The 144,179-nt window shown below is 42.2% G+C and overlaps 1 protein-coding gene and 2 long non-coding RNA genes across 4 annotated transcripts; 1 reads left to right on the top strand and 2 right to left on the bottom strand.

Annotated features, from left to right (window-relative positions):
• Positions 1-45,893: 45,893 nt before the first annotated feature.
• Positions 45,894-50,191, bottom strand: LOC125116541 (uncharacterized). Of its 2 annotated transcripts, none has more exons than XR_007132378.1 (3): positions 50,159-50,191; positions 49,340-49,444; positions 45,894-45,920 (listed from the first exon to the last, which is right to left on the bottom strand). It is a non-coding gene; the product is annotated as an uncharacterized LOC125116541 (long non-coding RNA). The 2 variants fall into 2 exon arrangements; XR_007132372.1 differs by lacking the exon at positions 50,159-50,191 and adding an exon at positions 49,843-50,146.
• Positions 50,192-51,888: 1,697 nt separating this feature from the next.
• Positions 51,889-124,910, bottom strand: LOC125138086 (chondroitin sulfate proteoglycan 4-like). The gene is made up of 12 exons (XM_047799336.1): positions 124,894-124,910; positions 123,440-123,476; positions 122,935-123,217; positions 109,982-110,145; positions 105,838-109,407; positions 103,981-104,451; positions 100,115-100,291; positions 90,780-90,978; positions 87,214-87,345; positions 80,294-80,466; positions 56,596-56,779; positions 51,889-55,958 (listed from the first exon to the last, which is right to left on the bottom strand). Exons 1-12 carry the CDS (start codon positions 124,908-124,910, stop codon positions 53,905-53,907), a joined length of 7,461 nt encoding a protein of 2,486 aa, XP_047655292.1. The 3' UTR covers positions 51,889-53,904.
• Positions 124,911-129,894: 4,984 nt separating this feature from the next.
• LOC125116503 (uncharacterized) lies at positions 129,895-136,197 on the top strand. The gene is made up of 2 exons (XR_007132360.1): positions 129,895-130,019; positions 134,743-136,197. It is a non-coding gene; the product is annotated as an uncharacterized LOC125116503 (long non-coding RNA).
• The last annotated feature ends 7,982 nt before the right edge of the window (positions 136,198-144,179 follow it).

The raw sequence follows: 144,179 nt of genomic DNA, 5'->3' as shown, positions 1-144,179 counted from the left end.
CATCAAGTCCTATTGATTTTGGCTCCTAAATATATTGTCTTTTTGCCTTTTCTAGGGCTGCTCCCACAGCATATGGAGTTCCCAGACTAGGAGTCGAATCGGAGCTGTAGCCGCCGGCCTACACCAGAGCCACAGCAACATGGGATCCAAGCCACGTCTGTGACCTACACCAAAGCTCATGGCCACACCGGATCCTTAACCCACTGAGCAAGACCAGAGATCAAACCCACAACCTCATGGTTCCTAGTGGGATTCGTTAACCACTATGCCACGATGGGAACTCCCTAAATATATATTTTTTAATCTGTCCATTTTTTCCCCATCACTACCACAATTCCAGAGGAAAATGCATCATCTCTCATCTTGACTATCTGATCTCTCATACTAAGTAAAGCCACTTAATTGATTTGCCAATTCTATTTTCCCTCTTTCCAATCTATTCTCCTTATTCTACCAAAGTGACTTCAAATACATCTTCATTAAGTCACTGCCACCCTCTTCCTTCTCTCTCTGACTCTAGATAGTCTTCAATGGATGATTGCTTTGGATGCCTTTCAAGTTCCTACAGTGGTCTGAGTCCTGCCCACCTCTCCTGTAGGCTCCTCCCAGCTCTCTGATCTCTAACTACAAAGGCCTTGTTTCCATCTTATGTTGGGGCCATGCTCCCTCCCACCAGAGTGTGAGTCTTTCCTGACCGTTGGTCTAGGTCAGATCCCTAATACTTACTTGCATAATACCGTATACCACCCACTCTTCAGTACTTTGATACTTGTTATTTGTCATTAACAAAGCAATGTCCATCTTTCACACTGGACAGTAAGCTTCCTGGAGCAGGGACCACTTGTGTTTTGATGACCACTTAGCAGTATCTGACTGATAGTAGAATCTCCATGAATACTGATGTGCACCTGTGTAGCCAGGTATTCTCTTGGGATAATAACTAAATTTTTCTTTAGCATTTTTTAACCTGTTGCCCCATTGATTCAATGTGAGTGGATGCAGCTTAGAATGAAAAAAATCAGTTGGATTTCTCAATGAATGCTTTAAACTCATAATAAATGCAGGTGTTGAAAAGACAAATTTTTTTTTAATCTAAAGACTCAAAATTTATCTTGAATACCAAGGCCCATGTTCTGGTTATTATTGCTACATAAGAAATCATCCTCAACTTAATGGCATAAAATGATAGCTATCTTACTATGCTCATGGACCTGTTATGAACTGAATTATCTCCTCAAGATTCGTATGCTGAGGTTCTAACCCTCAGTACCTTAGAAAGTGACTATATTTTGAGTCACTAATTACTCGGTGTTCCCGTTGTGGTTCGGTGGGTTACAAACCCAACTAGTACCAATAAAGATGAGGGTTTGATCCCTGGCCTCGCTCAGTGAGTTAAGGATCTGGCATTGCCCTTAGCTGTGGTGTAGGTCACAGACGCTGCTTGGATCTGGTGTTGCTGTGGCTGTGGTGTAGGCCGGCAGCTGCAACTCTTTTTCAACCCTTAGCTTGGGAACTTCCATATGCCGCAGGTGTGGCACTAAAAAGCAAAAAATAAAATAAAATAAAATAAATTACTCAATTATAATTCAAATTGGGATAATAAGGCTGGCCCTTTTATTCTAATAGGCCCAGTTCTCCTAACATTATAAGCACATGAAATATAAAATATTTTCCTATACCCTAATATAAAATATCAGTATTATTGCTTGAAGTCCTTAAACATTTTTTTTGTCTTTTTTATTGTTGTTGGTATTGTTGTTGTTGTTGTTGTTGTTGTTATTTCTTGGGCCGCTCCCGCGGCATATGGAGGTTCCCAGGCTAGGGGTTGAATCGGAGCTATAGCCACCGGCCTACACCAGAGCCACAGCTACGCGGGATCCGAGCCGCGTCTGCAACCTACACCACAGCTCACGGCAACGCCGGATCGCCAACCCACTGAGCAAGGCCAGGGACCAAACCTGCAACCTCATGGTTCCTAGTCGGATTCGTTAACCACTGCGCCACGACGGGAACTCCCTTAAACATTTTTGTATGTAATTCCAAATCTTCCCAGTTCCACTAAAGAAACTTCTCTATCCCCCCACATATTAGGGCTAATTGTCTCAGTTGCTTGTAGTTGCATTAGACCAAACAAGGGCCCAGATGACCTGCCCTCGGGCATGAGACCCTGGTGGGATGTACCTTATCCATCTCATAGTTGCCATGTGGTAGACATCATAACTTTTTTTTTTTTTTTTTGTCTTTTTAGGGCTGTACCTGCAGCATATTGAGGTTTCCAGGCTAGGGGTCTAATCAGAGCTGCAGCTGCCAGCCTATGCCACAGCCACAACAACACCAGGTCCGAGCCATGTCTGCCACCTACAGCACAGCTCATGGCCACGTTGGATCCTTAACCCTTTGAGTGAGGCCAGGGATCAAACCTGCATCCTCATGTCAGATTCATTTCTACTTAAACATGATGGGAACTCCTGACATCATAACTTTAAGAAGATGACCTCTTCCCTCTAAGGTCAAATTATGAATTTCAAGTTGTAATTCTTCAGTCTGCTCAAAGAGATTGAGACTCATACTCAGGATTATCACTTGATTAAGTTCCCTTGAAAGAAACCTTACAAGCAAAGAAATCTAAAATTCAAAGAGAAACTTGCGTTCTCTCATATCTATAAATTCTTCTGGCCCTGAGATTATAAAAATGCTCTCAGGTTGAATTTTGCATAGCCCTCAATTTTTGCACAGGCTTTTCCAACTAGTCAGTCCTTTCAGGGCCACTCAGCAGACACAGAGAGATGAGGTTTCTCTTTGAACATGCTGGTCTCTGCTGGGGACTCCCACACACCAAACCGCCCCAAACCAGGGCCTCTGCCAGACTGTCCTGTCCAGGAGGCTTTGCAATGAATTAGTAAAAGATACCTCTTCTTCTGTGCTGAAGTTGCCTCGCAAAGGGCTCTAACCTGGAGAGTGAGCAGAAGGAAGGAATTTCAGCCTCACTTGCATCTGGTTCCTGGCACTTTGTGACAGACCAATGGTACAATTGCTCCTGGCAGCCCTACCCTGCCCCTCTGATTCCAGAACTGGAGATCACACCTCAGGCAACTGGCCACCTCTGCCTAGAAGCACAGGAGATAAGAGTGAGGGACAATTCTTAGTTAACTATTTACCCAAACAAGACTGGAAAAATCCAGAACTGCCAAGTTACCCAGACTGGGCAAGAATGAGATTTCTTCTACAGACGTCTGGGCTCAGAATCCAGGTCCAATTACAGGAAATAAAGTCATCTTTGACTTTACCGCAAAGGAAGACATCTAGGTCACATTCCTCACTGTTTCTGGGCCTTAGTTTCCATGCCTATGAACTGAGACGTTCTCTAGACCAGTGCTTCTCAATGTTGTTGTGCATTAGACCCCCTGGGAATCTGGCCGAAATGTAGATTCTTTTCAGTGGGGAGGGGTTAGAATCTAAGATTCTGCATTTCTAACAAGCTCCCAACTGTTTGTTGCGGAGGCTGCCAGGACTTGAACTACACTTTGAGTAGCAACAGAATGGGGACAATTCTAAGGCTGTTTTTCTGGTTACAAACTATCTGGTAAGAAAAACCACCTCGTTGCCTTATGCTGAGGACCACCCTTACAAAGCCAGAGATGGCTTTTTAGTTAAACTTCACATCTAGAGTCACAAAGCAGAAATGTTTATATATTTTTGAAGACTAGTCCTCCTCTCCATTCTTCCTTGGCTTCCAATCCTCCCCAATCCTAACCCACCCTCTAAAAAAAAAAAAAAAAAAAATTTCAGGGAATTCCTGTTGTGGCTTAACAGCTTACGACTAGTATCCATGAGGATGTAGGTTCAATCCCTGGTCTTGCTCAGCGGGTTAAGGATCTGGCATTGCCATGAGCTGTGGTGTAAGCTGCAGATGTGGCTTGGATCTGGCGTTGCTATGGCTGTAGTATAGACCAGCAGCTGTAACTCCGATTCGACCCCCTAGCCTGGGAACTTACGTATGCTGCATGTATGGCCCTAAAACACACACACACACACACACACACACACAAATTGTATGATATCTGTGACAAAGAGGAAAAAAAATGGCAGTGTTTCCAGAACCAAAGCTGAATGCATGAGAGAACTTGAAAAAAATATTTTGAGGAGGGTAAAAATATGTTTTTTGATAAACTTTAAATAAATGAGTATGAAGTATGTGAGTGGGGCACTGACGAGTATTTTAGAGAAAGCTGGGTAGATGATGAAACATCTTAATGACACATGACATTAAACACTGAGACCACATATCCTGTTAACCAATTCAGAAAATATGTTTTGACCCAAAATATTTGAAGTAGAGATTGTCTTGGAAAATCCATGGCCAAAGGTCCCTGCGATGTTAGTTTTGTAGTTGTTGTGACTTCATTTCCCCAAGGGTAGCGGGGGTGGATATGTATTGTTCTCTATATATGCTCACACATATTCACACACACATATACACACTTGTGCCATACAGCATACACACATACATTTTTTAAACTGGCAAAGAACTGAGACAATTAACCAAGGAATGTCCTCTAATAGAAGCTTCATTTCCTTCCCCACAAAATTATTGACTCTCCTTAGCCCTTCCTCTGACCACCCCAAGCAACCCCAGGTGCTATGATGCACCCCAGACTTCCTTCAGTAAACCTTGCCTTGACTGATATTCCCTGACAGGCTGAGAGGTCAGACACAGGGCCAGCTAGAATGCACAGAATCCTGCTGGCTGTCCTCTGCAGTAGCACTGCAGCAAAAGGCCAGCAGTAGAGCTGTGCTTCTCTCCCTGCTTTGGATTTTGTGGACCACTGGAACTGGGCTTGGTAATTATGGCTTCCAGGCTCAGAGTCCCTTGTGTGGACAACCTTATCCCCAAGATTGGAGTTGCCTCTGGTCAATGCCGAGAAAGATCAGAATATAAGTCGCCTGCTTTTTGGCGGTATGAAGCCTTATGTAATGATTCCTGACACATCCACCTCATTTAATCAACTCCTCAATAATAAAATCAGCTCTGACCCACAGGGTTAAATGACCTGGGCCCACATTGCCAAGGGCAGCATCTCTTAGTCTTTGGATGGGGTTCTTTATTTTATTATTATTATTATTATTTTGATTCCTACCCACATGTTGGGGAGGAAGAAGCTGCTAGTTTCAGAGACACTCTTGTCCCCAAAAGGTGACAGCTGTACCACAGTAAAATATCAAGATATTTTAAGACCTCAGCCCCCCATTTCTGGGAATTTATTTGCGCAGTGTTTGCCGCAAGGGTGGGGTAGGGAGAGGGTGAATAGGTTTCAACTGGAGACTGTTCATCCCGGTATTCAGACATGCCTAGACGTATCTAGAGGACTTGGACAAAACTATGTTTTCTTTCTTTCTTTTTTTTTTTTGTCTTTTCTAGGGCTGCTCCCATGGCACATAGAGGCTCCCAGGCTAGGGGTCTAATCATAGCTGTAGCCACCGGCCTACGCCAGAGCCACAGCAACTCAGGATCCGAGCCAAGTCTGCAACCTACACCATAGCTCACAGCAACGCCGGATCCTTAACCCACAGAGCAAGGCCAGGGATCGAACCTGCAACCTCGTGTTTCCCAGTCAGATTCGCTAACCACTGAGCCACAACAGGAACTCCAAAACTATGTTTTCTTTCCTCTTCTCTGCACATGAGAGACAAGAATACTTAGGGGTGACTCTTGTTTGGCTTAACCTTGACAATAGATCAGGGTAAGGGTGGGAAAGGAACTATTTTGAGCACAGAAGTGTTATTTTCACACAGGTTGTCCCATAAGACAAAGTCCTGTGAACTCAGACCCGTGTCCTATGGAGCAGAGTCCTGGGGCTAAGATGCCTATAGACTCATTGAGCAGCATTGGACAGTCCTGGGCAGCACTGCTTTCACTGTGTGGTAGGATGCTGGGAGCTTTGTGTTGGCATTTATTAAATATCTGATATGGACTATGTGGACCCAGATCCTGGCACATGGAAAGTGCCAGATTAAATACTGTTTTTCATTAACATTATTTTTTTTTCAGTCCTCACAATCACCCCAGGAGGTGAATATATTATTCTTATTTTACAGGTGGTAGCAAGAGGTGAGGCAGTGTTCCCATGTGATATGGCTGGTGTGTGGGAGAGAAAGATGCTAATCTCTGTGCTCTGATCTGAAATTCCATAAACTGATAGCACCCTGAACAGTAAACTTTGTTCATCAACAGCATCAAATATATCAAACAGGCTGAAATTTAGATACACTGTCAAACCCTAGCTTCAAGCAAGGCTGTGAAGTATTGATTGTATATTCTGGGTGGTCGGGGTCCAGTTGACAAATCCAGGAAAAATGGAAAAGAAGAGAAAACAGGGAAAATAGCCACCTTGCCATACAACATGAACCAGAATCTTGCCCTCTGTAAGTGCAAGGCTGATGCTTCTGTCCTGAGATCTCTTCCAAGAAAGTAACTTCTTACTTTTCTATCAAAGCAAAAGTTCAGCAGCTGGAGACCAAAAAGAGAATGATTCTTGAAAAGGTAACCAAGAAGAGTTATGTTGGCCTCAAGAAATTTACTTGTGGAGTTTCCATTGTGGCACAGCAGAAACAAATCCGACTAGGAACCATGAGGTTGTGGGTTTGATCCCTGGCCTAACTCAGCAGGTTAAGGATCCAGCATTGCCATGAGCTGTGATGTGAGTCGAAGACTAGGCTCGGATCTAGTGTTGCTGTGGGTGTGGTGTAGGCCAGTAGCTGTAGCTCCGGCTAGACCCCTAGCCTGGGAACCTCCATATGTCGTGGGTGTGGCCCTAAAAAGCAAAAAAAAAAAAATTTGTATTGCTTAAATGTTCCTCTTATTTTCAATCTTTCTTTTGTAAAATGTTTAAAATTAACTCTAAAGTTAAAACATGAAATAGCAGATTGTATTTTACAGTAAACTAAATGGAAACTAATTTCGTATTTTGGACCTTACTCTTTATTTTGCCTTTTTCAAGCAAACTATGAGAAATGGATTGTGTAATTTTGCAGGACTTATCTGTTAAAGAACTGAGTCATTGTTAAACCAGGAAATTCTTGCAAAACTACAGTATTTAAAGGAAGAACATGTTATGCAAATACTAAAAAACAGGGGGTATGAAAACATTTATATCGGGAAGGTTAAATCATGGGAGAAAATTTTTGAAATTTTTAGAGATTTGGGTCAACATTTATGGCAACATTCAAATGATTGCCATGATCACTTTTCTTCCAGTGGGAATTCTTAATCTCTTACTCTAGGTTCCCACTGTCCTGAAATGTTTTACCCAAAATGAGAGTGCCTGCCATCTGTTTTCTGCTGTGTGTCAAATGATCCAGGAGATTATTTATTCTCCCGTAAATCTTCCTTAGAGCTCAGAGGCATTGGTGTTCACAAATGGGAATGACTGCCCTTGAGTAACTCCCCCTTTGAGATGTGTGCCACATAGCTGTCCCTCCTATTGCTCTCATCTACCAAGCTCCTGGTTCACTCCTTGGTTTCACTGACATCTTCAGCACCCAGCTCATTGTCCTTTCAGCACAAACTTGTGCCTTCATCCCTGATGATCTCTGTGACCACATGGGCAACTCATCCTTCCCCTTGACTTCAATTTCCTGGACCTCCACAAATACAGCAACTCTCACCTTTGCTTCACTTAACTGACTGGGTCCCACCATACACTATGGCTCTTGTCATCTCCTGCAGCTGCTCTACCTCTGAAATCTTAACTACCATCTCACCCTCATACAGCACTTATAGTTTTAGCTGTCTCTTCTCTTTACTTCCCCACTACCTCATCTTCAGCCTCATGAACATTCCTAGTCCTTTGACTTGAATTTTCTTCCAGTCTATTATCAGCTTCCTGGCTTCATTCTTAAACTGTGTAACCTAAATTCACCCATCATCCTCTTACCCACACTCCAAAGCCCTTGAACCCTTGTCTTTCCACTGCTCCTGTATGGAAAAATATCTGAACAAGGTCACAATCCCCCCATGGGAGATGAGATGAGAAGGGAGTAGGCGGAGTATAGATGTGTAAATGGAATACATCAGGATGACCAATTTGGAATTTATAGAATTTGTTCCTCTGAAGCAGTGTTTACTACTTCTATCGGATATTAGCATAGGAATGGAATGACTGTAAGAGAAGGTACCCAGGAAGACTACATACGCCTTGCTGGGGCAATGCAAGGAAAACCCAAGGACTAAAAGGGACTGCTTTCCAAAGTCTTGGCAGAATATAAGGAAACAAAGGTGATAGTGCATTGCCCTTGGCTAGCTGCAGAGGAAAGTTCTTACCATCCTTAGGCCTGAAGTGGCCCGGGAAGGAAGCCCTAAGCAGAGCCCCGAAGAGAAAGCTTTGTGAAGAGGGTCATGGCAAGGAGAGCAGCCAGTTGGTCCACAGGGAAGAAGCTGGGAATGAATGTCTTGGCTTCACTTTCCCCACCTTCCTCCCTCTGTCTTTGCTCAGGCTCTGCATTAGCTGAGCTAACCAGAAATCAGAGGGTGAGGGAGCCTCTTGATGTAGCCCATACAGGTCCTCGTCCTGGGCACTGAGCAGGGAAAAGTGTGGCGAGTACACGTGGAGGGACAAAGTGGAACTTTCCCGTTGTCACCACAGGTCCCATCATCCTCCTCGTCTCCCTCCTCATTCAGATGCTATTCGTGAGGACCCTATCTCATATTATTAATATCACTATAATATAATCCCTCAGAGCTAACACTCACTAAGGACTTACCACGGGTTATATACTGGGTAAGCACATTCATAAACTGACTTATTTAATCTTTGCTACAACTCTATGAGTATGTAAAATTATTAATAAATTATAATTTATTCTCAATAAAAAATAAAAGCTAAAAGGATAAATAATTTGCCCAAAGTTACTTCTAAGTTAGACTTGAAAAAACAAACAAAAAACTCCAGGAGAGTGCCTTAGCACATATTGAGTGCTAGAAAAATTACAGCCGTTATTATTAATATACACCTGTTCTCTTAATAAACCTAGTTACAGGGAGTTTTCATTGTGGCTCAGCAGGTTAAGAACCTGATATAGTCTCCATGAGGATACAGGTTCCATCCCTGGCCTTGCTCAGTGGGTTAGGGATCGGGCATTTTTGCAAGCTGCCATTTACAGATGCAGCTCAGACCTGCTGTTGCTGTGGCTGTGGTATAGGCCAGAGGCTGAAGCTCTGATTCAACCCTTAGATGGGAATTTCTATATGCCACAGGTGCAGCCATAAAAAGAAAAACATAAATAAACCTCATCACAACATTTCCGTGAGGGGAACTACTGTCATGATCATTTTCATGTAAAGAAAACAAAGCTCTGAGAAGGCACACCACCTGTCCAATCAAGTCTTCTGACAGCAGCCAGGCTTTTTGTGCTGTATCACACCTTTTGTTCCTTGTTCCTGCTGCTCATCTGTGAAGCAAAGTTTGTGGTTACTTTTCCAGGCTAGTCATTTTCCTAGTCAGATACTGACAGGCCAACATCCCAGTTATACTTCATTTATTCTCCCTGAAACTATTCCCAAACTCTGAATGATTTTTTGGAGAAAGGAAGTTTTGTTTTGTTTTCTTTTTTTTTGTCTTTTTGTCTTTTTTGTTGTTGTTGTTGTTGTTGTTGTTGTTGTTGTTGCTATTTCTTGGGCCGCTCCCTCGGCATATAGAGGTTCCCAGGCTAGGGGTTGAATCGGAGCTGTAGCCACCGGCCTACGCCAGAGCCACAGCAACGCGGGATCCGAGCCGCGTCTGCAACCTACACCACAGCTCACGGCAACACCGGATCGCCAACCCACTGAGCAAGGGCAGGGACCGAACCTGCAACCTCATGGTTCCTAGTCGGATTTGTTAACCACTGCGCCACGACGGGAACTCCTGTTTTGTTTTCTTTTTAGGGCCACACCTGCAGCATGTGGAGGTTCCCAGGCTAGGGGTCAGTCAGAGCTGTAGCTGCCAGCCTGCGCCACAGCCACAGCAGTGCCAGGTCTGAGCCGTGTCTGTGACCTACACCACAGCTCTTGGCAACACCGGATCCTTAACCCACTGAGCAAGGCCGGGGACTGAACCTGCGTCCTCATGGATGTTAGTCAGATTCATTACCACTGAGCCACGATGGGAACTCCAGGAAGATGCTTTTTTAGTCACAGAAGACTGTCAATACTTCCTTAATTTTTATCTCAATAGCAACTTAAATCTGCAACTCTTGGGAGATTTGGGGGGGAGGGGCTAAACTTTGCTTTTTATTTTATTGGGAAAGGCGTATTTATGCCTGCTTAGCTCCAATCATAGCAGAGTTGAAAGAACCCTCAGCCTTGCAGCTTTTAACCATGGCCAACCCTTCACAACCCAGCTTCTACTTTCTAAGGTGGAATGAGATAATGCACAATGTTCATCCAGGCTTGGCCCTTCCAGCCATATGAAACTTTTCATTTGCAGGGATCCAGGAACTCTTGATTTAAAAATGCATTGAATTCCTGCTTGGAGAGCAAGTTAAACCTAGCTTGGATATTTTATTTAACCTTCAGCTAGCTGGGAGAAACCCAGTGCCAAGTCTGAACTCACACCAGGAGCATTTTCTAGTTCTATATCGGTACTGACAGCAAGTCTGTTGGACTGTATGGAAATGAGACTGGTATATTCAGAACTCTGTTGTTATCTTGGACAAGATATATTTATCTTTGCTAATTCTCAATACCATTCATTCACTCACTTGTTCAAGGAACTTTTTGACACCGACTGAGATAATAATTGTACAAAGCAAACAAACACCACATGTAGCTTTTGAGCACAGCTGTAGAATAAGAATGTTGAACTGGATGATGACAGAGGTTGCTGCCAGATCTGTTAACAAGTGGAAGATTGTGTGAGTAGGATAAGTTGGTAGGTTTTTTTTGTTTTGTTTTGTTTTTCTCTTTCTCTCACACAGACTCCCCTGGACCAGGTCTTGTTCTGTTATGGAACTCAGAGTAGTGGGGAGGAAAACAGCAGCGTGTAGTTTGGGCAAGTTCTCCTCTGTCCCCAGTGGTCTCTTTGTGCTTTGAACCTTGTCCTTACTCTGACTACCCTCCATCCTCTCCTTTACTTGCTTACTAAACATCTCCACAGCAAGTGCCCCTTTCCCCGGCAAAGCAAACGTCAAAAGCAGTTGACCCAAAGAACAGACAAAAACCCAGCACCTTGTTCACTGGGTAGCTCAACCCTCCAGACTGAGATTCTTCATATCAGATCAGTTTTCATTAAAGTATTAACATATTTCTCAGGGGATGTAGTGTGTCTGCAGGACATCTGAAACGGGGTGCAGAATTAAAGAGTTCTGCGTACAACTGCATCTGCTTCAAATTATGCTCTACAAAAGACAAAAATACAGCTCTATAAGTCTAAAAATACTTCTTAGTTGTTAGCCAAAAATGCATTTATTCTTGGATTCATAAAAATGCAAGCCATGTGAAATATGCAGGGGGCATGCACTCTCGTAAAAAATTGACCAAAGAAAGAGAAGGAAAAGTTAAAATAAACTTTGAAAATCCTTTATTGAAAGGAAAGAGAGAAAGTAAGACTTTGGGGGTATGACTAGAAAGAACTGGGAAAGTTTGCCCTGAGGGAAAATTAACATTTCTGAGGACCCTACACCCCAACGTCTCCCCAGGAAGACTATGTGCAGCTGTGAGCCAGGCTCCTCACTCTCACCATTTAAGGGGAGACTAGTAAAGCCAGAGTCAAGGACCCTCAACAACCCCAAATCTCAGCATTGTGGTCAGTGCAATGCTTCTCAAAGCATCTAGGATTTGGAAACAGTTTTTTTTTTTTTTCTTTCCAATCCAGAATTAGTCAATGTTTTTAAAGGAAATACAATTAGAATAAATTGTTTTAAAAAATGAAATAAAAAAGACAAATAAAGTGAGCCCCAAGGAATTTCCCCTGTGGCACAGCAGGTTAAGGATCCAGTGTTAAGCTGTCTCTGCAGCTACTTGATTCACTGCTGAGGCATGGGTTCAATCCCATGTGCAGTGGGTTAAGGATCTGGCATTGCCCAGGACCTTCCATATGCTGTGGGTGCAGCCTCCCTCCCCCAAAAAATAAGTACCCATTTTTTTATTACTAGACTTAACAAACAAAATTACATTTCAAAATTATAAAAAAATTACTATAAAAAGCTTCTAAGCATGCAGTCTGTATATCTGTACTACTTCAAAGTATATCAGTAATGAGGCACCACACTTTGAATGGCACTGGTGCATCAGGGTAGGATCTGAGAGATTTGCAGTCCAATTCAATCACAAGCGAATAGTATCCCCTGGGGCATTATTTGATCATTCTGAGCCTCTGCTATCTCATCTGCAAAATGGAATAACACCTTTTTATGAGGGCAAGAAAGCATAGCTATACCATACTTGGAAGGTGAGCATTGAGTAAATGCTACCAGGACATAATATTTCCATCACCATCTATGTTAGTTTCCTATTGCTGCTGTAGTAAATTACCACAAACTTAGTGGCTTAACACACGTGTATTCTCTGATAGTTGTAGAGGTCAAAAGTCTAAAATGGGTTTCTCTCAGCTAAAATCAAGCCACCTCTTAGAGGCTCTAGATGAGGATCCATTTCTTGCCTTTTCTTCCTCCTAGAGGCTGCTTGCTTTTTTCAGTTTGTGGCCCTTCCTCCATCTTCAAGCAAATTTGTAGCAACTTCAGATTTCTCTCTGACTTTGACCTCTTCTGCCTCTGTTTTGCATTTTAAAGGATCTTTGGTATTACATTACATCCACCTAGATAATCCAGGACAATCCCCTTATTTCAAGGTCAGCTGATTAGCAACCTTAATTCCACCTGCAAACTTAGTTCTCCCTTGCCAGATAACAACATATTCATATTGAACATATTCAAGTTCCTGGAGAGTAAAATGTGGATATCTTTGGGGGGGGGGTGGTATGTGATAATACTGCTTACCCCATCATCAAACATCATTCATTCAACTGACATTTTACTGTCCTTCAGAATTATCATCTTTAAAGGACCCCAGTAGCCAACCCAACAGTCAAGGAAGAAGTCAAGGAAGAAGGCTAAGAGTCAGTTATGTGGACTGGGAGAAGCCAAGCATTATTCTTGAACACTAATAGTATCACACACAGGAGGCAAGTCTCCTTTATCCCATAAGATCTTTAAATCATCCAGGAAGATGCTGAGGTATTTTGGACAGGGATGTTATTCCCCCAGTCAAATGAGAAAACTGAAGCTCAGAGTGTTACTTGCCCAAGGCCATATTGGATCCATCTTCCACAACTTACTAGCCAAATCTGGCACTTTTTTTCACAAAACCAGCTTACTTTATTTCTTCCAGTTAATAATAAAAGGTCTTTTAAAGGGTGAAAGTCTGTGGTCAATGAGGAGGAAAAAATGATATAATACTCTTGACTAAACCAAATATTCCTTTTGAGGAAAAGTAGTTTATATCCTTAGATTTGGTCAAAGAAATTTAGTATAAATTGAAAGCACATGAACTTGAAGAGTGAGTTTACCATGTGCCAAGCACTGTTCTAAGGGGTGTGCATGTATTAATTTGTTAATCCTCCCAAGAGCTATTAGAGCAGATACCATTATTACTCACATTTTATGAATGAGGAATTGGAGATACAGAGAGGGACTAGCTTACCAAAAGAGAATTCACTCCTGCCAGCACTTCTGGGAATCCCATCTAATAATAACACCACTAACAGTAAAGATATTTGCCATTTATTGCATGCTTTACATAGAGTTTTCTTACTCTGTCTTCTTAATAATGCTAAGAAGTATTTCTCTCACAGATGAATAAACTAAGACTCAAAGTTCAAGTAACATGGCCACAATCTCCTGACTTATAGGTGATAGATCTCAAACAGGTCCATCAGATTGTTGGTTTCACTGTCCAGTCCTCACATACAGCTGTTCTGACAAAAGTGGCTTTTTCTTATCATTTAGGTCCTTTGGGGGATGGGTGTTAGCTTCAAGCCCCAAATACCTCTAGGCAGTAAGTCATGCATTCCTTTCACAGAATTATAAAATCCTAAGAGGAGTGTTGAGTTAGGCATTTATATACTTTCTAAGTACATATAATTCATCAGAAATTCTTTAGGAATTTTTTACACAATTTAGTGCCATTCTGTTTAGGCAGCAACATCCTGAAGTATCAAATTAGCATCCAAGTAAGTAAAATTAATGATGCTATAATTAACTGAACTATAAACACAGCCCATTAACTGGTACATTTTAATATACTTATAGTGGAAATGATAGCATGCCAGTTGCCACAGTTTCAATATGCAAAATAACAATAAATAGAACAGTTTCTGGTATATAGTAGATATTCAATAAATGCTATTTTACATGGGTTTTTTTGGGGGGGGTTGTCTTTTTTTAGGGCTACACCCTAGGAGGCATATGGAGGTTCCCAGCCCAGGGGTCTAAACGGAGCTGTAGCTGCTGGCCTACACCAGAGCCACAGCAACGCCAGATCTGAGCCATGTCTGCAACCTACACCATAGCTCACGGCAACGCCAGATCCTTAACCCACTGAGAAAGGCCAGGGGTCAAACCCATGTCCTTGTGGATGTTAGTCAGGTTCTTTAACCACTGAGCCATGACAAGAACTCCTATTTTAGGTGTATTTATATGTATATTAACTCGTTATTATCCCAAATAATTAAAGAGCAGATGTAGTCATTTTTTTTCTTCATTCTCTTTTGAACTCCTCCACTGGTGATAACATTAAGGCTAGGATTTGGTTATTTTTTATAAAGTACTTTATTTACCAGGCATCAAGCATATTCTGAGTAACAGCACTGCAAACAAGTTGGGTGAGGGAGGGAGTGAGGATAGAGAGGTCTTTGTCTTTTTCAGTATCTTTCTGATGACATGAATAATTATTTTTTCTCTGTTTTCATATAATTAGACAATGCACAAGCCAAGGGGAAATGGGTTCTAAGTTATTTAGGAGAAACTTACCCAGCTAAAAACAATGGGTCAAAAGTTATTTGGTCAAAAGCAAGCAGGTTAACTCAACAACATGGTCAAATGACAATTTGGAAGAGAATGAATATTTCTGACTTCAGAACTCTTTCCCAGTTGGAGCGGATCCACTTGATAGAAAACTGTGCTATGCTTAGGAGGGAGAGAGGCATTCCCAAGCCTCCTCTGGGTGGTCACTGTCTCCTGGGGTGGCCATGGTACCAGCAGGCACCCTTGGAGGATATTATCTCCTTTCCCATCCCAGGTTGTTAGGCAGGACACTATGCTTCAGGGGGAGGGGGTGTGTGGCAGCAAGAGCGTCAGAGAACAATAAAACAAATGGAAGGAGAAGAAGGAGTTACTGGACTTGACATCCAGCTCCATGAAAGTCCCTAGGAAGCAGTTCTATAACACGCCCACTCCCTAATTTTCCAAGAAATTGGAGGAATCAAGACTGGTATTCCAGATGTTCTCTCAGGGCCCACTGCTGGCCAATGTACATCTGATGGATGTCTTTGGCCTGCCCAAGAGTATCTACCAGGCTATTTGAAAATATTGCCAAAGTTAAGCAGTGCCTTTTATGAACCAAATCCTTCAGCCACATAATAGCAATGGGATTATTTCAAAACTCAATCCAGGAGTTCCCATGGTGGCTCAGCAGAAACAAATCTGACTAGTGTCCATGAGGACACCGGTTCCATCCCTGGCTTCGCTCCATGGGTTAAGGAGCCAGCATTGCCATGAGCTGTGGTGTAGGTCACAGACACAGCTTGGATCTGGCATTGCTGCAGTGGTGGCATAGGCCAGAGGCTACAGCTCTGATTGGACCCCTAGCCTGGGAACCTCTTTATGCCACAGGTGTGGCCCTAAAAAAAAAGACAAAATTCAATCTAAATATTGGCAACTGGGACCAAAAATCATTTGTGTTTCTTTGAAGACAACTTTAAAAACCTGTAAGATTTTCTTTTTCTCTCTCCTTATGCTGAATGGAATGACTGAGAAAATGGTAGGCATCTAATAAGCGTCATTCACTGATGACTTGCCTACCAAAGGGTTCTGCTTTTCCGATGAAATTAAGGTCAAGGATCTATGTTTATTTCACAAGAGCCTTCCAGAGAAAGGATTTTTCCTGAAATAAGCTCTTTCTGAAGCTTGATGAAGGTGTTCTGTTTTGAAGTAAGGGTTTAAGATTACTTGTGAGACACTGCGATATACTGCCCAATCTTGAGGAATGGACTCATCCAACACCTACTCGGCAAAGAGGACCCCACTGGTGACTGTAGGAGCAGCAAATAGCCCCTGGTACTAGGTAGCAATGAAATTGTTAAAATTTTCAACCACTGATGAAGTGGGATGGTATACTGATGGAAAGGAATTCACTAGATGGTGTTATATATCAGGTATTTGGGAAATAATAAGAAAAATGGAACTCGATGGGTACTGGTAAACTCAATTAATGATCTGAGAAAAGGTAATGAAAAGCTCAGAGTGATTAACTGACAATTACAAGCTAAGAGTGAATGCCAGAGAGACCTTCCTTCTTAGCATATAAAAAGGTATCATCTCTCATAGTGAGAAAGCTGAGAAGCAGCCTCAGGAATTATTTGATATGGTAGTTGACTCCAATCAAATAAAAAAAGTTAAACTCCCAATTAAGATATTATATGGTGGAGTTCCCATCATAGCTCAGCAGTAACAAATCTGACTCCTATCCATGAGGACGAATGTTCAATCCCTGGCCTCACTCAGTGGGTTAAGGATCCAGCGTTGCTGTGAGCTGTGGTGTAGGTCACAGATGCAGGTCAGATCTGGCATTGCCCTGGCTGTGGTGTAGGCCAGCAGCTGCAGCTCTGATTTGACCCCTAGCCTGTGAACTTCCATATGCCCTGGGTGCAGCCCTAAAAAGATCCCCCCGCCCTCAAAAAAATGACATTATATGGTCCCAAGGCCATGGCCCTTGTTAGGAAAGAATAAGGTTTGGAAATATGGAATAGGGACATCTTGGTTGATGCCACCCAAAATTTCAACTCTCTAGCCTTCTCCTAACCATCTGAGCATGCAAAATTCCTTGCATAAGGGATAACATGCTTGCTTACTTGAATAAGACACAGGGGTCTTCCTCTCATAAGACAAAATGCAACTCCCTTACCCCTGAATCTGCCCCTACTTCCTTCCTGCCACTAGACCAATAAATAGGATTAAATCACAACATAATTGGGCTTTCCAGCTTTATATAGTATATCCACAAATTCCCTTCTCTGAGCCTTCTACTTCCCCTCCACTGCATGCCACGGCAATCTCTGGCCTTTTTACCTCATTTGGTTGAGGCATTTCTTTTACACATCCTTCTAGGAGTCATCCTAGCAGCATGCTTGAAGCATTTCCTGGTGCCTTCTCTAGGTTATGTAGAGTATATTCTGGAGGAGGGCTCCCAAGTCAATAAATTCTCTCTCCTTCAGCTTTATATTTCACCCCTTGTGAGGCTGATGGTCATAATATCTCCATTTAATTCACCAGTCTGCCCCCTGCAGAAACCAGATAGACACTGAAAGATGACAGTGGACCAGTACAAAAACTCAACTAAGTGGTAGTCCCAACTGCAGCTGCTGTGACAGCTCTAGCAGATTAACATGATCTCAGGCCCATGGTATGGGGTCATACATTTCTTTTTAGTCAAAAAAGGTTAGATGCTTCACATTCATTTGGAATGTATAATAGTATTTGTTCACTGTATTTCCCAGGTCTATATGAATCCTCTCATTCTCTCATAAAATAGAGTCTGCAAAGACCTGGACATCCCACAGAACCTCACATTGCTTTACTCTGTTGATGGCATCATGTTAATCAGACCAGAGGAGCACAAAGTGGCCAGTTCATTGGAGGCCTTGGTGAGATACATATACTTCAAAGAATGTGAGATAAATCCTCTGAAGATTCTAGGAAGAGCTACATCAGTAAAATTTTTAGGTTCCCGGTAGTCTGAGGCAAGCTAGGACATACTCTCCAAAGTAAAGGAAAAATTGTTGCTTCCCATACTTCCAACCATGAGGAAGGATATGTAACACCTGATAAGCCACTTTAGAATCTGGGGAATATACCCCAGGAATACTCTTCCACCCAGCAGTGTATGACATGAAAGGCTGCCAGCTCTGAGTAGGCTCCAGGGTAGGACTTTGTTAGGTCCAGGATGCAGTGCTTGGATCATCAAGTCATAAAGTAAGGCGCAGTTAGCAGAAGTCTCTTATTAAATAAAAGCACTACACCTAGGATTGACCACTGATAGGACTGAAGAATACAAGCAAGCTATGTAGGCAGGTAGCCCAGATCCTCATGCCATCCATTACTCTCACACTAGCTCCTCTCCTTCAGCTCACACCTGTGGCCACATGTAGGATCTTTTATGACCAGCTAATGGAGGGGAAAAAAGGATGAGCTTGAATATCAATGGTTCATCCCACTATGTGTGTACACACTGAAAGTGAATCACAGCTGCACTACTGCCCCATTTGGAGGAAGCCTTGAAAAATGGAGGGAAAAACCATCCCAGTGCACAAAGCTTTGGGTAGGGTAACTGGCTCATTCATTTTGTGTAGAAGAAAAACTAACTTGGGGTTAGAATATACATTGACCCATGGAGAGTGAAGAATGACTTGACTGGCTGGGCAAAGCCTTTGAAAGAGAATGATTGGAAGGTTAGGAACAAGGAGGTCTGGAGTTGATGGTTGCAGATTGTGGCAGACAGATTAATGGCTTCCAAAGATGTCCATTCATGGAAACTTACATGGAAAAGGGGTTTTGCAGATGTAATTAAGCCTATCCAGGTGGACCCAATCTAATCACACAAGTCCTTAAGTATAGTATCTTCCCAGTCTGTAAAGAGAAAGACGCAGCAATAGAAGGCTAGTAGAGGTGACAGCTTGAGAAGGATTTGATGCCCCTTTGCTGGTTCTAAGGTACAGGGTTCTACATACATGTGCAAATGCCTGAGAGAAGCCTCTTGGAGGTAAGGTCAGCCCCTTGGAGCCAGCAGAGACATGAAGTCCTACAACCAGTCCTACAACCTCCTGGGACTGAATTCTCCCCAAACCTGAATGAGCAAGGAAATATACTTTGCTATACCCTCCAGAAAGAAATGCAGCCCACTGACACCTTGATTTTAGTCCAGTGAGACCCATACTGAACTTCTGAAGTATAGAGCTATAAGATAAAAAAAAATTATGTTGTTTTAAGCCACTAAATCAGTGGAAATTTGTTATGGAAGCCAAAGAAAATGAATACTCGGATAGCCATATTGGTCAGTGTTTCACTTAGTTGATTTTAAGAAATCGGTAGATGAGATCATCATGCAGCTGTCGACACTGAATATAATTTCACTCAGTTAAACTCAGCTTTCCTCTACTAAGCATTTATTCTAGGCCTCCTACAAGGTAAGATTTGGCTCCTGCTCCAAGAAACTGACACTTTTTTTTTCTTTTTTTAGGAGAAATGAATATTTACATAACATTTTACATAAATGTAACAATACAAACAGTATGTATTGCCTACTATTACAAAGGAAAGAGAGAAGGGACAGGGTAGGGAGGAGGAGGGAGGAAGGAAGGACAGAAAGAAGGAAGGAGGGGAGGAATGAAAGACGTAAGGAAGGAAGGGACGCAGGTAAGGGACAAAGAAAAAAAGAGGGTAGGGAGGAAAAGGAAAACAGTGTTAGGGAGGAAGAACTTTTACCCTTCTAGGTTCTTATGGCTGGTCTAAGAATTAAATTGACATGAGAGCGATTAAAAGGAGAAAATCAAACAAAAGTTTAATAACATGTAGACTGGCAGAAACCGAGGAAAACTGAGTTGTTTGCCAAAATGGCTGAAGCCCTCACCTTAAACACCATCTTCAGCTAAAGACAAAAGAGGATGTTGGGGGTGTGAGTTTGAGGCCTCAAAGGAGAAGAAGGGAATATACATGGAGATAGAAAAGCAAATGTTTGATAAACAAATGTTTGCTGGGCCAGGCAGAGACAGCGGGACACAGAAAGGACTTTTAACACACAGACTTGGCTAGGTCCCTCTCTGTCTACACACCCAGTTCACACTGTAGTTACCTATGGTGATGGTGGCTGCCTTCTTGGAACAGGACCTCCATCTACATTCTTTTAGGCAGTTAGGCTTTTGAGCCCTAAAAATAATCAGCCTAAATTAATCCTCATGAAAATGAGACGTATTTTGAGGCCACAAATTTTGTTCCCCTACATCAGATAGAATAATAAACATATTAGAAGAAAAATCTTTAAACAAATGTTTAATGTTGAAAAGATAGTGGAGACCAGAAAGACTATCCTGAAGGTATTTCCTCCCCTTAAAAACTCACCAAATGTGGTATATACATTCTATGGATGTTATTCAGCCTTTAAAAAGAAGGAAATTCTATTCAAACACCTCATGCAGCTTTATATTAAAAAAAAATACAACGCAGTCAAAACATGAGCACATATAAATACACACTTCTCCAAAGAAGACGGACAGATGGCCAAAAAACACAGGAAAAGATGCTCGATACCACTAATTAGTAGAGAAATGCAAATCAAAACTACAATGAAGTATCACCTCACACCAATCAGAATGACCATGATAAAAAAGTCTGCAAATAATAAATGCTGGAGAGGGTGTGGAGAAAAGGGAACCCTCCTACACTGTCGTTGGGAATGTAAATTGGTACAGCCACTATAGGGGACAGATTCCTTAAAAAAACTAAATATATAACTACCATATGATCCAGCAATCTCACTCCTAGGCATATATCTGGAGAAAGCCATAATTCAAAAAGATACATGCACCCAATATTTACTGCAGCACTATCTACAATAGCCAAGATATGGAAGCCACCTAAATGTCCATCACTGGAAGAATGGATAAAAAAGATGTGGTATTATGTATACAATGGAATACTACTCAGCCATAAAAAAGAATGAAATAATTCCATTTGCAACAGCATGGGTGGAACTAGAAATTATCATACTAAGTGAAGGAAGTCAGACAAAGACAAATATCATATGCTATCACTTAGATGTGAAATCTAATGAAAAAATCACAAAAGAACTTAAAAAATAGAAACAAACAGATTTTTTTATGGTTACCTAGGGGAAACTGAGGGGGGAGGGATAAATTAGGAGGATGGAAATAATGTATTAACACTACTGTATAAAATAGATAATTAACAAGAACCTACAGCACAGGGAAATCCACTCAATAGTTTGTAATAACCTGTATGGGGAAAAAGAGAGATTATATGTATATGTAAAACTGATTCACCTTGATGTATACCTGAAACTAATACAACATTGTAAGTTCAGCTATAATACAATTTCTTAAAAAGTAAAAAATAGAAAATAAAAAGAAAGAGGAGTTCTTGTCATGGTGCAATGGAAATGAATCTGACTAGTATCCATGAGGATGCAGGTTTGAGCCCTAGCCTTGTTCAGTGGGTCATCGATCCAGCATTTCCGTGAGCTATGGTATAGGCCACAGATATGACTTGGATCTGGTGTTGCTGTGGCCGTGGTATAGGCCGGCAGCTGTAGTTCAGATTCAGCTCCTAGCCTGGGAACTTCCATATGCCGCTGGTGCAAAAAATAAATAAATAAGGTAATTCTGACCTATGTTTTAACTTAGATATGCTAAGTGAAAAAAGCCAGTCACAAAAGGACAAATATTCTGATTCCACTTATATGAGATACCTAGAGTAGTCAAATTCATAGAGACAGAAAGTAGCATGGGGGGGGACAGTTTTTGTTTGAGTATAGAATTTCAGTTTGAAAACATCAAAAAATGTCTAGAGATGGATGGTAGGGATGGTTATGCAACAGTGTGGATGTTCTACATTAATGCTACTGAAAGGCACACTTGAAATGGTAAATTTTATTTTTATTTTTTATGTAAATGTTACCACAACTTTTTAAAATTGAAAACTTAAAAAACCTCAAAAGATTCACATAATTGAACACTATAAGTTCAGAAAGCAGGTTCCAATTCTGCTGAATTATGAAATGGGTTGTGTCTTTTCTGTTTTCATATGGATTTAGATGAGAACTTTAAATTCAGGGAGGAACAGGGCAAAATGTGCTCTCTTTCACTGGCAATCACTTTCTGTTTGAAAGGAAATGGAGGCTGAGGATGCATTCAGTTCTGTGACCCTCCTTCCAACTGGAGAGCTAGGGTCAGTGAACTTCACCTTTTTCCTCTTGCCTTCTTCCTTCCTTTCTCAGAGATGCAACATTCAAATGTCTACTGTTTTTGTTTCTTCTTTATAGATGAGCAGTGATAGAGGTGTTTTAATTTAACTCAGTCCCTAAGCCTGAAGCCCAGTCTCTGGCCTCTCTGGTGGCTATCATTTAAACTGACAGCAGAGTAACCTTTTTTTCCCCTCCTATAAGAAAGAGCATATTTTAGATACTGCTTAATTTATGCTTTCCCCCTCCTGTGTTTTGAGCTTTCAAAATGGGTCTATATAAGGAATTTTTTATCAGAAGTCTATAAAAATAACTGCACACAATAAACCTTGAGAATATACTTTGGTCAACTTTCTTTTCTTTTCTTTTTTTTTTTTTTTGAGACTCATATGGAGGTTCCCAGCCTAGGGGTCTAATGGGAGCTACAGCTGCCGGCCTACACCACAGCCACAGCCACACCAGATCCAAGCTGCATTTGCAACCAGTACCACAACTCTCAGCAACACCAGATCCTTAACCCACCGAGCGAGGTCAAGGATTGAACTTGAAACCTCAAGGTTCCTAGTCGGATTTGTTTCTGCTGCGCCACAATGGGAACTCCTCAACTTTCTTTTAAAAACAAGTAAAACTGAAAGAAAAAAAAAAATCCTTTGGGAACTTCAGAATGTATAATTTTGTTTGCTAATGAAGAATTAGAGTTCTGTTTTCAGTTATGCAAATCAACTGTGACTTGATGGAGACTAGTGAACAGGTTCCTGAATTGCTCAGAGCTGAGAAGACAGAGGGAAACTGCACTGGAAAGAAGTGTTCTTTCTTAAAAGTGATCCTCTATCCCATCCCTGTGTGTAGGATCCTCTTAAAGATTACTGTAGAACCTGTTTCTTCAACCAGCTTTTAAGCTCAGTCTCTAAGTTACATGGCTGGACTTCAACTTGTGCCCCAAACCTTCCTTGTAACACTTCTGAAATTTTGTTTTTTAGGCCTTGCTCAGTTGAGAATCATTGCCTAAGCAATAAATCAGAGAAAACAGAATATATTACCTGGATAACACTAGCTCTCTCATGATGGAATTAGTAAAATTGGGGTGTTTTCCTTTTGCTGTTCATAGTAACGACTTTGGCTTCAGTTGTTCATGTGCATGAATGTGTACATGCGTGTGGGAAATTAACCTATCCTAGGATGATTGTAGTGGGCTGTGGTTTCTATTCATCTTGTCTACCCAGCACCCTTTTGCATCCTTCCTATTCAGGAGCACATTTGCTCTCCTAATCACAATGCTCCAACTGCCAGCAACAGAGACTGGTCCAATGGACAATTATTTCTCCATTGCCACACGATAAATTACTCAAAACTTTGTAAGTTAGGGAGTTCCCTTTGTGATTCAGCAGTTAATGAATCTGACCAGGATTCATGAGGATGCAGGTTCGATCCCTGGTCTCGTTCAGTGGGTTAAAGATCTGGCATTTCAATGGTGTAGGCTGCAGATGCGGCTCACCACTGATTCCACCCCAAGCCTGGGAACTTCCATATGCTGAGGGTGTGGCCCTGACAAGCAAAAACAAAACAAAACAAACAAAAAAACCTAACTTTGTGACTTAAAACATAGTTGATGATCTACTGTGGCTCATGGGTGCTGTGGGTCAGGAATTCAGACTGGGCAGAGCAGGATGGCTTGTACTCTGTTATACACTGTCTACAGTCACAGAAGGAAGACTTGAAGGCTGGGGCTGAAATCATGTGCAGACTCATTCACTCACATGTCTTCTTGTTGATGCTAACTGTTGGCTACTGTACCCACATATTGCCTCTCTGTGTGACCTGGGCTTCCTCACAACATGGAGGCTGGGCTCTAAAGATGAGTATCCAGAGAAAAAGAGAGAGAGAGAGAGAGAGAGAGAGAGAGAGAGAGAGAGAGAGAGAGAGAGTGTGTGTGTGTGTGTGTGTGTGTGTGTGTGTGTGTGTGTGTGTGAGCTGTAAACTGTTTCCCTTTTATGTCCTGGCCCTGAAGACTCTCTTGGTGGGAGCCATCACAGCCCCCACCCAGACAGAAGAGGAGGGAACACAGGGCCTCGCCCTTGGTGGAAGGAGTGCCTGTCACCTTATAAGATAAACATGTGTAATGAAGAATGAATATATTGGTGCAACCATCATCACACTAAGGAAAATATCATCTGCGTGGTTAAGCATATGACTCAAGCAAGAGCCCTTCCAAAATTTCCCTTAGAATAGTTGATTGATACTAAGAGAAAGAAGCTCCTTTTTTTCTTGGAGTCTCTAAGCTGAAGGGTATAAATCATGGGCAGCAAAAGGCAACTTCTCTACCATGTGGAAAGTCTAAATGAAAAACTAAGGCCAAGTAAAAATAAGACAAGGAAAGTAATCATCAGAAGAAAAGAGTTCCGGTGGCATTGTCACTGTTCCTCCAGAAGCTACTATTGAGCAACTGGCATATAGCCGGCAGTCAATAATATTTAATGAAGAAATAAATGAAAGTCTTAACAATGGGAAGGTGTCTGATACCGCTCGAAATGAGAACTCAAAATGTTGGAGCGGCTTGACCCAGATTCCTGTCCTGCCTGAGGCATGTTGTGTTTGTCCACAAGGATCTCTGCTCCTTGAGGAGATGTGGGTCTAATATTACCTACCTGCTCAAACTTCAGGGATCAAACTTTTTTTTCTCTCCACTCCCAGCTGGGTATTATCTCTACAGCTAGAGCACAATTAATTTTATTCAGTGACTCTTGCAGCAGGGCTGGTAGTTTTCTTCGAAAAAAACAGCCCTACTTCGTTTGTCTACAAATGAGGCATTTGCTCCTGTGTACTGTAATACTTCCTGTTTTGATACCCTCCAGTCTTTTTAAACTAGCGATCTCCTTACCTCTGTACTTCAGATTTCCACTTAAAAGAATTCTTTTCCAGTGACTTCAGAATTCCAACCTTGGGGTGATTTTGACACATATCCCAGATGAGAAAACTTGCAAATGCATGAAACCACCTTCAGGAGAATCACTGTAGAACTTTTCAAACTACACAAAGGCTAAGGCCTTACAGTGCCCTTCCTACTGAACTAGAATACCTGGGCTTGGAGTATGGCAATTATATTTCTAGAAATCTCCATAGATGACTCCAGTACACACCCAAGAACCATGGGGATTTGCAGGGCACTTGGAACTAGAAGTTATACAAGAACTCCACATTTCCTCTGCTCCCAAACTGCTAACACCATTAAAAAAATAATAATAATAAAAAAATTGAAGAGTTCTCATCGTGGCACAGCGGAAAAGAATCCAATTAGGAACCATGACGTTCCAGGTTCGATCCCTGGCCTCACTCAGTGGGTTAAGGATCCAGCGTTGCATGAGCTGTGGTGTAAGTCTCAGACGCAGCTCAGATCCTGCACTGCTGTGGCTGTGGCATAGGCAGCAGCTGTAGCTCCGATTAGACCCCTAGCCTGGGAACCTCTCATATGCTATCGGTGGGCCCTAAAAAATAAATAAATAAACAAACAAACAAACAAAACCGTTGGCTTAAGTCTCAATTTAAAAAATTTTTTTGAACATCTTTTAAAATTAATTAATTTTCATTTAGTAATATTTTCTTTTCACTTTTTTCATCCAGTGTCATTAAGGTATAACACAGAAATGTGTAAGTTTAAGGTGTGCCATATAATGATTTCACTTACATGCATCATAAACTGATTACCACAGTAAGATTAGTGAAATATCCATCATCTCACATTGAATTCAAAAAATTAAAGAAATATTAAAAAAAAACCCTGGTTTTTCTTGTGGTAAGAAATTCTTAGGATTTACTCTGTTAACTCTCATATATAACATGCAGCAGTGTTTATTTACCATGTACTACATTACATTCCTAGTACAAACTTATCTTAGATCTGGGAATTTGTACTCTCTGACCACCTTTATCCAATTACCCAATCCCCACCTTCCTCTGGCAATACTAATCTGATCTCTTTTTCTATGATTTTGTTTATTTATTGAGGGAAAATTATGTACAATATAAGTTTTAGGTGTACAGCATAGTGATTCATAACATTTTTAGAGGTTATATTCCATTTATAGTTATTGTACAATATCAGCTACATTCCTTGTGCTGCACAATATATCCTTGTAGCTTATTTATTTTATACAGAGTGGTTCATACCTCTTAATTCTAACACCACTCTTGATGTCAAAGCCTTAGGAACACAGTTTAGAGGGACTTAGAAGAGGTATTTTACCCCTTCCCACCTGAGCATCCATTGAAAGGTGCAGAGTCCACCATTCATTCCCACTAAACAACATGACCTCCTTCTCTCCCACAGACTGGTTTAGAGGGTCTGTGTATTGCAGGACCAGTGGGGACAGTGGGCTCTCATAAGACCTGGGGGAAAATCTGATTCACTTTGCCCCCTCCCCTTCCCTCTATAGGGCCAGGCTTTAGAATCCACTCCTAATGTCCCATATTCCACCAGGGAGGATGAGCAGGCTCATCTGAAGCCTGAAACAGATGCATATTAGACAGAAATGCAACCTTAGAGCCAACTTTCCAGAATGTTCCTTAGGAAACACTGGAAGAAAAGCCTCAGCTGGCTAGCTTGCCCTAATCAGAGGAGGAAGGAGCATGGAAACTCCAGAGCATAAACTGGAAGAGTATTTCATTTAAACTTCAGGCTTCATTTTAATCACATCTGATTGAAAAGGGGCCAATTGGGAAAATAGACCGGTTTTTTATTTCCCTCTGAATATGGCCGATGAAACTGGATTTGGAATAGCTGTAGGGGGCAGTGGGTGTGTTGCAGTTCAGCAAGAATGGTTTACACAGCTGCAAAAGGGAGTTTTCTGTGTGCTTACTCCAGTCTGAGCGGGAGGGAGGTGAGGGTTTGACGTCAGCAGTGTCTCTAAGCATAGAGACCGGGTCCCCCACCCTCACCCAGTACTCACAGAGCCCCCCCATCCCACCTCTGCTTCTCCCTTCCAAATGCGGAGCTTCTGAAAGGTGCCAGAGTTCTGCCTTTGAAAAGGTGGGGCCCAGCATTTGGGTGGGATTGAGAGGCACTCTCTATCCCATTGCTCGAGCTGATTTTGAGGGAGATGAACAGAATTTGTGGTGGTTGGAGTTTTGGCATGATACCTTTATTTCCATCTTGTGCTGCTTTGGGCTTTTTAACTAGGAATGTATTTTAGATGTGAAAAATCTGGTTACCATTTCTATTGGCCTATTTGCCTCCAACCAACTTTGAAAACCCATTCTGTCCTAATTGTGCCAACTCCTAAGCCATCCAAATTGTCCAGTGTCCCCCAGGTCCACATCTTGAGAAGCAAAGATGTATTGTCAAAAACGTTTACATTTGTGTGGAGATTTTTATATTGACTGGATTGTGAGTTCAAAAGGATGATGTGAGGCTAACTTGGCAGTGGGCACAGTGACAGGAAGGGTGCTATTCCCACAGAATCATGTTAACAACATGAGCATGCACTTGTTATATTGGTCTCTTAGCTCCCAGTTCATCGCTCTTCTACCACTAACATTAGTTATGGTATCTAATCTTAGCAAGTCCTTTAACCTGCCAGGCACTCAATTTCCTTGTTTGTGAAATAAAGATAATTCCTTCCATTACTAAGTTGTTATAAAGTCATATTATGGGTGTGGAAGTGTTTTGAGTAAGTTAAATATGCTACATGAATATTTAAACAAATTCAGGAATAGAGGAATGGAGACTGTAAGGAAAATTCCAAGAGAAGCCAAATTTCAAAAGCACCATCTGCCAAGTTCAGTGCTTACTCAAGGTGATTCCAGATTCCCCAATCCTGTGGCAAATGGAAGACCCACTTAGACATGTCACAGGGAGGCAAAGGAAAGAGGCTTGGGTGGATACTGCTTTTTTATGGTTTTAACTTTATGGAGCTAACAGACCAAGGAATAGAACACTCTGTCCCTGCCTCCTCCACTTCACTCCATCCCTGGCCTTCAGGCCAGAAATAGCTCTGATCAGAGAAGTCAGGAATGCTAGACGGGAATGGAACTATGAAATCATTTTATGTAGAAGTGGGTTGATGTTTGTGTATGTTGCTAATTCTCTTACTCTAGAACTAAGTGGCTACTACCTCAGACAGTTACTACCTGCTATGATCTGGATTCAATTTTCTTACTTTTTTCCTTCAGAAGTCCCATGCTCCAGTCAAACTAGAATAGAGTCTATTACCTGAGAATTCTACACTTCCTCAGGACCACAAAAGATGGGAAGGGAAGTTGACACAGGAGGGAATAGAATGCACAAAGAACAAAAGAGGAGGATATAAATATATGCAGTTGCAGTCAAGGGTGTGGGCTTCAAAAGATGAGTCTGATTTAGACACGGGGAGAGGAAAGGTAAGACCAGGTATGGACACACAGCCCACAAGGAGAGAGCTCAGGGCCTATCCAGTCCAGTGATTGCTACACTATATTCTGCAGATTGTTGGGAGTTTTAGGGAGTAGCGTCTCCCAACCCCAGGGGTCACAGTGATCAGGAATATAGAGTTGGGGTAAGGGAAGGCCCAGTATATGAGAATACAAGCTCCATACTGGTTATCAATTAAAATGACACATCTTTCTTAATATGTTCTACTTGTAAGATTTCCCACGAAGAAATGTTTTCATACCAAAGGCAAACAGAGCTAATAGAATCAAGTAACTGAGCCAGAAAGGACCTTTTTAATGACTGGAGACATTTTAGTACAATAGGAAAATTTCACCTGTATCTCAATTCTTCTCACCTAATAACTCTTTGAAGCCTCCCTTTCACAAATTTTCTCCTTTCTTCCATTCCTGATTAATGTTCAAATACAATGTTAAAAAAGGTTGAAAAGGTAGACATGAAAACAATATTGGTATGGCAGAGCAATGAGATTAGAAAAAGAAGCTTCCGGGAGTTCCCCTCATGGCTCAGTGTCTAATGTACCTGACTAGTATCCATGAGGATGCGGATTTGATCCCTGGTCTCAGTGAGTTAAGGGTCTGGTGTTGCCATAAGCCGTGGTGTGGGTTGCAGATGTGGTTCAGATCTGGGATGGCTGTGACTGTGGCATAGGCCAGTGGCTATAACTCCGATTCGACCCCTAGCCTAGGAACCTCCATATGCCACAAGTGCAGCCCTAAAAAGACAAAAGACAAAAAAAAAAAGACGGGGGGGGGGGGGAGAAGCTTCCAGATGAGATAAAAAAGATAAAGTAGGGTACTTACCATATTTTAAAAAAATAACTCAATTTTCAAAACATAGACCAAGTGAGGAAAGTCCTGAATGATTAGAATAATAATTGAATAGGATGGATGGCAGAATAAAACATCTGACCAAAGAATTTAAAGTAGGTAAACTTTCTCTGCACCATTAAAATTCAGTGAATTAATTGACTTAGTTTTTAAAAATATCTTTCAAGTTGGTTCAGGCAAATAAGCTAATACAGGGATCTACAGAGACACAGACTTAGGTTATTTGCAGGTAGAATAGATATAAGGAAAATGGGAAGAAGAAGGAACTCACTCAATGTTTATTGTCTCACCAAAAAAAAGTTTATTTATTCTTGGTTGCATCTGCAGCCAGGAGTCATACTCACACAGCAGCAACCCAAGCCACAGCAGTGACAGTGCCTGCTCCTTAACTAGCTGAGCCATGAGGGAACTCCAAAAAATGGGTTTTGTTTTTGTTGTACAGGCTATATGTTTTAACTTTTATAATTTATAACATCTTTATTCTTACATGGTGCTTTACAGTGTTTTACAGATTAGGAAACGAAAACTATATCAAGAGTAAGAAGAAGCAAAGTTGTATTTTGATCCCCTCAGAATGCATATCTGGAGGGAGTTTATCTGTTTAAACTCAGTTTCTAAGATGCAGTAACACAAAAAAAACTGGTTTTTAATACTGTGATATTCTCCGGAGATGGGGTTAAGATGGCGGAAGAAGAGGACTGGAGCTCAGTTTCTCTCATGAAAATCACAAAATTACAACCAAATGCTGAGCAACCTTCAATCAAATGGACTGGAAACTTTCAAAAAGATATCCTACACCAGAAGACAAAGAGGAGGCCACATCAAGAAGCAGGAGGGGCAATTACACAATATAAGCAACCCCATACCTCCCGGTGGGAAGCCCACAGACTAGAAAGGAACTGTATCACAGAGAATCACCTGCTGGAGTGAGAGTTCTGGGCCCCACGTCAAATCCCCATGCCTGGGGATCTGGCACTGGGAGAAAGAGCCCCTGGAGCATCTGGCATTGAAGGCCAGTGGGGCTTGTGCGCAGGAGCTCCACAGGACGGGGTAAACGGAGACCCCGCTCTTGAAAGGTGCACACAGACTTTCATGGGCACTGGGTCCCAGGGCAAAGCAAAGGCTCCATAGGAATCTGGGTCCGACCTGACTGCAGTTCTCCTTGGATCTCCTGGGAAAATGGGGTGAATGTGGCTTGTTGTGGGGGAGGGGCATTGGAGGCAAAGGTCTCAGCAGCATGCCTTTCTCTGGAGGTGGCCATTTTGGGAAAATCTGGCCCCACCTATCAGCACTGAGAAGCTCTAGGTCAAACAACAATCCAGGTGGGATCAGAGCCCCACCCATCAGTAAACAGGCTGCCTAAAGACCCCCCTGGCACACAGCTGCCTCTAATCTCACCCAGAGACAAAGCCCCACCTACCAGAGGGATAGGAATCAGCCCCACCTACCAGTGGGCAGGCATCAGTCCCTCCCATCTGGGAACCTACAGCAAGCCTCCCCCCCCACACCCCCTTAGCAACTTCAGCCACAAGGGGGGCAGACACCAAAAGTAAGAGAGGCTACAACTCTATCATCTGTAAAAAGGTCACCATACCAAAAACCTATAAAAATGAAAAGACAGAGAACTATAACTCAGATGAGGGAGAAAGAAAAAACCCCAGAAAACCAGCTAATTGATCAGGAGATTCTCAGCCTGCAGGAAAAAGACTTTGGACTGTTGATGCTGAAGATGATGCAAGACATTGGAAATAAACTGGAGGCAAAGATGGATAATTTACAGGAAACACTAAGCAAAGAAATACAAGATATAAAACTTAAACACGAAGAGATGCAAAATACAATAACTGAAATACTGTGATATTCTCAATGGAGAGAGGAAAGAAGATAGGAATAAGTGGCAAGTTCAAGTGAAATAACATGACACATTCCCCTCACCTTGAAGAAATTCTCTCTCCCCCTCTCTTTCCCCACAGCAACCCCCCCATACTATATAATATATACTATATTATAACCTACATAGTCAATGAAATTCACCGTCATTTTTGATGAAATACACACACACTTATACATACACATACACAAATTTTAAAATCAGATATAGAAGGAATTTCCTCATTTTAACAAGATACCATCAGACAACACACATACTTAAATGGCACTACCTCTAGTGTTGTACACTCCATCAGAAGTAATATAAGTATGACCAATTGTATACTATTATCACATTTTTGTGAAGGTCCTAACAAATTCAATAAGGCAGGTTGAAATATCAGAAAGGTAGAGACACGTGGTCATTGTTCGCAATATGATTATACCTCAAAAACAATTAGAACTAATAAGAGAGAATTTAGGAGGATGTTTAGATAAAATAAAAATATTTAAATATCAAACAATCATGAATATGTCAGAAATAGTTTAGGTATTTATAAATATTTTAGAAAGCTCCAACAATAGTTTTTTGCTATTATACATGGAATCTTTTTGAGTTCCCATTGTGGCTCAGCGGAAACAAATCTGACTAGGAACCATGAGGATGAGGGTTCCATCCCTGGCCTTGCTCAATGGGTTAAGGATCTGATGTTGCCATGAGCTGTGGTGTAGGTCGCAGACCTGGCTTGTATCTGGCGTCACCGTGGCTGTGGTATAGTCTGGTGGCTGCAGCTCCAGTTTGACCCCTAGCCTGGGAAGCTCCGTGTGCCTCAGATGCAGCCCTAAAAAGACAAAAATAAATAAATAAATAAATAAATAAATAAGTAGGATCTTTTTACAATTATTTTTTCCTAATATTTCCATGAAAAAAACCTACTGAAAAACATGACAGATTTAAATAAATCGATTTCTATATTGCATTTCTGTTTAGGAAGATTCAATCTCATAGAAATTTCAATTCTTTTCAAATTAATTTATAAATTTAACACAATTCTAATAAAGCCCTAATAGAAATTTTTGCTTGTTTGTTTAGGGAATCTACATTGATTCTAACTTTTATTTGGAAGAATAAATGCATAAGCAGATTAATGAGTGGAAATCTGCCCTCCCAGATATCAAAACATACTTTAAAGCCACAGAAATTAAAACACTCTGGATTTGATTTAAGTATGGAAAAACAGATCAGTGAAACAGAATATAGGGTCTAAATTAAAATCCACACATGTATAATTTGTTTTTAAGTATAAAACATAAAGATGAATTTTAAGATAACTGGAATATTTTAATGTTTTACATTTTAATGTTTTTAAAAATATTTTAATATTTAAAGTATGTAGCATTGAAATCATTGGCTGTCTAGTTTCTGAAGAAGTGAGTTAAATCCATTTGGGAGGAATTTATTTTGTGTATGATGAAAGACAATATTCGTAAGTTCTTTTCTTTTTACATTTAAAAATACTTGAAGAAAATGTAGAATAGTTTCATACTTTTGAGGTGAAAAAGGCTTTTCCAAGCATGTCACAAAGTCAAAAAACATTAAAGCAGATTAACTTTGAATTTTGCTTTTATAGAAGTATATAAAATTTTAACTCTTTCAATATGAGGAACTAATGAGAAGTATTACAAAATATTTTCAACATATATCAGAAAGGTTTAATATTTGTAAAATATTTACTGCTTTTTTCTATCAGTTAAAAAACAAACAAAAGAAAAATGAGCAAAAATTAAACAATTAGATAAAACACAAATGACCACTATTATCTGGAAAGATACTGCTTAAATTTAATAATAAAGAAATAAAAAAATTTTAAGAGCAAGATTTACTTAAATCTCCCAGAGTAATCAAAGTGATGATACTCATTGATCTAACAGTATGGCAAAATAGGTACTCTCACACCAGTTGCAACATCTGGAAGATAATCTATTTACAATTTGAAAATTTTGCTGCACATGACTTTTGAGCTAATATTTCTAATTCTAGAAATTTATCCTAAAGAAATTATAAGACATATGTGTGAAGATATACTGTATAAAGGTGCTTATTGTAATACTGGTCATAATAATAAATGAATGTTAATAGCCTAATGTCTATCAATGGAGAATTAAATAAATACATCATAGTCCAGCCACATAGTAAAACACTCTAGAGTTCCCGTCGTGGTTCAGTGGTTAACGAATCCAACCAGGAACCATGAGGTTGTGGGTTCAATCCCTGGCCTTGCTCAGCAGGTTAGGGATCCGGCGTTGCCCTGAGCTGTGCTGTAGGTTGCAGATGCGGCTCAGATCTCACATTGCTGTGGCTCTGGCGTAGGCCGGTGGCTACATCGCCAATTCAACCCCTAGCCTGGGAACCTCCATATGCCGCGGGAGCGGCCCAAGAAATGGCAAAAAGACACACATACACACAAAACACTCTATAGATGTTTTTTAAAAGATGAGGGAGATCACATTGACATGGGAAAATGTCCCAATACCTTAAAATGAAATAATAAGGTAAGTTGCAGAGAAATATATATATAGTGTGATCCCATTTATATTTTTAAAAATACATGATATATGTAAGCATAAAATCATGCTTATATATATCAAACTGTTCATTTATCTGTTAGAGACTTGGGACTGGAAAGTGCCGTTCTATTATATTGCTTTAATCTTTACAACTAAAACGTGTTAGATTTTTCAAAACGATAAGTGTCAGAAAAATAACAAAGCATTTGCGACAAAAGCATTTGTAACAAAGCATTAGCTAGATTTGCTAATTATGCTAATTATTACATTTACCAGAACCTAGAGAAGACTATTACTAGTGAAAGTGGAAGAAGTCAGCCCAGTTATTGGGATTTCTCATGTAATCTGTATGATCAACAACCACAGAATCAGCTTCCAGCCGTATCATATCCTGTTCTCTGAAGAGTTTGCATGCAATAAAGCCATTAACCATGACCTTAAATAGTCAGTCTTATCTAAAGGCACATGAGGTGAGGGTATGAAAGCCTGGCCTTGTAGCTGCTGACCCTGGGACATGTATCCCGTGTGGGAGGGAGTCACTCTGAAATAAGATGCCAGCTGTGGAGACAGAAAGGCACAGACAACCCAGTTCTTCATCAGTGGACCTTACCAATGTGGGTGTGCCAGGCTAAGTGGCAGGAAATGCAAAGACTACAAGACCAGCTTGCCAGAATTCAACATCAGGACCAGCAATCTGCATTTTAATTTGAGGTCCTAGAGCTAAAAGTCACTCAGTTATAGCCTCAAAACCAAAAGCCTGGCAAAGAAGATGCCCTGCCTTTGCTCTCTCTTATTTCAGGGGTTTGTTTGGAGTCATAGCTATGCCCACCAGGAAAAGTGTTGAGAGCTCTCTGTTCAGAGCCAGGTCCTGAGAAGCCCACTGCAGGTGGGGCATGAAGTGGGGTCTGGAGCAGAGGTTTCATAGAGAAGTCCTCATTGGCTCAGTTCCTCCTACCAGTTCCTGGTGCACTTTCGAGAAGGGATGGAGCTGGGCTCAGGCTAAAAAAAGCAATGTGGCCGCAACCCATTCCTGAATGTAGAAAGAAAACTGAGGAAGAACACACCACAGTTGCCTAACACAGCCTTCTCTAAAGCCATGGAAACCTGATTTTCTGAAGAGTAGGAAGGTGCACTCAAGTAGCAACTAGTTTTCTTTTTCTCACCCTTCTCCCAGACCCCTACCTTCTCTCAGAACTTCTGAGTTGAGGAACAGGTGTCCAAGTAATGAATGTCACATTCCTATTTACTTTTCCCAATTGGTGGGCTGCTGTTGTCAAGCCCTGCACATTATGTCTTGTTCTGGCAAGCTGGTCCAGGAGTAAAAGACTAGAGACTCTGGCTAGTGGATTCTAACTGTCTCAAAGGTCAAATCTTTGAAATCTCAGTGGCTTCAGAGAGCAATGGCTTATTTCATGCTTATGTAAAGTCTCATGTGAATTGGGAGGCTGTCCTCCGTCTTGTAGCTTTGCTGCATGTTCCACCTGATCTCCAAGTTGTCCTTTACAGAGCACACGAAGGATAAAGAAACACCAGTCTGAATTCACTAGCCTGGAAGAGGCATGCACTACACTTATACACAAAGTTCAAGCCAGATATCATGTGATTTCAACATAACTGCAAAAGAAGCTGGGAAGTGTTAGAAGAACATGTGGAATAACACTGTGCCCCAACTATCTCTGGCACATTAATCATGCCTGGAAATGTTTTGTGAAATCTCAAAATGGAAGAGCAGAGCAGTATAAAGAGACCTTGAGTGACAGTGTTCCAGAGTCATTTCTGCCACTGGTTAGCTGGGGAAACCCTCAGCTCCTCCATACTTCTGTGTCCTTGTCTATAGAAGATGAAGTGGGGTTGTAGGGCCAATGTTATTTCTGGGTCAGAAAACACAGTTCCATGAGAAGGCTGTGAGCATAGTACATGGGTGATTGCTCAGCATTTCACCAAAGATTCCACATATAGAAAGCCCTAGTGGAGAAAGCCGTGGTGGTTTCTCCCCTTCTTTGAGTGCCTGCCTCTCCTAATGTCATTTAAGAGGCTACCAGTTCTCGGGAGCCTGACCTTCACTGAACTTGTGCTCTTAGAAGCTCACTGGAAAACCATAGAGGACCTGAGTTCTATGAAGATGGGCAACAAATCTCTATTCACATTACTGAAACATATACAGGGGTGAGGGAGCCTCCTAATTTCTTAACCCAAACACTGTACATACTTCCCCTGTCAATGAACAAAAACATTTGTGTATCTGCTCTGGGCAAGCAGATACTCCTGTTATTTTCAAACAGTATTTTAAATTCTAGGTGCTAACATGAGGATTGTACTACCTGACTCTAGGTCCCTTCAAGCTTTAACAATTATACCTCTCTTGAGAGTTATTAGAATGCATTGGCTAAGAGCATGGCTTGTGGAGCCAGATGGCCCAAGTTCAAATTGCAGCTCCAGCACTGTCATGGCTTGGGTTCCTCAGGAAGCAGACTCTGAGTCAAGGGTTTTAGAGCACTGAAGATTTATTAAGGAGTGTTCCTGGGATTAATTACTATGGAAGGAAAAGGAAATAAATAGGATTGGGCTAAGGGAGAAGTTAAGCTACTGTATCATCTCATTGTAGGCCCGAGTGAATCCTTCAGGATTCTGACACAGAAATGGACTTTCAGAATTATTCTGAGATGGACTGAGAGAGGCAGAGCCTTTGTACTCCTCTGTCAATCAATCACTGGATGTGGGCTGCCCTGGGAAGCAAGTATGGCCCTAGGCTTGATGGCTCTCTTTAGCCAAGGCCATTCCCAGAGAGGGCTGACAGCTAGGAGCTGTCTAAAGCCACACTCTCAGCAGGTGTAAGCCCTTCACCCCTGAAGAGGGATCTGAGCAGCACATCTCAGTATCTGTATTAGAACTTACTAGTTATATGACCTTGAGTAAGTTACTCAGTCTCTTTATCTCTATTTTACAAATGAGGAAAACGAGGAACTATAGGTATCTCTTCTTCATAGAGTGGCATAATTAAATGAGTTAACACAGGCAAGACATTCACTGAGTACTTGCTATATGCCTGGCACTGTTCTAAGTTATCTAAGTTATCACATGCCTCTAACAAAGTGCACAAGATCAGGAATGTTCAAATTCAGAGATTAATTGGGACTGTGGAGTCTTATGGGAGACAAGAAAAGCAAGAGATGGCCCCCTTAAAAATCTGTCTGTAGCTCAATCTATGATTGATTCCTCAGAGGCCCAGGCTGTCAGGCAAAATGCCTAGCATGACAGACTTTGAATCAGTTCACATTCATTCCAAAGGTTACAACCATAAGAAGCTCGAGGAAAAAACAGTTGTCATTTTACCTAAAATGTCCTTTTTAATGCTTCTGAATATGATCAATTCTGATCTGTCTTCTGAATATATCAACTCTGATATAATAGGGGAAATGTTCTATCTCTTTTATGATGGCATTTAAGAGCCCTGTCTTTTGAATCCAGTCCCCAAATTCTCTGGATTCTTCAAGGTACTGGAAGATGTGTCAGTTCTCCTGGAGGAGCCCCAGCCCCCTTTCTTGCAGGGCTGGAAGGTTCCTGGATATTTTTCAGGGAGGGATTTGTTCCAGGTGTGGACCCAGCTGTCCGACTCCACCAGCATCTGCTCTTGGTATGGGCCATTTGCTTAGGAATACAATTATGATTCATGAAGAAAATCTAAGGCTGAAGACTATGGGGCCTGCAGGAAGCAAAAGGGTATGCTGGGCTGAGTGTTCCGTCTTCCTTGTTGAAGTGATACAATAACTGGAAAGGTGATGGGAACTTTCCTTCTACGGCCTCAGAGAATATCCCCTGTATCTTCTGCAAACTATCCCCATAGCTCTGTGAACTAGCCTCTCCTTCTCTTTAAAGTGCAAATGGAAATACGTGTCTAATTGACTTGCTATAAGAAACTAAGGTTCTTGTCCTGGACTCGCCTTCTTACCACCTGGTCTGAGACTATGTTGTTACTCTAAAAAGTCACTCAGCTTTTCTCTTCCATAGTCTATGCTGCCATTGGGGTGGGTCAGATGGAAACTTACTCTACATGGAAACCTCCAATTAGTTTCCTTTCTTCTAATGAATAAAACTTGTTTTTCCCCTGCCCCCACCCAACCACTCTTTTCCCCTCCCCAACCACTCTTTTCCCCTCCCCTCCTCCAAACCATTCTGCCTTCACCCCTCCTTGATTATCTGCTAGTGCTGGTTCTAACTCTCTACACATTTCAGTAGAAATAAAACAGTTGTTTTCAATTACATTCCAAAGCATAGGCAAACATTTCTGAAAGCAGCTTCCTAATTTTCAATTGACCGTGGCAATAACCGCCTCAGAGAAGAAAACTCTTTCCAGGAAGAATGCAAACCTCATTTATTCAGAAAGCAACTTGGGGCTTCTTTTTGCATTGCAAAAAAAATGGGGGGGGGGTTCCTGTGCTCATAAGGAGGGGTTTCTCAGCAAAGCACTCTGTCTAGAAGCAAATCCACCAGAGGTCAGGATGGAGGGGCCATAAGATAGATTTCTGGCCTCCAGAGCCGGGAGGAAACTCAAGAGAAGCAGGAGGGAAGGCCTAGTTCTTCCATTACTGGACTGGGTAAGATGCAGGCCACAGTGGGGCCCTGATAGTTTGCAAACCTAAGCTGCTCTTTCATCTATAACATGAGAAGAACCTTGGAGCAGCCAGCCTAGAGTGGCAGGAGAAAATGAGAAGAAGGCAGGGTGATGTGGTAGAAAGAACATGATGATACAAGTCAGGAAAGTGGGGTTGTAGACCAGGCTCGGCCACAAGCCATGTCTGTCTTGTGCTGGATTCCTCTGCACCCTGCTATCTGTCCTGAGAGGCTTCTCTCTATGGACTAGGTCAAGGGTAATCTGGCCCTTTGGTTTCCCACTGGGTTCAGTGGACAGCAGCCACTGGCAGGAGGTCAGAAGGGAGAAGGGTTATATGGAGTATTTATTCCACCAACTCTCTCCCTTCCCTTGCACTCTCTAAGGGTGGCTGCTTCTCATAGCCATACAGCCACTCTCTCTACCTCTAGGAACCAGTCCTTCCTTTGTCCTTTCTGTCTGAGGGGCTGCAAAGTCACCCTGCAGTTGCAAGCCCCCCGGGTGGGGGGGGGTGTTTACAGAGCCATACTTATTTTTCCTGAACCTGCCCACATTTCTGTTGAGTTTGTTATTGAGTACTTCTCAGTGACTCAGTTTGGTGTGCCTTCTGGGACCCTGTAGCTTACAAATTCATCTTTATGATGTTCTTACAGGCAGGGACTCTGAATTTCCCAGTGCCCCTCAGTATAATCTCATTTAGGAGAATGATATATGAAAGCAGTGACTTTTCTTCGACTTGAAAACTGAGGCCCAGAAAAGTAAATCACTTATCTTTTCTACCTCCCTTAAGCTATATACTGAAGGGGATCTTGGCAGCCACTAGGGAGAGGATGGAGAGGCTGGGAAGGTGACTTAAGCCTCCATCGATGCTTCAAAAGCTCCTTTTTATCTGCTTAATGAAATTTTAGGCAAAAACTCCAAAATTTTGGAGAACAAAAATGATCACCAAAGAGCACTGTGTGTTGAGCAGAAGAGCCCATATGTAGACTTCGAAATAAATGCAACCTCTGATGTTATTTTAGGAGTAAAACCCTTATTCCAAGAAGAGCCGAAGGAAAATGCAGTAGGAGCATTTTGCAGTGCCAGCCCCTCATACTCTCTTTTTAGAATTCATTCCTTCTTAGAACTCTTACAAAGAGGTGACAACATGATTGTGGTTTTTTTTTTTTTTTTTCAACCAAGTAATTCCACCCCATTGCTGGCCACAGCTAACTGAATTCAAAGGGACCTGGGCCAGGAAGAATGAATCTATAAGCTGCTAAGAAAATAAGTTACTTTCTCTTGAGAATTTGAGCCAGGCAAACCTCAATTGTAGTCAGATGATGTTATGCCCTGGAGCAACAGTCAGCATGGGGACAATGGAGAGGCTCAGGCCAGCGAGAGAGGGAAGTAAAACTAAACTTTGTGTCAGAAGCTGGTCCACTGAAAGGGAATAGAGCAGGTCACAGAGAGCATGTCTCTTGTTTCCTCCATGTGGTTTCTTTTCTTGGTTTCTAATATCTTCATAGACCCTCGCATGCTGGCTGTTTTTCCCACCACTGGGTCCTAAGATTTCTTCTTGAATTTTTACAAACGAGTACTCTTTCCTTGTGCTAGATTGAGTATCAGATAGATACATACATACGTACATAAGTAAATGAAGGAGAAAGGACAAATCTTCCTTATAGAAGAATTCCAAATAATATATGAACACATGCCCCCATCCAGTAGATGGAACTCAACTTCCCTTTCTCAAGTGTGAGCTGGACTTAGTGACTCCATTCTAACAAATGGAGTATGGAAAAGGGAAAATAGTAGCTTCACAGTGGAGAAGCCTGGGAGACAGCCCTTTAACCAGCTGATCAAAGTTAAAATCACCCATGATAAGTCATGTGGACATCATGTATCCCCTGAGATTTAACCCTTGAAGAGAAGAGACACTTCACCTCTGTAGTATTTTTCCCCAAAATCCATAATTCCAGTCAACTAATGAGAAAACATCAGGTAAGTCCAACTTGAGGAACATTCTACAAAATAACTGACTAGTTCTCTTAGAAAACAAGGAAAGACTCTAAGAAACTGTCAAAGAAGAAAAGAGACCTGGGAGACATGACAACCAAAAGGAAAGTGCTGTCCTGATTTAGATCCTGAAAGAGAAAAGGGCCCTGAATGGAAACGTTGGTGAAATCCAAATAAAGTATGTGATTTAGAGAATGATGTCATACCAATGGTTGTTTCTTAGTTTTGACAAATGTACCATAGCTGTATAAGACATTAATGTTGGGGGAAGCTAGGTGAGAACATATGAGGACACTCTCTACGATCTCAGCAACTTTTTTGTAAATCTATAATTACTATAATTATTTCTGAAGTAATCTATAATTACTTCAGAAAAAAAAAAGATGACCGAGAAGTTCACTGAATCTCCAGGAGCACTGGATGCATGGGGGCTACAGAGCCAGGAAGTGCTGCCAACCTCACATGGTGGAACTGGGCCAATGAAGATTCCACAGCCCCCCACTGGGCACAGACACTGCAGACTCCCCCACCCACCCCACAACACCGGGCCCTCTTCTCTGTCACTGCTGCCTCTAAAAACCACATGTTACTTCTACTACCACCATCTGTTACCAGAATGGAGTCTAGACAGCCCTTGCTCCCTCCTGTTGCTGGCTATGCTGACACATCTGCTGCAGGGAGGGTAGGACTTGAATACCTGACATTTCAGCTTCTTTTCCTGGACAGGAGCACTGCTTCCTAAAATGGGAGGTTTCCCAGACATTAGGAAGGTGTTTCCAATGCTCAGTGGCCATAAAGAAGGACATATGTCCATTGCATAGAGCTCATCTAACTGGAGTGGTCAGACAAGGCCCCTTGGAGGAAACAGAATACAGATAATGCATTATTGTAGTAAAACAAAATTGGAATAAAATTCAACAGAATCTGGCACTCAGTCCTGTGGCTGAGGTGCAATTCTGATAAGTAGAAATGCATCATTCTCATGCAAACATTATACTGAACAAGCAGTACTAGAATGTCAGCAGAAAACAACTTCATTTTTGTCTGCCATTGTCCCTTTCGATCCCTGTGGGGCCTGGGTAGGGAAGTTGTCAAGAATTTTCTGGTCACTCTTGGGTAATACAGGCAGTTTAAGGGTCACTTCAAGTCATAAATCACAATTTCAGGTTAGCATCAAAATGTCCAGTCTTACGTAATAGTCAAAGCTTCAAATTTGCTTTTAAGTTGAGGCTTCCCTCTGTCTGATGGTTTGGGTCTGAAGTCAAGGAAGCAAAGGGTCTTTTTTTCTCTTGTCTCTGACCTTCCTCTGACTATTCATGGTTTCAACCCCTCCAGAGGTGGGTAGGTCAGGGGAGCAGAAAAGTTTCTACTTACCTGCTACTGTCATAAAGTTTAGAATTTGTGATTTTGTTTTTGCACATGTTTAAAGTTGACTTTTCTCATGAGCTCTGACAATGGTTCTTCAGAGATCCTTGAGATTTCTCATCTGCAATTCCTTGGCAGGGCAAATGCAACTTTTTGACGGGTCCTTCCTTTTTTCCTCATCTTCTAAAAATCCAGCTTCTCTTCACTCAAGTCTATGCCTCTCTAGACTACTGTCTCAGATAAGATGACCCCTGTGCCAGCTTGCTCTCTGAATCCACATCTGGTCCACAAGAAACACTCATGTGCTAATCTTCCTTGACTTATGATGGGGTTATATCCCAATAAGTTGAAATTATTGTAAGTCAAGAATGCATTTAATCTATGGAACATCATAGCTTGGTCTAGCCTACCTTAACATGACCAAAACACTTACAGTAGCCTGCAGTTGGATAAAATCATCTAACATGAAGCCTAATTTATAAAAAGGAGTGAATATATCATATAATTTATTGAATACTGTACTGAAAGTGAAAAACAGAACGGTTGTATGGGTATAGGATGGTTGTAGGTGTACTGGTTGTTGACCCTCATGATTGTCAGGCTGACTGGGAGCTACAGGTCATTGCCACTGTCCAGCATCAGGAGAGTATCTACCACATATTCTGCTGGGAAAAGATTAAAATTCAAAATTAAAAGCATGGGTTCTACTGAATGAATATCACTTTCCCACCATTACAAAGTCTAAAAATTCTAAGTCAAATTATGACAAGTCAGAGGCTATTTGTATTCACTCAGTGGCCTGACAGCTCTGGAAAACTGACCTCCTCTCATGGATATCTCTCCTTTGAACAACAATGAAAGCAACTAGTATGTCTCTCTCTCACCCTTTAGATCATTCTATGTCCTCAGACACAGGAGACCTATATTAAGCTCTTTAAAAATCCCTTGAACCTCCTTTCCCTAAGCTTAAACATTCAGAGACTCCTAGACCTTCCCTTGAGGTAGAGGTGGGGTAGAACTCATGGCAAAAGAACAACTTTCTCTCAAATTCTTCTTCACTCATTTCCAATTTCTAACTCTTTTCCCCATAAGAGGGAATTTAAGGGTCATTTAGCCTGATCACTTCTTTTGAAAAAACTTTATCATGGTGAAGCCCTTTACTTTGAACTGGGATATCTATTGTCTTGGTGTTTCAAATGAAAGTTTCATTTCCACACCCCATAATCTTGGATATCCATCCTCAAAGCAAATACAGGTTGTATTATCCCTCCTGGCTCTTCCAGCTTGCTAGGACAACCTAACTTTCAACAATCACGTGGGGTGAGCTGGGGAAGGGGCAGCTGCAGGCACAGACACTTAGCGTAGAAATGTATATGGTTAACTTCTGTATGGTTCTGGTGACTACCCCTCCCCCAGGGTCTACTCAATACCAGTTATCTTTCCAAATGTGATCTGTGCTCTAAACTAAGGTAAATATTTCAGCTTCTCCCACACAGACTTAAAACATTTCAAATTCCCAAATTCATTCTATTTTTATTCCACAATAAAACAAATCTTCCTAGATAAAAACTGTTTGCTGTCCATTCAATACACATGCTTCTGTTTGAACTCATGGCCCTTTTCAGGGAGGTTTATAGCAAGAGTGCTAATAGAATGCAAATATCCTCAAGAGAAATTCAGCAATATATATAAAGGATTATACACCATGGCCAAATGGGATTGGTTGGTTAAATATCTAAAAATCAATTAATGTATCCACTATATCAATAGAACATGGAACAAAAATCACATGATCGTGGAGTTCCCGTCATGGCGCAGTGGTTAACCAATCCGACTAGGAAACATGAGGTTGCGGGTTTGGTCCCTGGCCTTGCTCAGTGGGTTAACGATCCGGCGTTGCCGTGAGCTGTGGTGTAGGTCGCAGACGTGGCTCGGATCCCGCGTTGCTGTGGCTCTGGCGTAGGCCGGTGGCTACAGCTCCGACTCGACCCCTAGCCTGGGAACCTCCACATGCCGTGGGAGCAGCCCAAGAAATAACTAAAAAGACAAAAAAAGAAAAAAAAGAAAAAAAATCACATGATCATTTGAATAGATACAAGAAAAACACTGGACAAAATTCAGTATCCTGGAGTTCCTGCTGTGGTGCAACAGGATCAGCAGTGTCTCTGGAGTACTGGGATGCAGGTTCAATCTCCAGCCTGGCACAGTGGGTTAAGGATCCAGCATTGCCACAGTTGTAGTATAGGTTGCACCTGCAGCTCAGATCTGATCCCTGGCCCAGGAACTCCATGTGCCACGGGACTGCTCCCCACCCAAAAAAATTCAATATTCCTTCATGATAAAAACATTCAATAAACTAGGAGTAGAAGGGAACCTCCTCAACCTGATAAAGGACATCTACAGAAACCCTATAGCTATCAATATATACTTAATGGCAAGAGTGAAACTTTCTCCCTAAGGTCAAAAACAAGGCAAGGAGATCCATTCCCACCACTCTTATTCAACACTGTAGTAGAAGTTGTAGTAAGGATAATTAGGCAAGAAAATGAAATAAAAAGGAACCTAGACTGGAAAGGTAAAGCTACCTGTATTTTCAAATGAAATAATCTTATAAGTAGATAATCCTAAGAAATCCACTAAGAAACAATTAAAAGATTTCAACAAAGTTGCAGATTACAAAATCAATATACAAAAATCAGTTGTATTTCTATGTATTAGCAATACACAAAATTAAGAGGGTAAAAATTAAAATTAAGAAAACAATTTCATTTACAATAGCATCACAAACAATAAAATACTTAGGAATAAATTTAACCAAGGAAGTGCAAGACGTATAAGTTGAAAACAACAAAACATTGTTGGAAGAAATTAAAAAGTCCTAAATAAATAAAAAGACAGCCTATGTTCAATGGATCATAAGACTTAATATTGTTAAAATTTAATAGTCCCTAAATTTAAAATTTATCTACACATTCAATGAGATCTCTATCAAAATCTTGATGCTTTCTTTGCAGAAACTGATAAGCTGATTTTAAAGTTCATATGGAAGTTCCCGTCGTGGCGCAGTGGTTAACGAATCCGACTAGGAAACATGAGGTTGGGGGTTCGATCCCTGGCCTTGCTCAGTGGGTTAACGATCCGGCGTTGCCGTGAGCTGTGGTGTAGGTCGCAGATGCGGCTTGGATCCCAAGTTGCTGTGGCTCTGGCGTAGGCTGGTGGCTGCAGCTCCGATTCGACCCCTAGCCTGGGAACCTCCATATGCCGCGGGAGTGGCCCAAGAAATAGCAAAAAGACAAAAAAAAAAGCTAAAACTATAAAGTTCATATGGAAATTAAAGGATCCCCAAATAGGCAAAACAATCTTGGGAAAGAAGAACAAAGTTGGAGAACTCACTTCCAAATTTCAAAACTTACTACAAAGCTATACTAATCAAGTCAGTGCGCAGCTGGCATAAGGACCAATAGAATATATAAAAATATAAAAATCAATAAAATAGAACTGAGAGTACAGAAATAATATAATATAAAAATCAACAGAACAGAACTGAGAGTACAGAAATAATCTCTTACGGTCAACTGGTTTTTGACAAAGGAGTGAAGGTAATTACATGGAAAGATAATAGTCTCTTAAACAAATGGTGCTAAGAAAAGTATATATTCACATTCTATTGAATGAAGTTGGACCTCTACTTCATACCATATACATTATGTATAAAAATGAACTCAAATGAGACAAAGATCTAATTTTAAGACCTAAAAATAGAAAACTCTTAAAAGCAAGCAAAGGTATATATCTTCATGACTTTGGATTAAGGAAATGTTTTCTTAGATATTACACCCAAGGTACAAGTGACAAAAGAAAAAATTCATAAATTAAACATCATTGAAATTAAAGCCTTTTGTGTTTCATATGACAGCATTAAGTGAAAAGACAGAGTTCCTGTTGTGGCTCAGTGTCCATGAGGATGTGTGTTCAATCCCTGGCCTTGCTCAGTGGGTTAAGGACCCAGCGTTGCTTCAAGCTGCCACAGACATGGCCCTAAAAAGCAAAGCAAAAAAAAAAAAAGGTAAAAAGACAACCCACAGAATGGGAGAACAATTTTGTGTATCATATATCTGATAGGGATTACTATCCATAAAATATAATATCTCTGAAAACTCAAGAATTTTTTAATTTAATAACCCAATTAACAAAGGATCTGAATAGACATTTCGCTAAGATATATAAATGGTCAATGAGTAAATTAAAAGATGTTCAACATCATCACTCATCAGGGAAATGCTAATCAAAATGACAGTGAGATATCACTTCTTACCCACTAGGATGGGAAAATCAAAAAGACAAGCAGTACTGTTGAGAATATAGAAACATTGGAACCCTCATACACTGACAGTGGGAATCTAAAACGTGGCAGCCACTTTGGAAAATAGTCCGGCAGTTTTTCAAAAGGTTAAACAAAGAATTAATTACCCAGCAGTTCCACTTCTAGGTATATATCCAAGAGAAATGAAAATATGTATCTACACAAAACAGGTTTGTGAATATTTATAGCAGCACTTTTTACAATGGCCAAAAAAAAAAAGTAGAAACAACTCAAATGTCCATTAACTGATGCATGGATAAATGAAATGTGGTATAGCCATACAATGAAACATTATGCTGTCACAAAAAGAAACTAATACATGCCACAACATGATGAACCTTGAAAACATTATGCTAAGTGAAACAAGCCAGTCTCAAAGGACCAAATATTGTGTCATTCTATCTATATTAAATACCCAGAATAAGCAAATCTACAAAGATATAAAGTATATTAGTAGTTGCTCAGGGGTGGGAAATTTGGAGGTAGATGAAGAGTGACTCTTAATGGATACAGGGCTTCTTTTTGAGGTGATGAAAATATTCTAAAACTGATTGCAGCAATGGCTGCATAGCTCTGTAAATACACTAAAAAGTATTGAATTGTATACTTTGAATGAATCATATGGTGTGTAAATAATGTCTCAATAAAGCCATAATTGTTTTTAAGTGCTGATGTAGTCTTTGCTTTGTGACAGCATGAGCAGTGCTGAGATGAAAAACAGAAGAGTCTTTAAAAAATATTATAAAATGCAGTGAATCTTGGTCTTGCTAAAAATTGTGGTAAATGAGTTATTGTTCCTGGGACCAAACACAACCACCAGAGAAACTGTAATTGAGAGTTAGGAGATTTTTTTCAGCTAGTAAGTAGTTTGGGAAAAGCCCAGTTTCTCAGCCTGATGCCAAAACAGAGACTTGGGCCAGGATCCCACCAGCACAAGGCCTCCTGGCTCCCACCTGTGGGCAGACAACAATGTCTCAGCAGATCTGGGCTACTGCAGATAAAGGGTTCTGCAAGGTGTGAGCCCTGGAGGCAAGTAACACAGACAATAACTGTGTGCCTAAAGGTCATGCAAGAGCCAAGAGTCCCAGGATCCATGGTCCTAGGGCACACAAAATGAAGAGAAAGTGAACTATTGTCTTAGCTTGGGTTTTCTCCAAAGCAAAGGCTCCTCTGTGAGAGGGAGCAGGAGTGAGGGACAGGGATAATAAATGGGACCAAAAGGGTCCACACACCGATGTATTTGTGCTCAATCTTCAGGACATTCTGAGAAGCCTCACAGAATGCATTTTATAACTGTTAACCCATGGGATGAAAGGAAGAAGCATTTTTTTGTCAGCTCCATTTTACCACTGGCCAAGGGCTGCTCTATGGGGAGCTAACTTTCCCTGCTTGCAGGGAGTGCAAGCAAAAGTTCCAACAGGCATGCTGTGGAGACAAGGGACCCAGGGCAGAATGCACAAGGCACACAGTACACTCATTATCATTGTAAATACACCCAGAACTGGTAGCCTCAGCCATAGTTACAGGAGGAAGCCAAGTTGAGAGAATTTGAAACAATGCTTAAAAGGGGTCTGATGTAACTATCAATTTACTGTGAGGTCTCAGAATCAGCTACAGAATCTTCATGGTCCAGCGAGACATGAAAATGTGGCATCCTTGTTCAAAAACTATTAGAATTTCCAATGGTGACAGAAGAGCAATAAGCCAAGCTTGGTGTCCTTCTGAGAGTTATTCTTTTTTTTTTTTTTTTAGGGCCGCAACCACAGCATATGGAGGTTCCCAGGCTAGGAGTCGAAATCAAAGCTGTAGCTGCTGGCCTATATCACAGCAACAGCAATGCCAGATCCGAGCCATGTCTGTGACCTACACCACAGCTCACAGCAATGCTGGATCCTTAACCCACTGAGAGAAGCCAGGGATCAAACCGGCATCCTCATGGATACTAGTCAGATTCATTTCCCTGAGCCACAGTGTGAACTCCTGAGAGTGGATTCTTGAGTAGCAAATACCCTCACCCCTACTCCTACACACACACACACACACACACACACACACACACACACGCACACACACCCAGGACCAAGGTCAAGTCTGGCCAAAGAAAGGAATTTTTCATAAAGCTGCTTATTCTGTTCTTACTTTAGAAATGAAATTATGGTGATGGTAAGCAGCATTTTTTTTTTTTTTACTAAGGAATGATATTAATTTTTTTTTTTTAATATCAGTCCTTTGCCAATCCTGGACTTAAAAAGAAAATTACTGGCTCATGAATTCCTGAAAAAAATTGGGTTGGGAGGAAGGAGGGGAGGCAAGAGTTCAAAAGCAAAAGGTTGGTTGATGTAGGGACGTGATCCTGCTTGGCTAGTGAGAAAATGGTGCAGGGCATTTTACCAGCAGCTCTGCACTCCCTACAAGATAGAGAACCATCAATACCTCCAAGCTCAAGTCTGTCTCTCATGAGGGTTTCTGGCATGCTCTTTCTTTCATCCATTTTCTTGCCAAGGCTCTGCCCAAGGATGAAGGGAAAAGCCCTGCCTGCCAGGCAAAGCTATGAACACTTGGGAAGCTCTTCTTACAAACATCTCATATATCCCTAAATCGCCCACCTAGAATTCTACTGCCAATAATGCACTGCTTTGGGTAGAAGATGAGTCTTTGGTTTATCAAGTGACTTAATGTGTTAATTCTTTTTAAAATGCATTAAAATCCTAGGTAAGAAAATTCCTCTATAGTGGTTAGTACAGTGCCAGATACACGGAAAGTACTGTCCAAATATAACAATGGTTATATTAACATCAGGTGATTATATTACTAAACCATAATAAAACCCAGAGATAGGTGCTAATATTATTCCCATTTTTTGGCTGAGGAAGCTAAAGTTCAGAGAGACTAAGTTACTCAAAGTCACACTGCTTGGAAGTGGAGGGTCAGGATTCAAAACAGACCCATAGTCTATTATTTAAAACACTCTGCCATGTCACGAGGCTGGGTGAGAACATGAGTGGGGCAGGCTGAGGGACAGTGGGAAATGTGGAGGCTAGTGGGCCAGTGAGCTCCCCAATTCTTGCTACACCACTAGGTGGGCAGCACTTACCTAAGAATGCTTCAAATGAAAAGACACAAAGCCTTTTCCTAACCTCTGTTTCCCTTTGTCCTTCTTTTCTGTACCTTCCTTTCTTCTGGCATTCCTTGTGTGATTCTGGAAGAGCCAATAGAGGAAACAGACCAAAAAGTTCCTTTCAGAACAAAATCTTGTATCTTTAATATCTAGATGCAGAATCCAGTATCTAGCATCTCACATACAATTGGTGCCCAATAAATGTTTGCAGATCACTGTGAGAAGGCAGCCTCTTCCAGGTCCCTGCGAAACAGCCAGTAGCGATCTTGAACAACCTGGCAAAATCTCCATCATTCAGCATGCCACACCGTGGGCTCCATGCCCTCTTTTATTCCCACATCTCTTCCTACACAGTACCAAACTGAACCTCATTATTAATTATTAACCCCCTCTGAAAGATGCAAGATGTATGTAGTGCAGCCCTATCCTTCAATTCAGGGAATATTATCTGATACGTGCCATCACCTCCCATTACCTACCATTCACTCTCCAAATGTGTCCACTTCAGCCTCAAAAATCTGAAGAATACCTTCTGTGTCATCTCCACTTTACCTAATTAACCCATGACTCTAAGGAAGTACACTCAAGTGTTGAACAGGATCTCTGAAAGGTTAGAAACAGTCAAAACCTCCAGATATAGAAAAATATTAGACTCTCCACTCCCAGCCCACCCCAAACAATGCGTACCTTCTCTTAAGCAAAACTGGCCACTCTTCTGATATTAACCCTAGGTATCCACTTATTAAATCAATGGTGGTTTTGTTTGTTTGTTTGTTTTGCTTTTTAGGGCCTTACCTGAGGCATATGGAAGTTCCCAGGCCAGGGAAGTTGTAGCTGTCAGCCTACACTACAGCCACAGCAATGCAGGATCCAAGACACGTCTGTGACCTACAATGAAGCTCAGGGTAACGCAGGATCCTTAACCCACTAAGTGAGGCCAGGGATTGAACCCTCATCCTCATGGATACTAGTCAGGTTCATAACCCAATGAGCCAAAATAGGAACTCATCACCAGTCATTTGTTAAAAAGCAGTGAATTCAGTATGACAGGATTGAGACTATGCAGTTATAGTTATGCACATGGAAGAAACCATTTCAGACTGATTTTCAATTTCTAAACTTCAATTTTCAACACTAAACAAGGCTTTGCCAAGATGTTTTATTTCATGTTTTATTTGAGCCAGCATCAAATGGTAGGCATTGTTTCCTTTTAATTGAACCCATCTGCAAATCGGTAGAATATTCCACATCCTCTGGAAGAAATCTTTCCAAGCTCTATGAGAATTACTTGATTAATGACTGCATCTTGACATCTGGATCACACACTAATGTTCCTGCTCTAGCAGACACACTCACAAACAATGTGAATTATCATTTTTAAGACAATGCTGTGTGTCTCATTCCAAATAGACACCAAGTTTGTCTGGAGCTGCAGAGTTAACAGGAAAAAGAGGAGGGAAATCAGACTTTTTTCTTTGGCCAGGCTGGTAGTCCTAGCTCCAGAGATTTTATGGCTGAAGCAAGGGAGAAGCCAAGGTGGTCACAGAGCCAAGTATGTCTGGCTTTCCCACAAAGAACAGGCATTCTCCTTGCCCAGCTGAGGGGGAGGAAAACTCCACTTACTGGATGCAAAGATGCTCATCAGCCTTCACTTTCTGTGAATAAGCTCAAGTACACGCTGTCAGTCTGCTTCTTCTGAGTGCCTGACAGCTTAGAACAGGCTTAAGAACAATTCTGAGCTGCACAGTTTTCAAGCAAACCTTGGTTTAAGATTCTCATTCTTCACCCTTCATAAAGGGATCAAATAGGGATTTCTCATTGTAGCTCAGCAGGTTACGAACCCGATTAGTATCTGTGAGGATGAAGGTTCAATCCCTGGCCTCTCAGTGGGTTAAGGATCCGGCATTGCCCTGAATTGTGATGTAGGTCACAGACTCAGCTTGGATCTGGTGTTGCTGTAGGTATGGTGTAGGCTCGCAGCTGCAACTCTGATTCAACTCCTAGCCTGGGAACCTCCATATGCCATACCTGTAGTCCTAAAAAACAAAAACAAAACCACTTGAGGGGGTTATACAGAATTTAGGAATCCAGAAATGCAAGAGAGCATCACTTTTGGAAGAGGAGTAGAGAAATTTTCAGCAGTAGTTGTCCATAGCCAGGGATGGGGGCAACAGTTGTCTGTGGCATTAGAGCCAAGGAACTAAGACAGGGGAAGTTGTCTCTAGGCCTACATATGCTATGCTTCCATTTATTCTGTAGACTGTGAAATCTGTTTCCACAAAGAGCAGTTAAAATTGGGTTGGGAGGGAAAAGCAGCCTAGAAGAGCAAAAAAGGGACAGGGTGAGAAAAAAGCTTTTTTCCACATGGAACACATCAGAGATTTCTGGGGACACTGTGACCTCATCTTTACCTTTGTAAATATCCTACCCTATTTTTTTTTTCTTTTTCTCATGATGGGTTCCACTGGTTGACACAAGACAATTTTTTTTCCTTAGACAACGAATCTATAGAAATGAGTGTGCTCAAGTTTTATTTCATTTTTAATACATTCTCAAAAAAAAAAAAAAACTTCATGGATACCATTAGCCAATCACAATTTCAAACATACTATGAGATTTTCACTCTTCCATTCTGTTTTCAGGATACAGTTTTTGCCTAAATTTGGGAATGGGTTTATGAATTCTTCACTGGGTATACAAGAAAACTCTTCATTCTGGCTTTAACCAGGATTTCTCGACCTTGGCATTATTGACATTTTGGGCCAGGTAATTCTTTGTTGTGGGGGTTGTCTTGTGAACTGTTGGATATTCAGCAGCATTCTTGGCCTGTACTCATTAGATGCCACAGCACCAGTTGTGAAAACCCAAAATGTCTCCTGACATTGCCAAATGCCTCCTAGGGGGAAATTTCTCCCCCCACCTTAGAAACACTGGCTTTAAGAAAATCATTAAAATACAGAAAGGCAATATTAAAGTAGATACCAATTTGAAAGATCAAAAGCTGTGTTGCCCAAGTATTTCAAAACTCAAAGAATATTTCAGTTGATCCTACTCTTTGCCTATCTAGTTGCCATTCCCCATACTTTCCTAATTACACAGTGGGCTGATTATTCATTGATCTCTGACCTGGCAGAATCCTCTCCCAGCCCCAGAAGAGTTGTCAGTCATGAGAATTCCATCTCTCTTTGCCAATGGTGGTTAAGGTACAGGAATCACGTTGCCTGGTTCTAGACAATGAGATGTAAAAGGGAGGAAATGTTTGGGAAGGCCTCGAGATTTTAAAAAATATTAATACATAAGATCCTCTCTAAGTCTTCTTGATATCTCTCTTTTCCCCCCACTAGGATTTTGGCCTTTGAATGGGACTGTATTGCTTGGGGCTTCAGCAGCCATCTCACAATCATAAGGAACTAAACAAAAGGATGAAATAAGTGCCAATAGCTCAAGGAAGGTAATGCAGAAAGAACAAAAGAGCGTCAGTCCTCCATGAGGTCTTTGAACCGTTGAACCAGCCTTGGAATGTCCACCTCAGGCTGCTTATTTAAAATAATTCAATACTTTTATTGCTCAGCTCTACCAATGACTGGCAAACTATGGTTTGTGGGTCACATCCAGGAACTGTGAATTGTTTTTACATTTAAAAATTTTTTTTAAAATAACCATATGTAGCCCACAAAGCCTGAAATATTTTTCCTATGTGGCCCTGCACAGAACAAGTTTGCCAATCCCCAACCTGAGGCCTACATGTAGCAGATATCTTGTGATTTGCTATCCAAAACATTCCTAACAATACAAGTACTGCTATCTCCATTTTGCAGTTATGGAAACTGAAACTGAGTCTGCCAATGGGAGGCTCAACAGGGCAAGTTAAATATAAATCTGACGCTATTTTGATTCATTGTAAAGTTAAGCCAAATTGAGGCATCACAAAAGTATTCAACAAACTTTTCTATTCCTTGGACTTCACATAAAACTGGTCCTACAGGCTTGATGTTACAAATCAGACTAGACGCAATGTGTTCACAAATACCTTCAAAGGAGGGGAGACTGTCCCATTATCTGGAGCACCCAAGCATTTCCTTCATTAGGAAGTCAGAGCTAGAGCCTCCAAGGAGGAAAAGTCACTACAGAAAAACACTAGAAACATATTCACTGACTTGATAAATTACCTCTTGGACTTGCTGAAACAGTTCCTGCACTTCCTCGCTGACTCACTCTGAGAGTGAATCGTCGGTGAAAAATATTCAAAGCCTTCCTCCATTAACTCTAACTCCCATGTTAATCCACAGTCTGGCCACCTTGGTAAAGGGTTTAAATAGTGACAAAATCTTATGTGCACTCAGAGCATCAGGTCCAGAAGAGGGCACACAAAGCTCATGGTGGAGAGCCTATAAGATGAGTGTTGTCCAAAGTTAGAATAAACACCAGCCACCATCTAACCATGGATCTCCAATTGAGCACCAAGGGCTGGGCTTATCTCAGTTGATCTCACCAGCATTTCTTTGCCTTTGTGTGGTCAGTAAAGAACAAATTCCCTCCATCTACACCCAGTACTGGTTGTGCTTCAGTGTTGGGTTGGTTTGTCGGCAGAGCTTGACCATGTCGGGATCCAGATTCACCCACGGCTCCCAGGGAGCACATTTTTCCACAGGCTCAGAGACTACAGATTTTTCCATGTGCTCACATTGTGGGGCCCTGAAAATGCTGACTGGAGGGCTGCTGGAGCTTTTCAGGAGGGGTGTCACCGTGACAGTAGGAATAGTTATGCTCCTTTCTGGCCTAGCACCTGGGGTTGTGGGTTCTAGATTGGTCTGGGGCTTGATAAGAGGTTTCGCCTTTTCTACTTTACAGCCTAGCAGCCAGACACACAAGGCCACTGAAGTTACTATCAGCAGGAATATCACCGCAGTCAACGGTACGATGACCATTAGAGAGTAGTGACCACTCTCTCTGGGCAGGGTGGGTGTCCCAGCACTGGCTTTAGTGGCATCTGGTGGCCAAATGGCTCTAGTGGGAGAGGCCCTGCCATCTAAAGTGGGCTCTTTACCACTGTGTCGTTGCCAGGGATCAGCTTCCTGCCGTCTGGTCTGGGTCAGATTCCTCAGAGTTCCTGTCTGTGCTGTGGGTCCTGAGGAAACCACATGCTTTTCCTGAGAGAGACCTGCGGTCACAAGGTTATCTGCAGTGACTAATAAAGAAACATCAGGTGTAAAAGTTTGCAAAAAAAAGGGATCTGGTGGCACTATGGTGAAGGGAAGACAGCCTATCGCTGGCTGCACATGGTCTGCCCTGAGCAAGAAAGTGAAAGAGTCGTTCAGCCAATCAGTGCCTGTTAGGTTGGCATGTGGCTCGAGCATCAGCAGTCCTTGGTCAACATCCCTCTGAGTGAATAGAGTAGTGTCTTCCATCACGGTGGCCTGGCCCACTCTTCGTAGAAGTCTGCTGTGGATGGGGGGGTCTGTCACTTCAAATTCGGGATCACTGTTAGTCCTATTAGCAAGCTCAGTAGCATCAAGGTCCTTTCTTCTCAGCCGATGGGCCACTCTGTTGGAAACAGTCAGGTTTGATGTAACCCACAGTAAAGGCTGCACCCTGATGCTCAGTGTCTGTCCTGTCAGGTTGCTTTCTGAGGTAAACAGTGAGAACTGGAGCTGGTCCTCTGAGGCAGTCAGGTTTGTCATGTGGTAAGAGAGCCTTCCTGAATCCAGCTCCTCCTGTCCAAAGCTGATGACCACCTGGTTTTCAATGAGCAGATACCCATGTTGGAGGGGCCTGGTTATCCTATAAGTGATTTTGGGGCTCCTCCCATTGGTCATTGCTGACAGGTGAGCACTGGTGATGGGGATGGTTGTCTGGCCTTGTGGGAGAAGCAGGTCAGTGAGGTTAACAAGGGTGATGGAGATGGGAATGACATCCAGGTGGAAGAGCTTGTAGAGTGGGCGGTGCTGGCCATCGGTCACACTAAAGTAAAACACCCCGGAGGATGGGCTTCCATCCTGCATGAACCACACCTGAGAGTCATCAATGTCAGCTTGTGTGAAATGGTGAACAGGTGTGTCTAGATGGTGAGCCATTGCCAAAAAGCCATTGTTAGGATTATGGATGACTGTATATCTGATCTCCTCTGGAGGACTGTCTTGATCTTCCACTTTCAGGTTTTCAGGTCCTAAAACCAACCTATTGCCCTGCAGAACTTTCAACCGAAGCCCTTTGGTCTTTAATTCTGGTGCCTGGTCATTTACAGGACTGATGGTGATGTTAAACATCTCTTCAAGAAAGTCAGCCTCTGGCTTAGTGGTGGACTTGCTCTTTTGGTTGGGCCAAACGGCAAAGGTAAAATTATCAGCCAGTGATTCAGAGTCATCATGAAGGTATGTGATTCCAAAATTATTAAGTATATACTGGGAGAAATTGGGTTTTCTTTGGGTAATATTTCTCTCTCCAACCATAATACTTCCATGGTGAGGAAGAGATGTAACTTGGAACCAAATTTCATATGAAGAGCGCTGAGATTTGGGCAATTTAAATAAGAGATTGGAAGCATCTAACTTAGATTGGTCAATGAGAACTCTGTCTCCCTCCTTGACAACAGCTCCTATTAAAAAACAAATACAAAGAACAAAGTGGCGTTTCATTAGAACTCTCACGTGACAGCTCTAAGACTTTCTGTCCCTTGAATGTGCCTGTCCCAGTGAATTATTTAAAACACTTTGGTTGCTCAAGTACCTGAATTAGCATTACTACCCAAGGCATATGAAAAAAAAAAAAGTTTGAAATACGAACTCACACTGTTAAGTCTACATTCAAGAAAGAGAATTTTAAAACCTTGAGATTCACTTATACAATGTTAATCTCCTAACTTACCTACTACTGGACTTTGTCTTGCCATGGAAGCAGGTGCAAGTTTCAATACCCCTTTCCTTTCAAGAACTTACCTTATTTGTCGTTTTCATTTTCCATCAAGTTTTCAGTTGTGGGCATGGTGAAGTCCCCATTCAGAGGTACAAATAAGAATTCTTTAAAGCTAATTTGCCATTCCCCCCTCCCCCCACTACAACCATTAAGGCTTATGAGAGGAAAGAGAAAGAGCACACATAAAGCAAGAAATTTTTATAGCCATATAAGTTTTATTTCAAGGGCTGATATGGCATTGACAATTAAAAAGGGATTTCCAAAGTGTCCCTACTTTAATAACTATAGATAAAGTATTGACCATATCATGGAAGAATTACCTGTATTTGCAAGTAGACGACTCTGCCGACCAGGCTCATTAATTTCATATGAAATAGTTATATGAAATTCCTCTGGGCCTAGATCTGCTGGTGGGGAGGATGCCGTGAACATGAAAGAGTCTTCTGCAGTCCAGCCTGTGTTTTCCCAGTCCACATGCTGGTATAATATCAGCTGTTCACTGACCTGGTCAGATAGTAGGAAAAATCAGTCCCTGGCTTCAGGGATAACACCAGGATGAACACATGCCCTAACTGGACAAGACACATGTCTTTTCAGGTTTTATTTTACTCAGACTCAAAGCATTGCACATGTCCCTGCAAATGCAGGCACATTTAAAGTGTGGGAACTGATTTGTCAAACCTAGGTGATTCTATTACCAAAATAATCTACTTATCAGAAAAAGCACATTGATTTTGAAATGACTAATGCCCAAGGTATTTGCAGTATAAAACATTTATAATGAACCTTCAGTTCCATGTCAGAGAGCATCAATAACTATCAACTCCTAACCAATCTTGTTTCATATATAGTCCTACCCACTTTTCTGCCCAATAGATTATTTTGAAGCAAATCACAGATACCATATTATTTCATCTGTAAATGCCCTAGCAAGTATTTTTTTTTTAATATGACTCTTTTAAAATATCCAGCTAGTGTTCAAATATCTCTGGTGGACCAGTACATTTTTATTTATTTATTTATTTATTTAAAGTTGCTTTGTTTGAGTCAGGATCCTAAATACACACCTCACATTTGTTTGGCACCTCTCATAAGTTTCTTTTAATCCATAGGTTCCCTTTCTCAATGTTTTTCTTGTAATTTATTTGTTGAAGAAATTGGGTTATTTGTCTTTTAGTTTCCCACATTCTGGATTTTTTCCGACTGCATCCAGATAGTGTTGTTTAACATGTTCCTCTGGTCCCTATACTTCCTATTTATTAGCAGTTAAATCTAGAGGCCTAAAAAGAATCAAGTTCAACTTTTTTGGAAAGAATATTTTACATGCCTTACTGTATAGTTTCTCTTGCATTGTGCTGCAAGGGAAAATAATGGTGCGTTTCTTCTCTTTGGGGTATGTTAAAATTGATAAATGGTGTCAACTATTGTTAGATTGATCCATCTATTTTAAACCTTCTTATAACCCTATCAACTAATAGTTTAACAGACTCATTGATACAGTTACAAAAAAACCATTATTTTTGTAGTGGCAAAACACTGATATTATTTATTTTATCATTTCTTCTTCATTCTTATCTGGAATTCTTCTATAAAGAACTTTCTCTTATCAGCTGTTTGATTGCACTGGTACACAGCACATGCAAGAAAGACAGGATAAGTGTTTGACTCTTTCCCTTTATATATCATTTTTCAAAAGCGTGAGTCCTCTGGCTCCAATCTCCAAACAATGACCATTTGTTTTGTTTTGTTTGTTTGAGAATATCATTAACTCATGAATTTTAATGTATGATATATGCTCATTCCATTGCAAGTATTATCTGGTTGATGTTCAGATTTTCACACCTTACTTTTTTCCTAGATTTCATGGAAGTTCCTAATGCCTGTGGCCCATCAATGGCCTTTTTATCTCAACTGATGGAGATGGGTTACACCCAGTGTTTTATTGCCCAGGTGGGCAGTCCTCCAACAATATCGACTAAATGTTTTAAAACTGTCCCCCCACAGCAGTTCTTGTTGTGGCTCAGTGGAAACGAATCTGACTAGGAACCATGAGGATGCGGGTTTAATCCCTGGCCTTGCTCAGTGGGTTAAGGATCTGGCGTTGCTGTGAGCTGTGGTATAGGTCACAGACACGGCTCGGACCCTGTGTTGCTGTGGCTGTGGCATAGGCCAGCAGCTGTAATTGCTATTTGACCCCTAGCCTGAGAACCTCCATATACCATGAGTGTGGCCCTAAAAAGAAAAAAGAATAAAAATTTTGAAAACTAAATAAATAAATAAACTGTCACCACACAAAGGAAAACTAGAGAAAAAATATTTAATCCTTGGAGTTGCCGCTGTGGCACAGTGGGTTAAGAATCTGACCACAGTGGTTCAGGTTACGGGAAAGGCATGGATGTGATCCCCAGCTCAGCATAGTGAGTTAAAGGATCTGGCGTTGCCATATAGGTCACAGTTGCAGCTTGGATTCAATCCCTAGCGTGGGAATTTCTATATGCCTGTGAGCGGCCATAAAAAAACATCTAGTCAAACTTTAATTCCTACAAGTCATATCTTTTACTGGCCTGCTATCTTATTATAATATTTGAACTTACAGGTAGGTTCTGCTGAAGTATTTGAGTGTCCGTATCAAAAGTGCCTAGGATAAATTATCGTATAATTTATAAAGCAGTTTAATCTATTTCACCAATCAGTATTGGTAAATGCAGAGGTTCCACATCCACACATTCAACCTACAACGGACAAAAATATTTGGAAAAAAATAACATAACGTTCCAAAAAGCAAGACTGGAATTTGTCACATGCTGGCAACACTTTTAACACAGCGTTTATATTTTATTAGGTATTAGAAATAATCTAGAAATGATTTAAAGCAAACAGAAGGATGTGTGTAGGTTATATGCAAACACTATTCCATTCTATGTAAGGAGCTTGCGCATCCTCAGATTTTAGGATCTGTGGCAGTGAGGGAGGTTGGAGGGGGCTTGTCCTGGAACCAATGCTCCAGAGATATGGAGGGATGACTACTGTATTCATTACAGAGGTTTGGTGGTACACTGCTCTGACTCTCTGCTCATTACAGTGGATGTATCTAGTACCAGAAATGCCCTATGGCTAGCGAGTTTCCATTGAATAAAGACCTATGTTCCCAGAATGGTCAAAACTGTAGATGAAGAGTTTATTGTTTCTTACCTATTCAAGGATAAAGCAAGGAAGTGCTGTCACTTAGGGATGTTAAGTGGGGAGAAGAAAATATCATCTCTCATCATTTCCTCATAAAATAAGCAAGATTATGTGTGAGAAATTGGAGTTTCCCCAAAGACAGTCATTTCTCATCCTAACTAGTAACTTAATCCCCCCAGAAGTTCCTGGGAATAAAGGCAATTTTATTTAGTAGATCTGTCATTTGTATTCCTAGCTTAAGATACATGACAAAAGATTAGTCATAAGTATATTCCTCCTCCCAGAAGCATGTAACTGTGCTATGGATTTTAGACCAGAGGGTGGTTCCTAAAATGTTCCCATTCTGCTTGAGAGGCTTAATAGTATGAAGAAAGAGAGATAGTTTCTTAATATTAAAAGTCACATGGTCTATTAACCAGGAGGAAAGGTTTACTTGGATGCAGCCATTTGTGTCCATTACTCCTTTGGTATAAGTGAAAATGAGTTTCCCGGAAAATATAAATAATAAATTATTAGAATAATCTAAGATCTTCTGATGTCTATTGTAAGGAGAATGATTTTCCCAGGGAAAGAATGGTTGTCAGATGAGAAGATCTGGGGTAAAGGTCAGAAATCTTATGAAGGAAGTAACTGGGGAAGAGTCTTAAATATAGTTTTGTATTTCAGAAGCCTAGTGGAGGAGAGGTCTGTTATAGGTTCTATTTTTGAAGAGGCATTTCAAGAGTGAGAAATTGTGAATAACAAATTGACTTATTTCACACTGGAGCATGATGGAGAGAACTGAATTAGATTCATCTTGAGTGTCTAAGCTTTAAGACCAGACAGCAGGTAACTGAAAGGGCTGAACCAGAAGTCAAGAGGAGTAAGGGTGCCTGGAGAACGTCAACTTGCCAGTCAGGCCCTGAAAGAGGGCAAGTGTTTTGAGCTGAGTGGGGTCTCTAATGTTAGAAAACAGCTTTAGCTTCACCAGCTTTAGGAGTCAGGCTCTAAGGTGTGGGGGGGGGGGAGGGTGCGGGGGAGGCAGGAAAGGGAGAAGGGAGAATAAGACCAAGACTTTATGAGAAAAAGTGTAGGGCCAACCTGAGGAGAGAAGGTTCTCAGGAATTACTTGGTACCTCAAATAGAAAGCAGCCTTAGGAACAACTTCCAACAGCGCTGCATATTTCCACTGTGTTAAATATAGACAGATAAGCCACTTAGCTGAATACCTGGGCTCTGGGATTACAGATGGGGGATAGTGGTGTTTTTATTTCCTATGGATTTAGGTTAGCCTAGATATTTTATCTTTTACATACAGGCTCTTTCTGGACTGTCATTAGAATTCCAATGTAGAAGGAAAAACAGAAAACTAGAAAAAAAAATCACTATTTGGCAACCAACACAGTAAGAAATACCTCAGGCAAGGATCTTAAAATGGCTGCTAAAACTAGTGAGCTAAACTGTGATGAGAAACAGGCTATTTACATAGTCGCAAAGTATCTCCTCACAGATACTTACTCCTTTCAAAGGGGAAAATAGTACCTTCATGATGGGGAAACCTGAAAGACAGCACCTGACCAAGTGATGAAAGAAAACATCATCAGTGATGGGAAAGCAGGCACTGTGCCTCCTGACGGGAAGCTCTGGGAAGAATCGAGCTTCTCTCGTGCCTTTCTCACCCCAAATGCACAACCTAAATCACAAGGAAACACAGACAAAACCAAATTGTGGGACTTCCTCCATATACCTGGCCTGGTCTCCTCAGAAAATGGCAAGATCACAAGACTCAGTGTGACTAGCAGAATAGGTGACTAAAGACACCTGATAACTAAATGCTATGTTTTATGCTGTGGGGTTTTTTCCTTTGATGTAGAGGGCATTCCTTGAAACAGCTTGTGAAATTTGACTAAGATCTATAGATTATATAATTGCATTGTATCAAAGTTAATTTCATGCTGCTGAAAATTCTACTGTGATTATATAAGAGAAAGGTCCCTTATTTTTAGGAACTATACAAAGCTAAATATAAAGGTACTAAATATAGAGGTAAATAAATACAAATATATTACTAATTATAGTGGTAAAGGAGCATCGTGTCTGCAAACCAGCTCTCAAGTTTTCAAAAATGTGTGTGTGTGTGTGAGAGAGAGAGAGAGAGAGACAATGGTAAAGCAAAGGTTATTAAAAGGTAGTTAAATGCTAACATTTGGTGAAAATGGATGAATAGTACAAGAAAATTTTTTTGTATTCTTTTGCAATTGTTCTGTGAGTCTAAAGTTATTTCGAAATAAAAAGATAAAAGAATAATTTAGGAGTTCCCATTGTGATGCAGTGGAAATGAATCTGACTAGGAACCATGAGGGTTCAATCCCTGGCCTCGCTCAGTGGGCTAAGGATTTGGCATTGCCTTGAGCTGTGGTATAGGTCATAGACGCGGCTTGGATCTGATGTCGCTGTGGCTGTGGTATAGGCCGGCAGCTATAGCTCCGATTCAGCCCCTAGCCTGGGAACCTCCATATGCTGTGGGTGTGGCCCTAAAAAAGCAAAAAAAAAGAGAGAGAGAATAATTTAAAAAAGTAAACCCCGTGGTGTTTGGCTATACAAACTTCAAGAAGTGACCAAGAACCCCTTTTCTTGGATGACTCAGTATATGCAGAGTATGCCCCATGCCTTGGGCATTCTGAAATCAAGAAGTGGTTGTTGCCTATCCCACATGGTCCCCTCCACCTCCAGTTTGGTCCATTTCTCTAGGACTTTAATGAGGTTGTATTCCTACCTAACTTATGAATGGGTGTACGTGTGGTTCCAAATCCTAGACCTCTGAGTAGTGCCTTTACTTGAAGGGACAATATGATAATAACCTTTGGATCTCTAAAGCCGAAACCTTCTGGATCTCATATCCTTGATGCCTATAGAAACACAAAGAAAAACATTTGTCAGAGGCTAAAGAGACAGATTTAGCTAAGAAGGTCAGGGTCCCTGTTGACTGTTCTGTGATAGGGTAAAGTTTATAGCTGAGAGGCTGCTGAGGTGCTCAGAGAAGTTGGGAGAGGCTAAGAGAGGCTACAACCCTATTATCTGTAAGAAGGTCACCACACCAAAAACCTATAAAAATGAAAAGACAGAGAACTATAACTCAGATGAGGGAGAAAGAAAAAACCCCAGAAAATCAGCTAAGCCATGAGGAGATTCTTAGCCTCCAGGAAAAAGACTTTCGACTGTTGATGCTGAAGATGATGCAAGACATTGGAAATAAACTAGAGGCAAAGATGGATAACTTACAGGAAACACTGAGCAAAGAGATACAAGATATAAAACAAACACGAAGAGATGCAAAATACAATAACTGAAATAAATTCAGTAGAAGCAGCTAACAGCAGAATACAGAAGTCAGAAGAACGAATAAGTGAGGTGGAGGACAGATTAGTAGAAATTACGAATGTGGAACAGAAAAGAGAAAAAAGATTGAAAACAAATGAAGAGAGTCTCAGAGAACTCTGGGACAATGTTAAACGCACCAACATCCGTATTATAGGGGTGGAAGAAGGAGGAGAGAGAGAGAAGGGGACAGAAAAAGTATTCCAAGAGATAATAGCCGAAAACTTCCCAAACATGGGAAAGGAACCACTCACTCAAATCCAGGAAGCACAATGAGTACCATACAAAAAGATAAAGTTTCTGAGGTTCCATGTAGGTTAACCAAAAAATCCTAAGGGCTAAGACTTGGAAAACAACAAGCTCCTGTGCTCTGAAGGTTGAGCACAGAGGAAAAAACACCTCTCTATGTGGCCTTTCTTATTTCCACCAGGACCAGCACTAATGTTTGCAGAAAGCAGCTGGGCATAGAAGGTTCAGGGTTTCTGGAAAAGGTCACAAGTCTGGGGCAGCCCAGGGTGCACAGCTTAGAGGGTGCCTAGGTATCAGCCTAAATAAAGTGGGACTGGAGTAAATCCCAAGAGTGATTCCCCTTAGTGGAAATGGGTGGAAGAGGGACTGAAGGAAAATTTAGTTCCCAAACGGTGATATCTGGAAATCTCCAGCTAGAAATGGGTAACTGAAAACCAGGTCCAAATAATTATTTATGGCTCTCCATGACTGGGTCATTCTATGCATAAAAAATACTAGAACAAAAGGCTTTTCAAGGAGCTTAAAATAGATCCATCTACAGCCCTACCTGGCAGAGAGGTCCAAATCCACATTTGTATGGAAGTAGACATAGATTTTCATGGGCCTTAAACCATTACGAGCATGGAGGCTTTTAATAAAACTATCAAATATAAAAGGTGATTCAGAAGTTCCCATTGTGGCTCAGCAGGTTAAGAACTCAACATAGTATCCATGAGGCTGTGGGTTCAATCCCTGGCCTCATTCAGTAGGTTAAGGTTCCCATGTTGCAGCAAGCTCTGGCTTAGGTTGAAGATGTTTCTTGGATTTGGTGTTGCTGTGGCTGTGGCGTAGGCCTCAACTACAGATCCAATTCATCCCCAAGCCTGGGAACTTCCATATGCTGCAGGTTCAGCTGGAAAAAGAAAAGAAAAAAAAAAAAAAGTGATTCATTATGAAAGAGTAGAAGGCAGTATGGACATCTTGCTTTTGTTATATATGAGTGTAGTAGGCTAAAAATGCCCACCAAAGATATCAGGTCCAAATCTCTTGAACCTGTGAATGTTATCTTACATGGCAAAGACTTTGCAGGTGTGATTAAGTTAAGAAGCCTAGACTGAAGAGTATCCTTGATTATCCAGGCAGGCCCTAGCTGCAGTCATATACATCCTCACAAGGGGGAGGCAGAGAGTCTAATGACACAGACAGAAAAGTGAAGCATGTATCTTTTTCAATGAAAGTTTTGCCCAGATATATGCCCAGGAGTAGGATTGCTAGATCATGTGGTAGTTCTATATTTTTAGTTTTCTGAGGTATCTCCATACAGTTTTCCATAGTGGTTGTACCAATTTATGTTCCCACCAACAGTGTAGAAGGGTTCCCTTTTGTCCACACCCTCTCTAGCATTTGTTATTTGTACACTTTTTTTTTTTTTTTTTTTTGGCCTCCCTGCGGCATATGGAACTCCACAGCCAGGGATCAGATTGCAGCCATAACCTCGAACCTAAGCCACAGGATCCTTACCCCACTGTGAGCTGGGGATTGACCCATGTCCCAGCACTCCCAAGACACTGCAGATACCATTGCACCATAGCAAGAGCTCCATTTGTAATTCTGACCAGTGTGAAGTGGTACTTCATTGAGGTTTGATTTATATTTCTCTAATACTTAGTGATGTTGAGAACTTTCTCATGTGCCTGTTAGCCATCTGTATGTCTTCTTTGCAGAAATATCTGTTTGGGTCTTCTGCCAATTTTTTAAATTGGGTTGTTTGGGTTTTTTTGCTATTGAGTTGTATGAGTTGTTTGTATATTTTGGAGATTAAGCCCTTCTCAGTTGTATTGTTTGAAACTATTTTCTCCCATTCTGTAGGTTGTCTTTCTTTCTCTTTCTTTCTTTCTTTCTTTCTATGGTTTCCTTTGTTGTGAAAAAGCTTGTAAGTTTGATTAGGTCCCATTGGTTTACTTTTGTTTTTATTTCTGTTGCTTTGGGTGACTGACATAAGAACATTTGTATGGTTGATGTCATATGTTCTCTTCTAGGAGTTTTATGGTGTCTTGTCTTATGGTTAAATCTTTAAGCCGGTTTCAGTTTATTTTTGTGCATGGTGTGAGGGTGTGTTGTAGTTTCATTGATTTACTTGCACCTGTCCAGTTTTCCCAGCACCACTTGCTGAAAAGACTGTCTTTTTCCCATTTTATATTCTTGCCTCCGTTGTTAAAGATTAACTGACCTTAGGTGTCTGGGCTCTCTATTCTATTTCACTGGTCTGTATGTCTGTTTTGGTACCAGTACCACACTGTCCTGATTACTGCAGCTTCATAATCATTAAAAAAGATACATGCACCCCTGTGTTCATTACAGCACTATTCACAACAGCCAAGACATGGAAACAACCTAAACATCCATCAACAGATGAATGGATTAATATACACAACAGAATACTACTCAGCCATAAAAAGAATAAAACAATGCCATTTGCAGCAACATGGATGGAACTAGAGACTTTCATACTAAGTGAAGTAAGTCAGAAAGAGAAAGACAAATACCATATGATATCATTTTATATCTGGAATCTAATATACGGCATAAATGAACCTATCTACAGAAAAGAAACAAACTCACAGACATGGAGAACAGACTTGTGATTGCCAAGGGGGAGGGAGAGGGAGTGGGAGGGACTGGGAGTTTGGGGTTAACAGATGCACACTATTGCATTTGGAATGGATAAGCAATGAAATCCTGCTGTATTGCACAGGGAACTATGTCCAGTCACTTGTGATGGAACATGATGGTGGATAATGTGAGAAAAAGGATGTATATATGTGTATAACTAGGTCAGTTTTCTGTACAGCAGAAATTGACAAAACATTGTAAATCAACTATAATAAAATATTTTTAAAAATTAAAAGAACAACAACAACAAAAAAGACAAAAGAAAAAAAAGAGAGTTCCCGTCGTGGCGCAGTGGTTAACGAATCCTACTAGGAACCATGAGGTTACGGGTTCGGTCCCTGCCCTTGCTCAGTGGGCTAAGGATCTGGCGTTGCCGTGAGCTGTGGTGTAGGTTGCAGACGTGGCTCGGATCCTGCATTGCTGTGGCTCTGGCGTAGGCTGGTGGCTACAGCTCCGATTTGACCCCTAGCCTGGGAACCTCCATATGCTGAGGGAGTGGCCCAAAGAAATAGCAACAACAACAACAAAAAAGACAAAAGACAAAAAAAAAAATTAAAAGAACACGTAGCTTAAAGCCACAAAAGGAAAAGAAAGAAAGAAAGAAGGAAGGAAGGAAGGAAGGAAGGAAGGAAGGAAGGAAGGAAGGAAGGAAGGAAGGAAGGAAAGAAAAGAAAGGAAAGGGCATTGTGACTGTGGAGACAGTGAGACAGTGATTGCAGTGATGAGGCTACATGCCAGGAAATGCTGGCAGCTACCCGAAGCTGGAAGAGGCAAGGAGGAAATTCTCCCCGAGAGCTCCCAGAGGGAGCATGGTCCTGCTGACACCTTGATTTCAGCCCAGTGAAATGGAGTTCCAACTTCTGGCCTCCAGAACTATGAGATAATACACTTCTTCTGTTTTAAGCTGCCAAGTTTGTGGTAACTTATTACATCAGCCTTAGGAAATTAATACAAGGAAGAAGGATAAACCATGCTCACTGAAATGGGAATTAGTTCAATCTACTTTTTCAAAGAAAGAGCCAAAAGTTTAAGAGAAAGAAACATTTTTGGTTATTCAAAGCCATTGGACTAGGACCCACCAGCCAATTTCACATTTGAACAATGAATAGGTGAATAAGTGGCAATGCAACAGAATAATTTCTACACATGGAAAAAATATGTTAGCACATAATTCAGTGGACTCTAAGAGCCAAACCAAAATTGCCAAAAAAAAAAAAAAAAAACCTTGTGGAAATGTTCAGAATGACCTCTGAGCCTAGTTGCTATTGAGCTCATCGATGAGGAGACCCCAAGAAAGCAGGGATGTGGTGTGGGTAAGGCAGGGGTGACCACTAACACAAAGAAACTTATCCTTCCCTGCTCAGAAAAGTAAAGGACCAAAGTTTAATGATCCCATTGTACTTGCTCTCCATTAAGGTGTAATAAATTAATTTCTATCCTATAGTAAATGTGTTCACAATTTCTTTTTTCATTGTTTTTTTTTTTTTTTCCCCACTGTACAGCATGGGGACCCAGTTACACATACATGTATATACACAGTATTTTTTTTTCACAATTTGTTAAAATTTAAGTGTTGTCTTGAGCAAGAAACCAAGAGTCTAGAAGAAGAGGTAATTAGACAAAATTTATAACCCATAATCGATTGTATTATTTTTCAGTGTGTTCTGGAAACCTATATCTGTGTTGCAGCAGCAAGCGAGATGAAGATGGATGATCTTCTACCCACAACAGCACAATGGCTAAAATGTAATTATTGGCTTTATGAAAAAGAAAAAAGGCCAGGAGTCATAAACCTCAAAACCAGAACACTTTGCTTTTTAATGATTCTAAATTATCTAAATAAGCACTGGAATGAAAATCGCTCAATTACCCTTGAGATCTACTAGGAAGAGATTAGTGCTTTAGAGAATTCAATTCACTCTTACTTTGTTTATACATTCTTTGAAAGGAACAATAATTTCTCTAAATTTGTAAAAAGTTTTCATTTCATTTTAAAATGTGATGATTCTTCTATTGAAATTGTCATAAGCCAGGCAGTGAATAGATCTGCCTAATTCCCGGACGGTTTTTCTGAGTCGGGCTGCCCCGGGGAGGAGCCTCTTCGGTTTGCAGCGGCCCTGCTACCCGCCCAAACCCCCAGAGGGTGCCTTAGTGGATCAGCTGTATAGGACTGCCAGCTCCAGGCAGGACCCCCTACAGCCCAGAAAAGCTGCAACAAGCTCGGCCGAGTCGGGAAAAGATCTCAGACGGTCTTTCTGAGTCGGGCTGCCCCGGGGAGGAGCCTCTTGGGTTTGCAGCGGCCCTGCTACCCGCCCAAGCCCCCAGGGGGTGCCCTAGTGGATCAGCTGCATAGGACTGCCAGCTCCAGGCAGGACCCCCTACAGCCCAGAAAAGCTGCAACAAGTTCGGCCGAGTCGGGAAAAGATCTCAGACGGTCTTTCTGAGTCGGGCTGCCCCGGGGAGGAGCCTCTTCAGTTTCCAGCGGCCCTGCTACCCGCCCAAGCCCCCAGGGGGTGCCCTAGTGGATCAGCTGTATAGGACTGCCAGCTCCAGGCAGGACCCCCTACAGCCCAGAAAAGCTGCAACAAGCCTGGCCAGGCCGGGAGAAGATCTCAGACGGTCTTTCTGAGTCGGGCTGCCCTGGGGAGGAGCCTCTAGGGTTTCCAGTGGCCCTGCTACCCGCCCAAGCCCCTAGGGGGTGCCCCACTGCCGCAGAATAGCTGCTCAGCACCACCAGCCCCCTGGAAGAGCCCCTGCAGCCCAGAAAAGATGCAACAAGCTTGGCCAGACTGTGAAAAGATCTGCCTACATTCTCAGGCCATCCTTCTGAGTTGGGCTGCCCTAGGGAAGAGCCTCTTAGGTTCTCAGTGACCCAGATAGCTGCTCCAGCCCCCAGGGTGTGCTATACTCCTGAGGAACAGCTGCCCAACACCACCAACCCCCTGCAAGAATCCCACAGCCTAAAAACACCAGAGCAAGCTCTGCATGACCAAGTGAAATCTGCTACCATCGTGGTGTGGACCTCCCAGTCCTGTCTGCCCTCAGGAAGCCCTCCTTTGCTTCAAAGAAACACTGTTAGCCCCATAAACACTCCAGAAAAGCCACACTGCCTCAAAAAAGATTGACTAACAACGCTAGCCCTCAGGAAATATTCCACGGCAGTGACAAGGCAAACACTGCCCGATAACGGAGAGTACAACTCCCTCAGGAGAAAGAAAACAACAAGCAAGATGAAGAAGCTGAGAAACCACCCCCAGTCAAACCAACAGGAGAACTCACCTAAAACAGTCAACAATGAAACAGATCTCGGCAGTCTGACAGACCTGGAGTTCAAAAGAGAAACAGTGAAAATACTGAAGGAATTAAGAGAAGATATGAACAGCAATGCAGATACCCTCAGAAAGGAACTAGAAAATATAAGGAGGAGCCAAGAAAAACTAGAACATTCATTTGCAGAGATGCAAACTGAACTAAGGACAGTAAAAACCAGAATGAATAATGCAGAAGAACGAATCAGTGATATGGAAGATAGAATAATGGAAATCACTCAATCCGGTCAACAGACAGAAAACCGAATCAAAAAACTGGAAAGCAATATAAGAGACCTATGGGATAATATAAAGCGGGCCAATCTACGCATAATAGGAATTCCAGAAGGAGTAGAAAAAGATAAGGGGATGGAAAATATATTTGAAGAAATTATCGCTGGAAACTTCCCAAATCTAAAGGATGCTGGGTTCAAGATACAAGAAGCACAGAGGGCCCCAAACAAACTGAACCCAAATAGACCCACAGCAAGACACATAATAAAAATGGCAAAAATTAGTGATAAAGAGAGGATCCTAAAGGCAGCAAGAGAAAAACAGAATGTTACCTACAAGGGAACCCCCATAAGAATATCAGCTGACTTCTCTACAGAAACACTACAGGCTAGGAGGGAATGGCAAGAGATATTTAAAGTGCTAAAAGGAAAAAATATGCAACCTAGAATACTCTATCCAGCAAGAATATCATTTAAAATAGAAGGGGAAATAAAAATTTTTTCCAACAAACAAAAACTTAAAGAATACTGCAACACAAAACCCAGGTTAAAGGAAATATTGAAAGGGCTTCTCTAAACCAAAAAGAAAGGAAGGAAAGGGAAGAAAAAAAAAGGAAGAAGAGGAAGAACTAGGACTGAGGAAACCGCAATCAGAGAGCAGTCACTCAAATAAGCCAGCATACAGATTTAATCATGAACAGGCCTCAAACAAAATAAAATTAAAAAGAAAAAAATAAAAAAGAGTCATCAAAACCATAAAATGTGGGCAAGGGATGTTAGGAAGTAAATAACCCTTTTTGTTTGTTTGTATGTTTCTCTTCTTAATTTTAATATAGTAATGAAGTGTTTGAACTTACAGGACCATCAGGCTAAAACACACAATTATGGGAAGGGGTTAGCATACTTAAAAAACAGGGCAACCACAAGCCAAAACCAAATATTGCATTTGCAAAAAATGAAAAAAAAAATACACTCAAGCAGATAATAACAGGAGACCATCCAACCAAAAAAAAAAAAAGAAAGGAAGAATGGAGAACCATAGAATCAACTGGAACACGAGGTTCAAATGGCAATAAATAATCATCTATCAATTATCACCTTAAATGTCAATGGACTGAACGCCCCAATCAAAAGACACAGAGTGGCTGAGTGGATAAAAAGGCAAAAACCTTCAATATGCTGCCTACAAGAAACTCACCTTAGGACAAAAGATACATATAGATTGAAAGTGAAAGGGTGGGGAAAAATATTTCACGCCAATAGACATGACAGAAAAGCAGGAGTCGCAACGCTCATATCAGACAAAATAGACTTTAAAACAAAAGACATAAAGAAAGACAAAGAAGGACACTACTTAATGATTAAGGGATCCATCCAAGGAGAGGATGTTACTATTGTCAACATATATGCCCCAAATACAGGAGCACCCAGACACATACAACAAATATTAACAGACATAAAGGGAGATATTGATGAGAATACAATCATAGTAGGAGACCTTAATACCCCCCTCACATCAATGGACAGATCCTCTAGACAGAAAACCAATAAAGCAACAGAGATCCTAAAGGAAACAATAGAAAAGTTAGACTTCATTGATATCTTCAGGACACTACATCCAAAAAAATCAGAATACACATTCTTCTCAAATGCTCATGGAACATTCTCAAGAATCAACCACATATTGGGACACAAAGCTAATCTCAATAAATTTAGGAGCATAGAAATGATCTCAAGTATCTTCTCTGACCACAATGCCATGAAATTAGAAATCAACCATGGGAAAAGGAAAGAGAAAAAACCTACTGCATGGAGACTAAACAACATGCTACTAAAAACCAATGGGTCAATGAGGAAATCAAGAAGGAAATTAAAAACTACCTTGAAACAAATGATAATGAACACACAACCGTTCAAAACCTATGGGATGCTGCGAAAGCAGTGCTCAGAGGGAAATTTATAGCAATACAGGCCTTTCTCAAAAAAGAAGAAAGATCCCAAATTGACAACTTAACCCTCCACCTAAATGAATTAGAAAAAGAAGAACAAAAAAGACCTAAAGTCAGCAGAAGGGAGGAAATTATAAAGATCAAAGAAGAAATCAATAAAATAGAGACTCAAAAAACAATAGAGAAAATTAATAAAACCAAGAGCTGGTTCTTTGAAAAGGTGAACAAAATGGACAAACCCCTGGCCAGACTCACTCAAAAGAGGAGAGAAAGAACCCAAATAACCAAAATTATAAATGAAAAAGGAGAAATCACAACGGATACAGCAGAAATACAAAAAACCATAAGAGAATACTATGAACAACTATACGGCAACAAGTTTGACAATCTGGAAGAAATGGACAATTTTCTAGAATCTTACAGCCTGCCAAAACTGAATCAAGTAGAAACAGACCAACTAAACAGACCGATCACTAGAAATGAAATTGAAGAGGTCATAAAATCACTCCCTACAAATAAAAGTCCAGAACCAGATGGCTTCACAGGTGAATTCTATCAAACATATAAAGAGGAACTGGTGCCCATCCTCCTTAAACTCTTTCAAAAGGTTGAAGAAGAAGGAATACTCCCAAAGACATTCTATGATGCCACCATCACCCTCATTCCAAAACCAGACAGAGATACCACCAAAAAAGAAAACTATCGCCCAATATCATTGATGAATATAGATGCAAAAATTCTCAACAAAATCTTAGCCAACCGAATCCAACAACATATCAAAAAAATTATACAGCATGACCAGGTTGGGTTCATCCCAGGTTCACAAGGATGGTTCAACATACGCAAATCAATCAGCATCATACACCACATTAACCAAAAAAAAGTCAAAAATCATATGATCATCTCAATAGATGCACAAAAGCATTTGACAAAGTCCAACATCCATTCGTGATCAAGACCCTCGCCAAAGTGGGTATAGAGGGAACATTCCTGAATATAATCAAAGCCATTTATGAGAAACCCACAGCAAATATAATCCTCAATGGGGAAAAGCTGAAAGCCTTCTCACCCAAATCTGGAACATGACAGGGATGCCCACTCTCACCACTGCTCTTCAACATAGTTTTGGAAGTCCTAGCCACAGCAGTTAGGCAAACAAAAGAAATAAAAGGCATCCATATAGGAACAGAAGAGATAAAACTGTCACTGTATGCAGATGACATGATACTATACATAGAAAACCCGAAGGACTCAACCCCAAAACTACTTGAACTGATTCATAAATTCAGCAAAGTAGCAGGATATAAGATTAACATGCAGAAGTCAGTTGCATTTCTGTATACCAGCAATGAAATATTAGAAAAGGAATACAAAAATATGATACCTTTTAAAATTGCACCTCACAAAATCAAATACCTCGGAATACACCTGACCAAGGAGGGAAAGGACCTATATGCCGAGAACTATAAAACTTTAATCAAAGAAATCAAAGAAGATGTAAAGAAATGGAAAGATATTCCATGTTCCTGGATTGGGAAAATCAATATTGTAAAAATGGCCATACTACCCAAAGCAATCTACAGACTCAATGCAATCCTTATCAAATTACCCATGACATTTTTCACAGAACTAGAACAAACAATCCAAACATTTATATGGAACCACAAAAGACCCAGAATTGCCAAAGCAATCCTGAGAAACAAAAACCAAGCAGGAGGCATAACTCTCCCAGACTTCAAGAAATACTACAAAGCCACAGTCATCAAAACAGTGTGGTACTGGTATCAAAACAGACAGACAGACCAATGGAACAGAATAGACAACCCGGAAATAAACCCTGACACCTAGGGTCAATTAATCTTTGACAAGGGAGGCAAGAACATCAAATGGGAAAAAGAAAGTCTATTCAGCAAGCATTGCTGGGAAACCTGGACAGCTGCATGCAAAGCAATGAGACTAGAACACACCCTCACACCATGCAGAAAAATACACTCAAAATGGCTGAAAGACTTAAATATACGACAGGACACCATCAAACTCCTAGAAGAAAACATAGGCAAAACACACTCTGACATCAACATCATGAATATTTTCTCAGGTCAGTCCCCCAAAGCAATAGAAATTAGAGCAAAAATAAACCCATGGGACCTCATCAAACTGAAAAGCTTTTGCACAGCAAAGGAAACCCAAAAGAAAACAAAAAGACAACTTACAGAATGGGAGAAAATAGTTTCAAATGATGCAACCGACAAGGGCTTAATCTCTAGAATATATAAACAACTTATACAACCCAACAGCAAAAAAGCCAATCAATCAATGGAAAAATGGGCAAAAGACCTGAATAAACATTTCTCCAAAGAAGATATACAGATGGCCAACAAACACATGAAAAAATGCTCAACATCGCTGATTATAAGAGAAATGCAAATCAAAACTACCATGAGATACCACCTCACACCAGTCAGAATGGCCATCATTAATAAATCCACAAAGAACAAGTGCTGGAGGGGCTGTGGAGAAAAGGGAACCCTCCTACACTGTTGGTGGGAATGTCAACTGGTACAGCCACTATGGAGAACAGTTTGGAGATACCTTAGAAATCTATACATAGAACTTCCATATGACCCCACAATCCCACTCTTGGGCATCTATCCGGACAAAACTCTACTTAAAAGAGACACGTGCACCCGCATGTTCATTGCAGCACTATTCACAATAGCCAAGACATGGAAACAACCCAAATGTCCATCGACAGATGATTGGATTCGGAAGATGTGGTATATATACACAATGGAATACTACTCAGCCATAAAAACGAATGACATAATGCCATTTGCAGCAACATGGATGGAACTAGAGAACCTCATACTGAGTGAAATGAGCCAGAAAGACAAAGACAAATACCATATGATATCACTCATAACTGGAATCTAATATCCAGCACAAATGAACATCTCCTCAGAAAAGAAAATCATGGACTTGGAGAAAAGACTTGTGGCTGCCTGATGGGAGGGAGAGGGAGTGGGAGGGATCGGGAGCTTGGGCTTATCAGACACAACTTAGAATAGATATACAAGGAGATCTTGCTGAATAGCATTGAGAACTCTGTCTAGATACTCATGTTGCAACAGAAGACAGGGTGGGGGAAAAATGTAATTGTAATGTATACATGTAAGGATAACCTGACCCCCTTGCTGTACAGTGGGAAAAAAATAATAATAAATAATTTAAAAAAAAAAAGAAATTGTCATATAGTTTTTCCCATTAGGCCTGTTATGTGTTTTATATTAAACCATTTTTATCTTCTTATAAAATCTAGATGCTTACTAATCTACTGAATTATATTTTTAAAAATTAAAAAAAAATAAAAAAAATAAAATGTGATGATTCTCCTTCTCTGTATATTCATATGTTTAATTCTTCAGGATATAAGATTTTAAGCATAAGCTTTTGTGGTTTAGCTTTTCCCATTAGGCAGGTGTCATATGGTGCAAAATAAGGATGTCATTTGTTTACTTTGGTAGATTGACATGGGATGGTTTGAAAACCATTAATTTATTCCAGGAGAAGAAAATATCTTGAGGTGTAACCTAACAGATGCTTTCCCCACAATTACTTTGCCAAAAGACAATATTAAGCATAATGGAGAACGTCGAGATTTCTTTCACAAGCTATATATCCAGAGCCACTGATTAAAATGGTCAATTTGTTTATCCATCAAAAGCAAGAAAGGGTGTAGTTTTATAAGCAAATAACATGGAGATTCTGCCTCACCCAGCTGAGGGTAGTAAAGAGTTGGAAAGAATTCAGTCCTTTAAGATGAGAAAGAGAACTCAACCATTATCTGCCTAAAACACTGTCCCAATCAGACACGGAGCCAATTATGGGTTGGACCTCACTCTTGAAATTAGAAAAACTGGTCTAGAAAGCCAAAAAGCAATCAAAGCCATTTCATCATGTGACCATGGCTAAACAGCTCTAAGCAACTTTTACAATTGAAATTGTAATATCTCTCCTTACCAACCAGATTGAAAAGGACTAATCAAAGCACATAATATGTACTCAATAAATGTTCTTGTTAAGGAATTTCAGAGAAAATGTTTTAATCATCATCAATGCCTCCAAAACCTATACCACTCTTTCTTTCTTTCTTTCTTTCTTTTTTTCTTTTTTGTCTTTTGTCTTCTTAGGGCCACACCTTCAGCATATGGAGATTCCCAAGCTAGGGGTCTAATCAGAGCTGTTGCTGCCAGCCCATGCCAGAGCCACAGCAATGCCAGATCCAAGCTGCATCTGCGACCTACACCACAGCTCACAGCAACACCAGATCCTTAACCCACTGAGCAAGGCCAGGGATCAAACCTGAAACCCCATGGTTCCTAGTTGGATTTGTTTTCACTGTACCAAGATGGGAACTCCTACTACTCTTTCTTTTACTTCCCAAAATGTTCTGGAGCTGCTGAGGAGTAAATCTGAGCCACCATAAAATGGCTACAGTTGACCAAGGTCCTAATTGGGGACCTGAATTAGGGTCTCTACTTAGGGTCCTGTTATTTTAGGCCATGAAACTCAGATTTTAGCAAAAAATTCACATTCCACTTGCATGTGATGGAGACAGGATCTGAAAAGAGGAAAGTCGGGGAGATAATGTTTCTTCCTCTTCCCAAGTCACAAATTAAAATGTACATTTTTGAACACACAAGCTAAACAGAATTGGAATCCCTTCAGGTGAACTCCAACTGTACTGAATTTACTGATGATGCCCTATTCTTTTTCAATACTAATCTTCTGCTTTAGTGTTTTCTAATTTTATCTTTACAATAAGCATGTGTTATTTCTGTACTCAAAAAAACCACACACACTGAGAGCCAGAGTTGCATCTGGGTTTATATCCTTACAGAGTTTCCTCTGCACACTCTCCTCTCCATACATTACTGGTGTTCTTTATAACTATTTAAGTGGAAAGGGAGACACAGTATTTCGGTGAAATTTATTCACAGAAACTTGGAAATTTAGCCAAACATATTCTGCAAAGACACCTCAACTTTGTATAGCAGCTGTCAGCTGCTCTGGTGAAGGGTCCTTCCACTGGGTCCTCCCTGCTCTGACCCTCTGGGGTGGGATCTTTGGTACCCAGTCCAAGGCCTCATTCTGCCTCCTGCCTGTGCTCTGCCCAAGGATGAAGTGCTGCTGGATCCAGGCGTGAGGCCCCCTGACATTTTCCTCAGCCCCCTCCTCTCATCATCACTCAGGGAAATGTATTCTAGAACACCAGGGACTCTCTCACAAAGGGAAAAGAAAGCAGGTTACAGGGTGAAGTAAATGTCATTTTCTTCTAATGACCTCATTTCCATTTATTAAATCACTGCAGCACATTAGGGTAAACACAGCAGCCAATTCCAGTGTCCCAGAAAATCGCTTGCCCTGTGAAACAAGTCCTTGGGCTACTATGAGAGCAAAGGAACTTCTCACATCCCCAAGGATGGAAAGACAATCACAACAGCCTTATCTACCATTTATTTAGTGTCCACTACATGTGGGGCAGTGTGCTAGGCATTTTGTATTCATTATCTGTGTTAATTCCTTACACACTCAAGAGGAAAGTATAACCTACTGGATAGGAGCATGGCCTAGAGTGGAGACCCTGGATTCGAATCCTGGCTCTGGGGAGTTCCCATCGTGGCTTAGCAGTAATGAACCCAATTAGTATCCACGAGGACAAGGATTTGATCCCTGGCCTCGTTCAGTGGGTTAAGGATCCGGCATTGCTGTGAGCTGTCGTGTTGGTTGCAGACAGGGCTCAGATCTGGCATTGCTGTGGCAATGGGGCCGGGCAGCAGCTGTAGCTCTGATTCAACCCCTAGCCTGGGAACCTCCATATGCCACAGGTATGGCCCTAAAAAGATTAAAACAAACAAAAAAATAAATCTTGACTCTGCTACTTCTAAGCTGTGTAGCTGTGGGCAAGGTGCTTAACTTCCCTGTGCTTTAGGATCCAAGCCTGTTAAGTGACATGATGAGTAGTAGAGAAGAACGCTTAGAATGGAGCTTGGGACATGGGGAATGTTCAAAATGGTTTCAGTTATCATTACTACTATAGTCCCTCATCTTATAGATCAGGAAACAGGTTCAAAAGATAGGTCATTTGCCATAACTCACAGAGCTAATCCAGATCTTCTGACTTTAGAGGCCAAGGCATTGTCCTCAGTCATGAGTGGTCAGCAGTGGATCAAGGAGCAGAAACAGGGTGCCAGATTCCTAAATTATGTGCTCTTTCCATACTCACACACTGAAGACAGGGAGTGTGGGCTGCTGTGCCGAATTTCCAGCCTCCAAATAAATCTTAGATGTTGCTTTGGGGAGACAGGAATCATCACATCCAGGAGTGTACTTGCAGATAAGGACTGCTACATGGTCTGATGCCTTGTGTACAACAGAAGGAGCTCTCCTTTGTCCCTTGAGTTAAAGCACTGAGCCAGGCACAGTGGGTGCATGCTTTGGAGAAGAAAGGGCTGTGTGAGGTGAGAAGGGTTGTCTCCTGGACCATTTGAGAACAGACTCCTCTCTTACCACACCTGACCTGTGACATTGCTCAGTGTGTGCTTCCATGATGGAGCCTGCCCCTTGCCTCCATGAAGACCAACAGCTGGGTCTAAAGCCCTTTACCCCAGATACACCTGTGCAGGTCCTTTATGGCCCTGAGCCCCAGTGTAACACATCATCCACAGACTATCACCTGCCACTGATACATTTTCTTGACACTTGCCTCATGGTTCGTAAAGTAGAAGGAATAATGGGAGGAAAAATAAAACCTTAAAATAATTGGATTTTAATCACTAAGATTCTGCCTGCCTTATAATTAGCCTCAGGTTTTAATTCCTGTTTACAAATATGTAATATGTGGTCTCAGGAAGGCAGTTTGTTTTTACAGGAAAATGTGCTCAATGTATTATAAACAGTTTTCCAATTACCAGGCTAGCCCACCATGGTGGATGGTTCTATTGTTCCAGTGCCTCCTCCCTATGAGATGCTTATCCATCCCCACCCCACTGACATCAGGCTCTCTCACATGACTTTCTTTAGTCAGTGAGAGGTATGCACTTCCGAGCATAAACTTTAGGAGTTATCACATGGTTCCACCATCATTACTTTTCTCCCTGTTGCAAATATGGCAATGCCCAAGGGAGGTCCCCTCCTTCAACTTGGACCCTGGAATAAAGGACAAATGTAGAACAGACCCACAGCCAACCCATGGGCCATGTACAATATATGTGAGAAATAAGCTTTTGTTGTTGTAAGCCATTGAGATTGAGAAGTTGTTTGTTACTGCAGCATAACCTACCACCATGTCTACTAAAGCCTGTTTATTTATTTATTTGTTTATTTGCGTTTTAGGGCCACAGTTGAAGCATATAGAGGTTCCCAGGCTAGGAGTCCAATGCGAGCTGTAGCCGCTGGCCTACACCACAGCTACAGCAACACCAGATCTGAGCCACATCTGTGACCTACACCACAGCTCACGGCAATGCTGGATCCTTAACCCACTGATCAAGGCCAGGGATTGAACCTGCAACCTCATGGCTCCTAGTTGGATTCTTTTCAGCTGTGCCACGATAGGAACTACAACTAAAGCCTATTTAGATCATATTAATCTGAAATATTATATATTTGAGATGAAATGTAGTGGAAACTTGAGTTCCCATTGTGGCTGGGTGGGTGAAGAACTCAACATTGTCTCCGTGAGGATGTGGGTACCATCCCTGGCCTCACTCAGTGGGTTTAAGGATCTGGCATTGCCACAAGCTCCGGCACAGGTCAAAGCCACAGTTCAGATATGACATTGCTGTGGTTGTGGCATAGGCCAGCAGCTGCAGCTCCGATTTGACCTCTAGCCTGGGATCTTCCATATATGGAAGGTGTGGCTATAGAAAGAAAAGTAGTGAAAACTAATGCTTGAAACGATCACCATTAAAAAATAATCCTTTTTTTTTTTTTTTTAAGAACTAGGGCTAGTCATCTTTATATGACTGATATTCTTGCCAGTATTCTAAATGTAAACTGAATGGGCAGGTTTTGATGCCGTTAGACAGATTAAGTACCCTTACAGAATGTAGTTTTCATCCTAATCTCTTTTTGCTTCCTCCAGAATGCATCTGTGAAGTAGAGAATTTACACTTCCTCTTTTCAGTGTCACTTTCAGAACTTTTGCTAACCTCATGATCTGTTCCCTTAAAAGCATCCCAGACAAAGGTGATTGCAAAGCAAAAGCTAAATTCAATTCTGTCACATCACAGTGGAGAAAAATGGCTCAACAGTTAAAGGTAGACTTTTGATTCATTCTATTTCCTCTAAATTTGATTTTGGACTTTTTTATTCCTTAGTCACACAAAGCTAAAGCTAGATCAGCTCCCTGTACACACTCTCTAAGAATGGAAAAAATAACGCTGAATGGCAAGCAAGAAATGTTATATTCAAGAAAACCATTTGGAAATGTAGATGTTTAGAAAATGAAATGCCATATAAGCAAACCAGTCAGTCAGATTTCTAGGATGCAAAAGTGAAAAAAAATACAAAAATGAAACAAACAAACCTTTAAAGGCTTATGCATTTAAATAAAAAGGTACATAGAAAGTGGTGGTAAAGTACCAGTGAAGTTGAAAACAGATGGCTCTGGATACAGATTAAACACACACACATACCTTATATACATACGTATTTATATGCATACATATAACTGTAACATATGAAATTATATATAACTCTGCTTTGGGTTTCCTCTTAAATTTGTCTCTAGTGATAAAAGGATCCCTTCTTATTTATTAGACAGGGGGTTCGAATTTGCTTGGTTTCTGACAGCTGTGTTCCATCATATGATCACTACGAAGTGTCCAGTTTTCAAAAAAAAAAAAAAAAAAAATGCTTAAAGGCAGACATCTGATTCACTCTATTTCCAGCACAGCTGGAATGAGTAATTGCCTGGGCAAAGGGGCACATCTGCTTGGTTCAACAAGATGCAGACAAGTGAGAGGGCTGCCCTGCAGCGACGCCCAGCCCTCCCCAGCTACATAGGCAAACTTTAGGACTCACCAGATTCTGCGTAAATACGGAAACATCCTCTGTGCTGTTGTCAGAATTTACTCGCACCAACCTCCCAAGTCTAGGGGAACTTACAACCGTAAAGGTTATGGTTCTATTTCCTGCACTGTCCACATCATTGGTCACAGCTCTCAAGTCACGAGATGAAAGGGGCTTCATGGAACCTAAGTGAAGATTAAAACATGCATATAAGTATGAAGCATATGAAGGCTACAGTTAATGAAATGATCTTTAGAGACCCCTGAAAATTCTGGAAAACACCTGGCTATGCATGGAGGACTGGCCAGCTCTAACTTGAAATTGGGCCAAGAGAGGCTAGTGATCTGTCAGGCTTGTTTGTGGACATGCTTTGCTACTGGGGCCAGAGATGAAGGAGGAAAATCCCTCTGCTGCATGTCTAACTGATCTTGAGAGAAAGAAGGCAGTGCCAGGTGAGTGACACCCAGCTCAGCTCTGAGCACAGGAAGGAGGAGCTGACCCTGTGCATGGAGAGAACAGGAGACAGCACTGTCCCCTGGGAGGACAGGTGTGTCCTGGCCTGACGGTGGCTACAGGTACTCAATGGAATGTCCATCTGTGGACACCTGGGGGAGAGACTGGCTCTGCAAGAAACATGAGCCATCTCTAGAGGACCTCCAGACATGTAGATTGCATGGACAACGTGGGGAGGGAAGGGCCCATGTGGATGTCAAGGGGAGAAGAACAAGTGATGAATGGGTCTGTGTACTAATGTGACCTCACTGACAACCAGAGAGAGAGAGACTTGGGGACATTCAGGTTAGAGCAGTGTTTCTCAAATGCTCTGTGATGAAGGATAAGCATTCCCCACCCCCATCCACTGTGGACCAATAATTTCCAATAATTTAATAAAATACAATAAAAAGTTGCAGCAATGTCAAATTGCTATAAAAATTTGTAAACACTTCCTTTCACTTTTCATTCTTATCAGTTCACAGACCAGAAGGTCCCTGGATCACAACTGGAGAGGCAGAGGGTTGGAATACATATCCTTGTATTTGCATGGATTTAGGGGACATCCCCAACCTGATAGGATGGCAGATCTGGGAAATACTGACATCCTGGCCCAGAATCTCATGTTTTCTTTTCTGTTTTAGCTATTACTAAAAGGTTTTAGCATTAGGCCTTGCACAGAGTAGCCCTTAGAGTAGACACTTCATAAATTGTTTATGAAGTTGAGTCAATCACTCAATAATAATTAAGCCTCTTAAATGATATCTGTTTTGCTTTCTTTTTTTTTTTTTTGTCTTTTTGCCAATTCTTGAGCCGCTCCTGCGGCATATGGAGATTCCCAGGTTAGGGGTCCAATCGGAGCTGTAGCCACCGGCCTACGCCAGAGCCACAGCAACGCGGGATCCGAGCTGCGTCTGCAACCTACACCACAGCTCATGGCAACGCCGGATCCTTAACCCATTGAGCAAGGCCAGGGATCGAACCTGCAACCTCATGGTTCCTAGTCGGATTCATTAACCACTGAGCCACAACGGGAACTCCCCCATTTTGCTTTCCTTACTCAAACTTCATAGTCTTGGAGAACAAGGGCCATCAAACCACATTAGGTGCTTAAAGGCAGGATCTGGACTACAGTTAATACATGGAGAAGCTGGTTTTTGAAACGATTTTTAAACATGAAAGGATTATTCTGAGTCTTCAATTTAGAGGCCTTCAAAATACCTGACAACAAAAACAAAAATAAGCAAGTGGGACTACAACTGCTCAGCAGAGGAAACCATCAATGAAATGAAAAGGCAACATCTGGAATGGGAGAAAAGATTTTCAAACCACGTATATGGTAAGGGATTAATACTCAAAATATGCAAAGATCTCATACAACTTAGTAGCAAAAAATCCAGGCAACTCAAATAAAAAAACAGGCAAAGGACCTAAACAGACATTTTTCCAAAGAACTCTTACAAATAGGGAATAGGTACATGAAAAGGTGCTCATCAACACTAATCATCAGGGAAGCAAATCAAAAACACAATGAGGTATCACCTCACTCCTGTTAGGATGTCCATTATCAAAAAGACAAGAAATAACAAATGCTAGTGAGGATGTGGAGAAAAGGGAAGCTTTGTGCACTGCTGGTGGGAATGTAAATTGGTGCAGTCATTATGGAAAATAGTATGGAGATTCCTTAAGAAATTGAAAATAGAACTGCCATACGATCCAGCAATCCCATTTCTAGGTATATATTCAAAGGAAACAAAACCATTATCTTCAAGAGAAATCTGTACTCTCATGTTTATTGCAGCATTATTCACAATAGCCAAGGTATGGAAACATCCTTAAATGTCCACCAGTGAATGAATGGATCCACAAAATGTTGTAAAATGTGGGGTACGTACACACACACACACACACACACACACACACACACAAGAATATCATTCAACCTTGAAAAAGAAGGAAATCCTGTCATATGCAACAATGTGGGTGAAGCTAAGGGCACTGCGTTTAGTGAAACAAGCTAGACAGAGAAAGACAAACACTACATGGTATCATTTATATGTGGAATCTTTTAAAAAAAAAAAGTCTAACTCACAGAGAAAGAATGGAAAGTGGTTGCTGGGAGAGGTAAAGGAAATGGGTAGAGGTTGGCAAAAGGGTACAAACTTTTAGTCATAAAATAAATAAGGTCTGAGGATCCAATGTATAACATGGTGACTAGAGTTAATAACACTATTGTATAACTGAAATTTGCTAAGAGAGTAGAACTTAAATGTTCTCACACGCACCAAAAAATTAATACATCACAGTGATGGATGTGTTCATTCACTGGATGGGGGAGTCTTTTCACAATGCATACATTTATCGAAACATGACATTGTATATTTCAGATATCTTACAATTTTATTTGTCAATTACACCTCTATAAAGCTGAAAAGCAAAGCAAAGCAAAATAAAATGAAATGAAATGAAATAAAATAAAATAAAATAAAATAAAATACCTGAGCTCCTGAGATGGGCACTAGGTCCTGGGGCTTCTGGGAGTGGAGGTAGGAGTACCTGGAAATATCAGCCTGAGGAACACAGCTCTGCCCCAGGTTCAGGACTGCCTTGGCACAGCCGTGGTTGTCACACAAAATGATGTTTTAACTGCCTCCCCCATCTCTCTTAGTTCTTATGGCTGAAAGTTTTGCAGTCACTGCCACCTTCTGGTTTCTGGAGCTGGGGACCGAGGACCTGAGGTCACCCTGGAGAGGCCTCTGATGCTTTATAATGTTACATAAAGTCATAACTAAGGCCCATTTTCTGTTACCCGCCAAGGCTCCTGTTAAGTGGGTTATGTCTTTTGTGTGTAATCTCTGGGTACCCCCACATCCAACCTCTTATCTTCAGTTTTTCTTTGGAAATTTTCCTCACTGTGCTTTCTTAATTATTTCCTTCTTATAAAAGACTCAACTTTTCATTTATTCCTTCACTTAGAGGATTACCTTAGGCAGGTAGGAGGTGGATTCGAGATTCTTTAAGAAAAACCACTTTGTTTATCTTAATCCTTGTGGGTAGAGGACCCAAGGGGTAAAGGACCCCTTGGTTTGGGTTCCAGGCCAAGGGTACTTTTTTCCCAGCTAGGGTGTATCCCTCATTCCCTTGTCCAGCTACCTTACCCAGAAGGGTGTTCAGTCCCTAGTCAGCAGTCACCCGGAGCATGCTCAGTCATCAAGACTAGCATGATGTAACTGCTCAATGAACATCTTTTACTGTGCAGCCCAATTCACCAAGAGCCAAAAGGAATTTCCACCCCCACCACCGCCTACCTCATTTTATCCAAACATTGATATTTTCATCAATGAGCTTCAAGTGTTTAATTTGAGAAAGATTTCAGTAAGGTCCCACCTAAATCCATAGTAGAACTGTCCTACAAGAGGTGTGATAACAAAAGGGCTCTATGACTACACCTGTATGGCAACCCCTCACTCTATGTATACTTCTTGGAGATTTCAAAAGCAAATCAGCATGTTAAAAACTGTAAGTCTTAGAGTGAAGATGTATTTTTTGCCCTCCCTGGAGAGAAGATGAGGAGGTGTGGTCTTCAGACCATGGGAATTCTGATGCAGAAAAGAGGGGGCCACTGCAACTTGGGGATGTTAAGGTAGGAAGAATGCCAAGAGCAACCGGACCAAGTGACCTAGAGGTCCATCCTGTCTCTAAAATCTGTGACCCCATCATTCTCATTCCACACCTGCCCAAGATCAGATCAAAACTAAGAGCCACCTAACAAAAGAGTACATGGAAATCCATCTTCCTTCCCACTGGCCAGGAGCCAGAACTGGAAACATCGTCTGGGGATAGAGGATGACACAGAAACCAAGAATATCAGACCTGACAAGCTGGGGGAATTGGGAAAAGGAAGAGCTTTGGGATCTGAGGAAAACATGCAGGTTCCAGGGGAGGGTTCTCAACACAGTTAGAGGGAGGCCAGGGCAGGGCAGAAGCAGTGCATGTTGAGAATGGAAAGGAGACGGTTACTCAGGGCCGTGACCAAATACTAAACAGAGGGCTAAGACAACTATATGTTTTGCATAGTTCCATAAGGGTGACAAAGGAAATTGGGCCACTTTAACATATTTTTCTTACTCAACTAATATTCAGTAAAACAGGGGCCAGAAACTCGAAACTTTCAAAGCTATAGTGGCTATAACTCCCCTTTAATCTAATAAAACTGTCTTGAACTACCACACTAGAGTTTAGCCAGAATAGATGAAAGGTATTTAATTTTTTTGCAGCAAGCAGATTTACTCTGATTTAGAACTTTTAAAAAATAGATTGCTATATTTTTCAGAATATTAGGGTACAGTAGTTTGTTCACATATTTTAAAACACTAAATGGCACCTTCATTGCCCTGAAAAAAAAACAATAGAAGCATCACCCTTATTCTCAGAGAGAAATTACGGAACATGAAAAGGTTTTAGGAGAGAAGAATCTGGGTTAATATATCTTTAATTGGATTTTGATAAGGCTTCTTTTTGTGAGCGCAAATACTTAAGACACCTGAATATTTCAAAATTTCTCCTAAAAAATTCTTGGTTTTTTAAGTTATATACAGTGATTTTTCTCTAGGTCTGTTATAGACGTATGTAAGCTTTATCTACAATTTCCTTGGTTACACAGCCAAGTTGCATTATCAGCCACAAATCCGGCCAACTTGCTGTGAATATATTTCTTCTCGCACACAGATATAAGGATTAAAAGACTGGTACAGGGCTAGCTCCATGGATCTCAGTCCAGTTGCACCTCAAAATAATGATGATGGAGTTCCTGTCCTGGCTCAGCAGTAACAAACCCAACTAGTATCCATGAGGACTCAGGTTCGATCTCTGGCCTTGCTCAGTGGGTTAAGGATCCAGCATTGCCATGGGCCAAGGTGTAGGTTGCAGATGCAGCTTGGATCCTACATTGCTGTGGCTGTAGCGTAGGCTGGCAGGTGCAGCTCTGATTCAAGCCCTGGCCTGGGAACTTCCATAAGCCACAGGTGCAGCCCTAAAAAGATAGTAATAATAATAATAATAGGCAGGCCTAGCCCAAAGACCCCTCAACTGGTGTAAGGTGAGGCTGAGACACGTATTTTTAAGGCTTCTCAGTGGTTGAAAACAACTGGCTAGAGTAACCATGGAGTGGCCACAATCAATAAAATAATTAGTGTCTTTCTCCATTTATATTTTACTGATAATGCATATCAATTAAACCAGTTACAATGCACAGGGGTTTTTTAAAAACTGTAATATAAATTTTCTTATTTCCTGTGATGCCTACCTTAGTGCTTTTTTTTTTTTTTTGGTAAATAAGCGAGAAATAAAATACTGCCTGCCATATCAATAAACAAAGGATGTTACGTCATCAGCAATTGCAGCCACCTCCAAAGGTGAGCCAGTGAGCCCTGAGGCTCAGGAAGGAATCAAAGAATACCTGCCACCTAGAAGCCCCATCAGACTGCAGCCACTTCCAATGGTGAGCCCTGAGGAAACTCAGGATGTGAAAACACAGGATACTGGCCCCAGATAGATGAGGTGCATATCAAAGAGATGATTTCTGTGAGCACAGACCTCTGCATCTTCCCATTCAAAGAAAAGCGTTAAATTCCTTAACTTGAGATGTCTAGTCTTCCATTTATAATCTTGTGTTCCTACTACCTGTCCTTTGCTGCAAAACTCCTATATACCCTAGCCCCCCACCTCGCCTCCACCAAGCAGTTTTCTCAGGGTTGAGATGCTGCCTCCCGGGCTTAAATCCTCAGTTTTGTCCACTGAATAAAACGTAACTTTCTTCAACTTCTAGGTTGTGCATATTTTTTTAGTCGACATAAGTTTTACATTCTTTCCTTCCCCCACCCCCCCCTTTTTTTTTAACCCCTGCCATTAGGTAAATTTTTCACTATCCCCACAGTGAGGGTATTGACTCAGGGATGGCTCACTTAGATCTTTCCACCTCAGCCAGGCTGAGATTCCTGCAAAAAAGCAGTCCAAAGGCTTAGAGCCCCCAAGAAAGAACTCAGCGAAATCCCCTATGATGCATAGGGGTTTTAAACTCCAAAAAAGAAAACCCCAAGATCTAGATGGTCATGACAGAGCCTGGCTCTGCTGCTTCTTTAAGGACCCCAAGGAGAGAGCAGGGGAAATGTGCACTTGGATCCTACACATGGCTGTTTCAGTGATTTCGCCCTGCCTGGCCCTTCACCCAACATGCTCTCTGCTGAGAAAAAGGAGAGGAGAAAGGGTAGGGGGCAGGGGGTGAGACTAAATTCCTGCATGAGACAATTCTTTCTGGGACGCTGTAACTGTTGATAGCACCCTTTAGTAAAAGATGACACCATATACCACAAAGGTAGAACTTTCTAAATAAATTGAAAAACACGTATACCCAAATACTCGGTGAAGTTAAAAAATCTTACCTGGAAAGATGCTTAGTCCTCTGTTTACTTCTAAGCTTAAGACTAGAGCTCGAGCTGTGATGCTAAAAATTTGTCGTGGCGCGAAGTTCAAACCATCGGAAACCTGAAAATTAAAGCCTCCTGACATTGCTCCTTCAAAAGAAGAAATCACACTCTGGTCAGTTTGATTATTCTGCAAAAGCCACCCCTGTTCATCTTCTCACACACATGAACCCCTGAAAAGTGACCCCTATCAGTCTGAGAGGGGGTTAATACAGTCACTGAATGCACCAAATCAAATAGCGCCAAAGTTAAGAGAACATCAGTAAAGGTCTAAAATGCATATTCCCACCTCATCCTCTCCTGAGACATAATAAAAGAAAGCAAGGATGTTTACCACAAGAAATTTTTTAAAAACTTTAAAACATGTTCATCACCTGCATTTTATTATTTTGGAATCAATTTATACCAGTAAAATAATGCATGCATGCAGCATACAACACTTTTAAGCAATTTCTCAACTACTTATAACACTTACTTGATAATGCTGAAAATCAAAATTACAGGGAAAGTAAATAACACTTAACCCCTCTCCCCAAATAATTTCTCATTATTCACCTTGCCTCAGACTAGCTGTTTTCTGTTAAGAAGGGAAAGAGAAAAGTGGGAAAAGATCCAGCCATGTTTTTGTTGAATTCCTGCAAGAAGAGGATTTTACTCCCACACCCCTGTCAAGGGATTAATTAGTGACATCAGCAAAGTTATAAATTAACTTATGTGCAGAAACAGAAGTCACGACATCCGCCTATTGATCCAGTTCCCAGGAGTGCTCTACCAATCTGAGTCCCAGAGCACCAGGCAAGATCACTATGCAAAGAACCTGATGATCGCAGGCCCCTAGCCCTTTGAAACTGTTCATCCAGCAGGAAATTTGCAGGCCCACAGGTCTTCGCATCACCTAATGGGTAGAAAGGTCCTCTTTGTTGCCCTCAGGGGCATGAGGCAGGGGAACAAAGGAGACATGGTCAGACTCTGCAATTAGCTACAAGTACTCCCTTAATAACATGATTTAATAAAGGGCTGGTTGATGCCTTAACAGTCTCTCATGTCTCTGTTATCTAAGCAAACCCAAGGAGTTCTGATTCCACACACACACACACACACACACACACACACACACACACACACACACGGTTACAGCCTTTAAAAAAGTTTTCTCAGTACACTCAAGAGTCATCATATTTTAAAAAACAGAGAAAGAGAATGCTGGGTCTGCGAAATAGGGAACAGAGACCCACAACCAAATGTTATTTTTGTTGTTTGCTCATTTTTACTAAAAATAGCACTTTGAAAGTTGTATTTAATGAAACATGAAATGGGGAGAGAATGTTTTCTGCCATTAGGCACTCTGAACATTTCATAAATCCGGTAACAAAATGGAAATGTAATCAAAAGGAATTATATCAAAACAAACACTAGAATAGTACCTGGCATGACCAAAGAGGGGGAAGAAGGGTAACGTGAAAGTAGCTGTGACTGCGGATTTTCTAGTGTACAACCTCAGATTTTCCTGAACTGACAGTATTTTCAAAAGGGCAACCTGAAATCACTTAGCCTCCCACATCTTGGCCCTATCAACCTACTTAGGTTGTTATGTGGAATAATGAATTAGATTAATGGCAGGGCACTTGGCACATATAAATGCTAAGACAGACTAATTAAAGCCAAGCTTTTGTTTGGGGCTGCTGATGGACAGATGTAGCTGAGAGAACCAGCTGGTTTCGGCCAGAGACTCATCTGCAGCTTGGCTCCAGCCACTTTGAAGGCTATTATTGCCTCCAAGTCCATTTAGAAAATGTAATGGATTGACTCCCAAAGAGCTTGACTTTAACCCTCCTTCCTGCTTTTTTTAGGAGAAATTATTTTCTCTACTCACCAAAGCAAATATTGACCTAATAGTTAAGAAATAAATCAATCTAGAGAGCTAATTTATATTTTAATCCTTCATTGCAAAGGATAACTTCAGTCCTTTAACCTACTCTGCCCTTCAGTGGGTGACAGCTCGTGGAGAAAGCCCCGCTTTAGGGTCAGATCAACTTATATCTTTTTGAGCCTGTTTCTTCATCTCTAAAATGGGATCATACTCCTGATCACTTGGACAACTTCTGCAGGTTTAATGAAATGGATCATGTGACTGCATCTCCTGCAGTGCCAGACATGTGCCAGAGTCAGTAATTCCTTTCCACTACAAACTGCATAGTTTTAGAAATTCTGAATTGTCCCTGTGCAGTTCTCACCACTTTGAAAGTATGATAATCTTTCCATAGAGATTAAAAAAAAAAAAAAAAACCCTCCTAGGCCTTCACCTAATAAAACTTGGATTTTTAGTATCTACTAATCAAAATCACACATAATTCGCAGAAACCTCCTATCAATTCAGTGTCCCTTTAAATGAATTGTATTTTATTAATGAGCACATCTGCACACACAATTAAAAAATAAGAACACCCATATGTGGAAAAAAATCATTCAGACTAGAAACAATGCTTTGGTACATATGCGGGTAGATTTAGGAACTTGTAATAAAACTAACTCCCAACAGGTCTCTGGGCTACAGGTCTGGAACCACTAGATGAGAGCATCGCATAGTAAATGATTTTCAGATTATTTGGGGGTACTTTGCATTAAGTGCAAAGATAATCAGGAAATTACTACATTTGAATTTAGAAGTTTTTTATCTTTCTTTTCTTTATTGTATTTCCAAAGAAGATAATTAAAAGTGGCTGGAAAGATACGGCCATTTCCTCCTGCAGACTGGGAATGGTCTGCTTCCTCCTCTTGTCCACTGACAAGGGCAGCCTGAAAACAAAGGCAGGCTGGCTCACCCCTCCTGCAGATTTGCAGTAGCTATTCGGCTTATTGATTTGCTGATGACCAGAAGGAAGAAAACAAAGCCTTTTAATGTCAGGGTTGCTTAGATTTACAGTTCTATTTATTCACTAATTCATGTGTTCATTCATTTGACAAATATGTTTGTTGGGTTCACTAACATATCCCTAGCATCTGGAACGTTACCTGGCACATAATAGGTATTCAATATGATTACATTCTTTCAAGAAATTTTTATTAAGCACCTACTATCTATGTTCCAGTCACTAGTCTTGGGTGCTGACGATATGAGTGAAAAAAAGTAAGATCCTATTCTTCTAGCACTTATACTCTAGTGGGGAAGACAGACAACAAATGAGTAAACACATCAATCTAAACAGTGTTAGGTAACCATGGTAAGGGATGCAGGGCAATGGAAGAGATGCTATTTTAGTGGGTAGTCAAGACCAGGCTCCTGAGAAGCTTATATTTGGGTGCAAGCCTCCCATAACAATGTGAGTAAGCCATGTGTGAGTTATAGGTACCCTTTAATGTTTGCTATATTAGTCTTATTAAAATGTGTCACTTTGTAAAAAGTATAGAGTCTGGAAAATTTTTTAGATGGCTTGGTTTTCCAGCAGCAGCTATTAGGTTGGACTACATATTAACCTCTGATCCAAACACATCTTAGTTTCACATTGTTTTTCTCTGTGACATACCGGTGTGTACAAACACTAGCTGGCCCTCGTTGACTTCAGCTTGGGTGAAGTTCTGGATGCTGTGGCCAGGAAAGGACTTAAGAGCCAAATGTCCATTGCTGGGAGGAGAGACCAAGTAGGCAAGGTCCCGCGGGGAGGAGTCTGCATCTTCTGCACAGAGGTCACCACTGGTAATCTCAGTGACAGAATTCACCCACACCTTAAAAAGAAGAGGATCACAGATCTTGCAAGGACTGATTCCCATCATGTAACACTGATAAACTGAATAGCCAGGACACCTTGGCCCTCTGTACAAAGATTTAAAATCTAAAGCAAAATCTAAATGCAGGGCATGTTGTAGTGTTTATTTAATGTATGAGCTTTCAATAAAAAATAGGATTCCTAGTTGTTTATTCAAAATTAATTATTTAAGCCACATATGCATTTATAGAAAGTATAAAAGCAATAAAAGCTGAGGGCTACTAAGTACCTTCTGTGTGGCTGGCATATGCTGAGTACTCTGTGTAGAAGTTCAAATGATCACAGAACCTACCTCATAGGGTTGATTTAAGAATTTCTATTCATTACTCTAAGAAGTGAGTGATCTCATCAGCTCTGAAATAGCTGAGGGAAAAACATACATTGTGCACAGTTTTCTTTTTCTTTTAGGGCCACACATGCAGCATAGAGAAGTTCCCAGGCTACGGGTTGAATTGTAGCTGCAGCTGCCAGCCTAAGCCACAGCCACAGCAATGCCAGATCCGAGCCACACCTGTGACCTATGCCACAGCTTGCAGCTATGCCGGGATCCTTAACCCAATGAGCAAGCCCAGGGATCGAACCCGCATCCTCATGGATACTAGTCAGGTTCTTAACCTACTGAGCCACAATGGATCTCCCTTCTCTATTTTCTATTATTCTCCTTTATCATACCTGTCTTTTAGGAACACAAGTGTCTGGTCCCCACAGCCTTGGAATGATTGCTGTGCTGATAGCTCACCGCAATTGCTTCTGAGTGATAGCCTCTATTTTTCCAATTACATTTAAAATCTATTTAAATGATTCAACAATTGTCATTTACTGAGCACCTACTATGTTCCAGGCAGTGTTCTGGTGCTTGAAATACATCAGTAAACACAACAGAGTCCTGTCCTTATAGAGCACACATTCCAGCAGGAGAGAATGAGGGAATGCAGGGAAGAAACAACAGGCACGAGGAAGAACTGAGTTACACAGTCTGTTGGAAGGTCACAGGCCCTATGAAAAAAATTTTATTTTATTTTTTTTTGTCTTTTTGCCATTTCTTGGGCCGCTCCCGCGGCATATGGAGGTTCCCGGGCTAGGGGTCCAATCGGAGCTATAGCTGCCAGCCTACGCCAGAGCCACAGCAACGCAGGATCCGAGCCGCATCTGCGACCTACACCACAGCTCACGGCAACGCCGGATCGTTAACCCACTGAGCAAGAGCAGGGATCGAACCCGCAACCTCATGGTTCCTAGTCGGATTCGTTAACCACTGCGCCACTATGGGAACTCCATGAAAAAAATTTTAAATGAAGACAAATGAGGCATTCAGGAGTGAAAGAATGTTGAACAGGAAGCTCATCTTAGGAAAGCTGGAAGGAGGTGAAGGAGGAGCCACGTGGACGTGTGGGAAAGATGATCCAGGCACTGGGAACAGGCCTACAGTGGGAGCCAAAGCCTCGGCTGTTTGGGAGCAGTAAAGAAGCCAGGGTGGTGGGACCAGAACAAGATGGAGAGTAGGAGGAGAGCCAAGCAGGGCATGGAAGGTCAAGTCCTTCAGGCTCCTGAAGGCCACTGGAAGAACTTGGGCTTTATCTGAGTACAAAAGAGAATAAATGTGGGGCATTAGGTGAGGTATAACCAAGTCTGGCTTAGGTCTTAACAGAGCCTTATGGCTTCTGGGTCAGAGACCAAGGGTGGAAGCAGGATGACCAGTAAGAAGGCGACTGCAATAATCCCAGAGATGGGGGCGGGGGGTAGCTGGAGAGGAGGTAAGAAGGGCATTTCCGGGTGTGTGGTGGCCATAGAGCTAACAGCTGCTTCCGAGCCAGGTGTGGGGAGTGCAGAAGAAGGCAAGGCAGGAAGAAGGATGTGGCTGGGGCCTCAGCAACCAGAGGACAGAGTTACCATTAACTGAAATGAGGGCAGCTGCAGGTGGGGAGGCTCTGGGCAGTAAGATCAGGAGTCAGTTTTGGACATGCCAATTGAAAGTGCTTGTTGAGGCATCAAATCCTGTCTGATGGAATTAGGCTAATCATGCAGTCACATGATATTTTGCGAACCCTAAAAAACATTGGCTTCATCACTAACTAGATTTTCGTACTTCTCTCTGTATTTATAAATGTCCTCCTACAAAAACACGGCACACAGTCCCCAGTTTATGTGTCCTTTGCTCTCTGACTAGAACGTTTGTTACCAACTTGTTTAAAAATTCATTCTGGAGTTCCCTTTGTGGCTCAGTGGTTAATGAACTGGACTAGGATCCCTGGCCTCACTCAGTGGTTTAAGGATCCGGCTTTGCCATGAGCTGTGGTGTAGGTCACAGATGGCACTCAGATCCTGCATGGCTGTGGCTGTGGCGTAGGTCAGTGGCTACAGCTCCGGTTGGACCCCTAGTCTGGGAACCTCCATATGCCGCAGGTACGGCCCTAAAATAGCAAAAAAAAAAAATATATATATATACCTACGTGATTTAATACAGAATCTCTCTGGTCTAAGGGGTCATTCTCCTCAGTAGAAAAGGCAGTTTATGAAATAACTATAACTAAGCAAAACTTGAGAAAGGGAAGTCAGAAAGGATTCCCATATTTTCCTACCAGATATGATACACCACTTTAGTTACAAAACCTTGGGCACGCTTCTCAGTCTCTCTGTGCCTCAATTTCCTCCTTAGTGAACCAGGAATATAGAATTATTATGAATAGTGAGTGATACAAAATAGGTGAAGTACTTGGAACAAGCTTTACCGGACACACAGTATTCAGTAGGTATTAGCTTCATGTTACCCAGCTTCTTCAACAGATTTGGCTCTGAGGATGGATGTGATTTTTTTTTTTTTTTTTTTTAGTATTACCTAAAAATCACTTACAGTGTAATACCACTTTTGAGGCTTTTTTTTTTTTTTTTTTTACTTTTTAAAATTGGACTGTAGTTGATTTATAATATTGTTAGTTTCAGGTACCCAGCAAAGTGATGTAGTTATATTTTTTCAGATTATTTTCCATTAGAGGTTATTACAAGATATTGAATATAGCTTCCTGTGCTACACAATAAATCCTTGTTGTTTATTTTATGTATGGTAGTTTGTATCTGTTAATCCCTCCCAGATACCTTTCCCCTTTGGAAACCATAAATTGACTATTCTATATTATGTACTGCACATTTTGTTTAGTCCCACAGCATTCCTCTGTATTTTGGGGTGAATCGTTCATCTGTTTAATGATTGTGTTGTCAGTGGATGTTCCTGTATCTTGGCATTTAGAATATGCCTACTGAGGATTTTTCAGCCTTAAACTCTAAGGATATCAATTTTTTAATAGCTACCAGAAATGCAAATCAAACTAATGCTCAAAGTATGAGGTTTTGGCCTTCAGTTAATTCATGGCAAGGCTACAGTTTCAATAAAATACACAAGTTGGACTGCTTAACAAAATTCCAAGTCTGATCACTCTAGTTTTTTCCTATTACATTTTAAAATCCATCCGTGTATCTTATCCTCATTTCTTCATGAACTCGAACAGATTTGGAAAGGCGCAGCCATTTCTCTTCCCGTGACTGGCAGACACTCATTTTTTCCAACGCCATGCATACAAAAGCTGGATGAAGCATGTTTTCCACTGTAGTTACTCTTTTGTGAAACACTGCTTTTGCCCTTCTTGCCTCTGGAATATACTATCCTCCAAAACAAATGTAAAACCTGCCATTCAAAATAAGAGCTGGTAAACCTCAGGTCTTCATTTCCACTCAAACCAAATTCAGTTCAATTAACAGCCCCATTGCTCTGGGTGAGGCCTGATTTAGTGCCCAGTCCTTGGTGAAACTTCAGATAAGTGGGGAAAAGAAAAACAAAGACTCCACACTTGAATTCAGACTTAAATGTGACCCAAAGCCCAAGCATTAATGTTTTAAGGAATAAATATCTGGAAAAAATTAATACTTGAATCTGGAATGATAAATTTTTTAAATTCATCTTTAACAAGAGGTTAGTGAGATTTAGAAATGTAATTATGATCTAATATATCCAAGTTATGATCCTAATATTTTAAAACCCAGACCTTTGTCTAGAATTTTATGAGGGATGTGGAATAGTCAAGATTTGACTGTCCTACTCTTTGACCCCTCGAGGCCTTCAGGCCCCAAGCCACCATTTAGGACCTTGCTGCCCTCATTCTTCCACTGTTTCTAGCTCTCAAGGCTCTTTTGAGTGATGGCAAATGCTTATCAAAAACAAGAAATAGTTCTGTTTTAGGTATGAACGATAACAACAAAACAAAATACAGTATCATTGAAAACCAAAGTTGAAAAATAGAAAAATGAAGCCACCTTGTGGACATACATTTTACTAGGTATGCATGAAAATCCCAGGTCATTCTTGAACACAAAAGTACTCAGTAGAACATAATTCAGAGTAAAATACAAAGGATTCACCTGACATAGTAACTCCAATTCCTAACTCTAGTTTGTCATGACAGAAACAACCTCTTGTAGCACTGAATGGCCTTGATCAGCCAGCCCCCTGTCCTGTGGCTGAAGGCAAGGTTGTTTAAAGTACTTCGAGGGCTGTTGAGAAACCTGAATGAGAAGTCACATGTGATGCTTTTAGAACTGAGCCTGGCTCATAGCAGGGCCTCAATAATGCTGGCCCACCTCCCCATCCTCATCTCTGGAAGGCCAATGGAATGAAACTGTTTAGCATAGGGGATCCTTATGCCCAGAAATCAACTCTTCCCGTGGAACCTAATGTCTGACCACTCTCCTCCCTCCGTCTGCTCTGATTACTCTGAATTTTTCACATCCTCAAACATGCCAAACTTGCCACAAGCTCACACCTTTTGCTCTGGATTATTCCCCTGCTGGGAATGTTCCTGCCTCTAACATTCCTACGGTTCCTTGCTCCCCCACCTAAGTACCCCTACCCCAAACTTTATTCAGAAAAAGAGATAACAAAACAGGATTAAAACTACCTTTCCACAGACAGTCCTGCTGGCAAGTTGGCACTTGGCTGGTATCTGGGAACTCAGATGTTAAAAGTTCACTGTACTGATATAAAACTTCCCCTAAATAATAAGGGAGGCTGACTGTATCTAAACAGCATAAAGCATGTGGTTTGTGCTGGACACATGCTTTCCTCTTGGGAATCTGGGACTTTGGTATCTACTAGTCAGAGGGTGCCTACCTGACCAGCCCCAGTGAAAATCTTGGGCACTCAGGACCTAGAGATCTTCCCACGTGTCACCACAACTTGCTATTAGAGGAATTAAGTGCATCCTGTGTGACTTCACTGGGAAAGGACTCTTACAGCCTGACCTAGTTTCCTCTGGACTTCACCCCACATACCTTTTTCCTGTGCTGATTTTGCTCCATATCTCTCACTGTAATAACTCAGCCATGAGTTTGACTGTATGCCGAATTCTATGAGTCCTTGCTAACCAACAAACCTGTGGAGGGCCTGGGAACCCCTACACACAAATGTCCCTCCCCTCAAATGTCCCTTCCTTGAAGACACCTTCCCTCACCACCCTCTCTGCAAGGTCAGCATTCTCTAACACCATCACTCTCTGTCCCCTTAACTGCTTTGCAGAAAAATAGGGCAGATTATCATTTTGTTTATTACACAATTTTATTGTCTTCTCCACTAACCAAAAATTTCATGGGGAACTTAGACATTCATAATATATGGCCGCTATTACATGCCAGGTACTATGCCAGGCATGGAGGATGCCACAGGAAAAGGACAAAGTCTCTTCCACAAAGAGCTGACATTGATGGGAGGAAGCAAATGACAGATTGTTTGTTTACTACTAGAGAGTGATGGGCACTACAAAGGAGAATAAAGCAGGGTCAAGGGACAGAGAGTGGCATGGTGCTCTCTCTCTGCTGGCGTGGCCAGGGAAGCATCTATAAGAGCAGCACATCTAGAAGCTGGGGAGCCAGAGGCCAGCCAGGCTTCCCAGAACGGGTAACACACCTGGTACTGTCTCCTGCACTGGATACCTGGAAATCAGTGAAATCTAGAAAGTCTCTATCCCCAATGGTTCTAGTTTAAACAAAGGAAGAAAATTCTTTTGGCAAATGAACCTAAACACTTTGATTTAGAAAAACTTTCATTGATACAGCATCACAACTACTACCTACCACTGAAGAAACATTCTTTTTTCTTCCCTTTTAAAAGAAGCAAATCCTACCAAAACTATTTCTACATCTTTTTTGTTTGTTTGGTATTTTTGGTCGTTTTAGGGCTGCACCCACGGCATACGGAGGGTCACAGGCTAGGGGTCGAATCAGAGCTGTAGCCACTGCCCTATGCCACAGGCACAGCAAGGCCAGATCCAAGCCGTGTCTATGACCTACACCACAGCTCACAGCAATGCTGGATCCTTAACCTACTGAGCCAGGGATTGAACCTGTGTCCTCATGGATGCTAGTCAGATTAGTTTCTGCTGAGCCAGTACAGGAACTCCCTTTCTACATCCTACATGACTGGTTAATGTGTCCCACAGGAGTACCTAGTCACCTCCAGATTTTAGACACACTGACTTTAATGCCAAAACTATTCATATGTTTCTCAAAGAGAAAAGGCTCTCCCAGTCTAGCCCAGAGTGAACCCAACACAAAGTGGTGGCTCGACAGCCCTCTCGAAGTTCATATGCAGCTTCACCTCAAGAGTATCAAGCAAAGTTTAGAGTCATAAAAACCACAGGATGTTAGAACTGGGAGGGGCTGAGAGATGACCAAGGAAAACACACACATACACACATGTACACAAACACACACATATGCACACACATATACACTCACCAATACACATATTTATGCACACATATACACACACACTCCACTCCATGACCTGCTCATGGTTTTGTTACTGACGAAAGTGAGGCTGAGAGAAATTTTGCTTAAATTGGGCAATTTACAAACTTTACACTCTGATCTCCTAACTTCCATCCAGAACTTTCAAGTCAGAGAATGAGTTTATTAATTAGATAAATAAATGAATAAACTCATAAAGCGCTAGTGTCAAATGACCACATCCATCAAAACTGGAAAATTGTGCCCTTCCTGACCTGGATCGAGACTATACAAGGGAAAAGGTAGGAATAAAGGAAATGGCCCCGACCCTCAGGTCCTCTCCATTTTTTTTCTAGACAGAAACACTCTGGCTTCAGGGATGGGGAAGAGGTCTGAGCAAAGTGCCTGAGCAAGCTCCAGGTTCCCGGCAAGCTGTATTTCCTTAATTCTAAGGGAAGACATAGACAAAGCCTAGCGTACACTTTTTCCTCCTTACAATTTAATATTCTGAACATCTTAAATTGACAGGTACATTTAAACATATTAAAGGTATTATTAAGTTGACAGTGCATCTTATAACTGACAGCACCTCAGAACTGAAAGCCAAGTCCACAATGGGCCTTTGATTCCTTTTCAAAAAAGAAGCCTGAGCATTTGCTATTTGATTCCTTGGTCTTCCACACCCTCAGCCAACTCCGGCTCTTCACAGATGTCTTTCTAGATCCTGGTCCCTCCCCTGGATCTACCTCATTCTGCAGTCCTGCATCACACAGCAAAATGCCCAAATCCTCTGCTGAGGCTCCTGGGCAAACACCTAGGTGTTAATACAACTGCTGCACACCCATTCCTGCAGAAGCAAGAAGTGCAACAGCTCTGGAGCTTTCTTCTCACTAATAAGGCAGCCCTTGATCACAGGGATGCACTGAGAGAGCTTGAGTCAGTCCTGGGTAACAGGAAAGCCACAGAGCATGATGGCAGGACAATCAGACCAGGACACGCTCGGCACTTGGCTTTAAGTCCACACCTTCTCTGGTGAGCACTCTGGGCCACAGTGCTCCCATGTACAACAAGGGTATTAAACACAGCAGTTCCTTTGTGTGTCCAGTACTCCACACGGCAATAAATGTAAACTTTCATAGCTGTGTTTAATGATAATTGACACCTACAATTCATCACACTAGCCTACAGCCTACTCTCAGATCACTTGGCTGAGAATGAGTTTAATAGGTATTAATACAGTAAGAATAAGTGTGGGGAGAGGGAGAAAGGCAACTGAAAATAGAGGGGGAGGCCCAGAAGGTTGACCAGCTAGATCATACCATCCCTAGGCCACCTGGGTAACGACCGTGAAATAAACTACAAAGAAAACTGACAAGTTCCAAAGGTCTAAACACCACTAATTTCTCACTTAAAATGTAGAGGCTAAATCATGAACTATGCTATAATATAATTAAAAGCGTAAAAAGCCTATTCCCAGATTTAATTATTTTAGGCAATAAAAGAAACGGATTTTAAAAACTCCAGTGATGTTTAACAATGTAAAGTTTTCCACTTAGATTAGCCTCTGGTGGGCTCCTGGGTATGCCTACACAGTCATTTGGTCGACACTAGGGTGTCTTAGAAATTAAGGTCAAAGGCTGACTGTTTCTTGTTTCTTTGCTGTTTTCCTCACTTTTTTCCTGTCCCTCCCTGTCACCTGCCTGGCCACCACTCTCACCGAAGACCTTCTTTCTTTTTGTATCAACCTCTAGCCAGTATCATGGATGTCCTGCACCATCTTGTAGCTGATGGTACAGAGCCTTTGCCACTTAGAAAATTATATTTAAGATTACTAGGTTAGACTAGCGCAAGCTCTAGCCAACAGAATGTCTTGGTGATAACTGATATTTATTTAAAACCAGTAGGAATATGTCAACTATATATATATTATATATATTATATATTATATAATGCATATATAAATAGATATAAACATATATTAAACATATAAATTTAATATAATGTATATTTTATCATATAATATATTTTATATAAATATATTTTTATATTATATATAAATATATATTTTATCATATAATATATATTTTATATATATTTTATATAAATACAAGATATTTGTATATCTTATTATTTAACATTCTATATATAAATATACATTAAATAAACAAATTTAATATATATAAATATACTTATCAAAGATATATTGCAAATATATATATAAGATATTCATATATCTTATTATTTAACATTAGAAACAACACAGAAGAAAATCAAATTGTTAGCTCTATGTTAGCAGGATAAATCTGAAAGCATGGAGCACTTACCTGAAGGATTTTATTGGCTGTAATTACTGGAGTCTCATCATTTACTGACTTGACAGTCACAAAAAGAGTTTGGGGCACACTCTGTTTTCCGAGCTCTGAGCTATTTGCAAAGATGGTAAAACTGTCAAGAAGGTCCTCACTATCATCATGAACATAGGAAATCAATCCATTTTCCACCTGTAACCAACAACATCAAAATGACCAAATCACTGAAATGCAATCTTAAAATATGAAAAAAATGCTATGAAAGAAATCTTGATTTTTTAATATCACTCTAAAACACAGAAGCACGTGCAAATGAAGCGGTGCTGCATGCCAGAAATAAATTTAATGAAGAACAAAGTAATGGAGCAATGTGGAGGAGTAAAGAAAATGCTGGACTGGTTACCAGAAAATTTGAATTCAAAAGGTATTTCTAACATTAAAATGTGTTAAGTGACATGCTCCACCCTTTATTCCAATGGGTTTTAACAACACCCATTAAAATTGAGACTCTACTTGTTTCTTTAGAGAGGTGAATTTTTGAGGTTGTAGATTATTTTGTTGGACAATTCAGAATGCTGGATTTAGGCTCTTAAGTTTCCATGCACTGGATGAATTTCTGCTCTTTGGAGACATATGGATCAGGGCAACTAATTAAGTTTCCTCAAACTAGTCCTTTCTGAACTAAGCTTGCATTATTCCCTTAACTGTTCTTTGTATGCATGGTTACACTTGCTACCTCCTCTCCTGCTTCAGAATACAATCATTTTTTGGTGCATGTCTTAACAGATGTTACCCATAACTAGCTACTATATACCTCCCGAGGACAAAGTGTAATGATTGTATCCAACTTAGTCTATCAAGCCAGATTTCTCTCAATGTGATAACCACTATGCAAATGTTTATTTTTATCCCTGGTAAATTTCATCTAATTTTCATTCTAAAATGGTCATCCAATGAATCAGTTATTCCTCTTGGATTTGCAATAGCCACAGATTTGATCAGAATGCCTTCCTTGTCTTTAAGGCTCTGAGGGAAAAGTTGACGAGCTTTTCAGGATCAAAATCAGAAAGACCAGGAGAATTTTAAAGCTAGAAGGGAACTTGGCTTCAGTGAATCTGTGACCCAAAAATACAACAGCAGAGTACTTCCAAAGCCCAAGAGAAGTAGTTGAACTTCTAAAAAAGCCTCTGGGGTTGTGTTTGTTTTGATAAAATACAGCCAACATATTTCACAGTTCAACTTTGCCCAGTCCTGTGGCGCACTTCCTTTGAGCAAAGACTTTTGATCTTTCGGAGGTGTTTCTGACAAGAGTTGAAAAGTTCATGAACAGTCTCAAGAGAAAGTTGTGGCCACTTGTACACAGGTGCATGAGAATTTCTTTGGAGTTCAATGGGAAGAGGAACTCCAGACCATCGGCCTGACCACTTGCTCCTAGAACACACTGCTTCAAGCTATTTGAAAGCAAATGTGGAAGATGGCATTTATCACAGAGCAGGAGAATTTTTAATCTAGTATGCTTTAGGAAGAGAGCATTTAAATAGAAGTCACCTTTTCAGAAGAAATACGTCCTGTCATTTCCTCAATGGAGTAGTACTCCCCAGAGTACCATTTAAAATGCCAGTCAGTAGGTATTAGTCTAAAGGAAGCAAGAGGGTTTGGTGGGGATTTGTCCATTCCTAGTTCTAACACCAGAAAAACACCTGCTGACCTGAATCTAAAGTATATGACAAACTTGTAGAAAATCTTAAAATATTAAAAAGTGTTTGGTCCTCTCACGAACATGTGCAGGGACTGTCAGGTCCCTTCTCTGCTTGAATCCTCCCTCCCCCATTGCTTCCCATCACACTCTGGGGCAAAGGTAAAGTCAAAAGCCTTCCAAACTGGACCTCCCTAACCTCATCTACTGCCCCCACCTCCCCGCCCCATATGAGCATCTCCAGCCAGACGGAGTTCCTCCTGCTCCCCTCACAGAGCTGCTCGCTTGTTCTTCCCTCGGCCTGAATGAGCTTCCTTCTCCATATCCACTGAGCTCGCCATCCATCACCTACTCCAGGGGTCTGCTCAACACCCTCCCTCCAACCACCACACCATATTTGAAACTGAACTTCAACACACACACACACACACACACACACACACACACACACACGTCAAGTTCTCAGCACTTCCTATCTCCCTTTCCTGCTTTACTTTCTCCATACCACTAGTCTTCATTCAACTACTTTATCTCTACAAATTCACTTCTTTCATTTATTCTCTCTCTCTGCCCCCATCTTTCCCCCACTAGGAAAAAAGATCCATAAGGACAGGGATTATTGCTGGGTTAGCTCCCTGCTTTATCCCCAGTACTCAGAACTAATATACCAGACACATAATGGACACTCAAAAACTATAGCTGAATGAATGAAGGGCAAAAATGGTCAGAACTCTCCTTCTTTGAGTCACTATAGGCTATAACCACAAGTTGTGAGGTGTAGTTCTTAGCGAAAATGATCATGTCTCAAAACCTAGAGACCTCGGGAGACATAAAGCAAGATAAAATAGGAAGGGCTCACCTGAAAGAGTAGGAACACAAACTTGACCATGAACAAGGCTAACATGGGTGCTACAAGAACACACGAACTCAACACAGACTTCAACCAACCATGCTTAAAAAAACACTTCTTACAAAGCACAATCCATAATGAATTGGCCAAGGAGTTCCCGTTGCGGCTCAGCGGTTAACGAATCTGACTAGCATCCAGGAGGACGAAGATTCGATCCCTGGCCTTGCTCAATGGGTTAAGGATCTGACCTTGCCATGAGCTGTGGTGTAGGTCACAGATGTGGCTCGGATCCTGCGTTGCTATGGCTCTGGTGTCAGCAGCTGCAGCTCTGATTTGACCCCTAACCTAGGAACCTCCACATGCCCACGAGTGAGGCCCCAAAACAAAACAAAACAAAATAATGAATTGGCCAAGACAGAACCAAAATTTAGTGCTCAGTCTCTCATCCAGTCACAAGGTGAACAGATTTAAATTCTACTTACACGAGAGCAAGTGGTGATCTTGGATGGTCTGTCCAGCCTTTGAGAGGAAAACTATGATTAAGAGATGGCATGCTGTGTTAGCTCCGTGAGTGTTATACTTTGAGAGGGAGAGACAGTGTGAAGCTCTTCTAGAATTGAGCAGCCAGGACCATGCAAGGGCTAGAGACCCGCACATATAAGCAAAAGTTGGGAAAACAAGAGTTGGTTAACATAAAGAAGTTAAAATTTAAGGGAATTTGATAATTTTTTTTCTTTCAATATTTAAAGAGGTTTTTTTGTTTGTTTGTTTTTGTTTTTTTTGTCTTTTTGCCGTTTCTTGGGCCGCTTCCTACAGCATATGGAGGTTCCCAGGCTAGGGGTCTAATCGGAGCTGTAGCCACCGGCCTATACCAGAGCCACGGCAACGCCGGATCCTTAACCTGCTGAGCAAGGCCAGGGATCGAACCCGCAACCTCATGGTTCCTAGTCAGATTCGTTAACCACTGTGCCACGACGGGAACTCCTAAAGAGCTTTTATCAGAGGGGGAGCAATTTGTTCTGTGAGCTACTAAAGCCAGGACTTAGTTTCTAAATGGCAGCTCAGCATAGAGAACTTTCTATCAATTGAAGTGTTTTTAACCAGAAGGGCCCATCTCTGGAAGTAGTGAGTTTTCCATCACTGAAGATATTTAAGCAATGGCTGGATGACCTCTCTATGAGGTTACAATGGAAGGGCTTCCCTATCTGTTAGGAGATTTGACCAGATACCTTCTAAAGTCCCATCACTCCCACAAGTCCATGAATCTAAATGATCAAGAGCCAAGTTTTTTTCTCTTAACCAACACACTCAAATATATTAACTGAAAGTTATTACCTGTTTCCTGGTAAATTTCATTAGCTCTACTCTTGGAAAATGAGAATTTTCAATATAACCGTGTTTTGGTGGTTTGAGTAGAACAAATTCACAGTCAAGTCTCTCGAAATGTTTGCTTGGAATTTTGAAGTAGTCTTCCAGAAGGGCTTTGGAACCACCTTCCTGGACTGTGAAATTTTGTACCTCCAAAGGAATCCACTTAGGAATGATATCCACCAAGATCTCAACTCTACTCACAGCTTCGAAGCCATTCACGACATCCAGTAAAAAACGGTCCAGCTGTTGGTCAGGAGCTGTCTGTACATAATGGATATAACCATCATTAATGTCCTGTTGTGTAAAAGTCAAAGGGGACTTTTCATTTGCACCTAAGCTACCTTCTTCTGACAAAGATCTTCGGAGGTATCCATGCTTTGGCAGAGCTTTAACGATGAATGTTGCCTCTGAAGGAATGTTACCTTCGTGTACAGCCTTGAGTTCATATTCACAACACAAAGACACAAAAAGAAAAAACGCATTAATATATGCAAGAGTTAAGACCCTTGATGAACCAAATTTTTTTCTATTAGTGTCTACAAATGGCTTAGGTCAAAATCCAGGTTGATAACACAGTTTAAGCTGGTCTTGCTCTGGTGACCATGCCAATATTTTAGCCCTGGTTGAAAAGAAAAATAAGCATTTGAATAGCTAATCATGTATTAACAAGGCATTGTTCACAGTGGCAAGAAACCCAGGACTCAGGAAGTTGAGCTGAAAGAAAGAAAATGGTATAAGGAGAAGGAATAAAAGATGGTGGAATAAGTAACAGCTGAATGACTAAAACTGAAAGACTTTAGAAGAAAGTTTATTTTTAAACTAGTTCAGCATTTTCAATACACATTTTTTAAATCTGCAAAATCCATCTCAAAGCTGTCACCGTTACTGATTTATAGTCACTGAACTATATACGCCCCCTCGTGGTGAAACTTAAATACTAAGATCCTGTAAAAGAACTGAGAAAAGCTGGTGGGTCGCATATTCTTAGTCAAAACTCATTATGCAGTCAACTGTTTCTTATTTGAGTTGATTTCTACTTGATGTCATCGACTGCATTTAGCAAGCAATCAAACTTGTTTGCAGTTTTGAGGGTGGGTTCAGAATAGCCTGCATTTGTGGCCAGTTGTCATAAATCACAGTTTACCCATCCTGTACAGTATTACTCACTCTCCTAACTCTGATCATCAGGGCTGGGCTGCTGGGAGCTTCCATGTAGGAGCCTCAGGAAACCAGGCAGCTGCTGGTGTGAAGTCTTGCCCTTGGCATTCCACTGGTCCAAACCAATGCTAATCCATCGATTTCAAGAAAACTAAAGAAGAGCCAAGGAAATAAACTAATATCCTCTCCTATGCTGTTTTAGGAATCCTTTTTGTACTTGTTAAGTTACCCTACATTTTTATACCCTGCTTCATCATATTACGAATGTAACTCATATCAATGAAGTATCGGCAGTGAAAAATGATAATAGTAACAACCTCTTCATTTACAATATATACATTTCCTCCTACTTCCCAGGTCATCCTATACTAAACATACATGCATACTTGTGTGAACATGCGCACACAGCTTGAAAATGAGGCTTAGGATTATTTATATTCCATTTCCAACTATAGAACATTTAGCAGAATCAAAATAATGAAATCATGCCATTTTCTTCTCAATGGCATCTACACTTTTTAAAAGTCATTCCAAATACCAGGAGAGAAGTCAGTAAGACAAAAAAAAAAAAAAAAAAAAAGCTTTTCAGAGGCAAACAAATAGATGGCTTGTCCCTGTGGTTATAAGAGAATGAGAATGCTTGGTGCTGGGTCGACTACCTACCTGGAGCCTTCCTCTGCTCAGTTTTACAGGTTTTCCTTCTTCAACTACAAGGGTCTTGCTGTGCAGAATTTGGGCATGATGTTTGTGGCTTTCCGAGTCTACTCGCACATAGACACCCAGTTCTAAATCTACATCTTTCACTTTCACTGTCAGGTTGAACACATCAAAGCTGCTTCTGCCACCATGCCTGTAAGTCACATGTCCTTGCTTCAGATCATGCAGGGAGAACCGGCCTTGCCCTGAGCTGTTGACCAACACTATGCCATGCTTTGGGGGCTGCAGGATGTGGAATTCAATCTCGTGGTCTGTTCTGACATCTTGGTTTGTGGTGACGCTAAGGTTGGCTGTTGTAAGGCTGCTCTCCTCTCCTCTCTGTACCAGCAGCCCTGTGTTGTTGGCTACACGGACATAGGGCTCTGACACACTGATCTCTAGGAGGGACGATGTGTAATGGACACCATCTGTCACAAACAGCACAAAGCGGGCTGAGTCTGCACCCCAATGCCTGAAGAGCACGCGTCCTTCCCGCAGGTCATTTTGCCTGAACTGGTAGAGTTTCTGGGTGGGGTCACTGGCTCGCACCAAGTCTCCATTGGGGATGCCCCGCCGGGTATAGAGCAGCTGCCCATCATCAAAATCTGAGTCGGGGTCATGGTAACAGAGATCTGCTAGGGTCAACAAGCGCTGGCCATTCCGCACAACATCAAAGACCTTATCTACCACACGCACTGGTTTCTCATCGTTCTTCAAGCCCACAGAAACAGTGACTTTCATTTCTGCAGACAGACACTCCGTGCCACCATCCCCCACCACTCCCTCTGGGCCTGGTCCTGTGGTGGAGGCCACGAGAAGGAATTCATCATACTCGGTCTCAGAGTCATCATGCACATACATCAGCCACTCACCCAAGATGTCCTGGTCGGTGAACGTAGTGATGTTGTCATGAACTCCTGGAGAATCTGAAGAGTGAATCAATTTCAGCTTCCCGTGTTGAGGACTCTTGGTGACTTTATATTGGAAAGTCTGACTGTCCAAAGTTTGAGCAAATAATTCTGATTTTGTGATGACTTTCCCTTCTCCTTCTTTAACAAACAACCCTCTGTTCGTTAAAATAATGCGTTTCTTCTCTGCTTTAAATTTTATTCTGAAAGTATAATCTTTTGATTCTATATGCTTTGCAACCATCAGGAACTTAAAAGTATCTTGTGAATGTTCCCTGGGCCTCTCCTGTGGTTCATAGCTTATCTTAGAGTCTGTAATGTTTTGTTGGCTGAAGACTGAGTTTGCTTTTAGAACGTGTGTGCCAAGTAGCAATTTTCCTTTCTTAGGTGTGGTGAGTAACTTAAACTGCAGTTCCCTCTCAGCTACTTCCATACCCTCTGTCACAGCCTGCAAATGATCAGAATTCAGAATGTGCCTGTTTATTTTACTGATCTCAAGGGGTACATTTTTCAGAAGGGTAAACCTCAGCCATTGTACCGTAACAGGAAATGTCAGCTCTTCACTGCTTTTTCCTTCTATGTTAACTCGAAATTTAAAGTGATCCGTAACATTTTCTAGCTGCAAATCCTTGAATGTGCTGCAGTACCGGACCCGACCCCGATCAACGGAACGCTGAGAGAAGGTGCTGATTTGTTTCCACTCGCCACTTGACCCCTGCCTCTGAATCTGGCCAAACTGAGGTGGATGAGTGATAAGATAGCGGGTCTCTACCTCAGGGCGTTCACCATTAACCTCCACCGACAAGTGGCCCTGTGTAATCAGAGCTGTGCCACCCTGCTCTACAGCCACACCAGTATTATTGGCTATTTCAAAGTCCCAAGGGACTGCCATGACCCGTAACACCACTGTATTGCTAACCACCTCTCCATCAGTTGCTCTCAGAAGGATCCGGGAGTGCTGATGACCCCTATGCACATAGAAAATATTGCCATCTCTTAAATCCCCATATGTAAAACCAGCAGTGGGCCTCCCAGGATCATTGGTGTTTTCTAAAAACCCAGCATCTGAATTGAAGTTGCCAAGAACTGAGAAGCTAAGACTCAAGGAATCTGTGTCTGGGTCTGACACATGTATGATACTTGGAGTCAGTTGCTTCTTAGAGTTCTCAAACACGAGAAGCAGGCTTCCCTCAGGGAGCTTAAGGTTTGGGGGATCATTTACTGGAATGACGATAATGTTAAACACATATGAAACTTGTCCTTGCTGGTATAGTGGCACTTCCTCCTTGCTGCTGAAAAAGACTGAAAATGTGAAATAATCCCTAGGTTCTTCCGAACCATTATGGACATACCAAACTTTTCCTTGCTCCAGATCTAACAGAGAAAAAGCCTTCTCTGTGTCTTGCTCAGGAGAAACATCTAACTGAAGGAACCCATGAACGGGTATTTCCTGTATTTTAAATAGTATCTGAGACTGACGGATACCCAGATCCTCTAGGTCCACATCCACATTCATGTGCCTTTGTTCAAGTAAGGCTCGTCCACCTTCTTGAACCTCCAAGTTATTGAGAACCAAGAAATATCTACTTCCATCTTGCAGGATAGGTTGGCCTGCCTCAGGGACAGCAGTGGAAAGGGGAATCTCTGCCCGAAGCAGGTTTTCCCTTATTGTTACAGAAGGATTTTCATTATCACTGCTCTTCATTTTACACCCAGCAGCTATATCTTTAGAAAGAAGGGCATCCTTTAATGCTCTCTTTTTTGAGTTGGCTTCCAAGCCTCTTATGCACCCTTTGAAAGAGAGTCCCCGAGCAGATTTTCTAGGCACAAAGGCAAGTTGTAACCTCTTAACTTCTTCTCCCTTGTGGTTGCCAAGACCTCCCACAAAGAGAGGGCCTTCAGACACAAACGGTTGGCTTTGCAAAGGCAGCAATGTCCTTACTCCTTGTTCATCCACCATCAGGTCCAAATACCTTTCGGTGAACTTGAACTGAATTACGTGCCACCGGTTGTCACTAACTAAACTAGAAGAAGAGAGCTCAGTATCGTTCTTATTCCTTCCTACATGGGCCTTCAATAAGCCTTTTGCTATTTCCAAAGCAATAAAATCTCCTTCTTGACCTGACTGAAATAAAAGCAAGGCTTGTTGAGTTTCAGTCTGCAAAGCGAATTCCAACAGTCCGTGCCCTGGCATCTTCCATTCTGGGAAGGCGACATAGGATCTGGAGCTAAAGAAGTTGATGGCTTCATCTTCTCCTGCAAAAAATTCGTCACTGCATCCGAGTGACACCTCATAAACTTTCTTAAAACCAGGATAAGATCTAAGGGATGTAAGGATCTCCCTCTGGTTAAATACCACATCCTCCATACATCCACGGAAATTGGGGAGCTCTCCATCTAGGTAAGGAACATCAAGTCCACCATGGCCTGCTATGTAGATTCCATGCTGAAAGTGTAAACTGTGCCTCCCACCCGTGATCTGGCCAGTCATCTCATAATGTTTGTCAATAACCAGAGAGATACTATCCTTCACACAGAACAGTTCCACGAAATGCCACACCAAGTCATCCATACGAAGTCTTTGCTCAGAAAGGAGCACTTGTTCACCTGCCCCCAAATTCACTCTCACCTGAAAGAGAAAGAATCAAAATTAATCAATCTCATCTCATAGCATTTCACTGAGAAAACAAGGCCATTCACAAAGAGAAAGAGAGAAACTTGGATGCAAAAATTCTTTCCACATTTGTGGACTACATATTAAGGTTAAAAAATTTCACAGTTGGGTTTGCACAAAGAAGCGTTAAATGGATAAATAAGGAATTGTAAACATTTCTATGGGGGCAGAGAGTAATAAGGGAAAGGGTCAGGAATGGGTGTGAGACTTGTCTGTGTATTCCTTTCTATGTAGCTTTGACTTTGGAATCAAAAAATATATCATTTTTTAAAAAATGAATAAAAAGAAAAAGTACTTTTGATAGAGGCATCACCTATCAAAAAAAAATCCTTAAAAAAATATCACAGTTGGAATATTTAAGACATGCTGGTAAAATTGGAGCTCTCAACCTTCCTCTCTGGCACCTGATTTTATTCTAGTGAAATCATAGTAATCAAATGGATAGCTATTTTGTTCTCCTCTCACTCACTGTTTTCCCCTCCAGTGATTGAATGCTTTATACATTTTAAAAGATTTTTAAACACCTTACCCGTAAGTTTCCTGCCAGAAGTTCTATTATAAAGTAGTCACTTTTCCCAGCTGCAAGAAAAAGTAATCCCTGGGGTTGGCTGGTTTGAAATGTTAACTGAAGTGATAACTCCGAGGAAACCTCTGTGATGCTGAGCTCCACATAGCTTTCACCATAAAAAGATGCTGGGGAGTGAGAAGAAGTATAAGTTAGTAAATTTATCACACAATGACTACTCAGCTTTCTATGGTCATCTCCCTTCAGGGACTGACCCTGCTGAAGACAGCTGCCTTGCCCAGGCCACATCTGCTTCCTGGGGTTGCCCACAGACGTGACGTGGGGGTATAAAGGCTCAATGTTCTCTTGCCCCAACTCAGGACACCTCTGATGGGTCAGTCTCTCTTCAGAACTCTCAAGAGGGGTGGCCAAGGCTTCCACTGAAACTGAAATGCAAATATACCTCTCTACCTACCCAAGATTGCTTCCCTCCCTTCCACAGGGGTTATTCCCAAGTCGCTGGTGGAGAACTGGTGTGAGATAGCTCTAAACTATCAAGCTATGCAGAATATAGGGCATAGGTAACTATGAGGACAATGGAAGTGGGTACCTATTTCTGAGTTTGAATGTAGCTTTGGAAAAGATAAGGAAAAGCTAGGAGATAACAGTGTCAAATACAAGCTAAATGTGAAAGCCAAAGGGCTTCCCCTGTAGCATGTGGCCTTTCTCATCTCCTACAGCAGGTGGGCAGAGGAAGTTGAAACTCCTGCTCAGGATATATTGTCAGCAGTCAGCTCCAAATAAAGTTCCAACCATGTCAGGCTGGCTCTGACAAGCTGAAGGCCTTGTTTGGTAAAGAATGGAAACTTGACCTATGGAATGGATTAGTGCACTCAAATAAGCTGGGTCCCTAGATTTCCCCCCGTCTCACCTCCCGCCAGAACCCTCTGAGTCCAAAGAAGTGACCTATCCTCTTGTTAAGGCTGGCATTCCACTTGCTTAAAGAGGACACAGAAACCTCTCCCCCACAAAGTGACATGTAACTCCTGAAGATACACCCCCATCTCTCTTCACCGCTAGACCAAAAACAAGGCCTAAGTCACAACACAACCTGTGTGGGGACACCTCAGACTCAGTATGGGAGGGAAATGACTAGACCCTATAGGAGCTGAAGGACCTACCCAGAATGTGGTGCCAGCAGCTGGGAGAAGGCACATGGAGCTGAGTGCACCTGATCAAGAGGGCAGCATAAAGCTAAACAAGAGGAAATTTATCACAGATTTGGGAGCACTCTCCAGGGATACAGGATATAACATGCTGACAGAGACTGCTCAGAACTGTGTGAACTCACTGCTAAGGTGGATCCCAGAAGCACAGAAAGTGCAATGACCCACTCAAAACGAGACAGACATGACAGATTTGCCATGATGGGTGGATGGTGGAGGCAGAGAGTCAAGGGACGGAAGTGGTACACTCAGGATCGAGCCTGACTAGGACCAGGAGGCACTAGCAAGTTACATGAGAAAGTGGCCAGAACTCCATGTCATCACCATTCTTGTGGTGGCACCTTTACCTCATCTCACGCTTCTGGCTGCATGGAGAAATCCCTGACTGCCAGCTGATGGAAGGACAGAATACCTCAGCTTAGTTCATGGTTGAGTCAGCTTCATCATTTGCGTGCAAGCTCAAATGGTCTCCAAATGCACTATCGCTCTTCTTAGGTGTGGCCATGAAAAATACTAGTGAAGGAAAATTCCCCAGAAGGTAGAACATTGGGTGATACACCTCATCATCCACTTTATATGTAGAGAAAAGTGGCTTGAGGTTAGAATAAAGACTGATAGGTAGTGTCAATGGCCCAGCCAGATGGTCGGGAGCCTGGAACAAGAAAGACTGAAAAAGAAGGACCAGAAGGTCTGGGGTAGATGCAAGACTATTGGCATGAAGTGAGGAAATCTTTATATCACATGTTAATGCCCACCAGGAATCATCTGCCACACAAGAGGCACTACAACCAGGCAGACCAAAAGACTCAGCTAGTTTGCCATCAGTGAGCCTCTGTCACCTGCCACCCTGATGTTGGCACAATGGGTGTGAGACGAAGTAGCCATGGGATGAAGGGGAGTCTATACATGCACCCAACAGCCCAGGTTAACCCTCTACCAAGACTTTCTTAGCTATGCTACTACTGAACGCCCAACAAGCCTCTCACAGAGTCCAATGTCGAATCCCCAATAGGTTACCCCGTCCCTTGAATAGGATTGGAAAGTTGATATCAATGAAACCCTTCTGCCTTAGAATATCCAGTGATTCACTTTCACAAAACAGATATTCTGGGTATATATTTGCCTTTCTTGCTCAAAGGGCAGCCCTAGCACCACTATCTGAGAGCTTATGGAATGTTTAATCCACTAACACGGGATCCCATATATCATCACACCAATCCAAGGCACGCCCTTTACTCCAAAGGAGCTTTGGTGATGGGCTAGGCCATGGGGACCAACTGGTCCTATCCACGCTATACCGATGATGCAGCAGGCCAGAGAGAGTGCTGGATCAGCCTGATGAAGGTACAGCTGAATCATTAGCTCAAAAGAAATACTCTGTCAAGGGGGTTCCAGCCTCCAGCCTCACAATCTATACTTTATGTGAAAGATCTTTACATGGTTTTTTTTTTTTTTTTTTTGCTTTTTAGGCATATGGAAGAAAGTTCCCAGGCTAGGGGTCAAATCGTAGCTAACATATGCCAGCCTACGTCACAGCCACAGCAGCTCGGGATCCAAGCTGCATCTACAACCTACACCACAGTTCACAGCAACCCAGGATCCTTAACCAAATGAGCGAGTTCAGAGATTGAACCTGAGTCCTCATGGTTACTAGTTGGGTTCATTACCGCTGAGCCACAATGGGAACTCTTTACATGGTCTTTATTTATTTATTTATTTATTTTGCTTTTTAGGTCCACACTTGTGGCATATGAAGGTTCCCAGGCTAGGGGTCTAATCGGAGCTACAGCTGCCAGCCTCCCCACAGCCATAGCAACGCCAAATCCAAGCCGCATCTGCAACCTACACCACACCTCACAGCAACGCCAGATCCTTAACTCACTAAGCAAGGCCAGGGATCAAACCCGCAACCTCATAGTTCCTAGTCGGATTTGTTTCCTCTGTGCCACGATGGGAACTCCTAAGCGGTCCTTAAAGATCTTTACCCACTTCCTGCTGTGTCTCCAGGAAGTATAATCTGTGGGTCTGAGAACAAGGGATAGATGAGGAGTGGCCCTGCTTACTGTCACTCTCATGACCCACTTGAGGAATTTGTATTCCCATTCTCATCAGTCACAAATCCATAGTTTGAAACCTCCTGGATTCCAAGGGGAATGCTTCCACCAGGGGAAACAGCAAGCTTCTCTATATGGTAGTTATAGCTGCTGCCTGGACATTTCAGTTTCTTCACATTAAGGAACCAGCCGGCAAGACGAGTCATCCCTATTTTGGTGGGCAGTTGAGCTTGCATCATTAGGAGGAGGTAGACCTCTTGTTACCCAATGGGTTCACAGAAAAATAGGCTGGGTGCCCATGTGGTTCCCTTGGATGCCTCTTGGTATCTCTTTGGCAGTTAATAAATAAATGCAGTCCCCCTGTCCTGAGAAGAGTTCATTGACAAGAGCCCAGACCCCCTTGGGAATGAAGGTCCAAATCACACCATCAGGTGGCCACTGAGACCAGCAGAGATGCCTGCTGAGCATAAGGGGATCATTGGACAAGGAAGAACATGAAGACTGTCACTCGGACACTGTTCCCATAGTTTACATGAAGAAGCAGATCCTGATGATGCAAAGGGTGAGCCTTGGGGGATTCCATGATGTACCCACTACAACCCAAGAACAAAGGACTTTCTTTCTACTCAGGCTGCTATGAATGCTGTTGGCAGATAGCCCCCAGCATCTTCAGGACTCCCCACAAACTCAGCTATTTCCATTGAGACTACACTGCAGGTTGACTCCTCTTCCCAATCTAGTTCACTTCTCTTCTATTCTCTTCCATTCCTCCAATCTTGCTCCCAAAGACATTCCCTAATAAAGCTCCTGCCTGTTGACCTCCACATTAGATTCTGCCTCCTGAGGACCACAACCTGCACTGCCCATTTCTCCTCTAGTTCCTACAACACTACATGCTCCTTTATCCTAGTGTTTGCCATGACGTGTTAAAATTACTTGTTTACTCATCTATCTCCTGCACTAGTTCATGAGTTTCCTATGAGCAGGGACCGTATCTTTTTTACCTTTCCCTCTCCAATACCTAGCACAGCACCTGGTACACAGGAGGTAAAACAGATTCTGTTGGTGCCCCATTTAGATTCTTTTTAACAGGTTGGTGTACCCATCCTCCCCCTGATTAACTGTGTTACCCAAGAATTTCAGTGAAATTATACCCCATATCCCAGAGGGCAACCTCTAGTCAATGAATTTTTGTTGTTGTTGTTTATTTGTTTGTTTTTAGGGCTGCATCCATGGCATATGGAAGTTCCCAGGCTAGGGGTTGAATTGGAGTTACAGCTGCCAGCCTACGCCACAGCCAAAGCAATGCGGGATCTGAGCTGCATCTGCAACCTACACCACAGCTCAAGGGGCAACGCCGGATCCTTAACCCACAGAGCGAGGCCAGGGATCGAACCGGCATCCTCATGGATCCTAGCTGGATTCATTAACCGCTGAACCATGAAGGGAACTCCTAGTCAATGACTGATTGAAAAAGGTGTATAAAATGTGCAGAACTCTGTGCTGCCATTCATATTCCAGAGCCCTCTCTAGGATCAGGTTGAGATGAGACCATATCTTTGCTTGGTTTCTTCTCCTGCCCTAACCTGCTTCCCTCACCTTCTTACAGTTCTCCTCTGGTAGCACTCACTCAAATATTCACCTGCACATGAATCCCTCCTCCTTAAACCTCTCTCTCTAGGGAATCCAATCTAAGATAGCTGGGAGGCAAGCAAGTATTTATTGAACCAAACTGAACTAACCTAGTAAACCCTCATTTTACAGTTGAGTAAACTCAAGCCTAAAGAGGCTTATGGATTTATGCAAAGCCAACAGTTAATTAGAAACAGTTAAGACAAAAAAATAAGCACTCCCAAAACACCAAGCCAGTGTTTTTACTAAGATATGAAGTTGATATAGATGAATATGATCTCTTATAGACTTTCTCAGATACACATAAGCACCCTTTTTTCGCCTTAAAAACAGCCATAATAATTAAATTCAATGCAGGGACATGGTCATAAAGTTGAAAGAAGCAATTACAAACCCGCTAGCTATCCTAGTTTATCATCCTGGCCTTCTCATTCATGAATCCCTCCACTCCAATTTTTGACAGACTTAGAGACTGTATTGTTAAGTTTTCAAAACCAGGAAATGTTTTCTAAATCATAAAATCTCCTGCTGAGAATGACTAAGTAAGCTTAATAAACAACACTCCTATATTTTCCCACGTTTCACCTCTGGCACTAAATCAATTCCAATCTCAGCTAGAAATTTCCATTGCCTCAAAGGAAAAACAAGGAAGCAGTTTTAAAACTTCCGGTTTAACAGCCTGAAGCTAGTGTCCTCATATACCTTCAAATTGACCCCAACTTTGGGGGCCCCTAGTTAAGTGCCTCAAAACAACAATAAAGAGCAAATAGAAGTACAAGTAAAACTGGTTCTGAGAAAAAGAAAGGTGATCTTGATCTTCAGTGAAGGAAAAGGTGTGTTTTGGTTTTATATGCATTAGCAAATCAATTGAACAAAAATCAGAGCAACTTCCCAGTTTTATGTGCTTAAATAAAAGGTGAAATGTTTGAATAGAAGCCAAAGTTTGGTAGTGAGGTGGGTAAAATACTTCTCATGGAAGGTAAGAATTTATATTTCTCTGTAATTTCTCCTAGGAGGGTGATTATATGATTCATTTTATCTACCTTAGGATTGGCTCCCATTCCTTCTTTCAAACTATTATCTTTCTGGTTTTTTAATTTGATTTTGGTTTTGTGTTTGAGTTGGGGGGGGCACCTACTATGTGCCAGGTACTACCAACCATTGGATTGGGGAATTAATAAGATAAGGGGGCTTGCAATCTATCAGAGGAGAAAGCTGCTCAGAAAGAAGAATGTATCTGAGTGGTACTAGAAAGTTGGTACAACAGAAGTGTAGTTTGGGCCCAGTGAGGGTATGAGGGAAGAAGCAATCTAACAATTAAGCATCTCTTTCTCTGGCAGGTTTAAGTGTCCCATCCTATGTGCATATTCTGTCCACAAATATACTTTTTGTTTGGTCCTGGGGATTCAGTGGTGACTGAGATAGACTGTTAATCAAACAACTACCTTGCCTGATTAATAACTGGGAACTACAGACCACAATAGAAGCACTGGGCCTTGTCAAGGAGGGTGGATGTGGGAAGGGTGTTTCAGGCAAGGCACTGGCTTCTAGGAAGTGCTGGTGAGGGGTGAGGGAGAAGAGGCGTGAATAAAAGGTGGGAAGAGATAGAAGAGAGGAGATTGTAAGGAGCCAAAAGTCCAGTCTGCCTGAGTACAGTTTAAGGAGAGGGCAGGCAGGGTAGAAGCTGCAGAGGCAGGAGAGGTCAGGGGGCAAGTTGCGTATCTATATGTTGTGTTATATATATGACAAGAAATTCTCAATGGGAATTCCCATTGTGGCGCAGCAGAAACGAATCCAACTAGGAACCATGAGGTTGTGGGTTCGATCCCTGGCCTAGCTCAGTGGGTTAAAGATCTGGCATTGCTGTGAGCTGTGGTATAGGTTGCAGACAAGGATCAGATCCTGCCTTGCTGCAGCTGTGGTGTAGGCTGGTGGTTATAGCTCCAATCAATGCAACCCCTAGCCTGGGAACCTCCACATGCCCCAAGTGCAGCCCTAAAAAAGCAAAAAAAAAAAAAAAAAAGAATAGGGTGGCAGGCAAAACAAGAATAGGGTGGAAACAAATAAGGAAAGTATTTCAAAAAAGATTTCAAAACTGTTTGCTTTTACTGAAAATTAGAATTGCCTTTTTAAAAAAATTTGGTAATTTTTATATTGTACCTTTTTATATACTTCATGGTCTACAGTTGATATATGGTAAGTATAGCTTATTTATGTACTTATTTATGTATTTATTGGCCACTCCCGCTAAATGCCTTTGTTGCTGACACAGTTGGGAGATAGGAGTTGGAGACCTAGGGTCCCTATGAGGATGGAAATCTTAGGTTTCCAAGTAGAGCCAGAACAACCAACAGCCCTGGAATCTTTGCTGTTACAGAACAGGACGCACCAGACTCTCATTTTTCATTCATTCTCTGAACATCAGCTCAGGATGCAAAGAGAAAACAGCACTTGCCCTGCCCATACCCCCTCTCAACCGGGTGTTCTCTAGGCCTGCTGCAAGTGGTCCTGCAGACTGTGGCACATCTCCAGGGGGAGCTATTCCTGTAGACGCATGTTACTATAGCACTTCCTGGAATGAAGCACTGGGCTGTCCTGGTCCTCAGCCAGCCCTGGCTGAGGTGACAACTCCCTCCTTAGTGATCCCAGAGCCTATGTCTTATTCTGAATGCTCCAAATGTGACGTTCATACCTTTCTATGTTTGCTACCCACTGTGTGGGAGCTTTCTAGGCCCAGCCACAGGCTTTAGATGGAGTGCTGGAGCCTTCCCTAAATCATTTAGATGGAGTGCTAGAACCTTCCCTAAATCTCCCAGTCCCTCATTTCTGTATGATGGCATATGCCATCTTCTGACCATCAGAATTAATCGTCTCTTTGTATGATTTCTTTTCTTAAGACAGAAATTCCCTCTATAAGTTTCCTATTGCTGTTGTAACAAATTGCCACTAATTTTTTTTTTTTTTTTTGGTCCCTTTAGGGCTGCACCCACAGCATATGGAGGTTCCCAGGCTAGAGGTTGAATTTGAGCTGTACTGTAGCTGCTGGCCTACACCACACCCACAGCAATGCCAGATCCAAGCCGAGTCTGCAGCCTACACCACAGCTCATGGCACAGTCGGATCCTTAAACCACTGAGTGAGGCCAGGGACAAACCTGCATCCTAAGGGATACCAATCAGATTCATTTCCACTGAGCCACAATGAGAACTCCAAATTGCCACTAACTTAATGGCTTAAAATGACACAAATTTATTGTCTCACAGTTCTGGAGGGTAGAAGTCCAAAACAGGTCTCAATGAGCTAAAATCAAGATGACATCAGGGCGGTGTTCCTTCTGGAGGCTCTAGGGGAGGTTTCCTTGTCTCTTCCAGCTTATGGAGAAGCTTCTAGAAACCACTACATTTCTGGCTTGTTGCCCCGGTCAGCAATCACATCACTCTGACCTCTGTTTCCATCATATCATCTCCTCCTCTGATCTTTTTTTTTTTCTTCTTCTTGCTTTTTAGGGCCCACCTGAGGCATATGGAGGTTCCCAGGCTAGGGGTCAGGGCTCTAACTGGAGCTACAGCTGCCTGCCTACTCCACACCCACAGCAACTCGGGATCCGAGCTGTGTCTGTGATCTACACCATAACTCATGACAATGCTGGATCCTAATCCACTGAGCAAGGCCAGGGATCGAACCCGCAACCTCATGGTTCCCAACTGGATTCATTTCTAATGTACCACGGGAACTCCCCTTCCCTGATCTTGACCCTCCTGCCTCTTTTTTTTTTTGTCTTTTTTTGTCGTTGTTGCTATTTCTTGGGCCGCTCCCGCGGCATATGGAGGTTCCCAGGCTAGGGGTTGAATCGGAGCTGTAGCCACCGGCCTACGCCAGAGCCACAGCAACGCGGGATCCGAGCCGCGTCTGCAACCTACACCACAGCTCACGGCAACGCCGGATCCTTAACCCACTGAGCAAGGCCAGGGATTGAACCCGCAACCTCATGGTTCCTAGTCGGATTCGTTAACCACTGCGCCACGACGGGAACTCCCCTGCCTCTCTTATAATACCCTTGTAATTTAGGGCCCACCCAGAAAAACCAGGATAACCTAGCTATCTCAAAATCCTTCATTTGATCATATCTGCAAAGTCCCTTTTGCCGTGCAAAGCCACATATTTCATGTTCTAGGAATTAGGATGGGAATTTCTTTGGAAGGGGAGCATTATTCTGCCCATCCCAGTCCCCAGGGGTGCTCTTTCACCCAGGCACTCACATTTATCAAACACCTATCATTTGTTAAGTACTGGACTAAGCAAAGAACTGGAGGTGCTGTCCTTCTCCCCTTTCTGTACAGGCTCTTCATCAGCCCCGTTACAAGGTTAAAGCAACAGTACACTAACGGGATCTGACAGCAGTCAAAAAATGAGAAATTACCAAAGTATTTACAACATGGGTCTAGAGCTTAAAGTCTATCATACCTTGAGGAAACTGTTAGTAACAGTAGTTCTGAGACTTGGTTTACAAATGGGGATACACTGAGGGCCTATGTCTTAATGAGATAATCTCTGTTTACCAAAGTTGACTTCCTGCTATGGGGAGACTCCCTGAGGAGGTATCACCCTGTGTCCTGTAAGGCCTGAGAGTGGCATTCACCTAAGTCTTTGACAATTAGATTCTTCAAAGCAACAGCCTGAATCATCCAAAGAGGTGAGGAAGAAACCTAAATTCAGATTACACATCTGGCTACTCAAGATAATATTCTTCCAAGTGCCTCAGAGCAGCTTTTGGTAAGAACTCAGTAGCTGATATTTGTCATGCAATTAGAGCCAAGGGTGAAGAGCCATATCAATGTTGAATTATATACTACGGAATTCTTTATCTAATGAATCTCCTTTATCCACATTCTGAACCCCTAAATGGATATCTCACTCGTTGGGTCTTTGCCTCATGCCCAAGTTACCAGCACAGATGAAGAAGAGAGTTTTATTAGGTCAGTCTCCTTAGGCAGTAGAAATAAAAACAAAAATAAACAATGAGACCTAATCAAATGTACAAGCTTTTGCACAGCAAAGGAAACCATAAACAAAAAGAGAGCCTACAGAATGGGAGAAAGTAGTTGCAAATGATGCAATCAACAAGGGCTTGATCTCCAAAATATACAAATAACTCATACAAATCAACAACCGAAAAACAAACGGCCCAATTGAAAAATGAGCAAAAGACCTTTTCCAAAAAAAAAAAAAAATTTCCAAAAAAGACATATGGATGGCACACGAAAAGATGTTCAACATTTCTAATTATTAGAGAACTGCAAATCAAAACTACAATGAGGTACCACCTCACACCGGTCAGAATGGCTATCATTAATAAGTCTACAAATGACAAATGCTGGAGAGGGTGTGGAAAAAAAAGAACCCTACTGCACTGTTGGTGGGGATGTAAATTGGTACAACCACTATAGAAGACATTATGGAGGTTCCTCAGAAAACTAAAAATAGGAGTTCCCCTCAGAGCTCAGTGCTAATGAACCTGAAAAATATCTATGAGGATCAGGGTTCAGCCCCTGGCCTTGCTCAATGGGTTAAAGATCCAGCCGGCACTGTCATGAGCTGTGGTGCAGGTGGCAGACAGGGACTGGATCCTGAGTTGCTGTGGCTGTGGCGGAGTACCTCTGATTTGACCCCTAGCCTGGAAACCGCCATATGTTCTGGGTGCGGCCCTAAAAAACAAAAAAACAAAAAAAAAGAAAGAAAGAAAAAGAAAAAGGAAAAAAAGAAAAAGAAAACTAAAAATAGAATTTCCGGTGTTCCTGTCTCGGTGCAGTGGTTAACAAATCCGACTAGGAACCATGAGGTTGCGGGTTCGATCCCTGCCCTTGCTCAGTGGGTTAAAGATCCGGCGTTGCCGTGAGCTGTGGTGTAGGTTGCAGACGCGGCTCAGATCCCACGTTGCTGTGGCTCTGGCGTAGCCCGGCAGCTACAGCTCTGATTCGACCCCTAGCCTGGGAACCTCCATATGCCGAGGGAGTGGTTCAAGAAAAGGCAAAAAGACCAAAAAAAAAGAATTTCCATATGATCCTGCAATCCCATTCTTGATCACATGGCTGGACAAAACTATAATCATAAAGATAATGCACCCCTATGTTCACTGCAGCACTATTCACAATAGCCAAGACATGGAAACAATCTAAATGTTCATTAACCGATGAACAGATTAGGAAGATGTGGTACACATACACAATGGAATACCACTCAGCCAAGAACAAAATAATGCCATTTGCAGCAACACAGATGCAACTAGAGATTACCATACTAAGTGAAGTAACTCAGAAAAAGATGGACAAATTCCATATGATATCACTTACATGTGGAATCTGAAATATGACACACATGAACCTACCTACAAAACAGAAACAGACTCACAGACATAGAAAACAAACTTGTGGTTGTCAAGGGGGAAGGGAGAGGGAGTAGGATGAACTGGGGGTTTGGGGGTGGTAGATGTAAACTACTAGTTTAGAATGGATAAACAACAAGGTTCCACTGTATACCATAGGGAACTATGTTCAATCTCCTGGGATAAACTGTGACGGAAAATAACATTAAAAATGTATATATATGTATAAGTGTCACTTTACTGTACAGCAGAAAACGGCACAATACTATAAATCAACTCTAGTTTTTTTAAAAAAATTTCTTAAGAGTAGGCAAGGAAGGAAATGAGCACTGATTAGTTCCCAAGCTGCTAAGAGATCTTACACATGCTTTAATCAAGTCTCTCAGAAGAAGCAATTATCATCCCAGTTTTACAAATGCAACATCAAGACTGAAAGAAGTAATTTTCCTAAAGTCACTCTGAGAATATGCAGTGGCACGCAGATTAAAGACTAAGTCCACCTGTCTCCAAAGCCATGGGATTTCCATCACCACCCCTGACCCCCAACGCCATTCACTGCCCTCTCAGACCTCCGGGTCTGCAACTAGCACCTTCTCTCAAGCCACACCAAAATCAGAGTCACAGCGGCCCCACACCTGGACCTTAGCACCCCGCCTAACCCACCCTGGACGCCAGGCAGGAAGGGACCGCGGGAGGAGGCAGAAGAGGAATCTGGAAAGAGGGAGATGAAAACGGAGAAGTTCCAAGCGGCCCCCAACAGCGGATAGGCGCAGAGCTGGAGGAGCTGGAACAGGCATGCGCAGGGGTGAGAGTGAGGCCCCGCTACTCTGAGGGTCTGGCAACCCCCACCCAGCCCGAACGCGACTCTGACTGAAGCTCCTAGGGAAATCAACTGAAGTGAAGTAAATAAGCGTACCACAAAGATTTACAAGGCCTTTGATTTAGAGTGTTTTCTAAACAGTCTCGAAGAAAATTTTTTGTTGAGCTGAACTGAATTTCAAAGGGCCCTGAAGAGCGAGAAGGCCCAACTGTTGAGTTCCATTATGTAAAAAGTCTCCATAACTGTCTTGCGTTAGTAATCTTTGACAACTGAAAAGAGCCATGGAAATTTAAAGCACTTTCGGAGAATCGAGTCCAGAAAATGTAAGTGGACTGTGGAAGGGCTCATGGAACAGGCCGGGGACCCCCAAACCCGTGCGGGTCACGTGCTACCGAGTAAGGGGCCTGGGTACGCGGCAGGGCTGAAAAGACTCGGAAGGGAGGACAGCCGGGAACCTTCAGCCTGGCTCGTCCGAGGGCCACCAGAAGTCTGGCTCTGAAACCCCAAATCGGCGGCGAAGGCAGCGCGTAGGTCAGCGCAAGGCCCGCCCCTCAGGCTCCGGAACTGGCGGGGATCTGAGGGGCCGGGCCGCGCGGGGCGGGGAGTTGGAAATTTTCCGCGGAGGCCGGGAGTCACCGCGCAGAACCAAGCGGTCTCCTCCCCAGGCTGCCCGGCTCCCAAGGCCTGGCCAGAGAGTTAAACTTGCGGTCGCTGAGGGACTTGCCGGGCCGCGGCGTCTCCCGGAGCCCCCAGAATACAGGGGTCTCCCCGCCCCCCGTTCCGCTCGCCACCCCCCTCTCCTGGCGGGCTCCGCGCGCGCCCGGCCGAGGCTGGGACGGGGAAGGGAAGTTAGGGGCGCGTACCTCCGAGCGCCTCGCAGAGCCCCAGGCAGGCGGCGAGCAGGACGAGGCGGCGGGCTCCGAGCCGCCCCATTCTGCCTTGGCGGTCCCGCGCCCAGCGCTCGCTCCCGGGCGGCGGCCGCGATACCTGAGCCGACCCCTCCCCGCCAGCCGGCGGGACCCAGAGCCTGGCCAGGGGGCGCCGCCCCCAACCAGCGCGGGGGCTGGGCGGGGGCGGGGAGAGCCACTTGAAATCCGCAGCTGTTGCGTCCCCATCACGCTCCGCGTCGCTCGCCAACCGCGGCGCCTACCGGAACTTTTCCCGTGCTCCAGGGCCCAGGCAGGCTCGGTGGGAGAGATTACTTGTCCCCCAACCCCGGCCTGCCTGGCAAAGGAGTTAAGTGTGCGAGCAGGCACTGTGGAGAAATGGTGGCTGGAGGGAGAAGCACTCCTGAGGTATGACCCTACTTAACAAGACCTTAAGGCTTCAGAGTGAGCGCCAACTTATTGCTGTATCCCCAACAAATACCTGGAGCACAGGCACCGTCAGCTGTGTTGGGTGAATGCTGAGTTAGAATGGGAGGAGAAAGGCGATGTAATCATTCCTTCCCAAATGTGAGCCTTATTTTTATTTATTTTAAAAGGACTATCCCTAAAATAATTTCACTGAGTTTTTGAAGCAATAGTCTATCAGGTGCGTGAATCAAGGCCCAAGAGTCATGTGCAGGAACACTCACCTCCTGAGAGAACGGGGCTAGAACGGAGCCTGGCAAGGACAGGGTTTGACCAGCCAGAGCTGCGGGCTTCTAGGTCAGCCTCTGGGCCACGTTTCTGGGCTGTGTTCACTCCAAAGTTGGTGTTTGACAAAATGGTAATGCGTGTGCTAACAAGGGCAACAATGTTAGCGATATTTTGTACCTAATAAAATTAAAGATGATTGTATTTCCCCTTCCTTTCCTTTTTAGTTCTGTAATAAAGTGCTTTTTTCTTACCCCTCTGTTTTCTTATTAGGGCCGCACTGGTGGCATATGGAAGTTCCCAGGCTAGGGGTCAAATGGGAGCTACCACCCTACAACCACAGCCACAGTGCTGCAGAATCCAAGCCACATCTGCAATCTACACCATGGCTTGTAGCAAAGCCAGATCCTTATTCCACTGAGTGAGGCCAGGGATCCAACCCAAATCCTCATGGATACTAGCTGGGTTCGTTTCCTCTGAGCCACAAGGGAAACTCCCAGAAGTGCTTTTAAGCATAGATGATCTGTACTTTAACTCCTGAGCAGACAGGTTTCCTCTGCCCAACAGTCCTCCATTCTCCTGGGAACCTCACCCTACTTCTCTAGGGGAACTGCTCCACACTCTCTGCCCCACCCTTGTGCAAGTGTGTTGAAAATGGGAGCCAGCACCAACTTTCATGACCTTTCCAGTGATTGGTCAGAGGATGAACACTTGACAAAGAGCAGAGAATTAGTTCCAATTTGAAACTTTCCCAGCACCTTCTAAGGGAAGAGGGTCTGCTCCTCTCTGGAGGGGAAGCAGAGAAGCTATAGGTCGCCAAGTCTTCTGCTTTTTTAAAGAAGCCAGTCTACAGTTTAAAAGAAGAGAACAAAGAGAAGATTTGCAACATGGGCTGGTGGACCAGCTCTACCCTTGTCTTTTCTGGGGTTTGGTTATATAAGTCTCTGAAGTCCTCTTTAAACCTCAGTTAGCTCAGATTGGGTTCCATTACTTATAACTGAAGTAACTTTAATCAACTTTAATACGAGCATGCTTTCCATCTCACTAACTCCCATTTCTGTTCTGCAGGCCCTAAATTTGAGACGAGACAAGGAGGAACCTTCCAGCTGATAGATGATGGACTCACAGCGTGAGTGTCAAGAACACTGTCTATCTCAGTTCAGATTCCCTTGGCAGTCATGATTTCCCTAATGTGGTGCTGCCTTTCTCCTGCAAGCACCTGCAGCTCTCTGCATGGAGGCTTACTCTAGGTCCAGGAACATGCTGGGTACATGGATGCAGGTCAGAAGTAATGACTTACAGGAGCAGCCCTCAACCAGTGATAGACGGGACTTGGTGGAAAAATATCCAAGCTTCCTTGCGCTAGGGTAGGATAACTATGAAGGGGGTTCTGAAAAAGTCTCCTAGAGTATTGAGCCCTTCTTGCCCACAGCAGTAACCTGCTCATTAATGTGGATACTTGGGGGAACCTCTTCTCCATACTCAAAGAATCATAAAAGCAAAAAGTGTTGGGATAGAAAGGAGCTTCTGAGACCTGATCTAGAAGCAGCAATGTCATCGTTAAGAACATGGCACCAGGGCCATTGGCTTGTATCCTAGAATTACCTGAGTGCCCCAAGGCACATCCCTGAGCCTCTCTGGGCTTTGATAACATGCCCACCACATTGTTTCTTGACTGCAAAATGGCCTTAATGATAGTTTCTACTTATAGGGTTGTTGTAAGAATTAATTAAAGTCTCATGTGATCCCAGCTTGGTGCCAGATGTCAAAGAAGCAGAGAGATTTTGCCAAGATTTGCAATGGTTTTGTGTGCCTTAATGTGGATGAGTCCTACCCCCTCATTTTATACAATTCTTTCACCCTCTCTGTGTTCTTTAGCTTTAAACTAAATTAGAATAGGATTTCAGAGAAGCTTGCAGTATGGCTGGATATCCCCAGGCTTCTCACAAGAAGCTTTAAAGCTGCCTGGGTCAGTGGACTCCTGCATTTTCTTTCCATTATGTCTTCTGCCCTCCACTCCATACTGGCAAGCAAATGTTGTCTGACTGGCAAGCAAGAAATATGCAATCAGCTGGGCTGATAAGCAGCTTAAGAAAGAACTAGCTGTAAAGGACTGATTTTCCTGGAGCAGACCTGTTAACTCTGAGCCACCATGGCTCTCTCATCATTTACATCTCAGCATAAACTAAATACACAGTGGGCCTCTATTTCTTCCTGCTTAAAACATGGCATTTGCAGCAAATCTCTAAGGTACTCCCATCTTTACTATTCTCATGTTTAAATTCTAAACAAATGGAAAGTCTCCCCACAAGGAATGTAAGTGAACAAGCACAGAGATTGTCCCAACCTGGACTACCTCTGTCTTAGCAAAGAGCTGGAGGTGTAGCTTGTGATAAAAATCTACCCAAGGCTGGAGGCCAGTTCAGCTCAGGCTGATCCTATGATGCAGAATTTCTCTTGGCAGGCTCAAATGTCCATATACATGTCAAAGCACAAGCAGTGCAGAACAAGATTCCCCAGTGAGGTCCCAGACTCATCAGTGTCCTCAAGGAGCCTCTACTCAAATGTCATCCCTTGTAAAGGACACAGGCTTAGTACCTTGACTAAGGTAAATCCTAGCTCACATGTTAATTAGTAAGTGAGCTTGTTATGTGACTCTGGACAGATCTCTTTATTGTCCTAACTGCAGCCTCCTCGTCTGTAAAATGAAGATGATGTTGATCCCCTAGGTGGGTTGTGGGGTTTATCCAGCCCTTGAGGATTGAGTTTTGAGCCTGGTGTCTGGTTCATGGTAAGAACTCACTGGGCAGCCTTTTTATTTATTATTGGGTTTCTTACCACATTTTTTTATTGAAGTATAGTTAATTTACAATGCTGTGCCAGTTTCTGCTGTACAGCAAAGTGACCCAGTCTTACATATATGTATACATTCCCTTTCTTATACTATCTTTTCATCATCACTGGGAGGTCTTGTTATATCTTGTTCCCAGCCAGGCCTACGGGGCCTCTGGCCCAGTCTGAGCAACTGGGCTAGACACACTCCCGAGAATGAGCCATCTTTTAGCTTTCCTTCAGGATGGAGGGCTGACTCATTTTTCTTCCAAGAGCTTAGCCTGAAGGCTCTTCATATTATCCATGTTCCTAATCCCCAGCATCCTTCTGCTGCCCATAGTTGTGTTAATTTTCTTGGGGCTGAAGAACCCTGGATCAGGTAGGTGGCAGTGGTAGCTCTGTCTCTAAATGTATGACAGCTTCTGTTTCCTCCCCTATAAAATGGAACAGTTGGATTAAATGATCTGTAAAGTCCCTCCAGGTCCAAAATTTTATGATTCTGATTTGTCATCATTGGCATCAGGACAGCTCTGCTATTTAAATAGAGCCCTTTTAATTAGCACACAGAGAAATATGAAATGTTTGAATTTCTTTACTCAAAGTGGTGATTGCTAATAAACTTGGAGCTTTTAATTTAGAAACATCATTCAAGTGTGAAAAAACGTGACTAGGAATTATCTCCCTGTAGAGCACCTCTTGTTTGTCTTTAAATTGGTTCTAATCTATCACAAAAATGCTTCAAAGAATGAAAGAGGTCTCCAACCAATTTCCATAGCAGGTAAGTTGGCTCTAGAATAATAAGCAATTAGCATGCTCAGTTGTTAGGGAAAACCCAATGACAACTATGGTAACTCTAAGGATGTTCATAGTATCTGGTCAGGAAATCCACCTATGTAACAGTCACTCAAATCTAGTCATTAGTCATTTTGACCAGCACACTCCTGCTATGCAGGAATTATCCTATTCAGATATTAACCTGAGCACCCTTCACTCAGAAATGAAAGTATAGAGAGCAGAGAATGAATGTGGAGATGGGCATTCATTCAAAGGCACACAAAAGATGTAAAGTTGTATAGCAGAGATGAATAGGAGCGCCTGCTTTCAAGGAAGTTACGATATAGAGAGGAGTATAAGACAGGTATAGCAGTAATTTTAATAGGGGGGAATTAGAAACTGGGCTCAGTTCTCTGGAACAGTCCAACCCATATGTCTTTGATGATGTGAGCTGCCATGTCTTGTTTACATGACCGCTCACTTGCTGACCCCACATGACTAGGCCACGGTGGGTTCCTGGTCTAAGGAGTGTGAACCTAGTGAAGAGAATGTCAAAACTGATTCTTTCTCAAAACTTTGAGCCAAGAGGCATTAAGAATGCAGTGATTTGGTGGTGATCACAGACCAGTAAGTCATGCAGAGATGGAGGCTTAGTGAGCACCAGCCAAAGACCAAGTTCCATAAAGGTTATGGAGGGACCGTGAGTCAGGAGAGGAAGCTACCTGCCCCTGTTGGGGTCTTTGCAGAGAGCTGATTTGCACCATGTCCCAGAGAAAACCTGATTATTATAAGGGACAGAGCAACAGACAGTAGCTGCCTGTTGGCTTTCTCAGTCTCAGGAAGCCCAGATGTACTTCCTGATGTTTGTTTCCATGTGATTCCCCTGGGTTCTTTGGATAAATCCACACTTTAGTGAGCTAGTATACAACTTTAACTTCACAAATTCAGGTGTGCATGAATGATAATTTTCTATATTTTTACAAAACTCGACTTGATTTCTGTTTTGACCTCCCAGTTTACTGTGGATGAAAAACAGTGTCTCAGTTAATTTAAGTTTTCTCTCCTGAATTTCCCTGTGTTGTGTTGTGTTGTGTTACGTTAAGGTGCCACTGGACGTATGTATTGCCAAGACAGGGATAAGCTAGAGAAAGAGTGTGGCAGTTCTCTGCTCCTTGATGCCCTCTTTCAGGCTCCCATGAAATTTTGCCATTTGCAACAACATGGATGGACCTGGAGGGTGTCATGCTTAGTAAAATAAGTCAGACAGAGAAAGACAAATACTGTATGCTATCACGTGTATGTGGAATCTAAAAAATACAACAAATAAATATACACCTGAAACTTGTATGATACTGTACATAAACTATACCTCAATAAACAAGAAAGACCTCCTCAAAATAAATAATAAAAAAAGATTACTCTCCCACACTAGTTTGTTTGCAAGGAATAGGATCCCACCAAAACGGCTTTAAGTAGAACAAAAGGCCAATATGATGAACATGAGAAAAACAAGCCCTTTTGGGTATTCGGGCTGGACTTTGAAGAATATGCCAATGGAGATGGCCTAAGAGCCCAGGAGGAAGGACATGAAGTCCTTAGGCGTCTGTTTTTGCACAGGTTGAGGACAGCAGTTTAAAAAATATGGGGAGTACTGGCATTATAAAGAATTTGAAAAGTCTTCATGTTTTACTTGGTTCTCATTTCTTGTTTTGCGGTCAGCAATGAAAAGCTTAATATTGAAGGAATTAAAACATTATGAAATCACATGACGATGCAGTTATGGGGGTCAAACCACTGTCTGTATTTCAAAACTTATATTAAAAAGAATGAGGGAGTTCCCTTCTTGGCGCAGTGGCAGCGAATCCGACTAGGAAGTGGGTTCGATCCCTGGCCTTGCTCAGTGGGTTAAGGATCCGGCGTTGCCCTGAGCTGTGGTATTGGTCACAGACGCGGCTTGGATCTGGCGTTGCTGTGGCTGTTGTGTAGGCTGGCAGGTGTAGCTCCGATTAGACCCCTAGCCTGGGAACCTCCATATGCTATGGGTGTGGCCTTAAAAATGACAAAATAAAATAAAATTAAATAAATAAATAAAAAGAATGAGAAGCCTGGGCTGGTGCATCTCTGAGGTTCCTGTCAACTCTGACATTCCTTGCCTTGAACAAAGGAACTTTTACAGAGGCCTTTTAGTAACACAGAACGCACAAAGATGACTCTTGTCTATAGCCCCAATGGGAATTCTTATAGCCTTCCCGCAACTGGTGAATCCTGTGCTGCTGTGAACTGAAGTTTGGCACTTGCCATGAGCCTCTATATGGATTAAATTATGAGCTACTGCAGCTGCCGACCATCAACACCCCCTGAGCAGAGCTCAAGGTGAACATCAGGAGTGAGGCACTCCGTGCTCTGGGAAAACTGGAAAAACAGGTCTTCAGATAGTCAGATGTTTTTAGGAAAGTATTTTATGAGCCCAATTCTTGCATCTCCGCATACACTAAAATCCTTCATGGTGGTGTTTGCTCCTTCCTGACTGGTAGTAACCTTCAGGAGATCAGCAGCAAACTTTTATAAAATGTGTGTGTGCTGCATACACCTCCCCCTGACCTTTATCATATCCTGATACTCCCCCTTTTCCTCCTTGGGTGGTATCTCAGCTCAGTCTGAATACCACCCAAGTATTCACAGTTGTCTGTCAATGCAGTCATCTCCAAGGGCAAGAGCCTGTGAGTCCTGAAGCCTGTGAAAACAGTGGATACTGGCCCTGATAGGTGAGGTGCATATCAAAGGAATGATTTCAGAGAGCCCAGGCCTCTTGTTCCTGCTACCTGCCCTTTGTTGCAAAAACTCCTATAAATCCTAGCTCCTCCCTCACCGCCTCTGCCTCAGAGCAGTTTCTCAGGCTACCTGAGATGCTGTCTCCTGGTCTTAAGTCCTAATTTCACCCCAAATAAAACTTAACTCTCAACTTTCAGGTTGGGATTTTTTTAGTCAACACTGCTTAGCTTTGCTCGGAATCAAGGCTCCAAGAGGCCACAAAAAGAGACACCCAGAAAGTAACAAGGGGCCCGCATAGCCAGCTCTGAGTGGTAAACTGCTCCCCATGAGCCCACCACAAAGCTTGTGTAGCGTTAGGCCCCACATGGAAGCCCTGCACTGAGTCCTGTGAACTGAGTGTGGCACCTGCCATCAATTGCTGTCTGCCTCTACATGGATTTAATCATGAGTCACTGCAGCTGCCAAACTGCAGCACCCCCTGAGCAGAACTCAAGGTGGAGATCTGGAGTGAGGCACTCTCTGCTCTGGGAAAACTGGAAGAACAGGTCTTCAGATAGTTAGATATTTTTAGGAGAAGATTTTATGTGACCAATTCTTGCATCTCCTCATATCTAGAAAAACATTACTATCCTTCTTGGTGATTTCTGTTCCTCATGACTAGCATTAACCTTCAGGAGACCAGCAACAAAATTTATAAAATGTGTGCATGGCTGCATGCACCCCCACCCCCACCCCATCCTATCCTGATGTCTCCCCTTTCCTCTTTGGGGCAGTATTTGGGCTGTAGTTAAGTGAACAAAACAAAGAATGTCACTGTCATCTGCGAATGCAGCCACCTCCAAGGGTGAGAGCCAGCCATCCTGCAGGCTGTGAAAACAGGATACTGGCCCTGATAGTGGAGGTGCATATTGAAGGAAGGATTTCAGTGAGCGCAGATAGCTTTTGTTCCTGCTACCTGCTCTTTGCTACAAAAACTCCTGTATGTCCTAGCTCCTCCCTCTTCTCCTCAGAGCAGTTTCTCAGGGCTACCTGAAATGCTGTCTCCCAGTCTGAAGTCCTAATTTTGCCTCAAATAAAATTTAACTCTCAATTTTCATTTTTTTAAGTTGACAGTCCCAAAATTCCAGGGTAGTTTATGGCCATTTAATTCATCCACAGGATGCCTATGGACTTCCCTGCAGCTAGAAATCAGAGCTTGCCACCACCACCCACTGAACAGCCCCCGAGGGCTCAGACACTATACAAACAGGCACCAGGCCTCGTTAAGGAAAGACACATTTCTGCTGAACTCGCATTCCCAACAGAAAGCCACATTCTGGTGACCCTAGTTAAAGAAATAAAAGAAGCCACGGGAAACTAATTTTGGCTGTCTTAGAACTAGGAAATTGATCTTAAATCGTTGAACTCTGCTTTCCCCCAAACTATTTAGTGCTGCACTTGGTCTCCTTCTTATGCAAGTTACACATGTGACTTACTGCTACCTTCATCCCACAATTGGGTGAAATTTGAAAAAAATATATATGCAGAAAAAGACCCCTCAGCCATGTGGCTCCTGCAGATTCAGACCCCTGAGGATTTTCAGCTCCAAAAGAAAGAGCATCACCAGCTTTTCCAGAGCACCTTCTCTGCCCACCTGCTTGCCACCCTGTGTCTCTGGTACCATCTGCAGGAAGTAGCAACAGCCACATGTTTTAGACCTTTGAATGGTGTTAGTCCAGGTCTTGCACTGGTGGCAACTGACCATGGAGGAGTGAGCAGCGGAAGAGGCACCTAGAGAACCCTTCAGGGTGAGGGAGTCGAGAGTATTCATCAGAAGGCTTAATAAGGTTAAAGGCATCAAGAGAAGTCAAAGGAGTTCCCATCATGGCTCAGTGCGTTAAGAACCCGATGTAGTATCTGTTAAGGTGCGGGTTCAATCCCTGCCCTCGCTCAGTGGTTTCAGGATTGGGCATTGCTGTAAGCTCTGGTGTAGGTCATAGATGCACCTTAAATCCAGTTATGCTGTGGTGTAGACCAGCAGCTGCGGCTCTGATTCAACCCCTAGCCTGGGAACTTCCATATGCCACAGGTGTGGTGGTAAAAAGAGAGAGAGAGAGAAGAAGGAAGTTAAAGATGGTCTGGTGGTTTGGGCCACTTGGATCAAGCTAATCCTGATGAGAACTACTTTAATAACTTAGCAGGAGACAGAAACTATTCAGCCCTGGGCGGATGGGACATAAAGAGGAGACATCATGTGCAGATAGGGCTTCAAAGGGCTTGGATAGCAGAGGAGAAATGAAGGTCGATCATAGGGTGGGGGGATCATAATAGCAGGAAAGGGATTTTCAGGATTAGCGTTTGCTTTTAGGTGGGGAGAAATAGAGCAGGAGAGACTGAAAATTACAGGGAAGAGAGAGGATGCTGGCAGTGGGCTGGAAGAGGCAGGAAGGCCTGGAATTCAGATGTGTGTGGAGGTTTAAACAGAGGAGAGGAGGCGAAGATGAACCCAGGTGGACAGCAAGTTAACAGATCAGAGCTCAGGGAACTGAGCTTGAAATGGGTTAAAGCTGTCTGCTAAGTATGGGTGGGTTCAACACAGGCCTGGAAGGTTTGTAGCATCCTTGATCTGATCCTCCTCCCCTTTTCTTTAGTTATGTAGGATTGTTTATATATAGGTTGACCATTATTCCTTGGGTGTCCAAGGCAGTCCTGGTTTATGCTTGTTGTCCTAGTGTAATTACTTCCAGTATCCATTCACTCTCAACAGTGTCCCAGTTGAACAATAAATTAGAGAGAAAGAGAAAGGAAAAGAGGAAGTGAGAGGGGGAGAGAGAGGAGGGAGAGAGAGAGAGATTGGTGTTATTTTCACCTGCACAATTGAACCATTTTCTCCCTGGCGCAGCCCCCTGCATCCAGACACAAAGGAAGCTAAATAAAATATTGCCACAGGATTGGGATCTCTCTAGGTTGGTGAAGTGGAAGGCTGGGAATTCAGGAGATTTGAAAGTTCTGGTAATTGGGTAGCGTGGAGATAATGACATCCATCAGTGCTGCTTCTGTGACATATGGATAAAAAGACAGGGAAAGTTTGTGGTTTTAGGCATCTCTCAGAGCAAAAGCCAACATCCTCCCAATGCCTGACAAGGCCTGTGCTGACCTCCACCCCTCTACCACCTCCCTCCCTTTGCTCCAGCAAAGTACCTGGCAGAGTACAGGGGAGGCAGTACCCCGTAGGGCTTGGGGGCTTTGGCTTCAGAGAGATTTGGCTTTTAGTTCAGACATTCTTACAAGCAGAAGAAGAAGAGAAACAGGAAGGAGATTCACTCCGCAGCCCATAGGTTCTCGAGTCTGATTTCTCCCTAGACTGGTGTCCTTCTTCTCGTGATGTTCCAACAGAAGTTGTCACCCAGTTGTGACTAGGAAGAGAAATGATGGGGTTACAGAGCTAGAGGAATGAGAGAAAAGCAGGTATTTTTCACCGTGTCACTTGGAATGCACTCTGCTAGGTACTTTGCTGGAGCATTCGTTAAGGCACCAGCTATCTTCGGCTGCTTGGAAATTGTCATCTCATGAAGCAGTAGCCACAAAAAATAATATTTCATTGACTTTTTGCTGCTAAAATAGGAGTAAACCCTAATATTCTCATTCAAGGGCAGCCCTCATCTTCCTTCCAGTATAAAGCAACTGGCAATCAATACCTTTCTGTCCCTGTCCCTCTCTCTCTCTTTCTCTCTCTCTAACACACACACACACACACATCTTCAGTGCACTTCTCTGCTTGCATTGGAAGGAACTGAGAAAAGGAGGCAACAGCTGGGCACTTTCATGAAGGCTTCTATTTCTCTGGCTCAGCAAAACTCATGATTTAGATCATTTACTCTTCATGGAACATTTCTCAGAAACCATGGAGAACCTGAATGCAGGGAGCATGACTGGAAGGTTCAGGAAAGGCAATTTGGTCTTCGTGTGAGTGTGAGCTCTCAGGGTCTCCATAAGTTGCCATGAGTAAGTATGAGCTCTCTGGGTCTCCATAAGTTGCTGTGAGTGAGTGTGAGCTCTCAAGGTCTCCATAAGTTGCCGTGAAAGCGGCACATGTGAAACTTGCACTGCTGGGGTCTAAGAGGCTGTGATTGAGGAAGCTGCTGCTTCCCGGTAACACATTAACCCCAGGGCCCCATATAAGGTCTTATGATACTCTTCCCTCTACAGTCGCCACGCGCGCTCCACACCAAACTGCTCTGTGAGGCTCACTCTCCCTTCTCCTCACTCTCTTCACCTTATAATCTATTCTCCTTGGCTCTGCTGTGTTCTGATGGTTTGCATGCCCGCCTCTTTATTAATTATGCAGCTATGGCTAATATTCTGGATAGCTTCATGGCATCATGTATGGCACAAGTGCTTCACAAATATTTGTTTCCATTTTCTCTATAGCTCATTCATTTATTTATTCAATGATGTTTAAACTCAGGGTAGAATATTCAAAGATGACTTCAAAGGGGAATTTCAAGGTGGATTCGTTTTCAGCCTTGCACTCTCTCCATGGGCACGTCTCTTCCAGCTATCAGGACCCCACATGGAGTCAGATGTTAGAAACAAGTATAGTTTTGTTGTGTTTTTTTTTTAATTGAAGTATAGTTGACTTACAAGCATATATTTTTTTTTCAGATTCTTTTTCATTACAGGTTATTATAAGATATTGAATGTAGTTCTAATTCCTTGGTCCTTTGTCCCCTGAAGGAAAGAATTCAACAAGAGACAGAAATTTCGAGCAGCAAGAATTGTATTAAGCAGAACAAGCGGAAGTACGCTCCTGGAGAGAAGAGAGTGGGCTGTCTGGCTGGAAACCAGAAGCAGCCTCGGGGTGAGGGGAGGCCTGGTTTTTCAGAGTAATGGGAAGTCTCTCCCTGTGTCTTGTGTCTTTTGATTGACGAGATGATTGACAGCTTTAGGTTATATAACTCTTCCCCTTGTTCTCAGGCACTTACCCATAATTACCCAAGCAAAACCCACAAGGGGGCAAAAACCACAATGCTAATTTATTATAAATACAGTATAATGAAACCAGGTTGTTCTGGGTCATTTCTGCACCAACTGGTGCTAGCAGTTTGGAAAGCCCAGCTGTGTTTTTGACCTTCTACTTGGGCCTTGAGCAACTTTTGTGTTTACAGTGTCTAGGCAGTTGTCCATTGACTCCTGGGTAAACAAGAGTTTAGGGAAATAGAATTTGAGCCTTAGAACAATGGTCTGACTGATGCCTAGATCAACATTCAGTACATAAATAGTTGTCAATGAAGGGTGATTTTTGCCCCCCAAGGACATTTGGTGATGTCGGGGGATATTTTTTTTTTTGTCGTGCCTGGGTTGCAGTGGGGGGCTCTCCTCAGAAGTTCTTGGCATTTAGTAGTTAGAGGCTAGATATTCTGCTACATATGCCACAGTGCACAGGGCAGCCCCCTGACTACAAAGATTGTCTGGTCCAAACCATAAACAGTGCTGAGGTTGAGAAACCCTGGAATACATCTGGACCTGCATCAGAGAAGTTTTTGTCTGGGCTTCTGGGCAGTGACAACTCACAGGGGCGCCCTCCAGTGGTCAGTGTGAATCATGACCCTCCGTGAGTGTCTCAAGATCTCAATCCTTTGCCCTTTATTCCATTCAGCTTTCTTTGGAAGAGTTAGTTAGAAGAAATGTCCTATCCTCTGTGGGGCTGTCCCCTTCTCACATGCATACAAACTGATGATACATGGAGAATATGTGGAGCATGAGGCTTCTCCCTTCATGATGAAACTCCTCCAATCTTCCAGTCTGGTAACTTTATGGAAACAACTTTGTGTGGCAAGAGTACACAGTTCCCTTCCAGAAGAGGGAGCAAGATGACCAGGGAGGTCTTTTTCTTTCATGCCAACTAAACATACCTATATTTGTGTGTGTGTATTTCTTCTCAGCTCTTTCACCTTCTCTTTATTTTCCAAGTCAGTGTGGTGACTTGTACTCCTGTTATTAGATGAGTGGTATTTCATTGCTCTCCTGGAAATGTCAGTGAGTTTAGCAACAACAACAACACAGTTTGGTGTCTCTGAAGCCAATGAAACTCCTCACCTGGGCATAAATCTCCATGACACCCTACTGAAATTAATCAGTCCCCAAGCAGTGAGGGGACATGAGTAAATTTTTTCTTTCTTAACTCCTAAACTTGTTTTTTGTTTGTTTGCTTTTGCTTTTGTTTTTGTCTTTTTAGGGCTGCACCTGTGGCATATGAAGGTTCCCAGGCTAGGGGTCTAATCGGGGCTGTAGCCACCAGCCTACACCACAGCAATGCCAGATCCAAGCCACGTCTTTGACCTACACCACAGCTTACGGCAATGCCGGATCCTTAACCCACTGAGCAAGGCCAGGGATCAAACCCACAACCTCATGCTTCCTAGTCAGATTTGTTTCTGCTATGCCATGATGGGAATTCCTATTTGTTTTTTAACGGTCACACCTGTGGCATATGGAAGTTCCTGGGCAGGGGTTGAGTTGGACCTGCAGCTTCGGACCTACACCACAGTCTAGGCAACACCAGATCCAAGCCACATCCATAGTCTATGCTGCAGCTTGCAGCAACACTGGATCCTTAACCTACTGAGCAAGACCAGGGATTGAACCCACACCCTATAGAGACAAGGCCAGGTCTTAACATACTGAGCTACGAGAACTCCACTCCTACAGTTTTTTTAAGCTCTCAGCTAATTGCTTTGACCCTTACCTTAGGCCTATATAAAATGCCAACATTATTGGGAAAATGTAAGCCTGAGAATCATTTTAGGTTCTTCGCCTGACTGATGTTGCGCGAAGCAGTTTGCCCTTCTAGACACCAGACCATGTCTGCATGTGCCAAGCTAGGACTGCACTGACTGTTCAAACCACTCATCCCAGTGAAGGGGAGATTCAGAGCTTCCCATATCTTAGTGAGCTAATCTTTGGGCCAAATGGCTAATAAAACACCCATGGAACAGATTGGACGGTCCAGCCACAGCCTTTGGCTGGCCTGTTTCTCCTATCAGCCACCTCACCCCGATTGCACTGGGAAATGTGAGCAGGTCTGGTGAATGGTTTGGAAGCATGTGGGAAGCTCTGAATCCATCTCATTAGAATGCTTCAAAGATCTTGTGTTCTAAGTCAGCCTTGAAAAATAATGACCAGCATGGTTTCTTCATCCCTACCAGTAGCCTGACCACTGAAACTTGAGAGGAAACCAAATAATTCAGCCTTATTTACTACCTTGTGAAGTATAAAATCATGCTTTCTTGAAACAGAATGTGTAGGAGGAAGAAAGCCAAGGGTATGCTTAGTTTCAAAGCCTTTACCTATTTTCTCAAGTCTCCTCCCTTACTCAAACCTCAATTCAGGTTTCTAAGATTTTAAGAGCAATGGATTCTAAAAGCAAATTCCCTTTCCATGAGAGTGTTCTAAAAAACCATCCATCAGCCATGCTCTATACCCTCAGTGCATGTATCTAAGATCTGTTCTCATGGCAGCAGGCAGCAAGAAGCATCTCAAATTCTCTGGAAGTCAAAGGATAATAAAGGATAATTTAGATAGTCATCTTAAAATATAATAAACCTGATAGCTTTGATCACTGAAAAATAATTTCCACAGTTTCTGGGAAGCAACACTTCTGAAAGTGCTGCCATTAGTTTTCAGGTCTTGAAATGGGATGTGCCACATGAGGGCGCCATTAAGTTTTAAGAGAAGAGCTTTTCTGCTACTTTGAAGTATCCAGACCTGAATCCAAAGAGTTCTATGAAATAAGATTGAATTTGAGTCTCACTTCTAGGAAAAGGAAGAGAAACAGTAATCTATTCTCTTTAAACTCAAGAGAGATTAACCAAAATCCAATCGACAAGCTCTGAATTCTCTTTTGCAAAGCTGCCTTTTCCCAGCCAAATGACATATAAAAGGATATTGTGTTAAAAGATGCCCTGTGTATTTTTTGTAGAAGAAACAGTTGTTTAAGATTAATATTCCAAAGGGAAGTGAGAAAAACAGTGGGAACAAATTGCATAATAGGAACCTTCTGACTTTAAACTGGGAACCTAAGTAGTTTGGGTTCCATGGGGAAAACTTTGCTTTACTTGGGTGTTTGAAAATTCCCAGGGGAAAGAAAAGCTGATATGTGACCTCATCTTCCTTACCAGGCTTTGTCTGCCTGATGCAGGTCCTACTTTCAGCAGAGATAGTAGAAAATCTACAGGGAAAGCTGAAATCCCCAAGCTTGGGTGCTGCAAAGGGCTCCTTCCTGCAGCAGAGGATGCCAAAAGCCTCTAAAAAGAATTTTCAAATTCAATAGAGTATATCAGCATTAGTGCAGATTTTTAAGAATGAGAATTTTAATGAGCAAATAAACCGTTAACAGAGAGTTAAATAACAGAGCAGAGCATCCAAAGTGTACTTTCCTCTCGCCTAGCCCAGTCTATTCTATCTTTGGTACTCAATGCGAGCTCTGTGGTTTCCATAGAGCCTTCTTTTTTTTGTTTTTCCCAGATAATCATCTCACTGCTTAGATTTTTCTCTCGCAGTTGCATCACCCTGATTGTTTCATATGTGACTCCAGTCTCTGCCATTGGACTATAAGACCCTTGAAAACAGGGGACAAATAATGTACTTGCAACTCCTATTGCCCAGCCCAGGAACATTTCAGGCACATTATAGATTACTGTCTAATTTACGGAGTTATTGCAAGAGAAATAACATGAAAGAAGTTTCCTTCTATTTCTTGTCTTTAAAGGAAGAAAAGGTGATTTTGATTGGTGAAAAGGCTTGAGGATGTCTAAGACCTAAAAAGAAATATGGATTCAAGTTTGAAAATGCACACACTCATTACATTCCTTGAGGCTTTTCTCTAGAAGGTCAATTACCAAGCAGGCAATATGACAATCCAAGAGCTGTGTTTTATGAAAATGAATCTAGTGAGATTGTAAAGGTTTGCCAGGAGGAGGGAAACCCAACATCCAGGATTCATTACTGTTTATCACATCCTGACTCTGCAAGCCACTTCACATTTACTACCTTTAACTCCAGGAATCTTACTCGGAGAGAATTAATCAAAGGCCTGGAGTAAATGGGTAGAACTGAGGCTCAGTCTCTGAGCTCTGTGAGTTGGAGTTCATGATCCTCTCACAACAGTGAGTCTTGACTCTCTGGGATAGTGGCTCTGGGTCTTTTAAGCTGCAGGCCAAGGATGCACTCAGCAAGAGCTGAGATGTAAGAGCAGAGCTGTGTGATATGCCTCAAGCTCTTCTCTGCTAGCTCAGCATCCATGGAGCTCTGAGCGCTAACCCCTCCCCGATGCAGTCAGGACCCTGGGGTCCAAGCCTTGCAGGTGTTGCTGTGAGACCAGCTTGAGGCTTCCTATCTTTCCCCAGTCTCGTCTCGTTATTCGAAAGCTTCCTGGGAGGAAAGGGGGCCTGGGTTGCATGGGACTCTTCCTTGCATTTCCAGCAGGGCATCATCCATAATAGACAATCAGTATCTATGGAATTGAATCTTCTGGAGGGAGACAAGGGCAGTCTAACTACAGTATGGCAGTAGGGCTAGACAGGAAGTGTAGGTTCCAATGGCAAGGGAGAAAGAATCTCCAGAATTTATCAACTACTATATGTGAGAGTGAGGAAGACTTTATATGATTCTAGGTTTTATGTTCAGGGGGAAAATAAGAAGAGCGGTGGTTAGAGTGGGATGGGAGTTTGGGGCATGATGGATTTGGAGCACTAAAAAGCCATCAGGTGGAGCTGTCCAGACACAGTTGAAAATTGTGGGACTGGTACCCAGGAAAGAAGCCAACCAGAGCTGTCTCTTTAGGAATCTTCCTGCCTACCCTGTTGGCCATGCTTTAAAAGTCATCCCCAAGTTGAATGTTATTCATTTCCTCTAAGACTGATACCCTGGTCCAAGCTACATGCCTTTTCACAAATACTTCCTAACTGGTTTGGCTCTTTACTGGTTTGCCTGTTTGGGGTCTAATTGGAGCTGTAGGTGCCGGCCTACACCACAGCCACAGCAACTCAGGATCCAAGCCTTGTCTGCAACCAACATCACAGCTTAAGGTAATGCTGGATCCCTTACCCACTGAGCAAAGCCCAGGGATCAAACCTGCGTCCTCATAGATACTAGTCAGATCCATTTTCACTGAGCCACTTTGGGAAGTCCTGGCTGTTCTATTTTTCACTCCGCCCTCCCATCTATTCTCTCAACAGGCAATGTGGTCCTTTTTCAGGACCACATAATTCAGATCACTCTTGAGCAAAACCCTGCAATGGCCCCCCTTCTCACTCAGTTTAAAAGCCAAAGTCTTCATAAAGGCCAGCATGGCCTCACCTGATATGTACCAGTCCTGTCTCTGCCCCATCTCCTAATTCTCAGAACTCATCTTCCTTTGCTTGCTTTCCTGCTCCTTCACTCCAGCAACATCAGCCTCCTGGCTGGACCACAAACCCATCAGGCTTATTCCTACCCCAAGGCCTTTGCCCTGGCTCTTTCCTCTGCTTGGAGCATTCTCCTTCCAATGATCCTCATGGTTCTGTGGCAATGGATACCACTAAGGATCTAGTGACTTTGCTTGTGGGAGCTGAACAAAGGATTATTTTATTACCACTGTAGCCCTGTTGGACCTCCTAGAGAAGCAAAGTTTACTTTAAGGCAGGAAACAAACTAGTCTCCAGATATAAATTGTCACCCAAATATTAGTTAATTTATTGAAACATGTAAGTAACTTACTAAATTGCACCCTGGCATCATGAGAAGCTCAGTGTACTTTCTCTAGGAGCTTTAATTGCCACCAGAGGTGTCTTAATTAAGAGATGAAGAGTTAGTATTGGTTGATGATGTGATGACAATCCTGTTTCACCTTGCTTGCTCCTAAAACTCATCTGGTTATTTCCCTAGAAATGTGACTGTATTGTCAAGATGATCATGTGTCTTGAATCATGAAAAGTGGCTCCTTGTTCTCTCTCCAAACCCATAAGACATCAGCCCATCACGGAGTCCCCGGAAAACTGGTTCATTGGAAGAGAGCTTTGTGGTTAATTGCCTGTGACCTCCAGACATGGCTGTCAGGCTCTGTGCTCAGCCAACCAGCAAGATTCCCCAAGATTAGCTCTTCAGTGAGGCAGTAAATTGGAAAGCCAAAGAGTAGAACTAGATCAATAGAAAATAACTGCCCATTCATCAGAGAATCTAGACATGAGAAGACCTCCAGAGAGCATCATTAGAAAAATGGCTGCATCTTTACAGTCATCAACAGCACTTTTATGCACCAACCTTCCTGTGTGTAATGACCTTTGATATGATTGTCACCATCACCATCATCATCATCTACAGAGGCAGAATGTGTTCATTAAGTTCCCACCATCTGTATAGTGCTGTTCTGACCACCCACTGAGCATATTGTTCAGGGGCCCCAGCCTTTAGATTAGATGTTCACTAAATAATCTGTGATTGTTGCCTGAAGCTAAAGGTGCCTTTCACAAAAACTGGCCTCCACCTGGCTGATATCATTTGTTGCAATTGTTTTTTTAACCCTTTCCATAACACAACTCATGCTTTTATCAGACACAAGCAACTTGGGATTCCCTGACCAGGAAGAGTAACAATTCTTTGCATATTGTTTTCATAAATGTAAATTAATTTATTCCTCATAATAACTCTTTGAGGGGGCAGGTATAATTTTCTCCAGTTTATAAGTAGTGAAACAATCTCAAATAAGGTCTGTGTCTTGTTGATTTATAGTCTTGAATAAGTGGTAGGGTCCATGTTTGACGACTTAAGGCATAAATAAAATTGGAGAGAGCCATAATCTTTGCAAAGGTTGACTCTAGTGGTTTGAAAAGAGAAAGAGAGAGAATGACTTCTTGACTTGAGAATATATTGTGGGACACTGTGTGTGTGAGAGAGTGAGAGAGAGGGAGGGAGAGAGAGAAATAGAATGCAAGAGAGAGGGAAAGAATGAGATTGAGTTCATGTGTGCTGATTCAGAAAGACTGAGCTCAGGGAAACCATGAAAGTGTAAGTGCCCAGAGACAAAGAAAAATCTGCTCATAGGATCCCCGGAGAGTGGGAACAGCAAGTGCCCTGAGGGTCCAAGAGAATCAGAGCAGAGCCCATATCTGGGAGGGAAGGAGGATCGAACTAGAAAGAAACACCCACACAATCATTTCAAGCTCTGAATGGGCCTTTGTAGAGACTTCAGAACCTGGGGTAACATCCCCAGATATTAAGTGCCATGGTCACCCCAAACATCAAACCAATGAGAGCCTAACCAAATGGTCCTGTGTGTCTCTCGATGCCAGATCCCTGAAGAACAGAGAACAGTGCCTCTCAGCACCCCGCAGATGGTTCCTGAATACTACTTTTTTTTTTTTTTTTTTAGGGCCCTACCCACGGCTTATAGAAGTTCCCAGGCTAGGGGTTGAATTGGAGCCACAGCAACACAAGATCTGAGCCATGTCTGCAACCTACGCTGCAACTCCTGGCAATGCTGGATCCTCCTTAGCCCACTGAGCGAGGCCAGAGATGAACCCAAGTCCTCATGGATACTGCCTGAGGATTACTTTCAATCACAGGTTGCCAAGGGCTGTGTTAGCCAGTGGCATATTCAAGCTGCTCAAGCCAGGTGGAGGCTGCTATCACCACCTCTGCAATATCCCTACCACTCAGGATGTCCTACAAGGTTCCCTGGATTCAAGATTGATCACTGTTGTTTATTTTTATGTGCTCTGAGGCTAGTTGAACCTCTCTGACCTCTTTGCAAGATTGAGGCAAGAATCAAATGAAAAAACAAATGTAAAAAATACTTTGTAAACTGCAAAACACTTTTACTATTGGTATTTCTTTCAGTTACATCTCTCAGCATGTGCACACTCTGAGCCATAGCTGGACCAAGGTCGTAGAAATTCTTGCTTTCCTAGGTACCAATCACTGTTTTAAATCCACGCATGAACCCATTTTCTCCTCACAATATTGCCAGAATGTACTATTATTTTTCCTGTTTTGCACATGGGGAAACTGAGGCTTGAGGAAATTAAGTAGACAGTCCAGTGTCTCCCAGATAGAAAGTGCTAGATTCTGGATTGTCCCCTCCCCCCACCACCACACCTGCAGCATGTGGAATCTCCTGGGCCAGAGATCAAACCCCAGCCACAGCAGTAATCAGAACCATAGTAGTGACAAGGCTGAGTCCTTAACCACTATGCCACCAGGGAACCCCGAGCCTTTGATTGATTCTAATACAGGCACTTTGGTTTCAGAGTTTATACTCATGATCACTAAGTCACACCATTTCATCACACATCAAAATTGGTCCAGGAACAGGGTTCTAGGTCAGTAATAATGAGAGCTGTTTTGGCTTTGGTGTGTGGACAGAGAGAGAAGGAAGCTCTCTTTCTGTTGGAACCAGATCAGTCTGGAGCTAGTGGCAAACATTTTAACTGACCAAACAGAAAAAGCTGTCTACAAAATGAAGATATCATATAAGGTGTATTTGTTAGGAAGGCTACTAACAAACCAAATACATTTATTTGGGGTTCTCACAATACTTCAACGCCAGTTATCTCAAGTGAGCAACTCACCTCCAAGCAAAAACTGTGACCCAATTTTCATCTTTTAAAAAAAATATTTATTTTTATTATTGTTGATTTACAATGTTCTGTCAATTTCTAATATGCAGCAGTGACCCAGTTATACATTTATATACATTCTTTTTCTCACACTATCCTCCATCATGTTCCATCACAAGTCATTAATACCCTGTGCTATACAGCAGGATCTCATTTCTTATCCATTCCACTTTCCATCTTTTTGATATTAAAAAGCTGGATGGTTTTCTGTTGTGGCATGCCACCTGGCACTTCTAGATTTAGTTCTCATGTGTGGTTGAATAAAAGGCCAAGAGAGTATGGGTAGAGGATCTAAACATAGGAATTTGAGTTCTCCACTATCCTGTTATCACACTAAGGATGCCCAAAGGAATGTCTAACATCAGAGAGGAGCTCACAGCTGGGCATCCCCTTCTCTACAAGTCTTCGGGCCTTTCCTTGCTCCTCAGTTCAGCCCACCATTCTCTAGCAGGAGGCAGGGGAAGGGGGGAGCATTACTAAATGGCAGGCCTGGTTAGATGATTCTATCTCTCGCAAAAC

The sequence above is a fragment of the Phacochoerus africanus genome, chromosome 1 (assembly GCF_016906955.1).
Source record: "Phacochoerus africanus isolate WHEZ1 chromosome 1, ROS_Pafr_v1, whole genome shotgun sequence".
Classification (NCBI taxonomy): Eukaryota; Metazoa; Chordata; class Mammalia; order Artiodactyla; family Suidae; genus Phacochoerus; species Phacochoerus africanus.
This window is presented reverse-complemented; position numbering and strand designations above follow the sequence as displayed.

What these genes read in the sequence shown, in the direction of transcription:
- LOC125138086 (XM_047799336.1), bottom strand. An exon ending in TTCTGGCAGGAAACTTACGG is followed by an intron (nt 109,408 to 109,981) that starts GTAAGGTGTTTA and finishes TTTCTCTTTCAG; the next exon opens with GTGAGAGTGAATTTGGGGGC. An exon ending in TCGTCTACTTGCAAATACAG is followed by an intron (nt 55,959 to 56,595) that starts GTAATTCTTCCA and finishes GTTTTTTAATAG; the next exon opens with GAGCTGTTGTCAAGGAGGGA.